Source organism: Oryctolagus cuniculus, chromosome 11 (genome assembly GCF_964237555.1).
Source record: "Oryctolagus cuniculus chromosome 11, mOryCun1.1, whole genome shotgun sequence".
In the NCBI taxonomy this organism is placed as follows: Eukaryota; Metazoa; Chordata; class Mammalia; order Lagomorpha; family Leporidae; genus Oryctolagus; species Oryctolagus cuniculus.
In genome coordinates, this window is record NC_091442.1 from 24,603,411 (window position 1) to 24,740,325 (window position 136,915).

The window sequence follows — 136,915 nt, forward strand, 5'->3', positions numbered from 1 at the left end:
TGTTTGGCACAGGAGTTAAGACACCTGATTTGGGACGCTTGCAACCCATATGGGAGTGCCGGGAGTGGAGTCCCAACTTTGCCTCCAATTCAGCTTCCTGCTTAATGTGCATTCTGGCAGGCACTCAATGATGGCCCAAGTACTTGGGTCCCTGCCACCCATATGGGAGACCCGGATGGAGTTCCTGTCTCCTGGCTTCCACCTGGCCTAGTCCCAGCTGTTGCAGGCATTTAGGGAATGAACTATTGGATGACAGACCTCTCTCTCCCTCTCTCTCTTTTCTTCTCTCTCTCTCTCTTTTTCCTCTTCTCTTTCAAATAAATAAAAATTAAAGAAAATTTAGAATTTCCTAGAACCCACGTTAAAAAAGTAAAAACAGGTGAAATTAACTCAAGTGATATATTTATTTGATTCACTATATCCCGAATATTATTACAACACGTAATCAACACAAAATGGATGAGATAGTTTACATTTTTATTCAATATCTGGTGTGTATTTCACATTTTCAGCATATTTAATTCGCATTCACCACTCTTCAACAAGCCCACGTCGGCGATGGATACCATAAAAGGTCAGCGAACCTACGAAGTTTTTGAAAGCCGGAAGTTTTGAGTCCACCCGGACCGTATAGAGGGGGCACTTCCGTTGGGACATCTCGGACGGAAGTCGCGGCGGAACGATCCTGCTGTGGTGTGCACGCGGCGGGGGGGACTGTGGAGGGTGGTGGATCGCGATGGCCGAGTGAACTTCCGCCGCGGGAGCTGCGCCCCACGCTGTGAGAGGTGAGGGCGTTCTGGCGGTGGTGGCTGCGCGTCTGCCAGTGGCTGCGGCAGGGTCCGCTGGTGCACTCGTCCCTGGCTGTGCGCGGGCCTCTAGGGGAGGGTGGTGCGGTCCTTTGGTTGCGGGCTTGGAGTCGGACTGTTGGGTTATACCCCAGTCCCGCAGCCTACTCCTTTTTGGCGGTGGGCAAGCCACCCTCTTCCTTTCTGCGCGCGCTGGCTTCATCACCCGCGAAGTGGGAATGACGGTGGAACCTGCCTCACAGGGTTGCTTTGAGGATGCCGTGGTCCACGCGAAGCGCTTGGCAGCGCGTCCAGCGCTTTGTTGTCATCCCGTAAAATAGGCTGTTGCCCCATCGTCATTGCCATCGCTAAAATTGATTTTTTAAAGAATATTCTTATTCGAGAGCGAGAAAGAGGGCTCGCATCAGCAGGTTCACTTCCCAAAAGCTTGCGGGGGCCGGGGCTGGGCCTGGCTCAGCCCAAAATTAATGTTTGAGCTTCCACAGCGGCTCCTCCAGGGTGCTATGCAGAGCACCTTGCTTGCATTACCGCGTGTGAGCCTCAGCACGGAGCTGGAAACACAGGCGCCGATGTCCCCGTTTCACACTTGCAGGAATGGAGGCTGACAGAGCTTAGGACAGGTGCCCAGGGTTTCCTGACTGGGCCGCAGGGGGCCAGATTCTGACCCCAGGGAGCAAGCTGTCAATCAGGGTGCTCTGATAGCCCCGTGAGCGGAGGTGTGCCCTGTGAATGGCTGGTTTCGGAACGCTTTCTGTGTGCCGAGTTGGGGTTTAGCACCTGTAGTTCTCACAGCAACTCTGGGGAACAGGTCCTACTTTTATTCTTATTTTACAGGTGTGGAGTTGATGGCCAAGAGACAGGAATTTGGCCAAAGTTCACCCAGTGATTAAGGTGCAGAAGTGGGTGATTTCAAAGCTCGCACTGAAAGTCTGTTGTTCCCTGGTTGCTTGAGAGGACGGTAGCGTTATTCCTGCCCGGAGTGCTGGTAGCAGATACACCAGGGGATCTTGGAAAGATAACGGGCCATTTGCTCATTGTGCACACACAGCACTTGGCGTAAACCATTTACTAGTACTGCCAAGGAGTTCTGGATCCAGGAGATGCCGAGGGTGTAGAAATGAATGGGATTTCTTTCCCATTTCATGAACGGCAGAAGTGTACATAGTAACTAACAATGAGGTGTGCCGAGTCTTCTGATGCAAAGTTAGAAGAGAGCTTTGGGATTCTGCAGAAAAATCCCAATCTAGACTTGGAGGTTGGTGGTCAGGGCAGCCTTCCAGGAGGAAGCAGAGACCCAAAGGTGGCATAGGAGTTGGCGAGGCCACCAGAGGGAGGATATACCAGCCGGAGAGAAGAATGTGTGGAGAAGCCTGTGAACCACTAAGGGTGGATATGAAGAGCTTGGTGTGGCTGGAGTGAGGCAGTCAGGCTGTCAGTAAGGGTCCATTAAGAATATTAGTGGGGACTGCCGCTGTGATGTAGCGGGTAAAGCCGCCGCCTGCAGTGCTGGCATCCCATATGGACACCAGTTCCAGTCCCAGCTGCTCTATTTCCAATCCAGCTCTCTGCTGTGGCCTGGGAAAGCAATAGAAGATGGCCCAAGTCCTTGGGCCCCTGCACCTGTGTGGGAGACCTGGAGGAGGCTCCTGGCTACAGATTGGAGCAGCTCCGGGTGTTGTGGCCAATTGGGGAGTGAACCAGCAGACGGAGGACCTCTCTGCCTCTTCTCTCTCTGTGTAACTCTGACTTTCAAATAAATAAATGAATCTTTAAGAAAAAAAAAAGAATATTAGTGAAAAGTCTGTCTCCATCTCCTGTACCTTAGTCACCTAAGTCCCTTCCTGGGACGCAGCTACTATTTCTTAGGCAGCCTGGAGATTGTGTGTGATCACAGATGTGTGCCTCAATATCCCTGCCCTCTTTCCCCACACGCTCAAGTGTAGCATACTAGGTGTTGATCACTTTGCTTCCTCACCTTTGTCAGGTGTAGGTAGATTCAACTTCACTGCCTAGCAGGTGCATCTTACTCCATTGCATGGATGTATCAGAATTTATTTAATCCCTTATGATAACATATAGATCTTTTACATTCCCTTGCTATTAGAAACATGGCAGCATTGAATATCTTTATAGTGTACACTGGTCATTTTACAAATGAGTATATCTGTAGGATAAACACCTCGGAACAGACTGTTTGGTCAAAGGGTTTGTATGTTTGTAATTTTGATGGAAAGTGACACATTGTCGTCTATAAAGGTTGCGCCATTTCCCATAACCTAGTGGGAAGGGTGGGGATGGGAAATTTGAGGGCAGTAGTTTGAGACTTTGAAGGAAGGTGGAAGGAGCCACTGGTCAGGCACTCAGTGCCCGGCATTACATGTTTTGTTTTTGAAGGACCTTGAAGGGAGATGCATGCTGTCAGACAGTAAGTAGTTTTTACAGTAGCAGGGGGCAGTGGAGCAAGGTGGCCATGGGACCCAGATGTGCAGTCAGACGGGTGCTCATTTGAGTCCTGACTCTACTGCTTACTGGCTGTAGGAGCTCAGGTGAGTTCCTCAGCCTCGCTTTGCCTACTTCCTGGTCTGTAAATGGAGAGAACAATGTTCCCTGTTGTCTAGGTTCAGAAGGTTGCTGTGGAGATTTAGTGAGGCAGTATGCTTAGAGCTCTGCAACCATTCTGGCCCAATGTGCTGTTTTTGTTATTTTTTTTTTAAAGATTTTATTTATTTATTTGACTGAGTTACAGACAGTGTGTGAGAGAGAGATAGAGAAAGGTCTTCCTTCCGTTGGTTCACTCCCCAAGTGGCTGCAATGGCCAGAGCTGCACCAATCCGAAGCCAGGATCCAGGTACTTCTCCTGGTCTCCCATGGGGTGCAGGGCCCAAGCACTTGGGCCATCCTCCACTGCACTCCCGGGCCACAGCAGAGAGCTGGACTGGAAGAAAGTCAGCTGGGACTAGAACCGGCACCCATATGGGATGCCGGCGCTGCAGGCAGACGATTAACTTAGTGCACCATGGCGCCTGCCCCCTGTTTTGTTACTTGTGTCAGGGTTTCCCATCTCACTTCTTGCACTCCTTGGTTTTGAAAACAGACTACTTGCTCGCATCTCATCTCTGCCACTCCTCGCATGATCTTGGGCATGTCATCTCCAGTTTTGCACCTGTAAGATAATGTAAATTATTAAGAGTGCTTCCTTCATGGGCTTTTTTTTTTTTTTTTGGACAGGCAGAGTGGACAGTGAGAGAGAGAGAGACAGAGAGAAAGGTCTTCCTTTTTGCCGTTGGTTCACCCTCCAATGGCTGCCGCGGCCGGCGCACCGCGCTGATCCAATGGCAGGAGCCAGGTACTTCTCCTGGTCTCCCATGGGGTGCAGGGCCCAAGCACTTGGGCCATCCTCCACTGCACTCCCGGGCCACAGCAGAGAGCTGGCCTGGAAGAGTAACAACCGGGACAGAATCCGGCGCCCCGACCGGGACTAGAACCCGGGGTGCCGGTGCCACAAGGCGGAGGATTAGCCTAGTGAGCCATGACGCGGGCCGTTTCATGGGCTTTTGTAGGGAATAAATACATGAATGTGTCTAAAGTGCTCCGAGCAGTACCCTGTACGTGGTAGTCAGTAAATGTTGGTGTCTGTCACTCTCTTGCAGGCTTTGGGCTGCTTAGCGCCATGCAGCCTCTACGATGTGTGCTCCGAGTGCAGCGGGCCCTGCACTGGGGGCCCTGGGCCTCTGTGTCCAGGCTGCTGCTGAGCACCTGCAGGGCGCACAGCCGTCTCCACGGCACTGCGTGTCCAGGTGCAGAGAGGCAGGAGGATGGGGTTCGGAAGGACTTCAGCTCCAGACTGGCCGCCGGGCCCACCTTTCAGCATTTTTTGAGGAATGCTTCAGCTTCTGAAGAGAAGCCATCTTTTCCAGAAGCGGAAGATCCGCCACCCTATCTCACAGCGGACGAACTTCGAGGACAGCAGAGGAAAGGTTGGTTTTACTTTCTTCTTCTTCTTCTTTTTTTTTTTGACAGGCAGAGTGGACAGTGAGAGAGAGAGAGAGAGACAGAGAGAAAGGTCTTCCTTTACTGTTGGTTCACCCTCCAGTGGCTGCTGCGGCTGGTGCACCACACTGATCCGAAGCCAGGAGCCCAGTGCCTCTCCTGGTCTCCCATGGGGTGCAGGGCCCAAGCACCTGGGCCATCCTCCACTGCTTTCCCGGGCCACAGCAGAGAGCTGGCCTGGAAGAGGGGCAACCGGGACAGAATCCGGTGCCCTGACCGGGACTAGAACCCGGTGTGCTGGTGCCGCAGGTGAAGGATTAGCCTAGTGAGCCACGGCGCCGGCCAACTTTAATCTTTCTTTTGGGTTTCTGCCTTGCTCTTTTCTGCCATTTATAACCTGGGTTAGCAGTGTGGGAAGGCGCTTAGATATGTGGAATCATGGAACTACCAAGGAACATTAACATAAAGAAACTCACAGTGTCGGCGCACGTGACTAGGGGGCAGAAGTCCTGGGAGTCCTCTCTCTGGTTCTTCGGTTGCCTTTGGAAACCCTATAATCTCTTCTGATTTGTAGATGATCTTATGTGGTAAAACTGCCTTCATAATGGTACTGTAGAAATTTATTCTTTCAACAGATTTATTTATTGGGGCTGGTGCTGTGGCATAGCGGGTGAAGCCCTGCCTACAGTGCTGGCATCCCATATGGGCACAGGTTCCAGTCCCGGCTGTTCCTCTTCTGATCTAGTTCCCTGCTATGGCCTGGGAAAGCAGTAGAAGATGGCCCAAGTGCTTGGGCCCCTGCACCCACGTGGGGGACCTGGAAGAAGCTCCTGGCTCCTAGCTCCTAGCTCTGCAGATCACGGCTTTTACGCAGTGAGACACAGTGCCGGTCCCCAGGTTTTTTATATAGTAAGTTATATAAATGTCTTCATAAGCTACATTGCTTCTACTACCTTTTGTCCAGAATAAATGTCTAGGAGTTAAGTTCGTAAGTCAAGAAGTGTGTATCTCTGATTCCTGCTTGGGATTTTGTTGTCCTTTATAATTTATTGTTCCCTTCAGTCTCTGACATAAGTGTTGGTGTTTTATTTTTTTAGACAGGGAAAGTAAGGCAAGGACAATTAAAAAAAATCTGAGGCATGCCTGCTTTTTATTTTTTAAATATTTATTTACTTATTTGAAGTGCAGAGTTAGAGAGAAAGAGAGCGAGAGATCTTCCATCTGCTGTTCACTCCCCAGATGGCCACAGTGACCAGGACTGGGCCAGGCTGAAGCCAGGAGCTTCTTCCTGGTCTCCCATGTGGGTGCAGGAGTCCAAGGACTTGGGCCATTTTCCACTGCTTTCCCAGGTGCATTAGCAGGGAGCTGGATCAGAAGTGGAGCAGCCGGTCTCGAACCGGTGCTCTTTTGGGATGCTGGCGTCACAGGCGAGGCTTTACCCGCTATGCCACAGTGCCGGCCCCACGTGCCTGCTTTTTTTTGTTTGCTGTCTTTCTCTTTTCTTTTTTTAAAAATTAATTAATTAATTAATTTGGAAGGCAGAATGATACAGAGAGGAGAGAGAGAGTGAGTGAGCAAATCTCCCATCTGCTGATTCTTTCCCCAAATGGGTGCAGGGGTGGGGCTGAGCCAGGCCGAAGTCAGGAGCCTGGAACTCTATCCAGGTCTCTCACATGGGTTACAGGGGCCCAAGCACTTGGGCCTTCTGCCTTCCCAGGTTTATAGCAGGGAGCTGGATCAATAATGGAGTAGCCTGAACTTGATGGCAGTGTCGTAGGTGGCAGCTTAATCCTCTGTGCCATGACACGCTCTGCCTGCTTGCTTTTTTTAAAAATTGGCTTTCATGTGGTTCTTTGTCACTCAGCATTTAACTCCATTTGGAATTTATTTGTTTGAAATGTCTTAGATTAAATCCTGCTGGTGGGGTCAGGGGTTGATCTAGTTACATAGTTTGAAGTTTGATCTAGATCATAGTTAAATAGTGTGAAATTCATGTTCTTAAAATTCTGTGCAAAATTTGTGTTTTACTTCATAATGCAGCCATGCTTGCTTTCATTGGTGGTGTTAAGTTATTGTAGGAAGATGCCTCATTTTTTTTTTTTTAAGATTTATTTTGTTTGAAAGTCAGAGTTACGCAGAGAGAGAGAGAGAGAGAGAGAGAGGAGAGGCAGAGAGAGGTCTTCCATCCGATGGTTCACTCCCCAGATGGCCGCAACGGCTGGAGCTGCACTGATCCGAAGCCAGGAGCCAGGAGCTTCTTCTGGGTCTCCTACGCGGGTACAGGGGCCCAAGGACTTGGGCCATCTTCTACTGCTTTCCCAGGCCATAGCAGAGAGCTGGGTTGGAAGAGGAGCAGCCGGGACTAGAACTGGCACCCATATGGGATGCCGGCGCTTCAGGCCAGGACATTAACCCGCTGCGCCACAGCGCCGGCCCCGAAGATGCCTCATTTTTATTTTTTGGCTTTAACATATCCTTTGGCCATTACTGCTACTTCTGGAGACTGGACAACCTCTCTGGTTTAAGAAGGTGTGTAATATGTAGAATTGAACTTATTTTAACCTGAGGTTGATAAACACTATCAATGGTCCTTTTCTGATTGTTGCTATAACCATGTTTCCTTGTTTTTCAGGGGCTTCTTTTTCCCGTAATTTAAATGAAATGCCTTATAAATTATTGTGCGTAGACCGTATATTATTTCTTTTGTTCTAAAAGATGGAAATTAATCTGGCAACATATCTGGCAGTTGTTGGCACTTTAGGATTGAGGCAACAGGGGACTGAGTGGCTAACCAGTTGCCCTGGGCACTCCTGGGGCATTTGGGAAGGAGACCCTCTGAGACGCGTGGGCCCTGTTGTCTACTTACCCTCTCGTTGCAGTCTACCTGGAGACCTATGGCTGCCAGATGAACGTGAATGACACAGAGATAGCCTGGTCCATCCTGCAGAAGAGTGGCTACCTTCGGACCAGCGACCTGCAAGAGGTACCTGCATTTCCTCTTCTCCGTGGTCCCGAGGCTCTGTAGGAGCCTGCACTCGTGCCAGTTCTCAGACGCAGCTTCAGGCACAGGTGCGGCCTGGGGAGGCAGAGTTCCTTTGAGTGAAGTGTGCACTATGGGACTGAGGTGAACTCTCTCTGAGCTCTTCTTGAAACTTATGATGTTGCTCACCTTCAGTCAAGGAGCTCAGGTAAAAATTGGCCTGAGGAGGGCAGATGAGAGTTGGGATTTAATGGGCGTCGAGTTTTAGAGTGTGAAGATGAGGTAGTTCTGGAGAAAGGTGGTGGTAATTGTTGTTTGACAGTGTGAATGTTCTAAACAGAATTATACAGTTAATAGTTGACGTGATGAATTTTATGTTGTGTATATTTTATCACAATAATTAATAAGTAAGGGCTGCAAGGCTGATTTCAGAGGTCATGATTTTGCTTTTTCTCCTTGCTCTCCATTCAGGCTGATGTGATCCTGCTTGTCACCTGCTCAATCAGGTACTGGTCAGTTCCTTCCTAGGGAGCAAGTGCCTCTTGTGTAGTAATGCTGGGCGTACCGTGCTCTGCCGGCCACCAAGGAGGTGAGCTGGGGCCCCGGGTCAGTAGGACTTAGCTGTCCTGCAGTGCACGTGGTCTCGACGTCTGCTGAGCACATGCCGTGCGCGTTCCGTGTGAGCATGGTTCACGTGCGTTGTTGAAAGGAATGTTCACAACAGCCCTATGAGGTTGGCGTTCTTATCAAACTCGTTTTCTAGATGTGGCGATCGAGAGAGTGCTGAGTCACCGTCACCAGCTGTTGCTGAGGCTTGTCTCTCAGCTGAGGGCATGTGTGTATGAGGTGGCTGCCGAGGCTGGGGCGCAGCTGCCGGCTGGGAAGGACTTCTGCACGGCGGCAGTGGCCTCCGTCTTCCTTCTTTTGGTTCTGCATACAAGGCATGCTGGAGTGAATGCTCCCGCGCTGGCTGTACCAGCAGTTAATTAATCCATCATTGTTCTTCCGAGCCCTCTGCCGCTGTTATCAAGTGAGGTGCTTTGGGAGACAGAGAAATTCATCCTTCCTTCGTGGAGCCTGGTTTTAAGGAGCTTAGTCCAGGCCGGCGCCGCGGCTCACTAGGCTAATCCTCCGCCTTGCGGCGCTGGCACACCGGATTCTAGTCCCGGTCGGGGCGCCGGATTCTGTCCCGGTTGCCCCTCTTCCAGGCCAGCCCTCTGCTGTGGCCCGGGAGTGCAGTGGAGGATGGGCCAGGTGCTTGGGCCCTGCACCCCATGGGAGACCAGGAAAGGCACCTGGCTCCTGGCTCCTGCCATCGGATCAGCGCGGTGCGCCGGCCGCAGCGCGCCGGCCGCGGCGGCCATTGGAGGGTGAACCAACGGCAAAGGAAGACCTTTCTCTCTGTCTCTCTCTCTCACTGTCCATTCTGCCTGTCAAAAAAAAAAAAAAAAAAAAAAGGAGCTTAGTCTGATAAGGGCACACATAGCCCTAACCTCTGGCAGAGGATGGTAGGTAAACAAATCAAACCATGAGAAGGAGAAATTGCTAAGTACAGGGAAAGGTATAGTAAAATTGGAAGGGCATTGAAGCGGGGACAGACTCTCCAGCGGAGGGGAGCTGGGGCAGGCTTTGTGAAGTGGATTGTTGCTGAGGAGACGTGCAGGAAGGCATCAATCTGAGAAAGGTGGATTACTGCAAGTGGCGGCTCTTCACCCGGCACCCACCTACGTTCCCGGAGTCTGAAGCACTCACAGGTGTTCATTTAAAGGGTTGGAAGGGATTTTTATTTTCTTTCCATTGTTTTTCTCTCTGATTGCTCAGTAGTTTATTTTCGTTCCGTTTCGTCCTTCGTTCTTTGCAGGGAGAAGGCTGAGCAGACCATCTGGAACCGCCTACGTCAGCTGAAAGCCCTGAAGACAAAGCGGCTGCGTTCCCGGGGGCCTCTGAGGATTGGGATTCTAGGTACCCGGTAATTTGCAGAGTTTGTCAGCTTCGGGACTCGCACTTACCGTGGCTTTTGATGTAGAGTTTCCAGTAGAGTCTGGTGGATTCCGTCAGAGGGTGAAGAAATTTTGCACATCCCATGCAACTCAGAGACTGCAGGGTTAAATGAGATAAAGCTCATAAAGGGGCTTTTCCTAGTTCCTTGTAGGTGCTCAGGAGGTGGCGTATCCCTCCTGGCATCTAATGCAGCTCACGAGTCAGAGCGTTACAGACAGCAGAGTGGACTCTGGCTGGCGAGGGGTGTGAGTTTACGGGCAGCACCCTGCGTCTGCACTCGGGAACCACATCCACAGAAGGCTCGCTCTGCGCCGCCCAGTGTGGCAGCCGCCAGTAAGTGTCATTAAAATTAAGCTTCACTGGGGCTGGCGCTGTGGTGCATTGGGTAAAGCCGCTGCCTACAGTGCCGACATCCCATATGGGCACTGGTTCGAGTCCTGCCTGCTCCACTTGTGATCTAGCTCTCTGCTACAGCCTGGGAAAGCAGTAGAAGATGGCCCGAGTCCTTGGGCCCCTGCACCCCTATGGGAGACCCAAAAGAAGCTCTTGGCTTCTGGCTTTGGATTGGCACATCTCTGGCCGTTGCAGCCATCTTGGAGTGAACCAGTGGATGGAAGACCTCTGTCTCTCCTTTCTCTGAGTAACTCTGACTTCCAGCCGGCGCCGCGGCTCACTAGGCTAATTCTCCGCCTAGCGGCGCCGGCACACTGGGTTCTAGTCCTGGTTGGGGCGCCGGATTCTGTCCCGGTTGCCCCTCTTCCAGGCCAGCTCTCTGCTGTGTCCAGGGAGTGCAGTGGAGGATGGCCCAAGTGCTTGGGCCCTGCACCCCATGGGAGACCAGGAGAAGCACCTGGCTCCTGCCATCGGATTAGCGCGGTGCGCTGGCCTTTGGAGGGTGAATCAATGGCAAAGAAAGACCTTTCTCTCTGTCTCTCTCTCTCACTGTCCACTCTGCCTGTCAAAAAAAAAACCAAAACCAAAAACAAAAACAAAAACCTGACTTCCAAATAAATAAATTAATTAAAAAAAATTAAACTTCACTTCCATCACATTTGCTACATTTCATCTGCTCATAGCCACTACCAGTTTGGACAGCACAGCCAATTGTTTCTCTCCATTATTAGAACATTCTGTTTTCCAATTCTGAATGAGATGGCTGGGAACTGTATTTCAGAGATAAACATTCTGTATCCCTCATGTCCCAGAATTGAGTTAATATATTTCACCTTGTGGAAAATGTATTGAACTTTGTGTCCAGTATGGAATGCTTAAGTGAGTCCCCTTGATTTGGAGTCAACGTGACCTGGAATTGGAAGCAAAGCTGTGATTCAAATGCTGGTACATTGATAACAGGTTGTCAGCATCTCATATGTTGTCTTTTTTTTTTTTCTTTTAAGATTTATTTATTTATTTATTTGAAAGGCACAGTTACAGAGAGGCAGAGACAGAGAGAAAGAGAAGTCTTCCATCCATTGGTTCACTCCCTAGATGGCTGCAAGGCTAGAGCAGTACTGATCCAAAGCCAGGAGCCAAGAACAACTTCTGGGTCTCCCATGTGGGTACAGGGACCCAAGGACTTGGGCCATCTTCCACTGCTTTCCCAGGCCACAGCAGAGAGCTGGATCAGAAGTGGAACAGCCGGGACTCGAACCGGTGCCCATTTGGGATGCCGCTACTGCAGGCAGCGGCTTTACTTGCTACGCCACAGTGCTGGCCCCCGTATGTTGTCGTGAACACTGTGTAAAATGAACACTTCAGTAATTTTCAGTTGAACGAAATTATTCATGTCTTGAAAACTTTTTGGGTGATGGTTTAATTTTTCTGAGGATTTAATTGAACTGCTGTGAAACCCCTTTCCATAGTTTTCTTATATCGGAAGAGGCAGGTTCCAGTGCTCTGAGTGTTGGTTAGTATGAAGGATGACACTGAACTCTGAGAAAGTGCCAGGTCCCTAATCCAAGCTGAAACACTGTGCTGAGAAGAGGCCATGAAAGCAGGTGAGTTTGAACACGTGCTTGTTCTGCTTCCAGGCTGCATGGCCGAGAGGCTGAAGGAGGAGATCCTCAACAGGGAGAAGATGGTGGATCTTTTGGCTGGTCCAGACGCCTATCGGGATCTTCCCCGCCTGCTGGCGGTCACCGAGTCTGGCCAGCAGGCTGCCAACGTGCTGCTGTCTTTAGATGAGACCTATGCCGATGTCATGCCAGTCCAGGCGAGCCCCGGTGCCACTTCTGCCTTTGTGTGAGTAACTGCCCGAGAGATGGGGCGTGAGCCTCTCATTCTCAGTTGTAAACTAACATTGAGTTCCTTACTTTTTAAAAAACATAGATTTATTTATTTGAAATACAGAGGATAGAGAAGGAGAGACAGAGAGCGTCCATCTGCTGATTCCATCCCTAAATGACCACAATGGCCAAGGCTGGGTCAGGCCAAACCCACGTGGGTTCAGGGGCCCAAGCACTTGGACCATCCTCTGCTGCTTTCCCAGGTCATCGACAGGGAGCTGGATTGGAAGTGGAGCAGCTGGGACTTGAACTAGCACCTATATGGGATGCTGGTGCTGCAGATAACAGCTTAATCCGCCGTGCCTCAGTGCTGGCCTTTAGATACTAATTTTTAAATATAAAAAAATGTTTCCTTTAGTGTTTTGTGGATCTTAGGTTGGTCCATTGTGAGCCTGGAAGCAGGAGGATTCAGAGCCAAAGGATAAACACAAGGCAGCTGTGACCTGCCCCCTGAGTTGTGCCAGGACACCCTGCTCCTGTTATTGAGTTCCTGTATTTTCTTCCCCAGGTCAATCATGAGAGGCTGTGACAACATGTGCAGCTATTGCATTGTTCCTTTCACACGTGGCCGGGAGAGGAGTCGGCCTGTCGCCTCCATTCTGGAGGAAGTGAGGCAGCTTTCTGAGCAGGTACAAAGTTCTCCAGGCTTTCCCTCTGTGAGCATGTTTGTGGGAGGCTGAGGATAGCCTTTGTAGTTTGCAGTCCATGTTGTCCATGTAGTTGTACACATTCATGATGATGCTTGTTCAGAAAGAAATACCTGGGTGTATATCTTTGGTTCTAGAGATTATGGGCAGATCCACTGTGAGATGGAGAGAGATGAATATAGAATTAGGTGATTTAATGTGAATTCTGTCTCCATTTTTCTGTGGCTCACTGTGTAGGCATTAGTTGTCTGTGAAATAGTTTTCCCATTTATAGAAAGAGAATAAAATAAAGCCTTCTTTGTAGGGTTATTGGAAAGATAAAAGAGATTTACAATTTTTTTTTGTTTGATTTTATTTGAAAGGCAGAGAGACAGACAGATCTTCCATTGCTGGTTTACTCCCTAAATGGCAGCAACAACCATGTCTGGGTCAGGCCAAAGCTGGGAGCCAGAAACTCCATCCTGGTCTCCCACATGGGTGACAGGGACCCAGATACTTGGGCCATCTTCTGCTGCCTTCCCAGCAGGTGTATTAGCTGGATGTTGAATTGGAAGTGGAGCAGCTGGGACCTGAACCAGCACTCAGATATGGGATGCCAGTGTTGCAAGTGTCAGCTTAACCTGCTGTGCTACCGCTCCAGCCCCTTGAGGAAAAGTTTTTTTTTTTTTTTAATTAATTAATTAATTTGAAATGTGGACTGAGAGATATCTTCCGTATGCTGGTACACTTCTCAGATGGCCACAATGGCCAAAACTGGGCTGATCTGAAGCCAGGAGCTTCTTCCTGGGTGCAGGGGCCCAAGGACTTGGGCCATCTTCTGCTTTCCCAGGCCATAGCAGAGAGCTGGATAGAAAGTGGAGCAGCTGGGACTAGAACCAGCACCCATATGGGATGCCAATACTGCAGACGGTTGCTTTACCCACTGTGCCACAGCGCCAGTCCCAAGGAATAGTGTTGTTGTTGTTGTTTTTTTTTAAACAAGCAGAGTGGACAGTGAGAGAGAGACAAAGAGAAAGGTCTTCCTTTGCCGTTGGTTCACCCTCCAATGGCCGCTGCGGCTGGCACACTGCGCCGATCCAAAGGCAGGAGCCAGGTGCTTCTCCTGGTCTCCCATGGGGTGCAGGGCCCAAGCACTTGGGCCATCCTCCACTGCCTTCCCGGGCCACAGCAGAGAGCTGGCCTGGAAGAGGAGCAACCGGGCAGAATCCGGCGACTCGACCAGGACTAGAACCCGGTGTGCCGGTGCTGCTGGCGGAGGATTAGCCTAGTGAGCCATGGCACCGGCCAAGGAATAGTTTTTAAAATAACTTGTATGTAGTGAATTTTCAGGGAATCATGTATTAGTCTGTCTGTAGTTTCTTGGGAAACCTCCCAAATCAAGTTCTTTTTCTCCGTGAGCCAGTTGGCTAGTTGAGGGACAGGGAGTAGATGAGGGGAGTGAACTGGATCAGAAGCCAGATGGGAGAGATTTGCTTCTCTTTCTCCTGTTGGGAGCCGGTGCCTCCGTCTTTGAAGAGGCCTCTCCCCCGCCCCTGCCTGAATCTTCTAGCCCTTCTAGAAGTGGGTGGGGATACGGTGCTGCTCTTCCAGGGGGATCTCCTGCTTCCTTACGTGTCGGACTTCAGAACCAGGAGGGTAGGCTGGGCTGGCTGCTGCTCTGATTCTACGTCAGCAGCTTCCCTTTGTCCTCATATTCTACCAGGGTGTCTTCTTTCCTACCCCAGGGCATCAGTCCTAACCCCGACTTGATCCTTGGTGCTCACCGGCCTGTGACATACTCTTCATACCTCATTTTCCCAAGTGTTTCCTGGTCTGTCCTCTGCCCTTCAGCTAACCACAGTAGTAAAACTCATCCCTTGACATTCTGTTTGAATAGACTGAGTTGGTGACAGAAACTCCCTTGCCTTTTCAATAACATTAGTTCTTAGCAAGATTAATAAAAATGACTAAATACCATCTAAAATAAAATGACTAAATACCATCTAAATGACTAAATACCATCAGGCCATTCATACTCAGATTTCCTCAGTTGTCCCGTAAATCTTTCTGCACTTAGATTTTTAAAAAAGATTTATTATATTTATTTGAAAGAGTTAAAGAGAGAGAGAGAGAGAGAGAGAGAAAGGGAGGGAGGGAGGGAGGGAGAGAGGGAGAGACAGAGAAAGAGGTTTTCCATCCACTGGTTCACTCCCCAGATGGCTACGGTGGCTGGGCTGGGCCAGGCTGAAGCCAGGAGTTATTTTCCAGGTCTCCCGTGGGTCCAAGGATCCAAGCACTTGGGTCGTCCTCCGATGCTTTCCCAGGAGCATCAGCAGAGAGCTGGATCAGAAGCAGAGCAGCTGGGACTATTTGAACTGGTGGGATGCTGGTGATGCAGATGGTGACTTAACATACTATGCCATGGCACTGGCCCCTGCATTTGGATTTTTTTTTTTTTTTTGACAGCAGAGTGGACAGTGAGAGAGAGAGACAGAGAGAAAGGTCTTCCTTTGCCGTTGGTTCATCCTCCAATGGCCGCCGCTGCAGCCGGCGCACCGCGCTGATCCGATGGCAGGAGCCAGGATCCAGGTGCTTTTCCTGGTCTCCCATGGGGTGCAGGGCCCAAGCACCTGGGCCATCCTCCACTGCACTCCCTGGCCACAGCAGAGGGCTGGCCTGGAAGAGGGGCAACCGGGACAGAATCCGGCGCCCCGACCGGGACTAGAACCCGGTGTGCCGGTGCCGCTAGGCGGAGGATTAGCCTAGTGAGCCGCGGCGCCGGCCCTGCATTTGGATTTTTTAAAGATTTGTTTATTTATTTGAAAGGGAGAGGAGAGAGAGATCATCCATCTGCCTTTTTACTCCCCAAATGACTGCAATAGTTGGGGCTGGACCATTCCAAAGCCAGGATCCAGGAGCTCCCTCAGGGTCTCCCAGGGGTTAGCAGGAGCCCAAGTACAAGTACTTGGGCCATCTTTTTTTTTTTTTTTTTTTTTTTACAGGCAGAGTTGATAGTGAGAGAGAGACAGAGAGAAAGGTCTTCCTTTTGCCGTTGGTTCACCCTCCAATGGCCGCTGCGGCTGGCGCGCTGCGGCCGGCGCACCGCGCTGATCCGAAGGCAGGAGCCAGGTGCTTCTCCTGGTCTCCCATGGGCTGCAGGGCCCAAGGACTTGGGCCATCCTCCACTGCCCTCCCGGGCCACAGCAGAGAGCTGGCCTGGAAGAGGGGCAGCCGGGACAGAATCCGGTGCCCCGACCTGGACTAGAACCCGGTATGCCGGTGCCACTAGGTGGAGGATTAGCCTATTGAGCCGCGGTGCCGGCTTGGGCCATCTTACACTGCTTTCCCAGGTGCACTAGCAGGAGCTGGATGGGAAGCAGAGCGGCAGGTACTCGAACTAGCACTCTAATATGGGATGCTGGCATTGCAGGCAGTGGCCTAACCTGTTGTATCACAATACCAGTCCCTACAGTTTTTTTTTTTTTAATTTAAAAAAAGGTTATTATTACCACAGTCAAGCAAAATGTTATCTATTTTTCCTATTTGCATAGCTGATAACTTTAGATTTTATACCCAATTCACTCATTCTGAATATGTAATTTATTCTTCCTGAAAGTACCTAGGACAGCAAAGAACCAAAATGTACACCATTATATAGAGAAAGTGCAAAGTTTAAAAGGAGAATATGTGTGCCTTAACCTTATTCCCTTCCTACCCCCCAATTAAAGGCATATAATGGCACTTCACTCCTGCGTGACCTAGATTGTCTGCAGAAAGTATTAAAATGAAATACACTTTAAAAAATGACTTTTAATAGATGTCCAAAAAAGCTCCTTAGTGTTTGAAAATAAATGCTTGAACAAAGGACAATTTTATATCAGTCAAGTTTGAAGAGCCCTGTACTGCAGCGTTCTGTAAAGTAAATAAGACAGAAAGCTGGTACAGGGCTTATTGACAAAGGCAGAATTTCTTCAGGCAGGTAGGCAGGGAGGCGGTGGTTCTTGTTCAGGCGTCTTTATGGCCGTTTCTTAGGTTGGCAAAACATACTGTGGAGGTGCCTCAAAGCAGGGTGCACAGCAGTCTCCAGCACATTTCTGTTGATTCATTTATCACAATTCCAAACACAGTAGATTAGATAAGCCTTAAAAGTGATGAACAGGCTGGTGCCGTGGCTTACTAGGCTAATCCTCTGCATGTGGCGCCAGCACCCCGGCTTCTAGTCCCAGTTAGGGCGCTGGTTCTATCCCAGTTGCTCCTCTTCCTGTCCAGCTCTCTGCTGTAGCCTGGGAAGGCAGTGGAGGATGGCCCAAGTGCTTGGACCCTGCACGTGTATGGGAGACCAGGAGGAAGCACCTGGCTCCTGGCTTCGGATCAGCGCGGTGCGCCAGATACAGCGGCCATTGGAGGGTGAACCAACGGTAAAGGAAGACCTTTCTCCCTGTCTCTCTCTCTCACTGTCCACTCTGCCTGTCAAAAAAAAAACAAAAAAAAAAAAACAAAAAAAAAAAAACAACACACCACATTTATTTTTATTTATTTGAAAGGCAGAATGTCAGAGAGAGAGAAAGAGAAGTGAGATCTTTCATTTGTTGATTCACTCCCCAAATAACTGCAATGGCCAGGGCTGGGCCAGGCCAAAGCCAGCACCTAGAATGCCATCTAGGTTTCCCACGTGGTGGCAGGAAACCAAGGTTGCCATTTATTTTTCCTAAAATCAACTTTATTTTGGAATAACTTTAAATTTATAGAAAAGTTACAAATGTATTACATAGTTTCCTCTGATGTTGTCATCTTAGGTGACTTTGTTATATTGGTCAGAATTAAGAAATTGATACTGGAACATTACTGTTAACCCAAACCTTGCCAATTTTCCTGCTAGTGTCCTTTTTATTTTCCAGGATCCAATCCAGGGTCCCATTGCATTTAGTATACTATGGTTTTTAGACTAACGATGTGTCACAGTTTTTGAAATCAGCAGTTTTTATGGAGATGCGAGTAATGACAGCTAAGTACATTGCATAGTCCTGGGCTGTAATTCTGATCAGGTAAAAACATCAAATATAATGCAAATTTTTTTTTCAGTTGATAGCATTTGACTTATGGAATGTGGATTAGATAATTGTATTTTTTAAAAAGATTTTATTTATTTATTTGAGAGAGAGAGTTACAGACAGTGAGAGGGAGAGACAGAAGGGTCTTCCATCCGCTGGTTCACTCCCCAGGCGGCCACAATGGCCAGAGCTGCGCTGATCCAAAGCCAGCGGCCAGGCACTTCTTCTGGGTCTCTCACACAGGTGCAGGGGCCCAAGGACTTGGGCCATCTTCTACTGCTTTCCCAGGCACAGCAGAGAGCTGGATCAGAAGGGGAGCAGCGGGGACTAGAACCAGTGCCCATATAGGGTGCCGGCGCCACAGGCCGAGGATTAACCTACGTTGCCATGGCACCAGCCCCTAGATAATTGCATTGTGTCAGTATTTTTTTATTTTGATAATTGTCATTATATAAGAGAATGTTCTTATTTTAGGAAATATGTACTGAAGTATTTATGGGTAAAAGAATATGCTGCTTGCAACTTATTCTCAGAAGGTTTAAAAAAATTGTGTGTGTGTGTGGGTGTGTAGGGAGAGTATATACACAAGTGTGAAAGTGAATGATAAACGGGGCAAAGTGCAGACTGATGAAGCTGAGCAGGCAATGTATGAGAATCCTTTTACTACTGCTGTTTTTCTGTAAGTCTGCAATTATGTCAAAGTTATAAAAAATAACCTTTAAAGTGAATTTAAAAAAAAAGATTTATTTATTTGAAAAGCAGAATGACAGAATAGGAGAGAGATCTTCTATCACTGGTTCACTCCTTAAATGGTTGAAATGACTTGGGATGGGCCAGGAGCCAGGAATTCCATTGGAGTCTCCCATTTGGGTGTAGGGGCCCAAGTACATAGGTCATCTTCTGCTTTCCCAGGCACATTAGCAGGGAGCTGGATCAGAAGTGGAACAACTGGGACTTGAACTGGTGCCCTTTTGGAATGCTGGTGTTCCAGGTGACAGCTCAACCTGCTGTACCACAATGCTGACTCCTATAGCAAACTTTTTTTTGTTTGTTTGTTTGTTTGACAGGCAGAGTTAGACAGTGAGAGAGAGAGAGAGAAAGGTCTTCCTTTTTCCGTTGGTTTACCCCCCAAAATGGCTGCCACGGCCAGTGCGTTTCACTGATTCGAAGCCAGGAGCCAGGTGCTTCCTCCTGGTCTTCCATGTGGGTGCAGGGCCCAAGGACTTGGGCCATCCTCCACTGCACTCCCGGGCCACAGCAGAGAGCTGGACTGGAAGAGTAACAACCGGGACAGAATCCGGCCAGGCCGAAGTCAGGATCTTGGAACTCCATCGGGGTTTCCCACATGGGTGACAGGGGCCCAAGTACTTGGCTCATCAGCCACTAACTTCCAAAGCACGGAAGCTGGAAGCTGGATTGGACGCATGGAGTAGCTGGGACTCAGACCATGGTACTCCAATATGGGATGTAGGCATCCCAAGCAGTGGCTCAAACTGCTGTACCCTGATATGCACCTCTCAGCTAATTTTAGTCATTTGGCATGAAGCCACTCAACAAGTTTTTAACTTGCTTTCAATGTGTTTTCCCTTTTTCAGGGACTGAAAGAAGTGACACTGCTTGGTCAGAATGTTAATAGTTTCCGAGACAATTCAGAGATCCAGTTCAACAATGCAGTGCCTACCAACCTCAGCCGTGGCTTCACCACCAACTATAAAACCAAGCAGGGGGGCCTTCGTTTTGCCCATCTCCTGGATCAGGTCTCCAGGATAGACCCTGAAATGAGGATTCGATTCACCTCTCCACACCCCAAGGATTTTCCTGATGAGGTGAGTGACAGAAATATCCTAAGTTGGATGGTCCCAAGTAGAGCTACAGCAGAGACCTTGAATCTGGCATGAGGGATCCTGTGGTGTTTTGCTGGCTCACCCTCTGGATCTGCTCACTGTTTAGAGGGATTTCATTTCCATCATGGTTGGATGGAGACAGAACTGATACTGAATGGAACTCCTGGTGGGATCATGAGGAGGGCTCTGCTGAGAGAGCTTTTATTATAAGATGGACGGTAGTGATGGTGGTGGTGGCGGTCATGGTGGTGTGGGGAAGCAGTGTGATGTGGGGGACAGCACACTATAGCTTCAGACAAATTTGAGTTCAAATCCTGGTTTTTTCCTACTTTTCCAGTAGTTGTGTGACCTTTTCAACTTGTCATCTTCATCTGCAGATGGGGTTAATGCCTCCTGCTTTAAGTTGTGTAGTGGATAAAAATGCCATAAGCGTTCACTGTGTGTGGTGTTGAGTAGGTAGCCCAACACAATTCCTTTCTTTGGGAAGTTATTTATTGGGATGAAATGTCTATCTTTTGGCCCCCATTGCCAACTTCTAATTGAGTTATAAAAATTTTTATTTATTTGTTTTTTTAAGATTTATTTATTTGAAAGGCAGAATGCCACATAGGGAAAGACAGAGAGAAAGAGGTATCTTCCGTCTGCTGGTTCACTCCCCAAATGGCTGTAACAGCTGTTTCTGGTCCAGGCTGAAGCTAGGAGCCTGGAACTTCATCCGCGTCTCCCATGTGGGTGGCAGAGGCTCAGACACTTGGGCCATCTTCCACTGCCTTCCCAGATGCATTAGCATGGAGCTGGATGGGAAGCAGAGCACCAGGACTCAAACTGGCATTCTAGTGTGGGGTGCTGACATCACAAGTGGAAGCTTAACCTGTTCTACAGAAACGCTGGTCCCTCTTCATGTATTCGTGATACAAATCCTTTGTAACATGTTTTCAGATATTTTCTCCTAGTTTTCATTTCTTGATTTTTTTTTAAAGAGTTTATGTATTTGAGGGGTAAAGTTACAGAGAGAGGAAGAGAAAGAGAAAGACCTTCCATCTGATGGTTCACTCTCCAGTGACCACCATGGCCAGAGCAGGGCAGATCTGAAACCAGGAGCCAGGAGCTTCTTTTGGGTCTCCCATGTAGGTGCAGAGGCCCCAGCATGTGGGCCATCTTCTGCTGCTTTCCCAGGCCAGAGCAGAGAGCTGGATCGGGATGTGGAGCAGCTGGTACACAAAACGCACTCATATGGGATGCTGGTGCTGCAGGCAGAGGCTTAACCATAGCACCAGCCCCAATGGTGTCTTTTAAAGGTGGCGTGTTTCCTCTGAGCTAGATGTCAGAAATTCCTTTTTTTTTTTTTTTTTACTTGCCTGCTGATCCTTGTGTCAGCACCGTCTATAAACAGCCCCGTGACTCAAATCTGACCTCTCTTCCTGGTTCTTCCCTCCAACTTTCTGAAGGTAGAGATGCCATTAGTTGACATCTTTGAGGCAGATAGAAGGCAGCCTCAGCCAAAATGAGGGATTTGGGTAACTTAGTGTTTATTTTGATGAACCTTTTAATTATTTGAAGTCGACCTTGTAGGAGAAGCAATGAGAGTGGAATTCCTTTCTGTAAGATTGGTGAGACTTAGATGACTCTAATGTGTTCTATTAATCAGGTCCTGCAGCTGATTGGTGAGAGAGACAACATCTGTAAACAGATCCACCTGCCGGCCCAGAGTGGAAGCAGCCGTGTATTGGAGGCCATGCGGAGGGGGTTAGTCTTGCTTTGAGGGGGACATCCCACACTCCCCACGTTTCCTCAGTGACCCAGCAGTGTGCTGCTGAGAGGGTAGCACAGTGCATGACACATGGTGGCTCATCAGTAAATGTGATTGTAAGAGCAGGCATAGGGACAATGGAACTTGTTTGTGTTCACTCCTCAGCGGGGAGCAATCTGGCCCTGCACACTAAGACTAAGGACTGGGTCACTCATTTTCCTGCACTGTGTGGCAACCCTGAGATTTTATTCCTTTGACTTGTAACAGTAAAGTCTGCTAGGTGTTGGAAATTAGAGCCCTGTTCCCAAGTACTGGCAAGATAAGGTGAGGAGAGAATAGAGCAAGGCAAATAGTCAAGCAGAGAACTAGTGCTTTGCCTTGTTTTCCGTGGTAGCAAAGGGTTGAAGAGAAACTTCCATGTTCCATCTGTCTTGACTTAATAAATAAAAGGCTATTTGAAGTAGCCATGTCCTTGTGTAGAGATTTGTAGGCTGTAGTTTAGAGGGCTTGGATGAAGGGGTTCTTTTGGATGTTCGACCATGTGGATGAGAAGGGGTTACATGCAGGAATTCACGGAATTCTATTTTTATAGCATTCCTTTAAAGAAGACGATTTGATCGCAATCTCCTCTGTTGTTTATTGCAGGTACTCTCGAGAAGCTTATGTGGAGTTAGTTCACCATATCAGAGAGTCCATTCCAGGTATGGTCTGCGGAGCACCTTACTCTCCTGTGGCCCACGGTCCCCTGGGACACGTTCAGGCTGACCTGCAAGCCTCTGGCAGTTCGCTGTGACACTGTTTGATGCTTCTGCTCCTCTTCATTTCTCTCTCTGTTGTCCTTCGTTTTCTTTCTGTTTTTTGTTTGTTTGTTTGTTTTGTTTTGGTCCTGCTAAATCAGCTTATGACCTCAAGGCTAAAGACATTTTCTTTTTCTTTTTTTTTTAAATAGCGTATTTTTTTTCCTTTTCTTTCTTTCTTTCTTTCTTTTTTTTTTTTTTTTTTGACAGGCAGAGTTAGATAGTGAGAGAGAGAGAGACAGAGAAAGGTCTTCCTTCCGTTGGTCCAACCTCCAAATGGCCGCTACGGCTGGCGCTGCCCCGATCCGAAGGCAGGAACCAGGCCCCCCCCACCTCCCGCCCGCCCCCTGGTCTCCCATGCGAGTGCAGGACCCAAGCACTTGGGCCATCCTCCACTGCCTTCCCGGGCCACAACAGAGAGCTGGCCTGGAAGAGGAGCAACTGGGACAGAATCTGGCACCCCAACTGGGACTAGAACCCTCAGTGCCGGTGCCGCAGGCAGAGGATTAACCCTAGTGAGCCGCGGCGCCGGCCTAAATAAAGTGTTTTTTTTTTTTTTTTTTTTTTTTTTAAGATTTATTTATTTGAGAGGCAGAATTACAGACAGAGAGAGGAGAGACAGAGAGAGAGGTCTTCCATCCACTGGTTCATTCCCCAAATGGTTGCGATAGCTGGAGCTGGGCTGATTTGAAACCAGGAGTCAGGAGCTTCTTCTGGGTCTCCTATGTGGATGCAGGGGCCTAAGCACTTGGACCGTCTTCTACTGCTTTTCCAGGCCATTAGTAGGGAGCTGGGAGGGAAGTGGAACAGCTGGGACTTGAACCAATGCCCATATGGTATGCCAGCACTGCAGGTGGAAGCTTAACCCACTAAGCCACAGCACAGGCCCTGAGATTTCTTCTTTAAAAAATTTATTTCTTTTTTTTTTTTTTTTTTTTTTTTTTTTTAGAAAAAGAGATTTATTTATTTAATTGAATGGCATTGTTAGAGAGGAAGAGGCAGAGAGAGAAATCCTCCCTCTGCTGGTTCACTCTCCAAATGACTACAATGGCCAGAGCTTGGCTGATCTGTAGCTAAAAGCCAGGAGCTTCCTCCAGGTCTTCCATGTGGGTGCAGGGACCCAAGCACTTGGGCCATCCTCTGCTCCTTTTCCAGGCGCATCAGCAGGGAGCTGAATCAGAAGTGGAGCAGCTGAGACCCACATCAGTACCCATACTGGATGCTGTTGCCACAGGCGGGAGATTTCTTTTTTTTTGGGGGGGTGGGGTGGGGTAGGGAGGATGAAAGAAAGCTTTGTTGCTAACAGTAAACTCGGAGGATACAGTCTTAAAATTGGGAGGTGTAAAGGCAGCAATGGCGTCAACAACTTCTTGAATAATTTCCATGTGAAGTGTTGATGCCCTCTTCTCAATGGCTTGCCAGATTTTTTTAAAAATGTTTTTTAAGGTGAACAAATTTCATGTATTTCATATATATAGATCTAAGGTTTCCCTTTTATAGTCTTTGTTTTCTGAGTTTATGGGAGAGACCTTATTCCTTCTCATAAACTAACAGTTTTGATTTATATTAGTTTTGATTTGGGGGCAATCAATATCTTTAAATATATATATTTTTTCTAACTAGCGTTGTCGCAACATAGTGTAAATTTTAGAAATAATAGTTTCTTTCTGTTATCTTAACCCTTACTCTGTTTTTGCTTTCCTGATAATAAGCTTGCTCTAGTCTTTCGGTTTAGATTTGGTTGAGAGCATCTGCATTTCCCCCCAGATTTCTAGTTGTTGTAAGTTGTGTTATGCATGATACTTCAGTTTTGATGGGGCTGCACAGTGTGGCTTTGGGTTGAGCACACTGTGAGGGCTGTGTGCTGGCAGAGAAGACCCTCACTTCTCTGGGCTGTAGCTCCCTCACCTGCAAAGTGGACTGAATCATATTCAACTCACAGGTTGTTGGGATTATTGAATAGATTGGATTAAGTAGATGGTAGAGCGTTCAGTGAGTGGTAGTTTAATAAGTGTTTAGTGTTTAGTAAGTGTTCAGTGAGTGGTAGTTACTGCTGCCACTGTCTTCAGTGAACATTGAGTTAAATGAAGGTCAGAGTATGTGTTTTACCCTATAAATATGTATAAATGTCATGTGTCAAAAAATAAAAAATACATTAGAAAGTATATTGGGAGCCGGCGCCGCGGCTCACTAGGTTAATCCTCCGCCTTGCGGCGTCGGCACACCGGGTTCTAGTCCCGGTCGGAGTGCCGGATTCTGTCCCGGTTGCCCCTCTTCCAGGCCAGCTCTCTGCTGTGGCCCGGGAGTGCAGTGGAGGATGGCCCAGGTGCTTGGGCCCTGCACCCCATGGGAGACCAGGATAAGTACCTGGCTCCTGCCATCGGGTCAGCGCGGTCCGCCGGCCATAGCACGCCGGCCGCGGTGGCCATTGGAGGGTGAACCAACGGCAAAAGGAAGACCTTTCTCTCTGTCTCTCTCTCTCTCACTATCCACTCTGCCTGTCAAAATAAAAAATAAATAAAAAAAAATTAAAAAAGAGAAAGTATTTTGGTGCAGGTGCTACAAAATTTTCAGTAGTAAAAACAGGCCCACTTTGAAGGCGTGAGCTCCTGCTGTGTCTCTCAGTCCAGCATTTGAAGTGAAAATGCCTTTCAAATGCTGGGAACACTGTGGGCAGAGCAGCCAGCTGTGGCACAGAGCACTGGGAGCAAGCAGCCCTCCCCTCTTGTGTGGTAGTGACTGCTTTACCTGCACAGGGCTGAGTAGCCGCAGTAAGGGCCTTGCCATTGCTGTGCCTCCCTCTGTAGAGGTACTCCACAGCCACCTGTCGTCATTTGTTGTGTGTCACAGGTGTGAGCCTCAGCAGCGACTTCATTGCTGGCTTTTGTGGGGAGACCGAGGAAGATCACCTGCAGACAGTGTCTTTGCTTCGGGAAGTTCAGTACAACATAGGCTTCCTCTTTGCCTACAGCATGAGACAGGTGAGCCCTGGGATGTGGAAGGACTGATGTCATTCCTGACCTACTTGGGGTTGACTGCAGACCACTGGGCAGAAAAAGAAGGTAGCAGCAAGGCAGTCTTGGGAAAGCTCAGAAGCTTGCCATTCACTTCTTTTTTGTCGTAAGATTACTTACTTATTTGAAAGGCAGAGCTATAGAGAGGGAGAGACAGAAGACAGAGAGAAGTGGGGTAGCAGGTCAAGCTGCCGCCTATAGTGCCTTCATCTCATGTGAGCACCGGTTTGAGTCCCGGCTGTTCCACTTCCTATCCAACTCTCTGCTGTGACCTGGGAAGGCAGTAGAAGATGGCCCAAGTCCTTGGGCCCCTGCAGCTGTGTGGGAGACCCAGAAGAAGCTCCTGGCTCCTGGTTCCAGATCAGCACAGCTCCCGCGATTGCAGCCAATTAGGGAGTGAACCAGAGGATGGAAGGCCTTTGCCTCTCTCTCTGCCTCGCCTCTCTCTGTGTAACTCTGCCTTTCAAATAAATAAATAAATCTTAAAAAAAAAAAAAAAAAGAAAAGTCTAGTTTAAAAAAAAAAAAGAGTTACAGAGAGGGAGAGTCAGAGAAATCTTTCATCTGCTGGTTCATTCCTCAAATAGCTGCAGCAGCCATTGGTGGGCCAGGCTGAAGCCAGGGGCCTGGAATTCCATCTGGATCTCCCTTGTGGGTACAGGGGCCCAAGGGCTTGGGCCGTTTTCTGTTGCTTTCTCAGGCACATTGGCAGGGAGCTGGATTGGAGGCAGAGCAGCTGGACTTGAACCAGCGCCCATATAGGATGCCGGTGTTGTGGGCAGAGGCTTAGCCTGCTGTACCATGCTAGCTCCTCAGTTAACATTTTTTAGAGAACGTTATATAAAGAGCTATAATTCCTGTTCATTGCTTCATAACATTCCATTGTGAAGATAAACCATAAATTGTTTCACATTACATTTAGGCTGCATTGTGCCTTGTGTTTTTATAAGCAGTGTTGATGAGTAACCTAACATGAATCACTTAATACATTGCTTAGGAAAAATATCAAGAGTAATTTTGAGTCTGATTTTCATGTGCTAAATTTAGAATTTAGCCCTAAAGAATGTGCCTCCATTACTTTTTCTCTTGGAATGCTCCCAGAGCCAGAGGACTTTCTTGGTTCTGGCTTGAGGTTTTGTACATGTGCCAATAACGTGCAGGGAGAATGAGCATGTTCCCTTCTTGTGTCTTGAGAATGGATCTCGTAAGTTCTTGCTGACCTCCATCTTTCTTTTTATCTTAACAGAAGACACGAGCTTATCATAGGCTGAAGGATGATGTTCCTGAAGAAGTAAAATTAAGGCGTTTGGAGGAACTTATCACTGTTTTCCGAGAAGAAGCTACAAAAGTCAACAGGAGCTCTGTGGGTCGTACCGAGCTGGTCCTGGTAGAGGGGGTGAGCACAAATGTATATGTATATATTTTGTCTTTTTTTTTCAAAGCTTTATTTATTTATTTGAAAGGTAGAATTACAGACAGGGAGAGGGAGAGACAAAGAGAAAGGTCTTCCATGTGCTGGTTCACTCCCCAAATTGCTGCAATGGCCGCAACTGGGCTGAGCTGAAGCCAGGAGCCAGGAGTTCCTTCAGGGTCTCCCATGTGGGCGCAGGGGCCCAAACACTTGGGCCATCATCTGATGCTTTTCCAGGTCATAGCAGAGAGCTGGATTGGAAGCAGGGAAGCCAGGAGTAGAACCAGCGCCCATATGGGAAGCCGATCTGAAGCCAGGAGCCAGGGGCTTCTTCCAGTTCTCCCACACAGGTGCAGGGGCCTAAGGACTTGGACCATCTTCTGCTGCTTTCCCAGACCATAACAGAGAGCTGGATTGGAAGTGGAGCAGCCGGAACTTGAACCAGTGCCCATTTGGGATGCCAGCATTGCAGGCTGTGGCTTTACCCGCTATGCCACAGTGCTGGCCCAGTTTTTTTTTTTTTTTTTTTTTTTTTAATTTTTAAAGGAAGAGTTATGGAGAATGGAGATACCGAGAGAGAAGTAGAGGAGCCGGGACTCGAACCAGTGCCCATTTCTGTCTGCTGCCATCTTTAACAGTGCCTTAATCTACTGTGCCAGGTGCTTGCCCTTCTTTCAGCTCTTGAAAAATGCTGTGCTACTTCGTTCTGGCCTCCATAGCTTCTAATAAGAAATCCTCTCATTGGAATTTTTTAGTTGATTTCTTGCTGTCTTCAAGATTTTTTTCTGTTTAATGTTCAGAATTTTGGCTGTGATGTGCCTTGGTGTGCATTTCCTCCGTTAGGAGTTTATGTCTTTTGCCAAATTTGAGAAGTGTTCGGCCAGTTTTTTAGTCCTCCGTCAGCATCCCCGCTCTTTCCTCCTCTTCTGAGATGATGATGACAGGTTGGGTGCTTTGTTACTGTTTCATAGGTGCCCGGGCTCTGTTCAGTCTTTATTTATTTATTTATAGTTTGTATTCTCCATGTTGCTTGGGTCAGTAATTTTTGTTGTTGACTGATCTTTTTTTTCAGCCTTTTGTTTGTTTTATGTGTAATGTCCATAGTTTTTAGCTGTTGGTAGGAGCATTGGGGAAAAGTTTGTCTACTCCATCTTTCTGGAAGCAGTATTTTTATATATTGTTAGAATCAACTTGACTGCTTTTTTTCAGTCTTTTTTGTTGTACTTTCTTAGAAATGTGCGTCTCAGGAAGTTTGGGGTTCCTGCAGGCCTCTGATCAAGTCCGGGAACCTAGCCATCAGAGCTAGGACGGGTGGATGGGTTAAAGGCTGAGGCTGGGAACTGGCCTTTTGTGCAGTGCTGTGTTGCAGCCAGTGGAGAGGAGGAGGAGAGATGCCACCCCTTCTGTAGCTCTTCCCACGTCCTGATTTGAGAAGGAGAGTCCTGCTCCTTGCCTCAGGATGTGCAGCATCAAAGCAACCAGCTCTCTGGTGTTTGCATGTTAGGGCTGTAGTAGTAACAGGAATCTGCTGAAGCCGTTCAGTCTAAGCCAAAAAGAGAATTTCTCTGTTATACAAGGCTTCAGTGGTGTCATGGGACCCAAGGGTAGGAATACAGTTAAGGGTCTGGAAAGGACTGCCCCCAGCCTGCTATGCCCTTGGGACTCAGACTCCCTTGTCTCCCCCCAGACCAGCTTTTCCTGCTGCTTCATCTGCGTGGGAGGGTACAGCAGTCCTGTAGTTCCCGTGTTCAGCTATTCCCAACCAAAACTGTGTTTCTCAGCCCCAATTCAGCTTCCCTGGAGAGAACCTGATCAGCTCAGCCTGCGTCAGGGAATCCCCCTGTCCTCTAGTCAGCCTTGGCCGGAGGGAAGTACTTGGGCCATGCCCCGGTACTTTCCCCAGTGCAGTAGCAGGTTGCTGGATCGGAAATGGAGCAGCTGGGACTTGAACCGGCCCATCTGGGTTAATCCACTACACCACAGTGCCAGCCCCTGGTTTCTTTACTTACATCTTCTACTCCTTTTCTTACTGGGTTCTGGTTTGCCTTGGACAGTTTGTTTCATGTTTGAGCCTCCTTGAAATAGCTGGCTTAATGTCTGGGTAGGCTGATGCCCTTATTGCTATCCCTTTTTGGTTTGTTTCTGTATTTCGTACTTTTCCATCCGATGCTGAACAGTGTAACGGGCATTTCTGAGTGTTCGGATTCTGTTACTGGGCTTTGGCTGCTGAGTATCCGGAGGAACCCGTGAGGACTGTCTGTCTGTGGGTCGGGTGTGTGGCAGTTCCCCTGTCGCTCTCTCTGCCTGACTGCACATGCAGGACAGTGCTCAGCACAGACTCAGGGAACCCCACATGTATTTCTAGAGCTCTTTTTCTGCTTCTCTCGCTCTCTAGAGTTTGCGTCACAATTTCTAGCTCCATCAGCTCCCTGCAGTCTGACTTCTCTCACTGCAGAGAGCCCCTGCTCTGCTGGAGCGTCCCTGTCTGCTGGGGCTTCTGGTGGGAAGCAGAGCTGCTGGGGAGGCTTGCTCGTTGGTTTCCCTCCTCTCACTTCAGTCTTACACAATCTGTTGTCTCAAATCTGAAAAGCAGTTTTATACATTCTGCCCAGTTTCCTGGTTATTTAAGCCTGGGGGGTAAATTTCATTCTGTCGCTTCGTCATAGCTGGAAGAGAAAAACGCCCAGAATAGCCTCAAAGTTAACTTTGTGAAAGTGGTTTTAGTATCTGCCCGGCCCCAGGTTGTGATGGAGACTCTGGCTTCAGGTCTGCCTATTCGAGACATGAAGGTAACCGAGGCAGGACAACCCCACGACGTTCCTGGGAGACGACTATGAGATGGTGTTTGGTGGAAGTTGGCTTGCCAGCCACATCACCTGCAACTCCCCGACTGCTGGCTCTTGGAGGTTCTTTCCAGCAGAGAGCAGCTCTGCAGAGACTCACTGATTGATGGCTTCTTTGCAAAACAGTCAGCAGAGTGGCCAGGGAGTGCAGTGGAGGATGGCCCAAGTGCTTGGGCCCTGCACCCCATGGGAGACCAGGAGAAGTACCTGGCTCCTGCCATTGGATCAGCGCGGTGCGCCGGCCGTAGCGCGCTGGCTGCGGCGGCCATTGGAGGGTGAACCAAAAGGAAGACCTCTCTCTCTCTCTCTCTCTCTCTCTCTCTCACTGTCCACTCTGCCTGTCAAAAAAAAACAAAAACAACAAAACAGAACAGCCAGCAGGACTTGCTGAGAGGTTCTGTTGTGTGCTGTGCACTGCCATTGTGGGTGAAGCCGCTGTGAACACTGGAGCCGTGCAGTGATTCTTGGTGAGGGAGTGCTGTGTGACTAAGACCCTTGACAATCTGAGACAGAAGGCACTTTTCCTGCCTCCCGGAAGTTATGGCTGATGGATTCGAAACTCTTCCCTCTTCTTGCTGCAGCTCAGTAAACGCTCTGCCAGTGACCTGTGCGGCCGGAACGATGGGAACCTGAAAGTGATCTTCCCTGACGTGGAGATGGAGGATGTCGCTAGCCCTGGGCTCAGGGTGAGAGCCCAGCCTGGGGATTATGTGCTGGTGAAGGTAAGGTGTCCTCTTGGGCTTTTGGCTGGCACTCTGAAATAAGTGTTGCTTTGGATAATTTGGGGCAATAATGTTTTTTCCTAAAGAAATCTTTTAGTAAAACAAAAATCTGAACTTGCCCCAGGAACCCCAACTTCCCTGTGCTCCAGCTTCCTGGGTCTTTCCCTGGACTGGCAGGGCCAGGTGCATGGCCGAGGGATTCCCCTGCCTTCCTTCCCTTCTTTGACTGGGGATAGCCCACTTTTCTTTCATCCTTCCTTCCTCTCTTCTGCTGCACTGCCACAGGTCTGCCATTGCCAAGACAGCTCTCCCTCTGGTTCTCAAGTCCACTTGGCCCAGAACCAGAGGCTGCAGGACAGGTACTGGGCTGGGCCTGAGCACACCGAGCTCTGGAGCATCCCCAGAAGGGGGGACGCAGGGGGAGCTTCTCTTCCGGAGGCTGGGCGTGGTGTGTGTCCTCTCGGTCCTGTCGTGCCTTCCCCTTCCCTACTTTTGGCCTTGCTCTGGCCTCCGTCCTGGGTCACGGAGCCGTGGCCTGCAACTTGCGGTGAGGGGGGCTCATTCCTCTGGCATGTCACTTCTGTGAACTCGCCTGGAGATCACACCCCACCCAGGTGCTCTCTTCTGTGGGAACTGTCCTCCGTGCTCTGTGCATCAGGCAGAAGCTTCCGGTACTGCCAGTTTGCTAGTTGCAGACTTTGATCCCATTCCCTCTGCCTATGTCTTGTCAGGGGATTGTCTTATTAGGTGCTATCTAGGAATTCTCAAGGGAGTGGTCCCTGCCAGCCAGCAGTGGGCTCATCAGTCCTTCAGAGGTTTCTCCATTTGTTTGTTCATCCTCTGCCCCCACCTCTCCCCTTAACTCCCCTCTCCTCCCATCCCCGTCCTTTCTTTCTTTTTTTTTTTTTTTTTCTTTTCTTTTTTTTTTTTATTTTTATTTTTGACAGGCAGAGTGGACAGTGAGAGAGAGAGACAGAGAGAGAAAGGTCTTCCTTTTGCCGTTGGTTCACCCTCCAATGGCCGCCGCTGCAGCCGGCGCACCGCACTGATCCGATGGCAGGAGCCAGGATCCAGGTGCTTTTCCTGGTCTCCCATGGGGTGCAGGGCCCAAGCACCTGGGCCATCCTCCACTGCACTCCCTGGCCATAGCAGAGAGCTGGCCTGGAAGAAGGGCAACCGGGACAGAATCCGGCGCCCCAACCGGGACTAGAACCCGGTGTGCCGGCGCCGCAAGGTGGAGGATTAGCCTATTGAGCCACGGCGCCGGCCTAACCTTTCTTTCTTTTTTTGGGCACTACCTTGTTTTGTCTTCTAGTGTAAGTTTGTTTCTCTCAGTTTGAATTGCTTTTTATACTTCTTTCTACTCTTGTAGCTGTAGGTTACTTGAAAAAATGGGCTGGGATGTAGTGTGAGTGTGGTCTTCATTGTAAAATGGAAGAATTCCACTTGGCCAGAAAGAAAGGTGACACTGTGTTACTCAAGATGCTCCTGACTTCAGCCCCTCTGGGAGGCTTGGGGGAGGATCGAAAGGGAGGGCTCTGTTGCTCTTTCTGCTGTTTTCATGTTTTCTCTACCCAGAGCCTTTGGGCTCTGGTAGGCCCACACCCTCAGCTCTGGGTCTTACCACACCCTCACCTCAGGGCCTCAGCTCTGGCCCTGGTGACCTGGTGACTGCATTTGCAATCCAGCAGCCAAGCACTGTTGGGAGCAAGGCCTGCAGTTGCTCTGTGTTACATGGGTTGGATTAGATGGTGGGGACAGAAAAGTCCAGCACGGTGGCTTTAGTGAGGTGGAGCTCTGTTTCTGCGGAGGAATCTGGGTGTAGAAGTCGTGGAGTGGTGGTTGCGTTGGCCCTGCAGTCAGCTGGCTCTTCTGTTGGCTCTGCTGTAGGCCTTCGTTTCTGCGGGCTCCTCATGATTCACAGTGGCTAGTCAAGTGCTAGGCGCCATGTCTGTGCTTTGAGAGGGAGAGGGGAGAAACGTGGTGAAGGGCCTGCCCTCCTCCACTTGCGCTGAGTGCTGGACCTCACAAGACTGTGATAAATGGGGTCACTCATGCACGACTGTTTGCCCAACTGAAAACTGCCACTTTGGGAGTCAGCATTGTGGTACAGGGAGTTTAGCCTCCACCTGCAGCATTGCCCTCCCGTATGGGCACCGGTGCGAGTCCCGACTGCTCCACTTCCAATCCAGCTCCCTGCTGATACGCCTGGGAAAGCATCAGAGGATGGCTCAAGTACTTGGGCCCCTGCACCTACGTGGGAGACTCAGATGAAGGTCCTAGCTTTGTCCTGGCCCTGCCCCAGCTGTTGCTGCCATCTGGGAGTGAAACAGCAGATAGAAGATCTCTCTGAGTGTCTGTCTATTTCTGTCTCTCTGCAACTCTGCCTTTCAAACAAATACAATAATAAATCTTTAAAAACACAAACTACAACTTTATCACCAAGGAAGAAGAGAAGAGATGTTGGGAGATGTGGTTTCTGCCACACAAACCAACTGTACTTGTTTCAAGTTTATGACCATAAAGTTCAAAGGGATGCTCAGACATTCTGATCCATCTAAATTTCCCCAGTAAATTGACTTTCCCACTCTATTTAATCTCCACTCACATGTATAATCCCTTGTCTTTGACATCTTTGCCTCATATTTCTATTTTTTTTAAATTTCTTTTATTTATCTGAAGGGCAGAGTTACAGGGAGAGGGAGAGAAATAGAGAGAGGTCTTCCATCAGCTGGTTCATTCCCCAAACGGCTACAACAGCCAGGGTTGGGCCAGGCTGAAGCCAGGAGATGGGAGCTTCATCCGTGTCTCCCACGTGGTGCAGGCGCCCAAGGACTTGAGCCATCTTCTGCTGCTTTCCCAGTTGCATCAATGGAGCTGGATTGGAAATGGAGTAGCTTGGACTCAAACTGGGACCCATATAGGATGCCAGCGCTGCAGGTAGCAGCTTTACACAATTACACCACAACTCTGGTCCCTACCTCATAGTTGTTTTTTTTTAAGATTTATTTATTTATTTGAAAGGCACAGTTATAGTGAGAGAGAGAAAGAGAGGAGAAAGATCTTCCATCCACTGGTTCCCTCCCTAAATGGCTGCAAAGACCAGGGCTGGGCCAGACCTAAGCCAGGGGCCAGGAGCTGCTTCCAGGTCTCTCATGCAGATACAGGGGCCCAAGCACCTGGGCCATCCTCCACTGCTTTCCTAGGCCTCTAGCAGAGAGCTGGATCAGAAGTGGAGCAGCCAAGACTCGAACCAGTGCCCTTATGGGATGTCGGCATGTGCCGCAGCGCCAGCCCCAACCTGCCTCGTATTTCATAGGGAAAATAGATGCACTTGGATGAAACCTCAGGTTTCCACCTGGCCCCTCGCATCAGTGCCTACACATGCTCTCTGTTCAGGAACTGTGTCGGTGGTGTCTGTATCCTCCAGTGCCAGTGCTGTTCCCTGCGCCCTCACAGCCCTTCCCGTCCTCTCAAGAGATTTGCATTTGTGTCCTTCCCCTCTTGCATCTTAGAAGAAATGTCTCCCACTTTCCCCCAGTTTTCTTCCTTTCAAGCCTTCCCCATCTTGGGAAATGGCACCACTTAGCTGCTCAAGCCCCAAACAGAAGAACCATCCCAGGTGCTCGCTCCTGTCCTCTGCCATCAGCAGTCTGTCTCAGCCTGGCCTGTAGAGTGTCTTGGACCTGCCCCTTCCGTTCTGTCTCTGTGCCACTGTTGTTTCTTGCTTGGCAGGTTGCTTCAGCCTCCTCTATAGTCTTTGGCCCCTCCCTCCCTCCTTCCTTCCCTCCCTCCCTCATCCTCTCCTTCCCTCCCTCCCTTCCTGTCGTATTTTTAAATTTATTTTATTTATTTGAAAAGCAGTTACGGAGAGAGAGAGAGAGAAGTCTCCCATCTGCTGGTTCACTCCCCTAATGGCTGCAATTGAGCCAGGCTAAAGCTAGGAGCCAGGAGGTTCTTCTGGGTCTCCCACGTAGTACTTAGTCCATCATTTGCTGCTTTCTCAGGTACATTAGCAGGGAGCTGGATCAGAAGTGGTGCAGCTGGGACTTGACCTGGTGTCTGTATGGGATGCTGGCACTACAGGCAGTAGCTTAACTCGCTATGCCACAACACGGGCTCTGGTTTCTGTATTTTTTAAGTGAGTTGTTATATTGACATTTATCATCAATGCAGAGAATGTGAGTTCTAGGGCCAGTGCTGTGGCATAGTGGGTAAAGCCGCCACCTGCAGTGCTGGCATCCCTTATGGGTGCCAATTTGAGTCCTGGCTGCTTTACTTATGATCCAGCTCTCTGCTATGGCCTGAGAGAGCAATGGAAGATGGTCCAAATCCTTGGGCCCTTGCACCCGTGTGGGAGAACCAGAGGAAGCTGCTGGCTCCTGGCTTTAGATCAGATCAGCTCTGGCTGTCATGGCCAACTGGGGAGTGAACCAGCAGATGGAAGACCTCTCCTTCTCTCTCTCTATAACTCTGACTTTCAAATAAATAGATAATTTTTTTTAAAGAAAATGTGGGTTACCTGAGAAATCACAGAGTGATCCTACAGCAGTCACCCAGATGAAGGAACAGAACAGAACAGCTTCAGGACCCCCGAAGTCTCTTTGTGTGCCCACTCGCTCCCCTTCCCTGTTTCAGGGTTAACAACTACTGGCTTCTACCGCATAGTTTAGTTTTGCCTGTGTTTTTTTTTTTTTTTTTAACCTGCTGTGTACAATTATATGTGTTTACCGTGTGATCTGGTGAGTGTTGCCTGTTGTAAGATGGAATCATGCAGTGGTATGTGCTTGGGTGCTGCCTTCCTGCAACTCTTGTGTGGCTCCTCCGTGATTGTGTTTACCCACAGTATAGGAAAGCACCACGATTCATTCGTCACACTGTCCTGGCCAGTTTGGTTGCCCAGGGTGGCACTGTTACAGGTGATACTGCTCTGGGCATTCCTGCGTGTGTTTAGGTGCACATGTGTATTCATTTCTCTTGAGTCTGTGACTTGGACTGCCAGGTTACAGGGCGTGTGAAATAGAAAAGCCCAAGTGATTCTCTCATTGCCCACTCCCACCAGCAGTGCTTAAGGATCCACAGAAGTTTCAGATTCTTTTTTTTTTTTTTAAATATTTATTTATTTATTTGAAAAAGTTACATAGAGAAGGAGAGGCAGAGAGAAAGAGGTCTTCCATCTACTGGTTCATTCCCCAAGTAGCTGCAACAGCCAGAGCTGAGCTGATCCAAAGCCAGGAGCCAGGAGCTTTTTCCGGGTCTCCCTTGTGGGTACAGGGGCCCAAGCACTTTGGCCATCTTCGAGTGCTTTCCCAGGCCATAGCAGAGAGCTAGATCGGAATTGGAGCAACCGGGACTCGAACCGGAGCGCATATGGGATGCCAGCCCCGCAGGTGGTGGCTCTACCCACTACACCACAGCGCCAGCCCAGAAGTTTCAGATTCTCTGCTTTCATTCTTGGACCCCTGTAGTCGGTCTGCCCCACAGCAGTCATTGTGCCCCCCACCCCTCTTTTTTTCCTTTTTAAGAAGAAAGACTGGCCGGCACCGTGGCTCAATAGGCTAATCTTCCAACTGCGGCACTGGCACCCCGGGTTCTAGTCCTGGTTGGGGCGCTGCATGCTGTTCTGGTTGCCCCTCTTCCAGGCCAGCTCTCTGCTGTGGCCCGGGAAGGCAGTGGAGGATGGCCCAAGTCCTTGGGCCCTGCACCCCATGGGAGACCAGGAGAAGCACCTGGCTCCTGGCTTCGGATCAGCATGGTGCACTGGCCGCAGCATGCCGGCCGCAGCAGCCATTGGAGGGTGAACCAACAGCAAAAGGAAGACCTTTCTCTCTGTCTCTCTCTCTCACTGTCCACTCTGCCTGTCCAAAAAAAAAAAAAAAAAAAAAAAAAAGAAGAATAGAGACTTAGGTTTCTTTTCTTTTTAAGATTGATTTATTTATCAGAGTTACAGAAAGGCAGAAGCAGAGTGAGAGAGAATCTTCCATCCTCTTTTCACTCCCCAAATGGTTGTGACAGCTGGAGCTGGGCCAATCCAGAGCCAGAGCTTCTTCTGGGTCTCCTATGTGGCTGCAGGGGCCCAAGGACATGGGCCATCTTCTACTGCAGTCCCAGGCCATAGGAGAGAGCTGGATGAGAAGTGGAGCAGCTGGGTCTTGTATCGGTGCCCATATGGGATGCTGGCACTGCAGGTGGTAGCTTTACCTGCTGTGCCACAGGTATGGCCCTTTTTTTTTTTTAAGGATTTATATTTATTTGAAAGACAAAGTTTATATATAGAGAGATCTTTCATCTGCTGGTTCACTCCCCAGATGGCTACCATGGGTGGAGCTGGGCCGATGTGAAGCCAGGAGCCAGGAGCTTCTTCCCAGTCTCCCACGCAGGCACAGGGGTCCAAGACTCATTAACAGGGAGCTGGATTGGAAGTAGAGCCAACAGGATTTGAACTGCAGGTTGGGGCTTTAACCCACTGCACCACTGTGCCAGCTCCCACTGTGCACTTTCTCAATCAAGTTGTTTGCGCCTGTGCCCTGACCTTTCTCATTGGCCCCAGCATGTGCTGCAGGGAGCTCTCGCCGTCCGTGACCGGCCCCAGCCACCACGCAGCCTCACGTCCCTGCTTCTCTTTGGGCCTCCAGGCTGTGACCTGTTCTCAGGGACTGTGTGCATGCTGTTCTTGCTTGGGAGGCTCCTAGACTGTGCCCGGCTGCGTTCTTCCTCCGATGTCACCTTTCAGAGGCACCTTTCCAGGACAGTGTGGCTCTGAAGCAGCTTCCCTGCCTGATTGGCATCACTGTGTGACATATTAACTCCTTCATCTCCCCGAGACTTCCCAGCCTGACATCATCTCTCCTTGTTTACATATTATGTCGTATGCTGAAGGCTTCTGTTTTATTCATCTCTGCATCTTCATATCTCAAGTAGTTTCTGTATGTAATAAGCACTCAGTAAATATTACAGGTGCGCTGGCTTGTTTTCATGGTCAGAAATGGGACCTCTGGTAACTTTGGGGTCATATCCTTTTAACTCAGAGAGGGAAGAGAAACTTTCTTGCTAGATTTGGCTGTAAGTATCCTAAGGGGGATCTGACTGGACCTGCCTGGATCAGGGCTCGCCCTAGGGTTGGGGGGCAGGGGCTCTGATGGGCAGGTCACACCTGAGCCTCAGGATTGGAGCAGGGCAGGTGGCATCTCCCGAGGACAAAGGAGAAGTGGCTGTTTGGGACTGGCCTAATTTGGGCTCCTTAACTCATACGCATTGTTCTCCCATTGGGTGTCTTCCTCCCAGGATTGGGGCGCTCAGGAACCATGCAGTTCCTGGCCCCTCCTCTGCAGTCTGGTACCGCCCTGGTTTCCTTACCGCTCTGACTGGCTTGCTTTCAGATCACTTCCGCCAGCTCTCAGACACTGAAGGGCCACGGTCTCTGCAGGACCACGCTGAAGGACTCCGCGGCGCAACGCTGACCACGTGGGTGCCGCCGGGGTGGGCAGTCCTTTCCGACAGGCAGGGAGCCGTGACTGTCTCTGACCAGGGAGGTAACGGCCTGGGGGACACGCTGTGAGTGCTAGAGCACCTTATGTCCCGTGGAAAACGCATCTCCTGCTATGTGAACAGCTTTTCCAGTCATTAAATTCACCTAAGTGGAAACACTCCTTTGTCTCTACTTTCACTGCATTGTTGCCTTGGGTACTGTGTTTTGGGTTTCTCAGCGCCGTCTCTGTTGCAGACACTGCTCACCTGTCTGCTCGTCTCCCCTGCATCCCAGGAGGCAGACACCGCGGAGGGAAAGGTGTGGCGAGCCCTTTGCTCAGGAAAAACTGCTCTGTATTTGACTAATATTTTCATTTAATGTGCTGACTCAGCTGCCCATCACCTCATTTTATTCTGTATATTTTGCAAAAGGATTTCCTCTTGTCCAGCCTGTTGGTTCACTCTCCGCCTTTGGATCTGGGAGAACCTGGTGCCTTAGAAAGTGTCGTTGCCCATTAATAGGTCTGAGCAGTGGTTTCCCGCCCACTGTCTACCACAGTTATTTTATTCTGTAGGCATCGTGGGAAAAAAACCCAAGAGATGACAGCACGGGATATTTGGAGCCAGGGCACTCTCAAGGCACTCTCAAGTCCCTGCTCCGTTGCTTAAAAGCTGTGTGAACTTCAGTAGTTGCTTTATTCTCAGTGCCTCATGTAGAACATGGCAGTATTTTTTTTTTAATTGCTCTTGCTTTTTTTTTTTTTTTTTTTTTTTAAGATTTATTTATTTGAAAGTTTCAGAGAGAGGTAGAATCGGGGGGGGGGGGAGGGAGGGGGAGAGAGAGGTCTTCCATCCACTGGTTCACTCCCCAGATGGCCTGCAATGGCCTGAGCTGTGCCGATCCAAAGCCAGGAGCCAGGTGCTTCTTCCTGGTCTCCCATGTGGATGCAGGGGCCCAAGGACCTGGACCATCCCCAACTGCCCTCCCAGCCCATTAGCAGAGAGCTGGATCGGAAGAGGAGAAGCCTGGACTAGAACCGGCGCCCATATGGGATGCTGGTGCTTCAGGCCAGGGCTTTAACCTGCTGCACCCCAGTGCCGGCCCCGACATGGCAGTATTAATAAAATCCTTAGGTCATATAGAGTTCAGCGAGGTTATCCATGGGAAGGATTCACCATAGAACATTGTAAGCACTCACCAAATGGGAGTGATCTGTGAAAGATTTTGCTTCTGAAAAAGATTATGTATTAGGATATGCTGAGGCTTATATTTAAAAAGTAAAAAAACAATTTTAAGGAACATTTTTATTAGAGAGGTGGAGGCACATGTGCGCACATACTCACACACACACACACACACACACACACGGGGGGTGGGGGGTGACATTCCAGTTCCTTGATTTACTCCCCAAATACTCACAAACAGCCAGGGCTGGGCCAGGAGCTTGGAACTCAATCCAGGTCCCCCATGAGTGGCCGGGACCCAACTACTTGAGCTAATACCTGTTAGCTCTCAGAGTTTGCATGAATAGCCAGAATCAGGAGCAGAGCCAGGTACTAGGGTACTGGATGGAGGATCCCTAGTGGTGTCTTAGCTGCTGCACCAGACGCCCACGCTTGCTGAGGGTGTCATTGTGTGTCTCACCACGGTCTCCATCAGCTCTGTGTGACAGCCTGTGGGCGCCTCCTCCTCGGCTGCCAGTTCAGCCCTGCGTGATGATATCTGCCCTCAGAGCCATCTTCTGAACAGAACGTCACTATGGCTCTTCATCCCGCTTCTTGTTTTTACTGGGGATCGGGGCTTACATGATCAACACAGGTCAGCCTGGCCAGCCACTTCATCTGCCGTCTGTGTGAGCAGCCTCTGCAGAAGAAATCAGGATCAAAGGAGGAAGGGTCTTAGCCACGTCACCACGCCTGCCATGTCTGTCATCGCAGAACACTCACTGTGCTGTCACCTGTCATGCAGGACACCTGACCTGCTAGGGAGAGTAACTTACTTGCTGTTTTCTTTTCCCATAAAAAAAAGCCCGCTTCTAGAAACAGGTGTGGAATTGAACTTGCTGGGGAGCCGGGTGTGCCCTGATCACTAGCTTGCTCCTTCTCCACCGATGTAAGGAATACATTCCTGGCTCCGTTACGTGTGTTTTTCATGTCTAGAAACAAAAATGTTTCTAGAATTCTAGAACTGTGAGTGCCCTTGTCATGTTGTAAGCCTCACCCAACAAGCCTCCTGCCACCAGATGCCAGACCTGCACAAAACACAGGCCTTTCCCATCCCAAGAGGAGACGCTTAGAGGCTCGTGCGGAGCTGTGACTGAGCACCTGCAGGAGGAAAGCCCCACTGCTGTTGACCTCCATCCAGTCCAGCGGTGTCCCTCACTGTGTCACGAAGATGTCAGCAGACACCGGAGTCGGCTGTCAAGTGGCCCACTCACCCCGGATCAGGATGCGGGCTTCATCTGCTTTTGGGATGTTCGAGCAGGATGTCACAGGAGTTTGGTGAGTACCATGCTGTGGGGGCTGGGTATTGCTGTGAAAGTTCCTTCCTTTCATTCATGATCCCTCTTCCCTAATTGTTCTCTTCTTTTAAAGATTTACTTATTTATTTGAAAGGCAGAGTAACAGAGAGAGAGAGAAAGCTTTTCTACCGGTTGGTTCAATCCCCAAATGTATACAACAGTGATTTGGGCCAGGCTGAATGCAGCCTGGACTCCACCCTGGTCTCCCACTCGAGTGGTAGGGGCCAAGGACTTGGATCATCTGCTGTTGCCTTCCAGGTGCATTGGCAGGAAGCTGGATCAGAAGCAGAGCCTCTGGAACTTGAACTGGACTCTTATGTGAGATGCCAGCGTCACAAGTGGTGGCTTCACCTGCTGTGCCACAATGTTGGCCTGGATGTCTCCTTTTTTTTTTTTTTTTGGACAGGCAGAGTGGACAGTGAGAGAGAGACAGAGAGAAAGGTCTTCCTTTTTCCATTGGTTCACCCCCCAGTGGCCGTTGCAGCCGGCGCCTTGCAGCTTGCACACCGGGCTGATCTGAAGCCAGGAGCCAGGTGCTTCTCCTGGTCTCCCATGTGGGTGCAGGGCCCAAGGACTTGGCCATCCTCCACTGCACTCCCGGGCCACAGCAGAGAGCTGGCCTGGAAGAAGGGCAACCAGGACAGAATCCGGCACTCCAACCGGGGCTAGAACCTGGTGTGCCGGTGCCGCAGGCGGAGGATTAGCCTAGTGAGCTGCGGTGCCGGCCTCCATTTTTTTCTAACAGTGAGTGTACCCTTCGTTTCTAGGATCTAATCTAGGACACACTGTTGGATTTAGTTGTCATATCTTCTCCATCTCTTCTGATGTGTGACAGTTCTTCAAGACTTACTTTTTTTTTTCCTTTTAAAATAGTTATTTATTTGAAAAAGTTACAGAGAGGGGAAAGACAGAGAGATCGATCTTTCATTCACTAGGTCATTCCCCAAATGGCCACAACAACTGGGGCTGGGCCAGACCAAAGCCAGGAGCTGGGAACTCCATTTTCGTCTCCCACATGGGTGGCGGACCAAGCACTTGGGCCAGCTTCCGCTGCTTTCCCAGGCACATCAGCAGGGAGCTGGATTGGAAGAAGAGCAACCAGAGTTCAAACCAGTACTCCGATATGCACTACTGTACCTACTGTACCACAGTGTCAGCCCCGAGACACTCCTTGTTTTGATGATGTTGACAGTTTTTGAAAACCAGTGAGATGTTTTGTAGACGGTCTCAGGATTTTTCAGATGTTTTTCTCATGGCTCGACTGGAGTTACATAGTTTTGGAAGCCCACAGAGGTGCCATTCTCATCACATCATAATAAGGGAACATACTATTCATTAATTTATTGCTGTTCATGTTAAACTTAGTCACTTAAGGTCATGTTTTTTAGGTTTCTTTGTTGTGTAATTGGACTTTTTAAATTCTTCATTTTAGTCTTTGAAGGAAGGAAACCTAAGGCTTGGGAGTTGTGTTCTACCTTGTAAGGATGCTGAATCAACATAAGTAGTTTTTCTTCTACACAGGGCATCAGTCTGTTCTCCCTCAAGTCTTTATTCAGTGATTTCTTTGTATCAGTATGGCTTATACATATTTATTTACTTATTTTAAAAATATTTATTTATTTATTTGAAAGGCAGTGATACATAGAGAGAAGGAGAGAGAGATCTTCCATCCACTGGTTCACTCCCCAGATGGCCACAACAGCTGGGGCTGGGCTGATCCTAAGTCAGGAGCCAGGAGCTGCTTCTGGGTCTCCCATGTGGGCCATCTTCCAGTGCTTTCCCAGGTGCATTAGCAGGGAGCTGGATTGGAAATGGAGCAGATGGGACTTAAACCAGTGTCTGTTTGGGATGCTGGCACTGCAGGCAGAGGCTTACCCTTCTCTGCCACAGCACTGGCCCCTATGTATTTATTTTAAGCATTTACTTACTTCTAGGAACTATTATGCTTCAGGATCATCTTTTATCTTTTCTTTTTAGTCCTAGAATGAGTCATTTCTCCAGGGATCCCTGATAGGTAATGTTTGTAAAGAATAATATTAGTATAGTAATAGTATTAGATGGCAGGCATTTGGCACAGCAGTTAAGATGCCCCTTGGGGTGCCCACTCCCCTCCTCAGAGTGCCTGGGTTTGAGTCAGGCTCTGCTTCAAATTCTAGCTTCTTGCTAATGCTCACCCTGGAAAGCGGCAGCTGGTGGTTCAACTGCTTGGGCCCCTGCCACCCACACAGGAGATCTGGGTTGGGTTTTTGGCTCCTGGCTTAGGCCTGGCCCATCCCTGCCATTGTGGGCATTTGGGAGCAAACCAGCAGATGGGAGATTTTTCTCCCTGTCTCTACCTTTCAAATAAATGAAAATTCTTAAAAAAAAAAAAAAAAAAAAAAAAAAAGGAGTGTTATTCAACAACAACAGCTAGGTGCTGGTAGGTATACTTATAGCTACTGTAAGTTGGAAGATTTTTCTGTTTTTTTAAATATAGGTGAAATTCACATGATGTAAAATGAATCCTTTTAAAGGGAATCGTTCATGGTCATTTAATTCTGCCACAGTCTTGTGCAGTTACTACCTCTGTCTAAGCCCATACCCATCAAGCAGGAGCCCCCTGTGTCCTGTGGTCCTGGAGGTCACCACTCTGTGTTCTCTTTCTATGAATTTGCCTGTTCTGAGTGTTTCACATGAACTGAGTCATACAGTATGTGCTGTTTTGTGTCGTCTGTCATTTAGCATCATGTTTTTGAGGTTCATCCCCATTGTAGCATTTGTCAGAGCCTCATTCTTCTTTATGGCTGAATTAACAACGAATTGGGTGTATATACTCTGCTTGTTTATCCTTTCCTCCACAGGTGAACCTCTGAGCTGTTTTTACCTCTTGGCTGTTAGGGACAGTGCTGCCCTGAAGCCTGTGTGTAGAGTCTGAGCATCTGGTTCCAGTTCTTTGGGGCATGCACCTAGGAGTGGAATTGCTGAGTCATTTGTTAATTCTGTGCTTCACTTTGTGAGGCCTTGCCAGCTTGTTTTCCACAGTGACAATAATTTTCACATTCCCATCAGCAATATATAAGGGTTCGGATTTTTCCATATCCTCACCAGTGGTTGGGAGTTTTGTTTTGGTTTTAAATTTATTGATTTGGGAGACAGAGCTCCTATCCTCTGGTTTACTCTCTGAATGCCCACAATAGTCCCCAGGCAAGCCCAAAGTTGGGAGCTGGGAACTCAATCCAATTCTCCCACCTGAGTGGCAGGAACCCAGTCACTTGAGCCATCATGGCTGCCTCCTCAGGTCTGCATGGGCAGGAAGCCAGAGCAGGATTCAAAGCCAGATTCTCTGATGTGGGCTGGTGACGTCGTGGCTGGTAGGCAAATGCCCATTCCTGGAGGTTTTTAAGTAAGAAAAATAGATGTTTTATAAACGGGTCATAGATTGCTGGCTGGAAGCCAGACCAGTAGCTCTGATGAATGAACGATGCTGGCATGGACTAGAATGGAAAGGGAGGGGCTGGCATTGTGGCGTAGTGGGTAGAGCTGATGCCTGTGTTGCTGGCCTCCCATACGGGCATTGGTTCGAGTCCTGGATGCTCTCCTTGCAATTCAGCTCCCTGCTAATGTGCTGGGAAAGCAGCAGAAGATGGCCCAAGTGCTTGGGCCCCTGTACCCACGTGGCAGACCCAGAAGCTCCAGGCTCCTGGCTTTGGTCTGGCATAGCCTTGGCCAGCCCTGGTTGTTGTGGCCATTTGGGAAGTGAACCAGAGACTGGAAGATATCTGTCTGCTTCTTCCTCTCTCTGTAACTCTGTCTTTCAAATAAATAAAAAAAAATCTGTAAAAAAAAAAGGGGGGGGGTGGAGTGATAGAAAAGGAGAGAAACTGGGGGCCTGGAGAGATACACTGCGGGTAGAATCAGCAGGACTTGGTCTGTCGATGAGAGAGATGGAGGTATCGAGGTGACTCCCAAGTGTCTGGGAAAGCTGGGTGGGCTGTGCTGTTATTTACCATAGTGGTATCTACTATAGCAAATACCGGCCTGGGGAGACCAAGACTTTAGGTTTGAGTAAATAGCTAAAGGTTATAGTGTGATTTGGCCTTCATTTTGTGGTACACTGCCCCTGCTGTAAGGAAGGCCCAGTCTCTGGCCCTCCTTCTCCTACCTGGTCTTTTGTGTCCAGAATTTGAGCTCTTCTAGTGACAGAGCAGGTGTACTGTGCAGACACTGGAGGGCAGATGGTCTCTACCTGGGAGAGAGACAGCCGTTGTATTCCCAGCATCCCTCTTGTCTGCATTCTGAGTTCTCTGCGTTTACTGGTTTGCATCGACTGACTTGGCTTTCTACTCACAGCCTCCTAGCTGAGCCTGTAGTCACTGGCCTGGCACCTGGATCATTTGCTGCCTGGTTCATGATGTCACACACCTGCTTCTACCTGCCGTGCCCTTTTCAGCTTCAGTCTTTGGACTGTGCCCCTCATTGTTGAACATGGGAAGCTGGAGTCTAGACCCTGTGTGATTTTCACGTAGGGGCTGGCCTTGTGGCACAGGGGGTTAAACCCCTGCTGTGGTGTCGGCATTCCATAGTAGAGCACCAGTTCCAGTTCTGGTTGCTCCACCACTTGCACCACTTCCTGCAAGTGCTGCTGGGAAAGCAGCACAAGTATTTTGACCCAAGTACCTGGGTGCCTGTCACCCACGCGGGAGACCTTAATGGAGTTCCTGCTCCTTCTTTTCAGCCTGGCCCAGCCCTGGCTGTTGTGGCCATTTAGGGAGTAAATCTTCCAGTGGATGGAAGATCTCCCTCCCTCCTTCTGTCTGTCACTATATATATATATACATACATATATATATATATATATATTTTTTTTTTTAATTTATTTGAAAGGCAGAGTTACAGAGAGAGGCAGAGACACAGAGAGAGGTCTTCCTTCACTCCCCAGATGGCCGCAACGGCCGGAGCTGTGCCGATCTGAAGCCAGGAGCCAGGAGCTTCTTCTGGGTCTCCGATGTAGGTGCAGGGACCCAAGGTCTTGGGCCGTCCTCAGCTGCTTTCCCAGGCACGTTAGCAGGGAGCTGGACCACAAATGGAACAGCCAGGACTGGAACGGGCGCCCATATGAGTTGCAGGCACTGCAGGCTGGGGTATGAACCCTCTGTGCCACAATGCTGGGCTCCCAAGAAGAAAAGTCTGAATCATTGTCATGGTGGTCCGGGGACCTAGCACATTAGGTAAGTTCATCATTCATGTTGTGGATTTCTGTGTGCAAAGCAAGAAGTTCTCTGACTAGCAATAAGCATATGAAGCATATGAAGACATTCCTGTCCACGGGAACTGAAGACAAATGAGACAAGTTTTGCATGAAAAAAGTTCATTTATTAAAGAGCTGATTACAGAAATGCCAACATCCCAGACTTTTTGCCTGTCTGTGATGGTAATTGGCCAAAGTCAGAAGGGTACTTGACATTCTAAGAATGCTACTTCTACTTGGTTCCTTGCTGCATGCCCAGTGTTTCACAGGAAAGTTTCACAGGCGGTTTTTGCTTTCGTCCTGGGACACTGCCTGGCTCTGAGTGTGCTGGGTTCAGTTTGCCGCCTGAAGATCATTCTGTGGGGAGACAGAGAACAACCAGTTAGGCACACACACACGGGTCAGCCGGCTGCCGGCACAGGCTGGGTAGGCCCGTGCACCCCACCCGCCTGAGGTCAGTGCTGGCTTCATAGGTGGGGTATGGAGCAAGTCAGGCCGTTGGGAGTCTCAGGCTAATTCCGGGTGACCGTTGTTTGAGCTGTTGGGGAAAGAATTGGTAGCTGGGGCCTTCCATGCAGAGCCTACCAGACTCCATCCAGAAATAGCAGAGCCGAGTGACTGAATCTCGAGTCATCGTCGACCCTGACTCAGGTCACTCCCTGCTGTTGAGCGCAATCCCTGGATTCCAGGTCGCTTCGTCTTATTGTTGTTGCATGAAGCAGTGCGGCTGGGCCCCCGTCGCTTGCAGCTGCAGCGCTGCCGGCCTTCATCTGCTCTAACCCCTTGATTCAAGGCTGACTTGAGGGCTTACGTAGTGTGTCCCAGGCCACCCACGGCTGCAGAGTGTGGGAGCTGGAGGTGGGGGACTGGCACCTGCCGGTGTTAGCCCAGTGAACGCTGTAGTCATGGATTTGGCCGCAGAAACACACAGAAACCTGGGGTTATGTCAAGGTAAGGATGTGCAGCCTGTGAAGTGTGAGCCTGGATGAAAGACATGGCCACTTCCTGGGCAGGTTGCAAGGTCATGGAGCAGATCTCGCTGGACTGCAGCATCTCAGGGCCCTGGGCATGCCGAACCTCTTTACGAGGCTGGCACGCCCCTCACTGCGCCACCTGGCTCTTCTGACACCTTAGCTTCCCTCCCCGCTCCATCTGCAACCTTTAATCTTCCACTTGTGACAGAATTGAATAAAAATCTGACTTGTAGCTGCTTTTAAGGAAGCACATCCTCCTTCAGATGTTGTCTGGGTTCAGAGTTAGACAAGCAGAAAGGTCGTCTGAGGATGGGCGGCAAGGAGAGGCTCCAGCAAGGCAGAAGGTGGGGGTGGGGGTGGGGGTGCAGGCACAGAGGTTTCCATGGAAACCATATTCAGGTTTCCATATTCAGCTAAGTGGGAGAGTCCTCACAGTGACAGTGGGACAGATCATCGATCAGCTAGGGCTCGTTGTCTCAGGTGGGATTTTATGGTGATTGAGAGGGACAGGGTAACGGTTCTGCCTGGGCAGGAGTGGGGAGATCTGGTGGAGCTTGTCGGGCACCCAGGACGGACCATGGTGCCCGGTCCCACCGGACCCGTTCACTTCTCCACAGGTGCAAGCACAGAGCGAGCGTCGATGCAAAAGGAAAATAATCGTGTTTCTCTCTTACCGATTGAGTCACGTTAACCTTGGCATTGTTCAGAGGATTTGAGGTTACTCCTGCTGGTATATTCCATGCTTTCAAAATTTCTGAAAAAAGAAGGACTATCTTAGGCCAACAAATTGCAGACAGTAACTGGGCTGGAGTCTACTGGAGGGATCTCTGGGCAGTAGGTGGCTTCAGGAGAAATCTGGCCCTTGTCTGTTTCACACAGTGAACAGACTCCTAGCCTGGGGGGGCAAGGAAGACAAGACTTCAGAACCAGGAAGAAACTTGGCTAGGATCTATGCCAAGTCAGAGGGTGGCTGTCTGTTCTCTCCACCTGAGGCCCCCATAAGAGGCAGCCATTCTGAACCCCCTAGGAAAGAAACATGTGCCGATGGCAGGTGACACCATCGTCCTTGTTGGTCATGAGCATTGTGACCTCAGCCGCCTGAATTTCTCCAAGTTGCAGTGTCTGACTGGCGACTGGGTCTATGTTTCCTCCTGGTGTGCCGGGGTTGGCCCTGATGACACTGAGTGGTCTGGCTTTCTTTAGGGGCTGTAGAAGAGGCATTCTGTTTTCGTTTTCACTTCTTTCTTTCTTATTTTTTCTTTTCTTGCTATCTCTAGATGCTATTGCCCCCCTCTACAGACAGAAAAGTACCCATGGCGCAGCTCGGGGTGGGTGATCTGGGGCTCGGGGCTGCCAAGGCCTCTGCAGCCTGGCGCACACCCTGACTCTCCTAGGGGTTCAGGTTATTACTTGCACATACCAATAAGGACAGACCAGAACTTCTTCTCTTGTCCTTTCATCACATTTCGCACCTCGTCTGTCTGCAAGAAGCGAGAGGGGCCTTTTCATCAATACCTTCTGGTAGTTACCCTGCCGGTCTCAGAGCCTCCTACCCGCAAGGGGTTTCTGTAACAAAGTGTGGCTGGGCAAGGCCAGTGGGGACGTGGGCCTCCTGCATCCCCTGGGGCTTTGCAAAGACTTCCTCTGGTTGTGCTGCCTCAAGTGGCTCCCTGAACAGAGGTTCACTGGGTTCCTGGTATGTGTGAGACACTGCTACAGGGACAGTGGCACAGCTCCCTGGCCTTGAGGCTGGGGTGCTGCTGACTCCTGTGCGGTAGACGTGAGGCCCTCCCTGGTCTCGTCTCTCCTCCCTTTCCCTCACTCACGTGGCCAAGGATTTGCTCAAGTGGCTTCTGCTGAGCACAGAGCCTGGCCCGTCAGTGTTGCCCAGCCTCATGGGATGCAGGGAGCACTGGGCTGTGGCGGTGCCCAGGGTCTGCCTCCTGAGCGACTGCTCGTGATCTCAGGGCTGGCATGGGGAACCTGGTTCTAAATCCGTAGCCATGAGGTTGTTTGCTTCTGGGTGTTTGTTGTATGGCTCCCAGACTTCTAATACTTTTTGCCTATTTTTGTGTTTCTATGCCCCTATTGGGCACACACTGGGTATCAGTTCCTGGAGTTTAGTGCTTTGTCCCTCATCCCTACTTCATGTTGCATTGCAGAGCTGGGTGCATAGTAGGTGCTCATTAAACACGAACCGAGGTATGAACAGGCTTAAGCATGAGGTTGGCTGGTGAACCTTCTGTTCTCCATCATCTCTGTGGTGGACCGTGGGCCCTGGGCCCTGCCCTCACCTCTCCCAGTCTCTCTGCTGAGCCACCACGTGCTTGTATCATAGAACATTCCTACTCCATGGAAGCCTTGTCATTCTTCCAGGGCATCCCCAGGCCTGCTGGAGTATCTGGCTCCCTGGAAACCTCCAAGCACAGACTTGGAGCCCTTCTCTGGTCGCTGAGTGTGTAACTAACTCTGCAGTGGGCTTGGGCAGCTCCCAAAGAGAGCTGGGGTTTGGGACCGCAGTCCTACTCCTCACTGCATCTGGGGTGTGAGACGCACGCCCTTCTTTCCAGAGTCCCCATGTCACCGAGCGCCTGGCATGAACGTCATTTTTCGCCAGTCACAGGTAAATAAACCATAAACCACACCAACTTACAGCCTCAGGCGGTGTCACCTTGAAATCAGATCTGTCAAGAAAGAAAGCACAGGCAGCCGTTAGGTTCAGGGAAGGATGCTTCTCGCTTGTGGAGCTGCAGTGCTGTCCCGGTGGCTTCTCGGCGTAAGTCAGCCGCTTAGCAGTCAGAGGCGCACAGGGCAAACGTAAGGCGGGCGACGGCGTGGGAGTTGCCGACTGAGTTCCCCGTCGTCCCCCCCCCGCGCCTCCCAAGAGCCGTGTGTGGCGCTGAGCTCATGCACTTTGGGTTGGTTTGGGTTCGTACTGCCTCTCAGGCTGGCGGGAGGGTCGTGTCGTCACGGACAGTACCTTACAAGTTTGACCTCTGATATCAGCTTGTCGTTTGAAATCTTGCTGTCATGCCAGATGGTCAATTTCTGAGTGAACACAAGGGGGCGTGGGTGAGACACAGTACCTTGACTCTCTTCAGCCGACACGGCCAGTGGGGTCCATAACTGTGGACCTGCGAGCTCTCCCGTCGTGGGGCGGAGGCCCCAGGCTGCCTGGCTGGGCTTCTTGTCCTGGGGACTTTGGTGGAGCACGGCTCCTCGCACTGCCTCCTCCCCACTCGGCCGTGACCCGTTTCTCAGCACTCACCGATTCCCCGGTGGCGAAGCTCTCGCCATCCTTCTTTATGTTGCTCCAGTAGGTGACCTGGGAAGTGTCGTTGCTCTGGTACCCCCGGCGGATTCTGGTGATGCTTGCCTCCAGGTTGTCGATCTGTTGTGAGGAAGTCTTGGGTTAGAGCTGGGGAGCAAGGCTGCACCCTGGGGCCCTCGAGGGCTGTGCCCGTCTTCCAGTGTTGGCCCTCGAGTCTGAGCTGGGCGCGGAGCTGGCAGGGTCTGTGTCTGCCCATTTTCCTTTCTTGGAGGGTGGCTGGGCACGTGACGTGTGGAGTTCCATGTTTCTGTCACAGCCAATCCTGTTTGTGGCCAGGCAGCGCTAGGCTGATGATTTGGGGACACCGTGCACAGGACACACGGGCTGTTGCTTCCCAGAGAGCCCGGCACAGGGAGAGCAGTGCCTGTTCGCGTCGTCCCTCCCTTCTGTGAGGTTTCGGGCCGGCGTCGGAGCACCTCGCACGCCGATACACGCCCTGCCTGCTCCCGCTGAGGCTGTTGGCAGAGTCACCCCGCACTCAGGCCCTCTGTGAAGCGGGTAAGACCGCCAGCATCCTCAGAGCGCCCTCGGTCGGTGGAGTGACAGCTGGCTGTGAGCCTGGCGCTCAGGGAGCCTCCACACGTTCCCGCTTGCAGGACCTGTAAGGGACCGGTATCGCCCTCGTTCGGCGTCTTTATCTCTGGAAGGGCGACCAGGATCCCCCGGCTCGGCCACACTGGCGCTCGGGTCAGCGGTGAGGAAGCCCCGCTCCCCACACTCACCTTGAAGGTGCTCTGCTTAGCAATGTGCTCCGCTGGCGCGTCGAGCAGCGTGCGCGACAGGGTCAGGGAGACGTTGGCGCTCTTAGGGTGTGGAGGGAGCAGTCTTCCGCGCACGGGCACTGCCTTGTTGTCAAAGAGGGCCTCTGCCTGCAGAGACACAAGCAGGACCACCGCGGGCATCCCGTGAGACTGAAACATGCCTCCTGGCTTTGGGGGCTTAGCTGGGAAGGTGCAGGGTGAGGTGCGTGTTGCCGCAGCAGGGGACCTCCTGGCCTCCACGTTAAGTGAGTGTGGGCAGTGGCGGGGTTGGGGAGACTGGCGAGCAGGAGTGTGGGTGGAAGAGGAATCGCCGCTCGGCGCAGCGTGGCGCAGGGTGCCCGACCTTTCATTTTCCCCGGGAAGCCACAGTGCTTGTTGTCCAGGTGAATTCTCCTGTTCCTATGCTGTCCCCAGTAGGGTGTGTGTGTCGGTGTGGGCGTGTGTGCGCAGATGTGTGTGCCCTGCACAGCTCACACCCCTTCCTGTTCCCTGCCTCCTCTCCCAGTCTGGAAGAAACCGGTTCCATCCTCACTCTCACATGTCAAAGGCCAGGTTCTCAAGAGCTCGTGTCACAGATACTCTGCCTTCCACTCATTAGCTCCTTTTCTTTCATACGCATTTCCCCCTCTGCTTATGCAATGCAAACCCCACGTGGCAGGAGTTAGAAGACGCAGGGAGGTGAGGGGACACAGTACCCTGGCATTTCCGCACGTGTGCACGCGTTCTGCATTTCAGTTTGCTTTCACCTTGGAAATCTCACCAGTGCCTGCACGAGCATATCCGTATAGCACCGCAGACTGTAAGCCTGGGGTCGATCTTGAACTTGGCTTTGGTATTTCCTTTTTGTTTGTTTCAGCCTTTCCCCTGATCTCACCACGAGTCATGTCTGTCTGTGCTTAGGATGGATTCCTGGAAGCAAAGCTACCCGAGCCTAAAACATTGCCTTTCTCAGCTCCATCTGCAGCCTGGGTTTTGTCTTCCTGGTGGCGAAGAGGGGCATGGGTGAGTTAGCACCCTTGGTTGCTTCTGTGCTGTCCCTGCAGTGTCTGGACATGGGCTTTGCGGGTCTGGTGCCTGAGGTGTGGTGGTCACTGTCGGGAGTGCCTCTGAGGGCATCGTACGTGGGATGTAAATGGAGCAGAACCCATGGCAGACTCTGGGTAGGCGCTGGGAGTGTGGGGAAGCCTAGAGGATCCCCCACTGAGGGAAAGGTGCGGGATGACGGCTGGGCTGTCCTCGGCATTGTGCCGCTTCAGGGATGCCTTTAGCTCCTGGCCCAGAAGCCGGCCCTGCGGCAGAGAACACTCACGCAGTAGAAGATTGAGAGGCCTTCGGGGGAGAAGTGGGCCGCCCTCACATGGTACCGGAACAGGCCGGTGGCTGCAGGGGAGAGGAGAGGCAGGGCGAGCACAGTGAGGTGAGGCGCTGCCGGCTGCTGTGTCCGGCGTGTCCCTGTGCCACCCTCCACCACGGATCGGGCACGCTCTCACTCTCCAGGTCCTAGGCAGAAAGTGGGTACCCTCAGCTGACTTCTCACGCGTCTGGAAGGAGGACTCAGGCCCTCCCGAGACGTGCCAGTGCCCCACGGGGAAGCTGAGCCCTGTGTTTCGTCTACCCTGGGGCTCGGCAGGGGCTCCATCCCCTGTCTCAGCTGTCTCGGCTGGTCCTCTCCTCCCTTTTAGTTGGTGCGTGTCTGTGGACAGGGAGGGATTGCCTGATTCTGGGCTGCCAGGCACTAGAGCCTAGGACAGGCCCTCACTCAGCTTCCACACTTGGGTGTGCTTTGCCCACAGAGGGTGCTGGGGGCTCTTTGTCCTGTTCCCTTCCTGGGGAGCAGTGGAAATGGCCTGGAGGAGACAGTTAGTTGACACATTTGCTGCCCCGAGGGTGCTTGGGAAGGGTGCTGGGGGCTGGGAAGTGGGCAAGCTGTGGCTTGTCACCCGATGGGATCCCTTAAGGGGCCTGGGCCCTCTGTCCCCGGATGTGGCGTGGGCAGCCCCGGGGGTGGGTGTTGCTACTCACAGTTCTTGCAGTCATTGAAGCCACTGAGAACGATGTCACAGGAGTCCGCTTCTTTCACCTGGGAGGTCAGCAGGGGTCGGCTTTGCTGAGGACGCCCCCTTGGCCTGCCCTCCTTCCCCTTTTCCTGTCTGTTCTCTCGGCTTCCTCATTGGAGACCATTCCTTCCCCAGCCGGAGGCACTGTCGGGCCTGCTAGTCCCTGGGGTTGGGACTCCAGCTGGCCCGGGCCTCTGTGGCATCAGGCCGGACCCAAGGGCAGGACCCTTCGCACCCTCCCGCGCCCAGTGCCACAGACCTCCCCGGGCCCCTCTGCCCTCCTGGGACTTACATTCTGATTCAACTCCACTGACAGCAGTTTAGTAACCACGTCACCCAGGGGCACAGGGACAGGCACAGGCAAAACGTCCGTGATCCTGAGAAAGACACGTGTGGGGAGTGCATGAGTCCCGTGTTTTGCGGACTTCTCAGGCCTCAGGCAAAGCCCTGCCGCCCAGGAGACAGCCGCGGTGAAGTCTGAGCTCTTCCCGTCTCATCGCCAGCTGTTATGGAAGACACCAGGGCCCCTGGAAACACGACCCGCGCACAGGACGGCTGGGCCTGCTGTGTGGCCCGCAGGAATTCTCACTCCCAAGAGCAGGGCGCAGGCTCACTCGTCTGACCTCGCTCACTGTAGGTGGGTACGGAAGCCAAGACCCGGGTCAGGGACTGGGTCAATTATGGTGCCACCTGGTAAGGGAGGACTGGGGAGTGACCGCAGAAGAGGCCGTCTGTACGCGGCTGAACCGTGTCCCGGCCACTTTCTGTAGGCGAAGCCAAGTGCAGGAAGGCGGGCGGCAGCTCTGTGTCTTCCTGAGTGTGAACATTTTATGAGCGTGTGCAACGGGCAAGCAGAGGGGACTGGAGGCATTGGTTGCTTCCGGGGAGGGTGAGTGGTCAGTAGGCTGGCGCAGGTGCGAGGGACACTCTGGGCTCCACAGCCCTTCTGTGTTCTCTGTGTTCCGTCCAGGTGACTGCTGCTCACGCAGAGAAAGAGTGGATGACCGCAGTACAGCGAGCAGGCAGAAGGCGGGCGCGTGAGAAGGCCCCTCCCAGCCGCCACCCCACCGCCGGCCTCTGTGTGCTGCTGCTTCTCAGCGCTGCGCTGGGCGGAGTTGGCCCCGGGGCCACCCTGGGTGCAGGGGTGGGCGCTCTGACCCGTAGGCTGGCTGGAGAGAAACGGGCTCACGTACGTTTCTACAATCTGAAGGGTCACTTTGTTGACCTGGATGTCTTTGTTCTGGACCTGGAGGTTGACGCACTGGGTGTCATTTGTGGAAATGCCAATAGTCAGGGTCACGTTTGCGTACACGTGGAATCCCACCAGGCTGATGACGGGTCCGGCAAGGCTGTGGAGAGCAGGACACGGGTGAGCGGGGAGCCTGAGCTAGCCACAGGCCCTTTGCAGTTTGGGCGCATGTGTTTGTGAAAAGGCGTCAGGGAGGGGATGTTTGGTGCTCTCCAGTGGACATGGCCTGTGGCTGGCCGCCCCGCGCGTGCTTGGCAGTCAGACGGCAGGACACAGAACCCTCCCCCCAGCAGCATTGCACATCCTCTGTTGTGGCCCCAAGCCATCCATTTTAGGTTCTTTTTTGTGCCCAGCACTGGGGCTTCCTGTCATGTGGGCAGCAGCAGAAGGAACCCCACCACGGGGTTCTGGACTGGACAGCTGGGTCTTCCTGGCACGGGTGACAGCAGTGTCATAGACTGCCTGGGTTTGAGCCCTGTTCCTGCAAGGTGAGTTTGAGTGAGGTTTGGACTGCTCTCGTCCGTCGAGGCTGGACACAGGTTCTGTGTGTTGGTAGACAGGTATGAGAGAGGGGGGTTGGCACTGCACAGCCATCCTCCCCCAAGTGGGGGCACCCTGGCTCTCTGATGTCTTCCTGTGTGCCCTGAGCTCACGTGGTTGGTCTGTTCCTCCCTTGTGTGATGACCAAGGACCACCTCTAACGCTGGCGTGGGCCGATCCTCTCTGGGGTGTCCAGAGCATCAGGACAGTCCCCTTTGCGTGAGTGCAGTGGCAGCGTCACAGTGGGCCGTGTTCTCAGCAGGGTCGGCCCTCACTGCCCTCGTGTGGACTTGGGCAGATTTCCCCCGAACATCTCTGCTGACGTGGTTAGAGGATGGGGCTCCTCCAGGCCCTTCTCCTGCCTGGCCCTTGCTGTGGGTGCTGCCGCTGTGCCCTTGCTCTTCCAGGGGACCATGGACACCAGACCTCCCAGCCCCAGTCCAGGGTGACCCAGGGGGCTGCCGTGGAAACGGACTTACCCTTTCCCGCCTATGACAGTAGTGGTTGTGGCAAGGATGTGGATCCCATCTTTGGCCGTGGTTGAGTTCATGCTGTCCACAGTCACCTCCTGAACCTGTAGTCTGCAAAGGGACAGCATCGGGAGCCTGCCCTGGTGCCAGCATTCAGCCTGGACCTCAGGGGACTCACGTGGGAAGCAGCCAGGTAAGACTCTACCTGCCACTGCCCATTTCCTGGGTCCCCAGCCCCATCCCTGCCCTTATGTGTAAGCTCAAGGAACCCGGATCATGTCCCCCACCCCATCCCCTGGGCACGGGTTCAGCTGGAGCCGGTGAATGGCTTCGTGAAAAGGGGTTGCCCCTCTTGCTGGGGTTGTCAGCTCGGAGCTCTCCTGCTGCCAGGCACGGCGGGCTGAGGGGAGCGCTTACCCCAGCAGCAGTTCGTTCAGGTCCAGGCCTCCCAGCAAGCCCGAGAGGGCGTTGCTGACATCTGGCGGCAGGGCCTTGTTCACCATGTTCTTGGTGGACTCCTTGAGCTCTGTGACTTTGCCCACCACGTCGTCCAGCGGCTGCTGGAGACTGGAGAGCCCGGTGCCGTCGAGGAGCCCCTTGAGAGTCCCTTTGCCTTTTTTGCCAGACAGCAGGCCGCCCAGCCCCTCATCTCCCAGCGGCAGCAGGCCGCCCAGCAGGTCCAGGCCTTGGGAGTTGCCGCTGCCTCCCTTGCCTAGAATGTCGCCGAGGCCACCGCCTCCCATGCTCAGGAGGGAACCGAGGTCCAGCGCAGAGAGCAGGTTGGAGGTGCTCAGCGTGGATACCAAGGTGCCCAGCACACCAACCAGGTTGACCTGCTCACACTTGAACAGCTTCTCGATCTCCGCGGGCAGGGTGTTGTTGAGATCTGGAAAGGGCAAAGCGACAGCTTCCTGCTGCGGGCTGTCAGCGGACCCTCCCCTGCCCGGGAGCCCAGCCCTGTGAAGCATGGGGCCCACAAGAGGTGCGTGTAGTGGCCCCCACCCCTGCTGCTGCCGCCACCCCACCGGCAGCCTTGCGTTAGAGCAAGAGGCCCGGCCCCTTGTTAAGAGCTCACGCTCACTAGTGCTTGCTGAGGCCGGCCTGGCGCTGAGTGCCTTACATCTGAAGCCATCCTGGCATGGAGCAAAGGGACCTCGATTGGTTTTTGAGCCCAGCAGGGTAGGGCACGCTTCTGGTGTATCCCTTTGGGGCCGAGTGGCCTGAGGCAGGTCTCTCCCCTTGGAGCCCCAGTCTCTGCCCCTGTCCAAGGAGTGCTTGTTGGAACCTGGTGCATGGGGTGTGTGGAGAATGATAAAGGAGGTGACTGCAGCCAGCGCCGCGGCTCACTAGGCTAATCCTCCGCCTTGCAGCGCCGGCACACCGGGTTCTAGTCCCGGTCGGGGCGCCGGATTCTGTCCCGGTTGCCCCTCTTCCAGGCCAGCTCTCTGCTGTGTCCAGGGAGTGCAGTGGAGGATGGCCCAAGTGCTTGGGCCCTGCACCCCATGGGAGACCAGGAGAAGCACCTGGCTCCTGCCTTCGGATCAGCGCGGTGCGCCGGCCGCGGTGGCCATTGGAGGGTGAACCAACGGCAAAGGAAGACCTTTCTCTCTGTCTCTCTCTCTCTCTCTCTCTCTCTCTGTCCACTCTGCCTGTAAAAAAATAAATAAATAAAAATAAATAAAAGTAAAAAAAGGAGATGACTGCAGATTGCAGGTGCTGAACAAAGCATAAGGTGGGGTGGGGGGGTGGGGGGAAGTAGTGGAGGAGCCAACAGTGGACGCTCGTATCCCCGTGTGTGATTCCCTGTTCCTGAGAAGGAACAGGGGAGACTTGGCTTCATCTACACGGATGCATCGCCTCCCAGACTGGAGCCCGAGGGACCAGGAAAGCAGGCCACCTCCCAGAGACTTCGCAACAGGTAGTGACTTGTGTCATAAATGACAAAGAGATCTCTGGGGAAAAACAGTGGAGTAGAGACCTCCTGGGAGGGGGGGGAGGGGGAGGGAGAGGGAGGAAAAGGGGAGGGAGAGGGGAGGGAGAGGGGAGGGAGAGGCTGCAGCAGGCAAGGTGGGGACCTGCTGTCCAGTGAGCCGTTGTACGCCTTGAGTGAGGTGGTGGGCACAGGGGTATATGCTCGGTTTATCCTTCATGTTTTTAATTCTGAAAACGAAACTAACAGCACCAGCACCAGGTTCATTGAGTGCTGGCATGAGGCTGTTATTTTGGTCACTGGCTGGACCTGTCTGTCTTTGGAGGTTTTGTAACAAGCTGAGCAGTCTGCCTTGGGGCAAGGAATGTGGTCACTCAACAGGTGCCATGTCCCTATCTGTCGCCCTGTCCTGTAATCTGTTAGGCTGGGCCCTGACCGCGGACAGCAGCCAGGGGACTGGGCGGGCTTTCCTGCAGGCCTCCACTTGCCAGGGGCCCCTCCCCTCTTCCCGTTCTGTAAATGGGAGTCACCTCTCGGCCTCTGCGGGATTTTGGGAGAGCGAGGATCCTTCGTCTCTTAGAGGAAGGTGAGACTCAGGGAGAGAGTGAAGCAGGACTTTGCAGAGAGCAAGGCTGGTCACAGGGTGCAGCGGTGGGGCCTGGATTTGCCATGTCCTGGCTCCTGATAAAGCAGGGTGAGGTTCTAAGCCCCTGTGGGGCTTGGAGCACCAGGACCCACAGTGAAAAGCGGGGAGGTCTCCTGGCACAGCCTCCAGGTGAGAAGCATCAGACCGGAAGTGGGTTGTTAGACAGTCTGCAGGTTCTGAGAGCTGCCTTCTCGGAGGTGGCTTAGTCCAGTCCTAGCCTATGTGAGGGGCTTGGAGCTGATCAGAAAGCAGGGTCCCAGAGCCACGGAGGCAGTGCTGCCCCTGAGTGTGTGGGAGGGGCGGGCCCGGGAATCCGTTCTCTCTCTAAGCTCCCAATGTGATGGTGGTGCCACCTCATGTTTGGGGGCCACTTGTTCAGAAGGTGGAGCTAAGCCCTCCGGCTTAGACATAAGAAGCCGTGGGGCTGGCATCGTGGCTCGGTGGGTTAAGCTGCCACCTGCAGTGCCAGCATCCTATATTGAAGCACTGGTTCAAGTCCCAGCTGCTCCACTTTCAATCCAGCTCCCTGCTAATGCACTTGGGAAAGCAGCGGAGGATGGCCCTGCCACCTGTGTAGGAGGCCCAGATGGAGTTCCAGGCTCCTGGTTTGGGGCCTGGCTCAGGCCTGGCCATTATAGCCATTTTAGGAATAAACCAGTGGAGGGAAGATTGATTTCTCTCTCTTTCCCCCTTCCCTCCTTCATTTTACCTTTTAAATAAAATAAGTAAATCCTTAAAATAAAAACCTGAGCAGCTGCATGAGAGAGTAGACAGATGAAAGACGTGTAGGAAAACAGTGCTTACTTACAGTCATTGAGTCTGCTTTTGGACAGGAAGTACTCGGCCACGGGTATGCACTTGCCGCTGCCGCTGGGGGCTGAACGCTTTTTGGATAGAAAGTCTCTTTGTGTTGGGGGGCGTCGTCTAGGGCCTAGTCTGAGTGGCAGGGCTTCGAGGGCATTGATCGGGATGGGCAAGGTAGCTACAGGAAGATTGCTTATCCCTGGGGCTTCTTCCAGCAGGTCCTGTGCACTGGCCTGCAGGCCCAGCGTGAGCACCAGGGCCCAGAGCGTCAGCATCCTAGTGGTTGACACCTGCAAAGAAGGCTTCGTCAGACACCACGTTCCCCGTGGGGCCCAGAGCTGCTGTGTGTGTGTGTGCAGGGTGGTACCCTGGCTGGCGCTGGAGGGCACCACTCCCGGGCAGCTGGAGGCAAGTGCAGCAGCACCTGGTAGTGAGGGTCCCGTCCAAGGCCCCTCTCTGCTGCTTTCCCAGCCCCGCGTGAATGTGCCAGCCCCTGCCCGCAGCGTCCCCTCTCGGGCTGCCCATCCTCCTGCCATCCTCCTCAGGAAGAGCTCTTTGGTGCCATCTTAGTCACCTGCTCGCGAACTGGAGAGCTTTGAATCACACAGCTGCGACCTCGGGTCTCTCGGCCCTGGGATGATCCCAGACACCTGCTCAGTGAGCAGCTGGCATGCACTGTGCAGTCTGCAGCATCTCCTGTAATTCTGCCCACAAACCCAGGCTTTCTGTTACATCCTCACCCTCTTGCCTTAGCAAAGACACCTCTGGATGACTTTCAGCGGTCACATCCCTGCGTGGGCTCCTGTTCCCTCACCACCGCGATCCCCGAAGTCTGTGCCTTGCCCACAGTAGGGGCGCCCTGGAGGCTGGGTGTCCTTCGCAGTTCCCTGCACGGACCCCACAGACTCTGTCTCCTCACCCCTTCGCCTTTTGTCTGCATCAGGGTTTGTGACGTCGGGGTCATGGGTGTTTGCTCTTGTCATGCGCACACATTAACAGAAGCAATCCCTATGCCATCTGCCAGCCCCCAGTAGGGCAACCATGGCAGACAGAAGTGCCTGGCAGGACACACTCTGAAGCCAGCGGCCCCGTTCATCTTTGAATATAAATGAGGCTTTTTGGAAAAAAATGCAACCTCGTCAGAATTTCATCAGTCTTCTCATTTTACCCTCATCTGCGAGAAATTTGAACTAAGCATCTCACATGATACCGGCGCACAGTTTAAGGAAAAACCAAAATCTCTGGGAGAATCAGTAATCAGTTATCCTGTGTCTTAGGCCTCCCCACCCCTGCAGGCAGGTGGCCTGTGTGTGCCGGACCAGATAATGCGTCAGCCCCAGCGAGGGGTCCCGGCAGGCACTGTCCCCTGCTTGTTCCAGGATCAGTTTCCACTCTCGTGCATGCCACGCAGTGAGTTCTTACCTGGCACAGAGTGGACGGGACAAAGTTTTCAGAAGCTGCCACTCCTTCTGCTCTTGCCTCTGGGCTGCTGGTGCTGAGGCTGTGTCTCATTTTTATAGACCCGCATCTCGTGGAGAGGCCGTCAGATGTGCTGATAAGGGTGGCGTGATCCAGGCTGCCTTCCAAGATCAGCACCTGCCATTGTTCCCTCATTTCTCTGTGTCCCCCTGGATGGCGTGCAGAGGGCTTGGCGCTTCTCAGGAACAGGCAGGTGGGAGGGCTCTGTCCCGCCCCCATTGCTACCTTCTTGGGCTGGGAGCCACGAAGGTGCTGGCGGAGCCTGGATGGGGCCCTGGGCACTCAGCGCTAAGTGGCCACCCCATGTCCTGACCCCAGGGGCAGCTGGGCGGGCCTTGCTTGGGTCCTGGAGTCAGAAAGTCCTGGGTTCAGGTCCTGGTTGTGCCGCTCGGCGGCTTTGGGACCTCTGGCTATCACCTGACCTCTCTGGAGTGCCAGTGTCCCCGTTCACTGACCTGGTAACAGATGTGCCAGGCTCCGAGGGCACACCTGAGGCAGACCCCACTCCGCCTCTGGTTGCGGGGAGCGCCCAGGCTTCTGAGGGGGGCAGACACTCGTGAAGTCATTCAATACGCATGATGATTTATCGGAGGGAGGGCGAGTGACAGAAGGGGGTGCTCTGTGGGAAAGGAGCTTAGTTCTGCGAGTGCACACGGGAGCCGGGGCGCTCCCGGGAACTGGCGTCCGAGGATGAGCAGGTGTTGTGGAGGTGGTCTGGGTCCGGCCTGCGGACAGCCGTCCCAGGCAGAGAGGTGCTCATAGGCCATGGTGAGTTTGGGGCATTCAGTTCCCGGGAACAGGTGTCTGGGGAGAAGGGGAGAAGCACGTGAGCAGCTTGGTGCAGAAGGGGCAGAAAATAAATTCCGAATGACGAGTTTGGGTCAAGGCCTGGTTCAGATCTGCCCGAAGTCACTGGATGAGATCCTTGTCTGTTTTTTACGTTTTTGTTTCTAAATTATTTAAGGTTTAAGGTTAGTGCTATAGAGAGAGGGAGAGGCAGAAAGAATCCTCCATCCGCTGGTTCACTCCCCAGGTAGCTGCTGTGGTCAGTGCTGGGCCAGGCTGAAGCCAGGAGCCAGGAGCTTCATCCGGGTCTTCCACATGAGTGACAGGGGCCCAAGCACTTGGGCCATCTTGCACTGCTTTCCTAGGTCATTCACAGGACTTGGATGGTTATCCATTTGGGATGCCAGCGCCGCAGGTGGTGTCTTTACAGTGCCGGCCCTATCTGTTGGCTTTGATTAACCCCCAAGACACGTGACAATATCATGCCTTCCTGCAGAACCAAGCGCTTCAACCGTTCCCCTGTGCTGACCCTGCCTGCCGTCTCAGGGTGCAGGGTCCCAGGACCCAGCTGGGCCGGGCAGAGGTGGCCCAGTGAGGCTCTCCTGGAGGTCCTCAAAGCATCTTGGTTAACTGAGGGCTCTGAAAAGTCCCACAGCCAAGGACCTGTGGGTCCTCACTCTTTCCTGTTCCCACTGGGCCAGGCACTGTTCCTGGGTGGCACTGGACAGCATATTTGGCATTGCTGGTTCCAGCCCGAATGGGACTGATCTTCCGGGGAAGAGAGCGATGCTCCCAAACTGTCCCAGGAATGCAGGCACCGTCAGGGATCTGGCTCTGAGGGGAAGGCAGCTGGTGTGGAAGCCTGGGAGGAGCATCTGGAAGGTTCTCTGGAGAGTCCTTGGACAGCCATGGGCCTGGCCCTGCCCTTTATCCTGAACCTGGCTGTCCCTGTAGACATCATTAGCACCCTGGCAGGGCTGTTCACAGTTTTCTCCTGGATCCTCCCCTCGCCAGCTCCCAGAAGCTGCACTAATGAGTAAGGGTTGGGGGCAGGGGGCCCAGGAAGGTGGCTCAGGTTTGAGAAGCACTGAGTTCTAGAGAGAAGGTCATGACCCCTGGGGTCTGGAGCTGGCCTGGGATTTGAACTCAGACCCTCGTACCAGGTCCTGTGCTGGTTTTTCCTTTCTCAAAATGAAAGGTGACGTTGTCTTTGGCCTCTTGGCATCATTCATGCATGCATGCATTCATTCATTCAGCAAACACCTCCCAGCCCTTTCTTTGTGCCAGGCATGGTGGTTGGCAGTGGGGACCCGGGCAGTGGACAGGAGGTGCCACGACCTCCCATGTGGAGCTCAGCCGTTAACAAGGACTGTCACAGTAGGACCGTCACAGTAGCTTCATTACTGATAGTAAACACGGATGAGGAAGGAAAAGCAAACGTGATGGGCAGAGGGGATGGGGTCCTCTGGACAGGATGTGTGGGTGTGGCCTCTCTACCCAGCCACGCAGAGCCCTGGGGGGCCGGCAGTGGATGCAGGGGCACTGGGACGTCCAAAGAAGCTGGGGTGGGGAGAGCCGGCTCGTCCGAGGGTGGGAGGAAGGGGGCTCTGCCAAGGGCTCAGGAGCTCCCCTGGGAGGCAGGGAGTGCAGCGGGAAGAACGGCGGGGATCCAGACAGCGCCACGTGAGGGGCTGTGCCGCTGTACACCGCAGGGGAGAAGCTGTGCACGGGGGCCTCCTTTGTGTTACCTGGGCCCGGCTGTGGTGGCGTCTGGGTGTGTTTTCAAGGTGACTGAGCAAGGTTTTATTTTTATTTTATTTTTTAAAAGATCTATTTGTTTGAAAGACACACACACAGAAGGCAGGAGAGGGAACAGATCTATCTGATGGCTGCAATGGCCGGGACTGGGCCAGGCCTAAGCCAGAAGCCAGGAACTCCATCTCGGTCTCCTGCCTGGGTGGCAGGGGCCCAAGTACTTAGGGCACCTTCTGCTGCCTTCCTCAGCAAATTAGCAGGGAGCTGGATCAGAAGCAGAGCAACTGGGACTCAAACTGGCGTTCCACATGGGATGCCGGCATCGCAAGCAGCGGATTAGTCTACTGCGCCCCAACACCAGCCCTGGCCAGGGTTTTAAACTTGGGAGTCACGCAGTTGGCTCAGTGCCTGTCCTTTCTGGAGCTGCCCCTGGAATGACCTTGAACGGCGTTGGTTGCCTGCCGTGGCTGCCGTTCCAGTCTCTAGGCCAGGCTCCTTCTCAGCCGTGGTCTCATCTGGTGGACCCCGGGTTCCAGAGGCTGTGTCTGGGTCCCAGCTTTCGCCTGTTTCTGGGGAGGGCTCAGTCACCTGTTTCCCTGCAGTCTGGGGTCTGTGACTTGGCCTGGTGAGGGCTGTCGTGGTGTTTGGTGCAGTCGCAGCTTTCTAGGCAAGAGTCTGGGTGAGGGGGCCGATGTGGACTCGGGGGTGGTCGTGTGCGGCTTCCGTCCCTGCAGGCCGGGAGTGGGGCTGGGTCCCTGCCTTCGGGTAGGCCCAGCGCTTGCTGCTTGCCTCAGGCTGCAGGGCCCTGTCCGGCCCCACTGAGTTTCATCCTCAAACCTCAGCTACACTTCTGTTTGCCAACAGTCCCATCTGGGGCCCTGCCGAAATGTCAACTGCGTGGATCCTGGCATCAAATGACCGCTGACCTTTTCTCAGAGGGCAGAACTTGGATTTGATACACGATGATAAGTAGAAGACAAAACCCAACTGTCCCAGGTCTTATTTTCCTTGGACATTTGAGGGAAATTGAATCATCTTTTAGGGGAAACTTGTGCCACCTGTTGGTGGGCGGGCTCCTTGATTTTGATGCCCCTGATGGTTCTCTGCACCCAAAGAATGAACCGACCCCAGGTGTCGGGAAGGGCACATCCGGGAGGCGGCCTCTGATGGCCCTCAGGGGCCTCCTGCTTCTTTGTCTGTGTCTTGGTCCATCCTGGGGGGCGGGGCCGCCATTGAATTCTGCTAATCCAGATGGGCGTGGAGTGTTCCTTGCAGGGTGGTTCATCAGCCCAGCACAAGGGCCTGTCTGTTCTGAAGCCCTAAGTGATTTGACCTGCTGACTCTGACAGGAGAGTCCTTTCAAGGCTGGCCAAGGCTTGCCTGGGGTCACAGCTGTCACTGGGAAGGCAGCTGCCCATGGCTAATGGCCTGTTTGTGAAGACATCGCCGCGCGTCAGGTTGAGCTGAGTGCGTTCTATTGACACAGACTTCACGAGTCTGACCTTTCGTGGGTGTGTCTTCACACACACACACGTGCCCTATGCACGTTTATACTACAGCTTCTCCTGTGCTTGTCTGCGTCTCTCTAGTCCTCTGGAACTCAGTCATGTCCGGCCTTCGTGCCTCAGTGCCCTGCTGTCCTTGGTCTCAGATCTTAGGCAGTGACAGGATTTCACAGGGGCCTCCCCCAGAGCCCTCCCCATGGGCCCTCCGCCATTAACACGCAGAATTTGGTGCTAATGTTCACCTCTTAGAGACATATATTTCAAGAAATTCTCTTTTTTTCCCCTCCAAAGATTTATTTTTTGGAAAGGTCGAGTTAGAGAGAGAGAGGAGAGAGACAGATCTTTCATCCTCTGGTTCACTCCCCACATGGCTGCAATGACCAGGGCTGGGCCAGGCTGAAGCCAGGAGCCAAGAGTTTCATCCAGGTTTCCCACATGAGTGCAGAGGCCCAGTACTTGGGCCATCTTCTCTTATTTTCCTAGGGGCATTAGCGGAGAGCTGGATCAGAAGTGGAGCAGCTGGGACTTGAACCAGCGCCCATATGGGATGCCGACACCGCAATCCACTGAACCTGCTACATCACAACGGAGACCCCCATTTCATGAAATTCTTGATTAGCCTTGTGATTTATAAGAGGCAATGAACCAGTGGTTTGGGGCTGGGGTTGTGGCAGAGCAGGTAAGCCACTGCCTGCGATGCTGGCATCCCATATGGGCACTGGTTCATGTCCTTAGCATCTCCAATTCAATTGCCTACTAATGGCCTGGGAAAAACAGCAGAAGAAGGTCAAATTCCTTGGGCCCCTGCACCCCTATGGGAGACCTGTAAGCTGCTGGTGTCTGGCTTCGGCCTGGTCCAGCCTTGATCACTGTGGCGCGCGCTCTCTCTCTCTCTCTCTCTCTCTGTTTCCCTCCCTACTCCGTAACTCTGACTTTCAAATAAAAAAATTTTTAAGGGCCCAGTGGTTTAGGAGGAGGCAGAGTTTGTGTTCTCAGGTTTGGTGCCCAACAGACTTGGGTGTGCAGCCTGTCCAGCTGCCTGCTGGCGGAGTGGCCCTGGCACACTGTCCACCTCTTCTGTGCCTTAGTTTTCTCATCCATGCAGTAGGGATGGGTTTGTCCCTTTGGGACTTGCCGCGAGGCGAGGCGATTTGCACCGTGCCTGGCGCACGTGCGGGTTCTGCAGATGACTCCCGCTGTGCCAGCAGTCAGGTGCTTGGCTTCCGCTGCTTCCTGCGAGCCTGCGGCCTCGTTCCCACCTACCACGTGTGCCGAGCTTCCCGTGGGCACCCTCTTCTACATCCTGCAGTAGGTGTCACCAGGGTGGCGTTCACCTGTGGACCCAGCTGGGCACTAATGAAGGGGAGGATTATTTTTTAAATTTTTTAATTTTTTTAACAGGCAGAGTGGACTGTGAGAGAGAGACAGAGAGAAAGTTCATCCTTTTGCTGTTGGTTTACCCTCCAATGGCTGCCGCGGCCGGCACACTGCGCTGATCTGATGGCAGGAGCCAGGTACTTATCCTGGTCTCCCATGGGGTGCAGGGCCCAAGCACTTGGACCATCCTCCACTGCACTCCCTGGCCACAGCAGAGAGCTGGCCTGGAAGAGGGGCAACCGGGACAGAATCCGGCGCCCCGACCGGGACTAGAACCTGGTGTGCTGGCGCCGCAAGGCGGAGGATTAGCCTAGTGAGCCGCGGCGCCGGCTGGGAGGATTATTGATGCCAGTGATGGAGGGGACGTACCAGGGCGATTGCCACACCTCCGCTGCCGGCAGCGCGTGCATGAGGTGAGGAGGGTGGCTAAGTGCCTCCCTTGCAGAAGCGATGGGGCCATGGCCCAGGACTTGCCACATGTCGCTCTGTCTCCTTGTCCACGAGCTGCTGGAAGCCGGGGACATGTCCCGCTTGTCTTGTACCCTCTGTGTGGAGCTCTGGTTGTTTCTCTGGGCTCCGTCTGTCTGTCACATAGACTGGCCGCTCCCTTCCTGCTTCTCGTTCGTGGGTAGAGGGACAGCTGGCACGTGGCAGGGCCTCCCTTCCTCACCCCTCCTCTCTCCCATCCAGAAGGCCACGGGGCAGACACCTGGGCTTCCCCGGGGTGGTCAGTGTGGCCCGCCCGCAGCAGGTCCTCCTGCCGTGTTACAATAAGCAGAGGCTGGCTTTCCTCCCGGAGCACTGTGGGTCTGTGGCTCTGTCGCCGCGGCTCAATCTCTTTTCTCCTAAAAACGTGTGATGCCATTCAGGCCGCACCACGGCTCCCTACTGCCCGCAGAGCGCCACCCTCTCAGGCTGTCCCCCAGTGTCTCTGGTCCGCCCAGCTTGTTCCCCGCTCGGGGCCTCTACGCCTGCTGCCGTCACTGCCCACTCGCACTAACTGCAGCTTCTCTGCTGAGCGGCCTCGCAGGCCTCCGACCCGAGCCAGGCTGCCCTGCCCTGCTCTCTCCCGGACCCTGCAGGTCCTCGGCAGGCTTTGTAGCCCCGTGTCCTTCAGTTGGCTCAGTAGTTTCGGGTCACCTTCCTCACGCGCTCTCTGAGGGCAGAAGCCATCTGGCTCTGTCTGGCGTATCGGATTCAGCCCGTGCCTACTGTGTATTTTTTGAATGGATGAGGACATTTTTCCTCCTAATGATAAAATCAACCACGTTCACCATAGAAAGTTTGGAAGAAATTTTAAGTAGAAAATAAAAATCACCTGCACTCCCATCACCCAAACTTGCCTGGCAACCACAGCCAGCATTTTGTTCATTTTATGTATATTCAGATATGAGGTCATAGTCTAAATAGGTTTGGGTCCTGGCTTTTTTTTTTTTTTTTTTTTTAAGATTTATTTATTCATTTGAAAGGCAGAGTTACAGAGAGGGAGAGGCCGAGGCAGGGAGAGTCTTCCATCCACTGGTTCATTCCCCATTGTGGCCGCAATGGTGGATCTGGGCCAATTTGAAGCCAGGAGCCAGGAGCTTCTCTCAGGTCTCCTACATGGGTTCAGGGGCCCAAGGATTTGGGTCATCTATTCCTCTCCCGGGTGCATTAGCAGGGAGCTGGATCAGAAGTGGAGCAGCCGGGACTTGAACCAGCGCCCATATGGAATGCCAGTGCTGCAGGCGGCGGCTTTACCTGCTACACCACAGTTCCAACCCCCCAAATACAGAGTTTTTTTAAACATTCTGTGCCAGGGACATAAAACAAAGCACAGCCGCAAAATCAAATTACCTTTTTGTTTTTCACTATCTATCATTCAAGTAAGACGAATCAAAGTGTTCAGTGTAGAACTCAAAGTAGTAACGTTCACGGAGTCACTTATCCCAGATGCCGTAAAGACTTAGTATAAAGTCAGCGTACCATTCTATGGCGCCACAAAGGAAAAGCCTGCTAGCGTTGAAAACAGTTCTCATTTTGAGTGGACACACAACAACGGAACACGTTTTTGCAGTGGAGTGTGGTGTGCATGTGTGCAGTAGGCAAGGATCAGATCACGGTCAATGGCACGGCCATCACAACCAGCACTTGTCACTGCCTCCTGTAGGAACATTCTGAATCCTCAGAGGTGATCTCTTTCTTTTTTTATTCACTTTATTTGAGGGGCAGAGGTGGAGACAGAGACCTCCCAATTACTGGTTCATTTCCCAAATGGCTGCATCCATCAGGGCTGGGCCAGGCCAAAGCCAGGAGCAAGGAATGCCAACTGGGAAGCTGGGATTCAAACCAGCGCTCTGATGTGGGACGCAGTGTTAGAAGTGGTGGCTCACCTGCTGCACCACGCTGGCCCCTGGGTCTGGGTTGTGAAAGCTCACCCTGGCTGTCACAGGAGTCTAGGCTGGAAGCTGGAGTGGAGGTGGGGTGAAGCTGGGGGCCTTGCCCAGGGTGGTGCTGCCGGCAGCTCTGGGGTGGGAGGTACATAGAAAGTCAGACCCTGGCCCGGCTGTGGGACCAGGTGTGGAGGAACAGAGGCATTCCACGCTTTGGCCTGGGCCACTTCTTGGAGGATGTCCTGGGTGGGAGGAGTGAGAGCCTTCCGGGGTCTCCCTTAGGGCCTCTTTTTTCTAAGGGGAATCCCCCTCATTCTTCAGCATTATCGCAGCTGTCAATGTGGGGAGCAATTCGGACTATACTGTTACTGGAATTAAGATTTATTCTATGCATCTGCTCTCCCACAATATGGCGCTGGGAGAGAAGTAAACAGCTTCTACCCAGCTGCCTCTCACCAACTTGACAAGCTGCAGGAGCTGCTCCTGATTGGAGGAAAGCGGCGTGCTCGGCGTGTGGGCAGCCGAGTTGGGATTGGTGGAGAGGACTATATAGGAGGAGAGAGACGGCATGGTGGGGTGGGTTGGTTGGAGAGTGCGTTGGAGAGTTCGCGGGGGAAGTTCGTTACTTCGTTCTTTCTCATTTCTCTCTACTCATTCTTGCTTTGGGAGTTTGCTGTTTACTTATTCTTACTTTACTATAGAAAGGACTTGTAAAAAAAGGGAACAACAAGCGCCCGGTCCGGTGCGGCTCCTCCGCGTGCGGAGGAGCAGCAGTCAAGGCACAGGTCCTCCGTTCCCTTTGCTGATGGCAGGAGGCTCCCGCATGGCGACTTCCCTCCCCGGTGGCTCGGGGCCTTTACTCCAAGGAGCATAGAGGCTCCTGGGAGCAGAACTTGGGGCAGAGCCCCCGCACCCCGCCATGTTCCAGTTGGAGCGGTTCTGCTGTCTTCCGGTCTATCTGCCAGGTTTGTGTGCGCTTTACCCTGAGGACGTGGCCTTCCTTGGTCTCAGGGAGTGATGTGGTGGGGAAGGCTAAGCCCAGAGCGGGGAGCAGGGGCTGGTGCTCTGCTGCCTGGGGGGCGGTCCTGGGGGGTGAGGCTGGGGCCCGGGAGACACTGTGGGTGGCACCCCTGTGTGTGTGAAGGTCTCACAGAGGCCAGGTCTGTGAGCTCTGAAGTGAGGAGTCCCTGCTGGGGCTGTGGGAGGAGAATGAGGGGCTTCCATGGCTGCTGGGAGAGGCCAGCTCGTGCCTGGACAGGTCACGTGCCTGGGGGAAGGCCAAGGCCTGTCCGGCCCCTGTCATGGTCCCAGAAGTCTCCATCTGTTATAGGCATTGAGAGCCCCGACTGGGATTGGAGAGAACCCCCAACTGCTCAGTCCAGGTTCTCATCGCCCCACATGGGAGGGTAGGTAGAGGTGAAGCCAAGAGCAGGGGGTATTGAAAGACAAAGGGATAGCGCACACTCAGACATGGCTGGGGTCACCGTAGGGCGGGGCCTGGTGGGAGACCCATGGAGACAGGATGGGGTGAGGTGTGGCGTGGAGCAGGGTGGAGCAGGGTGGGCTGTGAGGCGGGCTGCCTGATGAGGAGAGGGTGTGCTGATGGAGCATGGACGGTGATGGGACTTGGTGTTGGCATCCCCAGCTCCGTGTCCCTTCCTGCTCCCTGCCTGGCCCACGTCACCTGCAGCCACTCCCAGGGCAGGGAATTCTGGGCTGGGGCGAGCACCGTGCTTTCCTCTGGGGCAGTGTCTCCTCTGCAGCCCCCTCCTCACTTAGGGGTGTCTCACAGACAGCAAGACCAGTGCGGGCGCCCCCGCCCTCAGGGGCCCCTCCCGGGGGCTTTCCTCCTGCTCCTGCTTGGGCTTGAGCAGAGCACACAGGGGGGTTTGTTCTGGGTCCCACCCACCTACTGAGGCCTGCACCAGACCCGGGAGAGCCCTCAGGGTCCTGCCTGGGTCTGGGCCACCTGGTGCGGAAGGGCTCCTCCAGGCCCCTCCAAGGGCCAGCTGGGGCTACTCGCTCACGCCTGAGACAGAGGTTGGCACGGGCCTCCCCCTGCCAGTGGTGGACATTTCATCACGGTGAGTCCAAAGGTTCCCCTTGTCTGCCCTGGCCGGGCCAGGAGCGACAGGTGCCCAGGTGTGGGAGGGACCTCGTGCGTCGTCATCTCTGCACCCCCACAGCCAGGCCTTGGCCACGCGTCCGCCTGTGAGGCCCTCTGGTGCTGGGCCTGCTCTGCTCACTGCCCTGTCCTGCCTGGCCATGTGGGCTAGGGAGTCTGGGGGGTGGGGTTTTTCCCTGAACCCCCTCCCCGCCACGAGGGCCGTGTTCTGGGGCGTGTGCACATCACTCCGCTGCCCGCTGCCAGGGGCCAGCAGGGTGAGAAAACCCTCATGTAAATCTTTCTCGCAGCCCCCGACCCCACCCCTGCCATCCGGGTCCTCTTCGCAGACTCAGTGCCGGACTCCTGCTCAGGGAGGAAGCATCTTTATTGGTGGAATCGGGTGTTTCCTTCTCAGACCCCCAGGTCTGTGGCGGCGGGGGCTGGGGCTGGGGCAGGGACTGGGCTGTCAGCACCGGCTACTCCGGAACGGTCAGCAACAGGAAACCCTGGGGGTGGAAGCAGAGACACTCCCCATCTGAACCTGGCACCCACTGAGCCTGCCCTCTCCAGGCCACTCATCCTTGGCATGGTCCGGGACGGCAGAGTCAGGGGCCTGATGGATGAGGGGGTGGAGCTGCGGGACTGTGTGTGAAGGAACAGACCGGATTCGGGGCTCTTGCAGAGATACAGTGACTGAGTGAGTGACAGTGCGTGAGTGGGTGATAGGGCAGCCACATGAGGACGTGCAGGTTGTACACTGCCCAACTGCAGGTGGCACTGTTCACAGACACTGGAGTCTGATGGGTGTACCCCGGAGTTGTGTGATTTGTAACCTGCATAGAAGCGAGCCAGGGAGGGGCCTTGCCTCTTGTAGGTTGGTTAGGAGCCAGGGCCGTGGCTGGTTCAGGCTTGGCTGTGCCCTGAGCCGATGGGCCCACCTTGCCGGGACCTGCGGCCTCACTTCTGGAGGGTCCCCTATAGTGGGTCCCTCAGCCCCTCTGGCATATGTCAGGGTATCCCCTCTGCCAGGCCCCCCTGGCCTGAAGCTGGCGTTAAGGATGCACCTGCTGCTGTCCCCTCCCGCCCCCTTCTTCACAGCAACTTCTGGTGCTTGAAAAAAAAAAAGCGGGTTCCTCATGTTTCCTGAGCGTGGGGACTGGGAGTGTCCTGGGTCTCGGCTCGGGCGGAAGCTGAGGGTCCTGAAGCTTGCTTTCTGGGGTCAGGTAGGGCTGGGTGAGATCCGTGGGCCTAACAGTTCTGTGTTTGCAGCTCGGGGTGGGGGGGGCGGGAGGGAGTGTCTCTATACCCATTTTGCAGACAGGGACAGCGGGTTCAGCGAGGCGCAGTGGTTCTCTCTGCCTCTGCCCTTCCTGTTCTGCCCTTTAAGGTGGGAGACAAGGAAAGGAAAGGGCCCTCCCCGCTGAGCCTGCCTCTCAGAGTCCCCTGCAGTGGGAGGGGAAGGCAGCCGAGTGGGCAGGGCCATGCTGCCGGCTGCTCAGAGGCAGCGGTGGCCTGGGGCCCTCGGTGCCGCCTCCTCTGGACTCTGGGTGGGAGCGTGGCAGTGGGTGGTCTGTCTGCTCTCTGCCGCATCTTACCTCCCAGACGGCAGGGGCCGGAGGCAGAGCACCCGAGGTCTGGGGGCTGTGTGACTTGGCTTTGACGTCAGGTGAAGCCCGGTTGGAATCCTGCTCTGGCCGCTCTGAGGCCGAGTTCCCTCACTTGTAAAATGGGAGGACCAGGGGTCGGAGTTGGGGTGCAGCAGGTTAAGCCGCTGCCTGCGATGCCAGCATCTCATATTGGAGTGCCTGTTTGAGTGCTGGCTGCTCTGTTTCCCATCCAGCTCCCTGCTAATGCACCTGGGACGGCAGCAGAGGATGGCCCTGCCACCCATGTGGGAGACCCGGATGTGGCTCCTGGCTTCACAGCCTGGCCCAGCCCCATCCGTTGCAGCTATTTGGGGAGTGAACCAGCAGATGGAATATCTATGTCTCCTTCTCCCTTTCTCTCTGTCACTCTGGCTTTCAAGTAAACAAAACAAATCTTTAAAAAACTGGGAGGGAAAATGGCACCAGCTTCATGGTGCTAACTGCAGGCCCCTGTGGAAGGCATGGCCTGACTGCCCAAGGGGTCCAGGTAGCCAACTCCCTCGTCCGTGAATGGGGGTCTGCACCCAGGCTGGCTGTGGGCAGGAGGTGAGACAGGGAGGCAGAGGCCTTGGCACGCGGCAGTGCTGCTGCACCCCGCAGGATGGGCTCCCACCCGCACGTGTCTCGGGAAGCGCCTTTCCCCGGCACCTACCTGGGAGAGCACCGCCTGGGCCTGCTCGAAGGAGACGCCCTTGATGTTGGGCAGCGGGAGGCCTTGGTCTCTGAGCCGCTCTGCAAGAAGGGAGGGCGGAGGACTTGGGGACTCTTTGAGGACAGGGCGGGGCTGGGCCAGCTGCCCAGAACAGGAAAGGGACTGGTGTGCCCCCTTCCCTTCCTCTTGCTCAGGGGGTCCCTGAGGTGCAAGCAGCTCCCAGCGGGGAGCCGGCCTCTAACAGGCTCCTCTGCACCCCTGTCTGGGCCGTCTCCCCAGGGGACCTCCTTCCTGGCGGCACTGTGAGGGGGTTCAGTTTGTGGAAGGTTTCCTAGGACGCTCTTGACGAGTTTGGTTTTTCTTAATGGAGGAAAATGGCTGAGAACATCCCAGGATGTGTCCGCGTGTGGGCAGACGCGGAAGCAGTGGACATTTGATTGTATCAATACCCACTGCTAGGTCAGAGCAGGAGAATATTCCAGATTTATACTGACTGATCAAATACATGGTAAAGAATGCCTAAAGCAGGTTTTTGGTTAGTTGGTGAATTGGAGAGCTGATCACTTTGTAGTTTGCGTTTCAGTGGATTAACCACTGGGTGGGTTGGTTTCCAGCAAACTGAGTTTCCACCATTTTCCCTTGAGGCCCGGCCTGGGCCTCTGCTGCCCCCTGCTGGCCTAATGTATCATTCCAGGGTGCAGGAAAAGAGCTGCCTCTGGGCTCCCATCACCCTCAGACCTGGCCGAGTCCTCTTCCTGGCCCCTGCTTTGCATCTGAGCCCGCCTCACCGCTAGCTGGGCCAAGAACAGCCCCTCATGGGCCACCCCACCCGGATTTCAATCACTGGCTCAAGCTCGCGTCCCTCGGCTGTGCCCAGGGGCGCTCCCAAGCCCACCCGAAGGGGGATAGGCAGAAGCAGCTGTCCGGGGCACCCCCGGGCCATGTTTGCCGCTGCACCCAGGACCCGTGGGCACAACAGAGAAGGAAAGAGGCTCACGGTTGTGGCGGGGCAGAAACGTCCTGCTCAGGAGCTCTGCAAGCGGAGCCCGTAGCTGTGTCTCCTGCAACACGGAAGGAGGACAGCACGGTCACGGGGCTGTGCGGGCAGGTTCTGACCACAGGAAGGGGGTCCCCTGGGCAGGTGCCCACAGGGGCGAGGAGTTCTGGGGGCGCCACTTGTGAACTGGACCCACTTTGGGGGCGAAGGGCCTGGGAACCTCGGGAGCTTGAACGAGAGACACTGCCACCCACTTGGCACCCTGAGGGCCAGCCTAGGCAAGAGGAAGCCCTTGCAGTGTGGCCCCCAGGGCCCGCGCCTCGCAGGGACCAAGCCCCCAAGGGGCTCTCTAATGGGGCAGAGGTTGTGTCATTGCCTCTGTCACTGTGCTGGGGCGTGAGTGCCTCCAAGGTAGGGACACAAGGTTAGACACGAAGTAGGTACTTAGTGGCCGGTGCTGTGGCACAGAGAATTAAGCCACTGCCTGCAGTGCTGGCATCCCATATGGGTGTCAGTTTGAGTCCCTGCTGCTCCACTTCCCATCCAGCTCCCTGCTAATGAGACTGGGGAAACAGCCGAAGATGGTCCAAGTGTTAGGACTTGCTAGGCCGTTTGGGGCAGACATAGTTAACGTCACACCTGGCAAACCAAATCCTAGTTAGGAATGACCCTGAGGATGTTGTGACAAAGTTTTAATGGCCTAAGTTTTATTCCCCCTCAGGGGGCATCTTAGGGGGCATCAGACCAGTCCTGGGCCCCGGGGCTGATGAGAGCACACATAGCAGTTGATAACACCCATCACCCATCGGGGGTGTCCTGCACGGTCAGGGCCACCTCTTGCTGTGGACGTGGGGTTTTGCACACGACTAAAAAGGCAAGCGTCTGTCCCGGGGGCTGAGCTTTCTCCCGACCCAGCTTGCTGTTCCAGCGGACTTCTTACCTGCCCCCCCGCCCCCCCCCATCTTTGCTCTGCTATCCTGTTTTTGGTGAAACTCTCCTCCTTGGCTGGTTGCCCCTTTGTCTTATCGGGGCTGAAAGCTCCAGTAACCTACACCAAGTGCTTGGGCCCCTGCCGCTATTGTGGGAGACCCGGATGGAGTCCAGGCTCCTGCTTTGGCTGTTGTGGCCATCTGGGTGCTCAGAAAACACTTGCTAAGTGTAGGAAAGGATGTAGTGGGCAAGTGTGAGCCCCAGAGGCTTCCTCCCCCACCCCACGCCCCGCCCCAGGGGGCTGTGGGGGCTTCAGGGCACAGTGAGGTCAGGGATACCGACCTGGCCAGGTCAGGACCTCAGAGAGGCCAAGGCTGAGGGCAGGGACTCACCTGCCCCCCGAGGCCCGTGGGGAAAGTGCCCAGGATGACTGCGATGCTGGCGGGGAGAGGAGATGGCACTTTAGGCTGGGACAGCCGCTCGGGGTGCAGAGCCCCGCGCCCCTCCCTCACACCCGCCCACCACCCGCTCTGTCCGGTGGCCGTCTTATCTGTTCCCAACATCCCAAATCCCAAGACGTTACCTGTTTGGAGCGAACTGGAGCTTTAGTTCCTGATTCTGGGAGGCAAACACAGGCTCGGAAAAGAGTTGCTGTGAGGAGGCGGAGTTAGGTCGGCAGGGCGGGGGGTTTCTGCTCCAGCCGGGGGGGATGCTCACCCCCCGCTCCAAGGCACACGGGCTGGGGGGGTGGCAGCTGGTCCCTGCCCCCATCCCACAATGCCTTGGGCTGCAGCCGCTGCGTGCCTGGAGAGCAGACCTTGCACAGGTGTGCCTGGCTGTGGGTGTGCTGGATGCAGGGGAGTCCAGTGGAGCCCCAGCCTTTTGGGATGAGCATCCCTGGGCCCAGAGTCACCCTTGCTGGAGGCCCTAGGACCCCTGGCCTTGAGAGGGTGCCGCTGGGCCTCCACCAGTCACAGTCGTAGATGTGGGTCACCGCCAGCCAAACAGGACCTGATTCTTGGCCATGGGATCAGGCAACTACGCCCCCAGTACCCTGCTGACCCCTGGATGCCACCTGTGTCACCATGGTGGGTGACCCTCCTGCCCCCTTACCCTAGGCAGGTACACTCCCAGTTTCCAAGTCTGTGGAATGCGCAGGAGGAGTCCCAAGGGGCTCAGGGTAAAGTTGAAACCTGGGGGGAGGGGTGCATCTCCCATGGGAGGTAGGGGGACACAGCCAGGCACACTGAGGCCGGCTGGGAACCCTGCTGTCTCAGCACTTCCTCCCGGGCTCTCCGTGCAGCGTCCAGGGCAGACAGACCCGAGTACCCAGTGAGGCTCGAGCCCAGGGGCCAGAGGGCAAACACATGGCCTGCCGAATGGGCCCTTGGGGAGCACTGGGGTGACCTGGGCAGAACCGGCATTCAAGTGCTTGAACGTTGTAGCGGCCGGCACGGCTGTCAGGGCGTGGACTGATTGAAGGTGAGGAGGAAACACCAGTGCCCCCCATGACCCTGCCTTGGAGGGGCCCCTGCAGGGAAGCAAATGAGCCCCCTTCACGGCTCACTCACCCAGAAAACTGAGACCGAAGAGGTGTTGCTAGGCCCTGGCAGCACCAGTGAGCCTGGCTGCATGACCGTGAACTTGTGGCCATCAAAGTGGACGCTGGGAGGATGAGGGGCGCTGATGGTCAGCCCCACGCCCCCTCTCCACTGATGAGAGGCCTGCACAAGGTCCTAGGGGACGAGGTGCGGGCGGGGAGTCAGGGCTCTGGGTTTTCACCCTGGCTCTGCGGCCATTTGCTGTGCAGCCCTGGGGAGGTTGCTTCCCCGCCCTGAGCTGCTTCAAGGTGGGGTTACTGCCTGCTGTCCTGAGCACACGTGGCAGGTAAGAGCAGAGCGACTGGGGACGAGAGTCCAGCTCTGCTACCTGCAGCTGCGTGGCCCGAGGCAAGCCTCTGACTCTTCCCGTGTCTCAGTTTTCACACTGAAACAGGCGTACTAGTTGCACCTGTTCCATAGAGGCGCAGTGAGGGTTTAAAGAGTCTGGTATTTGAAGTGCCTAGAGGAAGGCGGGTCAGCGGTGGTGCTTGCCGGGGGTGGGGGGCGGGGGGTGGCGTGCTCTGGGAGGCTCTGGAGAGGGGGTGTTGAGCAGGTTTGAACCCTGGTTCTGCCACTTCCTGGGCAGTGTGGGCTTGGGCAAGGGGATTCACCTGCTGGGTGCTGTGTTTGAATTTGCTCACCCGTAACAGGGGTGACGGTGCGGGGCTGGTGTCACTGTCCACTGTCTTCTCCGTGAGCCGGGCACAGCAGTGACAGCCACACAGCCCTGGTCCCCGGGGCTGTGCAGGGAGCTCAGTGCCTTCACGGCACCGTCTCACCGGATCTTTACGACACCCGCAAAGCAGGTGCGGGGACGTTTGGAGCCCACAGCAGGAAACTCTGGTCCAGTGGAACACACCCAGGCGGCCTCCCGGCCCAGTCACATCACCCACAGCCTGCGGTCTCCCCGGGCCAAGCGCTGGAGGAGGGGTCAGTGACACCCCACACCCACCTTGGACCCAGGCTCCAGCTCGCTCGGTGACAGCAGCTGCAGGAGGCCGGCCGCCTGGAAAGGAACAAAGTGTGCATCGGCCGTCAGAACCCGCAGGTCTGCGCTGGCAGGAGACGGAGGGGCAGCTGGACGTGCCGCTCACACGCCGGCCTGTTACAGCACGGGAGGGGCCGTTCAGCTGCCTTCTTTTCGTGGTCTACCTGGAAAAGTTCACCTTTTATTCTTGCATGATTTTTCTCCCAGTATTTTATCCTGAGAGTTTCTATATATACAGCAAAACTGAAAGAACATTATAGAGAACATATGTGGTTGCTCACCACCCAGATTCTTCTGTTAACATTTTTATTTTTCTTTTTTTAAAAGAATATTTATCTATTTATTTGAGAGGTAGAATTACAGAGGGGGGGGAGGGGAGAGGGGAGAGGGGAGAGGGGAGAGGGGAGAGGGGAGAGGGGAGAGGGGAGAGGGGAGAGGGGAGAGGGGAGAGGATCTTCCATCCACGGGTTCACTTCCCAAATGACCACACTGGCCGGAGCTGCGCCTATCCGGAGCCAGGAGCCAGGAGCGTCTTCCAGGCCTCCCACGTGGAATCGATTTACCTTACATATGTCAGCACTGAGAATTCCTCTCAGTGTGTAACAGCCTCGAATAAAAATACACGCACTCTTGGGGCAGGCACTGTGGCGCAGCAGGTGAAACGCCCTGGCCTGAACCGGTTCAAGACCTGGCTGCTCCTCTTCCGATCCAGCTCTCTGCTGTGGCCTGGGAAAGCAGTGGAAGATGGCCCAAGTGTGTGGGCCTCTGCACCCACATGGGAGAACCAGAAGAAGCTCCTGGCTCCTGGATTGGATCGGTGCAGCTCTGGCTGTTGTGGCCAACTGGGGAGTGAACCAGCAGATGGAAGACCTCTCTCTCTCTCTCTCTCTCTCTCTCTCTCTGCCTCTCCTTCTCTCTCTGTGTAACTCTACCTTTCAAATAAATAAATACATTTAAAAAAAATAAGAAGGCCTTCACCGCGGCTCAATAGGCTAATCCTCCGCCTAGCGGCACCGGCACACCAGGTTCTAGTCCCGGTTGGGGCGCCGGATTCTGTCCCGGTTGCCCCTCTTCCAGGCCAGCTCTCTGCTGTGGCCAGGGAGTGCAGTGGAGGATGGCCCAAGTGCTTGGGCCCTGCACCCCATGGGAGACCAGGAGAAGCACCTGACTCCTGGCTTCGGATCAGCGCGGTGTGCCGCGGTGCAGCGGCCATTGGGGAGTGAACCAACGGAAGAGAAAGACCTTTCTCTCTCTCTCTCTCACTGTCCACTCTGCCTGTCAAAAAAAAAAAAAAAAAAAAAAAGGAGGAACAACAAAGAGGTATGGGTGTTCAGGAAAGTCTCCCCAGGTGAGGGCATTTCTGTGTCGGGTTCTAAAGGTTGGGTAGGAGCTCTCCAGGTGGGGTCCACCCAGAAAGGACCTTTCCCCACCTGCACCCTGGCCTCTCCACGTGAGAGACACTGGTGACGTTCTGTCCCACCCCCCCTTCCTCGAGCACTCACTGTGGAGTCCTGGGGGTCCGCGTGGGTGTCCTCGCTGGAGTAGAGGCAGGACAGGATGTCATTGTAGACGTCCACCCAGAAGACCAGGTCTGCCACGCTGCCCTGGCTTAACCTCGGCATGGGCTGGGGGACGGGGCGGTCAGGCCTTGGGGCTCTCTGGCCTGGGCTGCAGCGGGTCACGAGCTCCCGAGAAAGAAGGGGGATGGAGCTCAGTGGGGGCAGCTCCCCAGCCAGCGCTGGCTCGGAGCGGCTGGCCGCGTCTGCCCTCCCACCAGGGCCTCACCACTCGGCTCGCCGTGCCCACCCTCCCACCAGGGCCTCACCACTCGGCTCGCCGTGCCCACCCTCCCGCCAGGGCCTCACCACTCGGCTCGCCGTGCCCACCCTCCCGCCAGGGCCTCACCACTCGGCTCGCCGTGCCCACCCTCCCGCCAGGGCCTCACAGCAGCGCTGCCGGATGCGCAGTGCACCTGCAGCACGTGTCGGTTGCGGAGACCAAGGCCCAGAGGGGACGTGACTCACTGAGATCAGGTGAGAGGCAGACGGGGCCGCATTCCCGCCCCCTCCATCCTGCCCACCCTCCTCCTGTCACTCCCCGGGACAGCAGCCGGGCAGACACGGCCGGCCGTGCTTTCTCGCAGCTCTGCGCCTGCCCCAGGCCCTCTGGTCAGAGCCTGGCCTGGCTCGCTGCCCGTGCAGCGCCCTGGCCTCTCGCCCTCCGGGCCCCCTGAGCCGCCCCTTCTCCTCCTCGGCTGCCTCCTTCCTCTGTCACTTTTCTCCTGTCCAGAGAAGCCCAACCCCTCTCCCCCAGCAGCCCCGACAGCGGGCACGGCACGCACAGGATGCCTGCAGCTGCAGCGGGGGCCGGCTCACCAGGGCGCGCATCAGGATGGCCTCCTCCGTGAACTCCGTGGATGTGATGTAATACTGGAAGTCGTCCCGGCCCCAGCCGGTCGGGGCTGCAGGGGGGACATGAGACGGGCTCAGCCTGCACTTCTCCCTCCCAGCTTATGTAATGTTGTCATTGTATTAAAGGCCACACACACACACACACAGATCTTCCATCTGCCGGCTCACTCCCCAAATCCCCACAATAGCTGGGGCATGACCAGGCTGAAGCCGGGAGCTAGGTGCTCTATCTGGCCCTCCCACGTGGGTGGCAGGGACCCACATCCTTGTGCCATTGCCCGTGCTTCCTGGGTGCTCATGAGCAGGATGCAGGATTGGAAGTGGAATGGCCAGGACGTGGGTCAGGCCCTCTGATACACGAAGGAGTCCCAAGCACTTCACCACTGTACCAAATACCAGGCTCTCTCTGCTTAGCAAGAGGTTCCTTGAGCACCAGGCTTGTGCTTCTTGTAATAGCGAACGTTCACGGAGCGACAACTTTGTGCCAGGTTATGTGTATTATCACAACAGTGCAACTCTGTGGGCCTATGATTAGTCCCGTTTTACAGACTGGGAAACTGAGGCTCAGGGTGGGAAACAACTTAGCAAGGTCACAAGCTACATCATCCCTCCCGCCACTGCACTGAAAGCCAGCTACCCGTGGACAGGGTGCGTCTGTCCTGTTCCCCTGTATTCCCAGGGCCTAGAACAGCGCCTGGCTCCAAGCAGGGGGAGGGCAGGCCAGTCCCGCCCTGGCCAGCAGCAACGTACGCAGAGTGCTGTGTAGGAGGTCTGCCAGCAGCAAGTTGAGCAGGCTCGTGGCCTCGGGACACACCTGCAGGGAAGGCAGGAGGGGCCTCAGCGGGGTCAGGGTGAGGTTGCTGCCTCCGGGGTCCCCTCTCTCCCAGGAGGCCGGGCAACTCACCATCTTCTGTAGGAGGAAGGGCAGTGTCTCGTCCAGGACTCCCGACACCAGCTCCAGAAGCTTGTTCACCACGAGGGAGTCCGTCCTGGAGGAAGGGGACAGCCCGTGGGGTCTGACGCCCGGGGGAGCCGCGGCCGGTGCAGCGCGCAGGCCCAGAGCGGCCGCTTCCTTCCGTTTCCCCGCTGGCCTCTGCGCCCCCTCTTCTCCGTCGCCCCTCCTTTCCATTTCTGTCTCTCTCTACCTGCTGCTTGCCCTCTTGCTTTCTCTGACTTTCTCCTCTCTCTCGCTTTCTAAAAATTGTATTTACTGGGGCCAGCGCTGTGGTGCAGCAGGTTAATCCTTCACCCTGCAGTGCCGGCATCCCATATGGGCCCCGGTTCTAGTCCCGGCTGCTCCTCTTCCGATCCAGCTCTCTGCTATGGCCTGGGAAAGCAGTGAAAGATGGCCCAAGTGTGTGGGCCCCTGCACCCACGTGGGAGACCCGGAAGAAGCTCCTGGCTCCTGGCTTTGGATCGGCCCAGCTCTGGCCATTGTAACCATTTGGGAAGTGAACCAGCAGATGAAGACCTTTCTCTCTGTCTCTCCTTTTCACGGTCTGTAACACTACCTCTCAAATAAATAAATAAAATCTTTAAAGACATTATTCACTTAGCAATTGAGATGGAGATCCCATCCACTGGTTCCGTCTCCAAAGGCCTGTGATGGCAAAGCCAGGGGCCCAGGAATCAGAGCAGGTCTCCCGCACGGGCGGCAGGGACGCAAGCACTTGAGTGGCACCTGTTGCCTCCCAGGCTGTGCATCAGCAGGAAGCTGGGATTGGGAGCAGAGCCAGGCCTTGAACCAGGCCCTCTGCTGTGGGACGTGGACATTCCGAGTGGCATCTGAGCCTCTGGGCCAAAGTCCCGCCCCTCCCCTCCCTCTCTGCGTTTCTCCCTGATTCTCTCTGCTTCTGTTTGTGAGCGGAGTCTGGGGTTTCCGAGCAGGGAGAGGTCACGCAACGCTTCCTGGAGGAGGTTTAGTGCTGGGTGCATGTGAGAATGACAGCTGGTGCCACCTTCCGTGGCAGACTCTGCACTGCATGGCTCACACGGCCAGCTCCCCCGCCCCCCACCCCCCCCTCCCCCCCGCCGGCCCTGCGCTGGCTCCCTCCTGTGAGCGATCTCATTTTAATCGAGAGGAACTGAGGCTCCCAGACGTAGGTTAGCTTGGCTGGGGCTCTGTTGTTAGGAAGGAAGCAGCCAAGCTGAGGCTTGCACCTGCATGGATGAACGTGTTCAGTGGTGACATCCAGCGTGAGGTGGGACGTGCTGATGGTAACAAGGGTGGTCAGTGCCCCGGAGAGGACTCTGGCCCCGGTAAGATTCAGCGAAGGATCCGTGTGGGAAGGGCTGGCATCCAGGCCAGCCACGGGGACGGGAACGAGGGGGCACGGGTACTCACTGCTCCAGGACCTCGATGCTCAGGTACCCAGGGGGCGTGTGGCACTCCTCCAAGGCCACCTCGGTCCTGTTCTCGCTCTGTTCCAGCCGTACTCCGATGCGAATGTTCTTAATGACCTTGAGCCACAGGACCCTGTGTGGGCAGTGTGTCTGGGTTGGCTCCAACCCCAGGCTCCAGGCTGAGGCCAGAGATGGCCAAGCTGGTAGCCGGCAGCTGCCTGGCAGCTCAAATGAGAAACCGAGAGACTTGGTTAAGAAGAGGGAAACCTGGAAGACCTAACAACACAGGCCAGCGTCCCCACAGGTGGTGAACTTGGGCTCAGGTGCCCTTGAGATGGCCGCTCGTGCTCCAGTTTGCCACTGCGCCAGCTGCGGCAGTGGTCCAGTTGCATTTCCACCGCAGGGTCAGTACAGGGTAGTGAGTGTTTAACGCCAAGCAGAGAGTACTGTCCTGGGTCCTGGGCCCTATCAGAGAGGTTTCTTGGGGCTGGCACTGTGGTGCAGTGGGCTAAGCCTCTGCCTGCGATGCCAGCATCCCAGTTGGGCACTGGTTCGAGTCCTGGCTGCCTCACTTCCTACCCAGCTCCCTGCTAATGCCCCTGGGAAAGCAGTGGCAGATGACCCAAGTCCTTGGGCCCCTGCACCCACGTGGGAGACCTGGAGGAAGCTCCTGGCTCCCGGCTGCTGTGGCCATTTGAGGAGTGCACCAGCAGGTGGAAGAACTCTCCCTCTCTGTTTCTTCCTTTCTATCTATAACCCTGACTTTCAAATAAACACATAAATTAAAAAAGGGAGCGATCTGCTCTCTGGGCACAGCTCGCTAGTTGGACTGGGAAAGGCATATATGTGAGGACAGCAGCAGTGGATGTGTCGTCCAGGCGGCAGCGAGAACTCCAGCTGCGCGTGCACTGGGCGGCGCGCTCCTCTGTGGGCTGCGTGCTTGCAGCCCCGGGTCCTCACGGTTAGCCAGCGTTCAGGATTCTGCTGGTGAACTCTCACATCAGGACGGAGCTTGGCTTATACCCATTTTATAGATGAGGAAACCGAGGCCCAGGGAATAGATGCCCCTTGCTCAAGGACTCCAAGGCGAGCTTGGTGCAGACCATCTTGAAGCCCTACCCCTGCCCGCCTTCGGTGCCCCTGCCTTCACTCAGACGGGACGCACAGCCCCTGGCTGTTACCTGAGCCTTTGCGGCTGACTCCCTGTGTGATTCCAGATGGGCCCCTCTCCCACTGTGTGCCTCGGTTTCCCCTTCAGTCAAAACAGTTCTGGACACGCCCAGGTGGGAAGGATGACGTTATCCCTCAGGCTGGCGTGTGTCCAACACAGCTCTTGCTGGCTGTGCCGGCTGTGCTGGCTGCCCGGGCCCAGGCGCGGGGGGACTTACCCCTGGAGCGAGAGGTACAGTTTGCAACGCAGCGTCACCTGCATCAGGCTGTCACTCAGGATGTGCAGGGTGACCTCGGGTCCCCTGGCATCTTCTACGACCAACCTGTGAGAGGCGCAGGGGGTGTGGGTGGCTCGGCGGGGCCCCTGTGACTGAGCTGGTATGCACCAGCCGGAAGCTGCATCAGAAGCAGAGTCAGGCCTGGCACCCAGGCACTCCGATACGGGATGTGAGCCTCCCAGGGGGCATCTCCACTGTTGCACTAAATGCTGCTTCTCTCGATTGTTTGAATTTAATTACTTGAAAGGCCATCATGTGGTCTCCCATGGGGGTGCAGGGGCCCAAGTATTTGGGCCATCATGCTTTGCTGGAGCTGGATTGGAAGTGGAGCAGCCAGCACTCAAACAGGTGCTACAACACGGGATCCTGGTGTCATGGCGGTGGCTTAGCCCGCTGCACCTGCCCCCGCCTTGATTTTTAGGTGTTGACGATTCATTACAAATATTTTGGGGTAGACATTCAGCCAAGCAGTTCAGATGTCTGCAGCCCACATCAGAGTACTTGAGTTTGATTCCCGGCTCTGGCTCCTGACTCCTGATACCTGCTAATGCACACCCTGGGAGGCAGCAATTATGGCCCAGGTCCTGGTCCCTGCCACCCACATGGGAGACCTGGATGAAGCTCCTGGCTCCTGGCTTCAACCTGGCCCAGCTCCAGCTGTTGTGAGCATGTGCGGGAGCGAACCAGTAGCTCTGCCTCTCCCCCTCTGTCTCTGTCTCTTTGCCTCTTAAATAAATACATTAAAACCAAACACTGCTATGCAAGTTTATAACATCCAGGCATTGTTGAAACGTGGAGGGTGGCAGAGGTGCCAGGCTGAGATCCCCGGCCTGGGCGTGGAAGGTGTCAGTGGCTTGGCCAGGCAGAGGGACCATGCACTTGCAGGTGCTCCGAGGGCGCCTGGCCCTGTCCGAGGGGAGAGGAAAGGCCCGAGGTGGCCCCGCGGGCACTCACCTGCCTGCCTGGAGCAGCTGGCTTGGCAGAGGGCCACTCCTCCCGGAGAGGAGGTCTCCGACGAGCGACAGGTCCAGGCCACCGTGCCTGTGGGATAGGCGCTCTTTGACGAAGGGGAGGTGATCCAGGGCGGCGGCCCCTTTCCCTGGGGGCCCCGTCACGGGCATCTTGGCCAGGCGGTGCAGGATCTGATTCTCCGAGAGCAGATCGGAGATTTCTGCGGACACAGACGCCTCCTCAGGGAGGGGTGGGTTCCCCCGTCCTGCCCCACCGGTCCCTGCCTGGAGGCACTGGAGCCCCGTGCAGCAGCAGGTCCTCCTTAGGGATTCGGCAGGGCTCTGGGGACAGGAGCACGGTGGCGCCTGCCCTCCGCGGTGCGGTCAGTTGGGGAAGCGGTGAGTGGGGCTGGAGTGAGGGGGCTGAGCGTCTGCTTCAGACAGGTGGTCAAGGAGGCCCTCTCTGTGGAGGGGGCGTTTGAACTGAGACCTGAATGAAGCGGAGGAATTCATTATGGAGAGGTCTGGGGAGAGATCGAGGTAGGCAGGCGGGCGAACAGCACACGAAAGGCCCTGAGGTGGTTACCAGACTGGCGAGTTTCTAAAGCAAAGATAGGTGAAGCCGGAGTGTGGGGAACAGGGAAGGAGCTGGACGGACAACAAGCAGCTCGGCCAGGTTAGGGAGAGGGGCCGGCGTGGTGGCGTAGCAGGTGAAGCCGCTGCCTGGGTGCCGACATCCCAGATGGCCGCCAGTTCGAGTCCTGGCTGCTCCACTTCTGATCCAGCTCCCTGCTAATGTGCCTGGGAAAGCAGCAGAGGATGGCCCAAGTGCATGGGCCCCTGCACCCATGTAGGAGACCCGGATGGAGCTCCTGACTCCTGGTTTTGGCCTGGCTCAGCCCTGGCTGTTGTGGGCATTTGGGGAGTAAAGCACAGGAGGGAAGACTCTCTCTCTCTCTCTCTCTCTCTCTCTCTCTCTCTCTCTCTCTCTCTCTCTCTCTCTCCTTCTCCCTTTGTAACTGTGCCTTTCAAATAACTACCTAAATAAACCTTTTTTGAAAAATAGTTAAGGAGAAAGGAGGACAGACGGGACAAGAGGCACTGAGCACTGGACCAGAGGCTCCGCCCGGGGCTGTGGCAGCCTTGGGACAGAGGTTGCTTCTGCCTGGGGCACTCAGGAGGGGCTTTCGGGGGGAGTGGGCCTCCCCTTGTTGACAGGAATGTCTCTGAGGCAGGAGGAAGAGCAAGAACGAAGGAGGCCCTGAGAAGTCCCGCGGGGTGGGCACTGGGGAGCCAGGGCAGGTGCCAAAGCAGGGGAGGCTCAGCCCTGGGCAAGGCAGGTGCATTCCGGGCTGGAAAGGGGTGTCCAGAGGAGAAGCCTTGAACGGGGAGCAGTGCCATGTCTGCCCCCTGGCTTTCCCCCAGGTTCCCACCTCCCGCCGCTTGCCCCTTGAGCCTCACCTGTCTCCACCTGGTCTTTGCTGATCCGTAAGAACAGGCTGTGGGCCTCTCCTTGGGTGTGGGGCAGCTGCCAGCATAGCAGTGAGCCCCAGAGCAGCAGCAGCATCCTGTCCGGGACCTGGGACACAGATGTCCTCAGAGGGCCTCACCGCCTGGTGTCTCCCTGCTCTGCCTTCTAGAACCCTCGCTCCCGCTTTTGCCGCTGCCCCCAGCCTGGAATGCAGCCCGCCCTCCCCACACCCCGCACAGCGCGGGCCAAACCGCGGCCCCTGGAGGGCCCACGCTGACTTTGGCACCAGGTGGGCAGCCCTTCACCGAGTCCTCACCACCATGGCCTGGGATCATTGACGCCAGGTCCATTTTACAGATGATGAAACTGAGGCTCAAAGGGAGAAAGGAGTTGCCCCTGGTGACAGTGAGTGGCAGAGCTGGGATTTGAACCCAGGCTTGCCCGGCGCTCAGAACCTGTGGACCACATCACATCACTGCAGATCCTCACAAAATACTGGGGAGAGGCCCATGGTGGCCTCGGGTCCTCACCTCTCCCAGAATGGGGCCACTGGGATCTCGCTGGACTCTGTGTCCAGCTTCCCAGGAAGACACTTTAGTGCCCTGAGCCGGGGCGGGGGGCCAGCCCTGGGCGGGGAGCCCGGCCTCCTGCTCCGGGCTCTCCGTGGAGGCGGGGCTGTGGGCAGGGCTGGCCAGGGGCTTCTGGCCAAACTCACAGGACCCATGGGGAGGGGCGGCGCCTGGGGCAGGCTCAGGGGAGGTGGGCGGGGTCCTGTGGTTTTGGAGCGGGGGCCCTTCTCTTTGGAACCACATCAGAGCTGCTGGCCTGGGGCAGGCCCCAGTTCTTGGCTGCTAATGACAAGATGTGGAACCAGGGCAGGTGAGGGGCAGGCGTGGGGAGGCGGGGCGGACAGCTGCAGCCATCCCCCACGCCTGTTCTTCAGCCGTGATCTCTGCTGCGGTATGGTCATGGAGGCCAGGACCCCTGCGGGCCCGGCTCTGGCCCCCATGTTGTTCAAGTCGCTGTGACTGTCACTTCTGAGCTCATGTCTCTGAACCCCAGGTCTGTGGGAGGGAGCGGGGAGGTTTCCCAGAGCGAATCCCAGGGATGCCAGGGCAGGACCAGGCAGGTAGGCTCCAAACAGTTGGGAATTTTGGTTTCCACTTTGTGGATAAGAAGGCTGAGGCTCGGGGCAGGTGTGTGGCGCAGGGGCTAAGATGCCGCCTGGGACACCCACATCCGTCAGAGCGCCTGGCTTCCAGGCGTGGCTGCAGTTCAGATCTCAGGAGCCCCCGGGAGGCAGCAAGTGATGGTCCAGTACTTGTATCCCTGCGCACATGTGGGAGGCCTGGATTGACGTCCAGGCTCCTGGCTTCGGCCTGGCCCAGCCCTGGCTCTTTGGGCATTTGGGGAGTGAACCAGTAGATGGAAGATCTCTCCCAGTCTGCCTCTCTTGCCTTTCAAATAAATAAGACAAGTAAACTTGAAAAAGCAAGCAAGCTGAGACCCAGAGAGGCTCAGTGGCTTGCTCAAGGTCACACAGCCCATCTCGGGTGAAGCTGGAATTCGCACTCAGGGCCAGGAGTGAGAGGGAAGTTCCGTGCTACCATGCAGGGCCAAGCCTTGGGTCCTCACTCCCGTCCCGGCTGCTGGGCGAAGGTCCCCTAATGAGGAGGAGGGGTCCTGACGCCCCCACTGCGAGTAGCCCAGCTCGCTGTGCCAGCAGCCTTAGGGTGCGGCCATCCCCGAGGTGGACCTGACACATCTCTAGGCGGCGTTGATGTTTCGTGAGGTTTCCCCGTGATTAATTCTTCCCCTTGCACAGCTCAAGGACGTGGTCAGGGTGGGGGTTCACCCTGTTCAGCCCCAGACCCGGGGCAGGGGCTGATGGAGGGAGGTCAGGCCCCACGACAGCTTGGGAGATGTAGGGCGGCGTTAGCTGGGTCCTAAGAACCTGCTTTGACGCATGTCAAATGCGAACGGCAATGCTGATCTGATGACAGCATATATGTACATATGTAAATTTAGTTATTTTAAAAAAGATTTGTTTTATTTATTTGAAAGACACAGTTACAGAGAGAGGTAGAATCAGAGAGGGACAGAGAGAGAGAGAGGTCTTCCATCCGCTGGTTCACTCCGCAACTGGCTGCAACAGCCGGAGCTGTGCCAATCCGAAGCCAGGAGCCAGGGGATCCTTCTGGGTCTCCCACGTGGGTGCAGTTGTCCAAGGACTTGGGCCATCTTCTACTGCTTTCCCAGGCCACAGCAGAGAGCTGGATTGGAAGAGGAGCAGTAGGGACTTGAACTGGCGTCCATATGGGATGCTGGCACTGCAGGTGGTGGCTTTACCCACTATGCCACGGAGCCAGCCCTGTGAATTTAATTATTTATTTTATCTTATTTGAAAGGTAGGAAGGGAGACAGGGGAAGAGAGAGGGAGAGGGAGAGGAAGAGGGACAGGGAGAGGGAGAGGGAGAGGGAGAGGGAAGAGATGTAGAAATATCTTCCATCCACTGGTTCACACTCCAAATGTCCGCAGTAGCCACGTCTGAGTCAGGCTGAAGCCAGGAGCCTGGAATTTCACGCGACTTTTCCACGTGGGTGGCAAGGACTCACGTACTTGGGCTGTTACTTGCTACTTCTCAGGTTGTGCCACAGCAGGGGGCTGGATTGGAAGCGGAGGAGCCGGGACTTGAACCAGGCACCCCAAGTGCTGTCCTAACCGCTGTGCCAAGTGCCCGCCCAGCAGCCTATGTGAAGTAGGCTGTTCCTATCCCAGAGTCGGACGCTGTGGACTCGCTGGGCCGGAGGATGCTGTAAGGGCTGGCGCGTCACCCTCGTCTCTGCTGAGCAGATCTCAGCATTACGGCCCAGCGCCATCTCCCGCTGCTCGGGCAGAGAGGGGCCTGGGAGGCGCCGGACTGAAGGGAAACTTGGAGGGCTCCCTCCCTGCAAACGCTGGCCTCCTTGCTCCCTGTTCACTTCCCCGCCCGCTCTCTGCCGGGGTTTCCTGGGAGACATTCTGTTCATAAAGCCCTGCGAGCCTCCATTCATCTGTGTAAAATGGGACGCTAACCCTGCAGGACGAGAGTAGCCCCTGCTGGCACCTGAGCAGCCCTTCGGGAACAGGGCTTGGTGTTATTGTTATTGGAGGAAAACTGGGTGCATGTCCCGCTGTGGAATTGGTGCGAGGCTCAGGCATGGTGGGCGAGGCCCGGCCGCCCGGCCCAGGCCTGGCTGTGGTGTGACGAGGGTCATCATTTGTGGGGGGAGGGGAACTTTATGCCACGTCACCGCTGCTTTCTCTTTGCTCCGAGACTCCCAGGGGAGCAGAGGTTTGCGGCCCGGCTCAGAAGGAGGCTGGCCCAGGAGAAAAGTCCCTCTCCTTCTCTTGGGAGATGGCGACCGCACGAGGAGCAGGGATTCGGGGGCTGTGGTGTGGGGCGTGGGCATGGGGCCGAGCTGGCAGAGCTCTGTCCAGGTGCTGAGCGCAGAGGCTGTGCCGTAGGTCCTGGAGGTTGCTGAATCGCCCAGGCGGTGCCCGGGAGGAGCAGGGTTTGGGCCCCCAGAAACAAGCCCCGACACCAGGACGCTGGAGCGGATCCCAGGACACTGGCAGGGGAGTGGGAGGAGAAGCAGCTGTCACTGTGGGCACCTGGCGCAGTCCTGCTGGCCACTCCCACTGTGGGCGGTGTGAGCCAGGGTGGGCGGAAACCCAGGGTTGTTCCCTGCCCCAGGAAGCCCCAGAGGGCGTGGTTGGTTAGCCCCCCCGGGGATCCACGGCCAAAGCTTTTAGGACCCCGCGTCCCAGCAAGGTCGAGGTCGCAGAGCGGCTCACTCCCACAGGGTCACATGTGTGGGACAGAGATCTCTCTATGGGACCAGGTGGGACCGAGGCCGGGAGGTCCTGCTCCTTCCGCTGGACCCCTCAGAAGCCCCCGGCCCCACAGATCCTTGCACAGCTCCAGGGCACCTCCCCAAGGTGGCCAGAGGTAAGATGGACTTTTTCGCTTCCAGTGTGAGGGGTTAGGACAGCCCTGGGGGACAAGATGCAGAAAACCAGTGAGGAGGGATGTGCCACCCAGTCCTTAGCCTGACACTGGTGCAGGGCCTTGTCCTGGCCCCCACCCCGCCGCTTCCAAGTCCCTCTGGCCTGAGCCGGGTCTTGCGGATAGAAGCTCCTCCCCGCTGCCTCCTGGCTGGCATCTCGTGTGTGCTCTGAATCTGAGAGACGCCTTTTTCCGAAACACCCGCCCCCACGTCTTCCTCTGGGGCCCCCTCGTGTCACTGAAGGGCCCTGGGCACTGGGTGCCTGCAGCTTGGAGTACAGGGGCCCGTGTTCTGAACCTGGATAGGGAAACTGAGGAGCCACTGCGAGTGGCGCACTGTGTGGGTGGGGAGGGCCCCACACCCCGGAGGCCAGGGAACAGTGCGGGCGGTGACACTGTCTGTGCCCCACAGCCCGGAAACGTGGGAGCTACGATGCCCCCCGTTCCAAGGGAAGGAAACTGAGGCCCACAGGGAAGCCACGCGGCGGGGTCTGGAAGCACCGAGGGCCAGGCTGGGTCATTTGCCTCTGTGGTTCAGAGCCCTGGGGCCACCACACTGCCAAGGTCAACAAGACCCACATCTCCTGCACAACACAGACGCTCTTGAGGCCGACACGGAGGGCGGGAAGAAGTGATCTGACTCTGGAAGCATGGGGGAGGGGTCGGGACTGAGCCTAGGTCAGACGTGGCCCAGCCCAGATGAGGTGGAGATGGCTAATCCCCGAGCCTCCCAGGGCGGTGACGCCGTTGCTTGGACAAAGATGTAGTCCGGAGGCAGATGGCACAGAGAGAGTTTATTGCCTGCAGAGGGGGCGGGCTCCGGAGCCTGCGTCTGCACACCCAGCAGGGACCCAGCCTTCCCCAGGCCACACAGGGCAGCTTCTACCAGGAGACCGGGGTGACCACGAGGGCGTTCTGGAACGGGGAGAAAAAGACAAACGAGTTATTATGATTATTATTTTTTAGCTTCCTGCTTTGTTGGATTTGGAGCTGGTTTTGTTCCACAATGTGACCGCTGGCATTCAGGGAGTCATGACCTTGAAGTCACTCATTCTTGGAAGGCTGAAGGAGGAGGGTGTGCATGCGGGCAGCAGCGCAGCGCAGGGGCCAACGGTGCACGGGTAAAGCCTCCATCTGCAGCGGGTGGGATCCCCGCGCCCGCCCGCCGTCACCAAATTCGCCCGGAAGTTTTGTAAGATGCGGATTCCTGGCTGGGTCCATTGCCTCCCAGGCAGCGGGGTTTTATCCGGGCCCGGCTTGCCCTAGAGTCCCTCAGCGTTTAACTGCGGCCCTCCCAGCTGCCACAGGCTGAGGGAGTCTCACGGCCCGTGCCCCGCAGCCTGCATGCTCACGACCTGGCTTCTGCCTCTGGCTCGTCCTCCAGCGCCTTGCCCTGCCTCACATCTGTGCTCCTGGTCGCTCCCCCACTAGACTTTAAACCAGACGACGTCCTAGAGAGACCCCCGTATGCTCGCTGAGGATGAAGGCGCGAGCCAGGACGCTGGGCAGCGGAGCCCTTTCATCCGAAGTGCCTGCCTGGCCGGAACTTGGGCACTGTGGCCATGGGAGGGGGTAGGCCATTCACCTGTGGATTTTACTGTAGAGAATTTCATTTGAAAGGCAGAGAGATAGAGAAAGAAAGAGAGAAAGAGAGAGAGAGGGAGAGAGAGAGACAGAGATCCCTAATTGCCTGCAACAGTTGGAGCTGGGCCAGGCTGTAGGTGGGAGTCCAGACTCCATCGGGGTCTCCCGTATGAGTGGCAGACCCAGCTCCCTGAGCTGTCAGCGCTGCCTCCCAGGGAGCTCATCGCAGGGGGCTGGAATGGCAAGCAGCGCTGGGACTTGGAGCCACGCCCTCTGCCGTGGGGCGAAGGTGTCCAGGCAGCGTCTTAGCTGCATTGCCGAATTGCTTGCCCTCCGTGGGTTTTCTTAATCGCCAATAATTCTGGTCTTTTTTTTTTTTTTTTTAAATATGTGGTTATTTATTTGAAAGTCAGAGTTATGTATAGAGGAGAGAGAGAGAGAGAGAGAGAGAGAGAGAGAGAGAGAGAGAGAGGTCTTCCATCCACTGACTCATTTTCTGGACGGCTACAGTAGCCAGGGCTGGGCCAGGTTGGATCTCTCCCCGTCTAGAGTAAAACTAGAAACTCTAAGCGGGCAGGCTGTCTGGTCTGTTGTGCTCACTGCTGCAGTCTGCGCCTGCGCACAGTAGGTGCTCAGACATGTCTGCTGACGGAGGGCACCTCGCTGCCATTGGCTCTCCGGGCACGTGCTGGGTGTGTGACGTGGGCAATGGGCTTTGCCATCTCTGGCCTCAGTTCCTCCATGTGTAAAGTGGGGATCACGACAGGACCCACTGTGTGGGGTGGGAGCCGTGTGAGGCCTGAGCAGGATGCCGCTTCCCCTGTGTTGAGGGGAGCACTGGGGGTGCCAGGGTGAGTCGTTCGCTGGACAGGGATTTCTGGAACACCTGCTGTGTACCTCTGCGCTTGCCCCAGGTGGCCACCAGGCTCACTCCCTCACCTCCTCCCAGAGGCCTTTGTCACTCCCCTCAGGCTGCCGTGCGGCCTGTGGAGCCCAGGCCAGCTGAGCTCCTGGTACCCGTGTCTACCCTACCACTGTGAAGGCAGGGCTGTTTCCTGTTTGTTCAGTTCTGTGCAGAGGCAGGCCTGGCACGCAGTAGGCCCTCAGGAAAGTGATACCCACGTGAGTGAATGACGAGTGGGGCTAGGGGGTCATCCCCCAGGGTGTGGCAACCTCCTGGCTTGCAGAGGAGGTGTGTGTGTGTGTGTGTGTGTGTGTGGAGGGGAGGGACTTGTCCCGGCTTCCCCTGAGTGACAGCTGTCAGGGCCGGACCCACCCCAGCCGCAGCTGTGCCCGCCCAGCTGCCACTCACCTTGGTCAGAGACCACACGACTTCTGGGAATCCCAAGGCCTTCATCATGGACATCGTGAGCCCAGGTCTTAATTTGCCTGAAACAGCAGGGCAGGGGCTGAGGCGGGTGGCCTGGTGCTGGCCCGGGCAGCTTGCGCGTGCGCAGTGGACGGTCACTTGTTGGTGGCCCCAGCGTCCATCCAACCTCATCTCCCCACCCCTTGCCCCAGCACAGCCCTGGCTGCTTGCCAGGCATGCACGCCTCGCACATCCTCGCACACTCCTGTCAAGAGCCCTCCCTGGCTCCCGTGGGCCACAGCAGGGGATTCTGTGCTCGGAGAGCCCCTGTTCCGATAAAGAGATGAAAAAGGCGAGGCTGGTACAGGTGAGCGACCCTCCTCAGCCCCGGGGCCTGGGGCTCAGAGCAGCCCCACCTCCTCGTGGGCTTGCTCTGCTCGTCACACAAGCGACAGTGGCTGAGAAACGCTGGGCACCCGCTCAGCCCCTTCCAGAGGTCCCCTGTCTGCCTCCAGCGAACGGCCTCTTTTCTTCCCAGTTTGCAGATGGACAAGCTGAGGCTCAGGACTAGAGAGTCTGTCCAAGGCCAGACAGCCAGCGAGAGGGGAGCAGGGCTGCACCCAGGTCTGCCTGGGGTGTGTTCTATCTGTCCGTTCACACCTCTGCCTCCTCCCTGGGCACTGCCTGGCTACTCTTTACCGACGGCACTGCTGGCACCAATGAGGGAATTGGACTGGGAGGTCAGAGCGGGAGAGGGCATGTCCAGATAGACGGGTGACTGGGAAGCAGAATTTGACCGGGCTCTGTAGGACGAGTGGAAATGGATGGAAAGGGCCCCAGGTGGAGATGCAGGCCCGAGAGGTACAGCGAGGCGCGGGGAGGGGACGGCCGGGCGCACGCGCGGGGCAGACGCGGGGGCCAATGGCGGAGGACGCACCGTTCTGGGTCGGCAGCAGCACAGCGGCCAGGATGTCAGTGACGACGTCTTTCAGGAGCTCGGGCTGTGAGAGAGAAGGGGCTCCAGGACCCGGGCCAAGCGCCCCAGGCCTCCCCAGCCCCCTGTGGGCACGGCTCCTCCCGAGGCGAGGGCAGTTGGTGGAGATGCTGGAACCCCAGGCTGGTCGCAGGGTGGGCAGGGCACACGTGCAGCCCCCCCGCCAGGGGCGGGGTTGGGAGTGGGGTTGGGGCTCCGCTGCTCTGCCCCAGCCCGGCCTGCCCGTGGTCGCCTGAGCTCCTGACTTCTCAAGGGAAGTCTCGAGCCCCGATCTTCACACAGAAGTGTCTCATTTTAAAATATGGGTTAAAAAATTCAGAAGGCAAGACAAAAACCTAAAGACCGGAAACCATGGCAGGGGACAGGATTCTGGGTCAGTGCGACTCAGATGGGGAAACTGAGGACCAGGGGCACAAGTGACGAGGTGAGGCCACCTGAGCAAGATGGGGTGGGGAGCAGAGCGGCCTTGGGCTCATGGGAAGAAGGCGAGCGAGCCGCCGTGTGTTCTCCATGTGCCTGACGCACAGCAGGTGCTCAGTGTGTGCCCGGCTAGGAGCCTGATGTTGGCTGGCAATGCTGGGGGTAGGGGGAGGGGACGGATTCCTGCAGGGACCTTGTTCAAAGCAAAGCCTGGAGGAGGTCCCTTCGGAATGGGCCCTTCTGGGGCCCCCTCCCTACCGTGCCCCCAGGCACAGTTGGTTAAATACTCACATTGAACAGCTGAATGCCCGAATTCATCAGGTGGATCCGGTCAGAACTGCAGGGTAAGATGCCCACAAGCATGGCCCCTTGAAGTTCCATCCATCATCCACCCACCCATCTGTCCACCCCCATCTGCCCATCCACCCACCCATCCACCCACGCATCCACACATCCATCCCCAGTGCGTCCATCCGTCCATCCCCCACCAGTCCCTTGTCTATCCATCCATGCATCCCTCCATTCACCCACCCAGCTGTCCATCAGTCTTCGTGGGGATTTACACGTTTACCTAATTCCTTTAAAGCTGAGCACAAATCGGTCCCCACTGTTGTAAAACAGAGCTTCCGAAAAGGCTTCCTGCAGCAAGAGAGGCCCGCGGCCCGTCTAAGAGGGTGCATCAGGTGCGGGGTGAGGGGCTCTGGGGTCCAACTGACGTGGTCTGAATCTCAGCCACTTTGTGACCTTCGGAAAGGGCCTGGCCTCTGGAGCCTCACTTCCCTGTCTGTTGAGTGGGATAGTACTTGTACCCACTCCCTGTCCAGCAGATGGCAGCGTGGGCCTGTTGTGGGGGCTGCTGGTGTGAAAGGCATCCCCTGAAATGGTGTGGGGACAGCCTGCACTGCTGCACAGAGCAAGACTGGATGGGCAGGCGGACGCTGGCCCCTGCCGGCAGCCAGCTGCCGTGCACACAGCCTGGTCTGCCCGTGGGCCCCGCCTCGTCCCTAGTGGACTCAGCAGGTGCTGCCCTTGGGCCCCTCCAGGGGCGGCTGCTGAGTGTGGCCATGAGGGGCTCTGTGTACAGTGCTCCCCTCCCAGGCGTGTCCACCCTCACTCCGCACCCCCGGGTTCCACCCAGTGGAAGCTGACATCTGCACTGCTGGGGTTCCTGACGAAGGCAGCGGAGAAGTTCCCCGCCCCCGCCCCCCTGCTGTGTGGTTTGCATGCCGGTCCCCCCACCACCAGTGCACGCGCGCATGCCCCAGCTCAGAAAATTTACATATTTCATTTCCTGGCCATACAGATTGCTTCAGGCATGGGCCCATGACCCAAGCTCACCCAATGGGAAGTCAGCCCTGAGACTTTAGCTGGAACTGTGGGAAAAGAGAGGTTCATCCTGCTGGATCCCCTAGATTTTAGGATTTGGAATTGATGTCACTTGGGGCCCTTCCAGGAGCGGCCAGCCTGCCTGGGGAGGATGGTAGCACAGAGTAAAATCCAAGAGGCCGGACAGGGAGAAGGAGTGAGGATGACATTGTGCAGCACCTGGCTCCAGCGATGCCTGAAGTCCACCTGCTGGACTTTTCAGTTCTCTGACCTGACACAATTCCTTTTGTTTGAACTCACAGGGTCCGGGCTGGGCCCCTGAAACTGCTGAGTCACCTGCCGCCCTGAGCTCTGTGTTTAGCAGAGCAAGAGGGGTGAACAAGAGCAGGGAACAGGAGGGTCCCCAGGCTGCTGCCAAGGTCCCAGATGATGGAACTCACGATGCCCAGGGTGAAGAGTGGGTGGTGGGCTTTCTCGGTGGCAAACACCTCCAGCTGGATCACTTGGGCCACCCTGGCCTCGTCCTGGCTCAGCAGGATCTCAGGGCTCTTCTGAGTTCGGATCTTCACCATCTGCGTGGCCTCCAGCTGACTCGCAGCCTGGAAGGACAGCAGGCCCCACGTGGCCTCCCAAGCATCTCCCAGGGCCCACGCCGCCCCTGCGGCCCGGCCCCTGCCCTCCTCCCTGTCTGCCTCCAGCCACCTGGTTCTTCTTGCCAGTGCTGTCACCGCCTGGCAGCATGGGGTCTTGGGCTCCCTGGGGGCAGCCCCGCTCTCCTCCCAGCCCGCGTCAGGGCCCAGGAGCGCTCCCCTCGCCCTCCGTCCTCTGTCACTGCACTTGGAATGGAAATACTATGTTTGATGACTTGATGCGGGTCCACCTGCCTGGCCGGGCTGAGCTCTCCGTGGAGCTGGGGGCCTGCTTTGCATCCTGCGGTGGTGGGAGGGAAGAGAGTCTATGCCCCCTCCACAGTCCATGCCCCAGGGGCCCGCGGAGGGACCAACCTTTGCATTGAAGGCACTGATGCTTGACTTCAGCTGGCGGGCCAGCTTGGGGAGCTGCGGGCAGAATGAGCGGGACCAGGTCAGCTGCAAGGGTTGGAGGGAGCGGGGAAGGAGCATGCAGAACCCAGCGAGGCTGTCTCATGGGCGGAAACCAGCCAGGGTCAGCTTCTGTGCTGGGGGGTCCCCGCTGGCCTGCAGACTGGGGGCTGTTGGCAGCTATGGGTCTGCAGGCAGCTCCCTGCTCCCCTGAGTATGTCGGATGTTGACTATGGTGGGGGTGACCCCGCCCCATTCCCCCCAGGCCCCTCCCCCTCTCTGTCGTCTGTGAGCTGAGCCCTCCCCCAGTGCTGGGCCAGCCTGTCCCCCATCAGTTGCTCTGGAGGCCATGGTGCACTCCAGCTGCTGCTGTGCTGGGTTCCTAGGGAATCAGAGGCTGGGTCGCAGTCCAGGCTCAGTGGGGAAGGGGGCCCTGCCGGATGGGTGATGTCTGCCCCAGGTCCCATGGCGGTGAGCAGTGCCTGACTGCTGTCCCGGGAGACTGGGTATCTAAGGTGCCATGGCTACACAGGCCCAGTGTCTGCGCAGGGAACAGGAGCGTGGGCTTCCAGAGGATGGGCACCAGGCTGGGTGTGATGGGGGAGGGTGGGTGGTGGTCAGCTTTAGCGTCAGACGTGGGGGTGGGGGGTGGGGCAGGGGTCTGGGAGCGGAGGGAGTAACCCATGACCGCAACACTGGAGTGGGGCCTGACAGGACTCCTGTCCCTGCCTCCCCGTGGTTCAGGACGTCCGACGACGCAGCTAAGGTGGCCCCATCCTCTGCCCCACGCCCGGGCTCACCACGTAGTCCAGCAGGACCAGGAACTCCTCCGGTGGGAGCAAGGACGCCACGGCGGCGTTCACCAGGTCGTACTTCACGATGAGGCGGACGGGGATGCTGTCCAGGGTGGGCACGGTCAGGAAACCTGCAGAGCCGTTGAACCACTTGCTCACCTTCCCTTCCGAGTTCACCAGGCTGGCCTGAGGTGACACAGAGCAGGGCTGAGAACTCCAAGTGCAGCTCGCCCAGTAGCAACCTAGGGGGAAATGGAGCCATCCCACCTGTTTCCCCTCTTGCACTTGTTGCCGGGAAGCTCAGTACCTTGCTGTAGGCAGTGAGTTATCTCAGGTGCCTGCTATGCATCTCTCAGATCAGTCCTGGCTTTTTATTTATTTTAAAAATATTTTTTATTATTTATTTGAGCGAGCAAGCAAGCTCCCATCCTCTGGTTTACTCCCCAAATGCCTGCTGGGTTGAATCTGGGAACAGGAAACTCAGTCCAGTCTCCCGCGTGGGTGGCAGGGGTCCAACTACGTGAGCCCTCCCCACTGCCTCCCAGGGCTGCACGAGCAGGAAGAAGCGGGAGTCAGGAGCGGGAGCCGAGCAGCAAATTCAGGTGCTCTGGGTGGAATGGCGGCGTCTCGGATGTCGGGCCGCGTGTCGGCCCCTGATCTTACACTTTTTAACCCACATATCTCATTTCGCACTTCTGGTTCGATGATACCTGGTGAAGGGCTAATTTGGAGCTGCAGCAGAACGGGTGGGGATTTCCATGCTGCCATTCCCCCAGGGCCCATGGAGACTGGTCCCGGGTCCACACGGCCCTGTCTGGCCTGGCTCTGTGCACAGCCCAGCCCAGCAGGCGTGTGTGGCCCGTGTGTCACGCAGAGTGGGCAGATACGCAGCGTGTGGGGAGCAACTCGGACTAGACTAAGTTACTGGAATTAAGACTTATTCTATGCATCTGCTCTCCCACAATATGGCGCTGGGAGAGGAGTAAACAACTTTTACACAGCTGCCTCCAGTTCGACCAGTAACCTGCAGGAGCTGATCCTGCTCCTGATTGGAGGAGAGCAGCATGCTCGGCGTGTGGGTAGCAGAGTTGGGATTGGTGGAAGAGGACTATAAAGGAGGAGAGAGACAACATGCACCAGGAACACCTGAGGAACATCTGAGCAGCCCCCGAGAGAGCCGGCCGGTGGTGTGCCGCTCCCCCGTGGAAGTGGGGAAAGTGGCAGGGGGCACCGCCCTTCCACGGAGGTGGAAGGGACGGTAGCCAACCCGGGAAGGGCCAAGCAGACAAAAGAACAACGCAGGGTCTAGTGTCGTTCCTCCGTGAAGAGGGGGAGCGACATAATGGTGCCGTGACTCAGATAGGAAGCCTAGGAGACATAATGGTGCCGTGACTCGGATAGGAAACCTAGGCAGGGTTTAGTGTCATTCCTCCGCAAAGAGGGGGAGCGACATAATGGTGCCGTGACTCGGATAGGAAACCTAGGCAGGGTTTAGTGTCATTCCTGCACGAAGAGAGGGAGCGACATAATGGTGCTGTGACTCAGATAGGAAACCTAGGAGGGAAGAAGCGGGAAGAAGTGGGAAAATACCGGAGAGAGAGATTAGAGAGAGCCTAGGGAAAAGCCGGACGGAAAAAGTGCCGGAAGAAGTTAGGATTGAAAGCGAAAGTGAAAGCCAGAAGAAACATAGACTCGGATACGGACTACGGGGGGAAGCTGAGAGAAATCTCTAAGGTTGAAAGTGAAAGTGAAAGCTAGAAGAAACTTAGACTTGGATACAGACTGTGGGGAGAAGCCAGGAGAAATGAGAGGGGAATATTGTTGGAAGAAAAGTTAGGAAACATACCAGGTAGAGAAAAATATGTTAGGGAAAATGAAGCCGCGGGGGCAGGCCGAAGCGGAGACGTAAGCTAGCTTGGGATTCGTCAAGTCAGCCCGGGGAACAAAAGGCGAAAATCTAAAACCAGAGGCGGAGATGTAAGCTAGGTTGGAATCCGTCCGATTAGCCCGGGGAGCAAAAGATGGGAAGCCAAACCGGGAGTGGAGACGTAAGCTAGGTTGGATTTCGCCAGGTTAGCCCGGGGAACTTAGACTGAAAACTAAACCAACCGAGAAGTGGAAACATGAGCCTAGGCCGTGATTCGCGGAAGTCGCTGAGCGCAGAGGGAGCGCCCGGGGCTTGAGTGGATAGGGAACGCGGGGCTGGCGCAGAGGCCATGGTGCGGGCGCGAAGGGCACAGAGACCGCGGAGCGCGCGCGAAGCCGGGAAGCCGCGCAGATAAGAGAAGCGCGGGCTGAAGCGGCGCAGAGCCGGAAAGCCTCCTCGGGGCGGTCGCCGGGAAGCCGCGGGGATAAGAGAAACAGAAGTATAGAAGTAAAATGAGAGAAATAGGAATGCTGGCAGATAGAAGTAAAATAAGAGAAATAGGAATGCCTGGAGATAGAGAAATAGAGAAAAATAAGTCTCCCCACAACACGGCAATGAGAGGGCTTGGATTTGGTCTGCCTGATTAGGCGATAAGCACCAGCAGGCAGCTCGAGCAGAGTATGAGCTGCAGGTCACTGAAGATAGGCACGAATCAACATCAATAAGTCTCCCCACAATACGGCAATGAGAAGGCTTGGATTCGGTTTGCCTGATTGGTAGGGCTTGTAAGCACCTGCAGGCAGTTCTAGCAGAGCAGAGCATGCGCTGCAGGGCACCGAACACAGGCATGCATCAGCGCCTAAAAACCTCCTCACAACATGGCAAAGAGAGGACCCGGATTCGGTTTGCCTGATTGGTAGGGCTTGTAAGCACCTGTGGGCAACTCTAGCAAGCAGAGCAGAGTGTGTGCCGTGGGGCACCGAAGACAGGCGCGTATCAATGCCAAAAATAAAAAGAAAGGGGGAACTGTGGGGAGCAACTCGGACTAGACTAAGTTACTGGAATTAAGACTTATTCTATGCATCTGCTCCCCCACAATATGGCGCTTGAGAGGAGAAACAACTTTTACACAGCTGCCTCCAGTTCAACCAGTAACCTGCAGGAGCTGATCCTGTTCCTGATTGGAGGAGAGCAGCGTACTCGGCGTGTGGGTAGCAGAGTTGGGATTGGTGGAAGAGGACTATAAAGGAGGAGAGAGACAACATGCACCAGGAACATCTAAGGGGAACATCCGGATAACATCTGAGCAGCCCCGGAGAGAGCCGGCCGGCGGTGTGCCGCTCCCCCGTGGAAGTGGGGAAAGTGGCAGGGGGCACCGCCCTTCCATGGAGGTGGAAGGGACGGTAGCCAACCCGGGAAGGACCAGCAGCAAACCCGGGAAGGGCCGAGCAGACAAAAGAACAGCGCAGGGTCCTGTGTCGTTCCTCCGTGAAGAGGGGGAGCGACAGCGGTGCTTCCTGTGTGCCAGGCCCTGTGTGAGCTCATCCCATTCGCTCCTCAGCGATCATTATTATTTATACTTTACAGACGTGGGAGACGGAGGCTCAGAGAGGTGAAGAAACTGCCCAAGGTCACAGAGCCAGCAGGTCGTGGGGCTGGGAGGGAAGCTTGGGTCTGTGTGGTGCTGAGTGACGCGCCTGCACCCGGAGCTCACGTCACCAGGTACGCACAGCCACCCAGTGTGCACACAGGAGGAGAGCACACTCAGGTGGCCAAGAGGGGCCGGGTGTCCCCACTTGTCTCCCGCGGTCCTGGGACACTCACCACCAGGTTGAACTGGATGACATCACCGTCGATGGCGGGAGACAGAAGGTCAAACTGCAGGCTCCCAGGGTTGAGTGCCACCGGCGCTGCTCGGGGAGAGGACGGTTCCGTGAGGGTGGGGGGCGGCGCTGGGCGGGGTGGGGTGGGGGGTGGGGGTGGCTAGGTCTGGGTCTGGGAGTCCCTGCTTGGCCACCAGGTGGCGCTGGCGTCTCCTCTGCAACCCCTCCCCTGCTGTGAATGGCTGAGCTGGGGGCAGGGGCGCCTGGGAAGAGCAGAGGAGAGGAGCCAGACGCGCTTCACGTTCAGCCCCAGTGGCTTTTGCTGGTGTCTTGGCCTCTGAGTCTGTTTCCTCCTCTTACAATTGAGGGTTTGGGGAATTTTTGCACCACAATTCTTGCGGACCCAAAATCCGAGTGACAGCGCCTGGAGCCAGGAGGATCTGGGTCACGCCTCCCCGCATCACTCATGCCCTCTGGGAGCCTGGACATGTGACTTAACTGAGCTTCTGTGTCCTCTCATGGGAGGCGGGTGACGGCTGCTTCACAGATTGTTAGCCGAGCCAGTGAGCCCTTGTCTGTAACACCGGGCCCAGGGCTTGGCCACAGCAGGTGCACCCTGTGCGCATCTCCCAGCTCCCACCCCGCTGCTCCTGTTGGCCCTTTGAATGCGCCTCTTCAGACCCCAGATCAGTAGGTGGCAGACTTTTCTTCATCCTGGGCAGTTTCCGCTCTGAGAAGTCTAAGTCGGGCAGATTTCTGAGGTGGCGGGAGCCACTGTCCCCCCATCTCTGCTGCCCTCAGGAGGGAGAAAGGACCTCTTTCTTGGGCTCACGCCTCCTCTCTTTCCTTGTTCTCTCTTTCCTAATAGCGTGCAGTGGTCACTATCATCCATCCACCCATCCATCTACTTGTCATCCACTCATCCATCCATCCATCTGTCCGTCTATCTGTCCATCCATCACTCGTTTGTCAGTCATTCTCTAAGACAGGCAGAGCACTTGCTTTGTGCTTGGAACTTTCCCCTAGACTTTAATTCTCACCAATAATTCTAAGAGGTAGAGATGTAGAAGCCCCATCTTAGAGATGAGGAAACTGAAGCTAAGGAGGTGGCGTAACTTTCCCGAAGCCAAGGAGGGAATTGGTGGCAGAGCTGGGGTTTGAACCTGGCTTCATCTGGAGCACCTGCTGGCCTCACCCAGAACCTTGCACACGGAAGGGGCTTGTGGAGTCACAGCTGTGGCAAATTTCTGCCTGCTCGTCCTGGGCAGGGGTCAGCTGCAGCCCTAGTTGCTGCTCAGGCCTGGCCGGGGAGGCCTCTGCTGGGTGGAGGTAGGGTGTGGACGAGGTGGGAGAGAGAGAGAGAGAGAGAGAGAGAGAGAGAAGGGCACGCACCTGTCACCAGGCGCAGGAGGTCCGCATACATGTCATCGAAGGCCGCCTCGATCACGGGACACAGCTGCAGCAGTGCAAGGGCAGGGGCCATGTCAGCAAGGCCAGAGCCCAGCCCGCGGTGCCCACCCTCCCGTGTCCTGCGGCCCTGACCCAGCCAGCCAGGCTTGCGCGTAGGGACTGGAGGACTCATGGCGGATCCACACCCTCGCCATCCCTGCTGCTCCCTGGGGCCTTCCGCGATGGTTCGTCCGTTGCTCTGTGCCCAGCCGGTTCCCCCCCTCATCCCCTCGGTCCTGCTCACGGAACTTCACGTTCTCCCTGAGGGAACTGGAGAGCCTGCTCAGGCCCTCCCTGAGTCTGGGCGGAGTCCAGGTCACGTGCCCGCCACCTGCAGCCTCCGGGCAGAGGCCAGCAAGCCAGCCCCCAGGCTCTGGAACCATCTCTGTGCCCCTCGGGGCAGTTCTGGCCCCCAAGTGCCCTTCGCCCACCCAGCACGTGCTTCCTCAGATTGCCGTGGGCTCCCAGCAGGTGGGGAGACACGTGGAAGTTTCTGGGGACGTTGATAGTTGCCGCAGCTTGGGGGGTGCCTGGCCAGTGGGCGGAGGCCAGCGGGGCTGCTACACCTCCCGCACACACAGCACAGCCCCCGTGTTGCCTGTCCCGCTAGGAAGGACACTCAATGCTCGAGTCCCTCGGCCATGGGACCACAGTACCAGGCCCCTGCACCCACGTGGGAGACCTAGAAGAAGCCCCTGGCTCCTGGCTTCGGATTGGCCCAGCTCTGGCTGTTGCAGCCATTTGGGAAGTGAAGCAGCGGATGGAAGATCCTATCTCTCTGTCACTCTGCCTTTCAAATAAATAAAATAAATCTTAAAAATGAATTCCCATCTTTAAATAGAAAAATAAAATTCTTCAAAGAAAAATATACAAGTAAAGCCCGAGTTTAGAAAATTACTCCCTTTCAGATTCCTTTTTGAAAACTCCCCAGATACGGGCTTTTGCTAACAGGCGGGGGTCTCGAAACTCCAATGCTAACAAGCCCACCGCTGTCACAGCTCTGGTCCCACGCATTCATTCATCCCTCCCCGCCATCTCTCCTCACCCTCTTCTGACCGGTCCTGGAGCAGGCAGCTTGCACAGGACCGCATCAGTATCGCCTCTTAAGTCAACCTCTGCAAATCTCATTAGTTTTGATGATTCACTTACTGTGGCCTGGTCTTTGAATACGTAGCTATTCTGTTAGAACAACAGTGTTGCCTCTGACGGAATGTCACACTCGTAAGCTTTACTAGTGCAGAAACAGCAGTTGAAAAACCTGAACCCTGACTTCATAAAAAACCAAGCGCACGACTCTGTGTTGTCCGCGTGGTGCTTAGTTTCACAAACAGAGGCAGAATGTTTTATTGGATTTGTCTCGGAGGTGAGGGAGACAATCTGGAGAAAAGTGGAAACTTGGGTTGTTTAACTCAATAAAACTCCTGGGAGCAGCTTAGTAAGTCATTCCGTGTGCAGCAGCCCTCGCAATAATTGAGAATACTGAGTGGTGGCATAGGCACAGCCAGCACTCCCGGGCTGAGACGTGGTGCAGCCACCTGAAAATTGGCACACAGAGTGGAAAGCCACACAGCAGACAGAACAGCTGCGGATTAAAGCAGCTGGGCCATGGGCATTTCTCCCCAGTCGTTTGCTATTGTCTCATCTTTTCGATTTGGCAAGGCCCCGGCGTAACTGGGCGACAGGCCCGAGGAGGGTGGCCCACTGCTGTGAGCATGTCATCGGCCAGCGTGGGGGACTCCAACCTGCAAGCTCTCAGTTCACTGTGTCCTGTAAGAGGCAAATATAGGGCCGGCACTGTGGCACAGTGGGTTAAAGCCTTGGCCTGCAATGCCGCCATCCCACACGGGTGCCAGTTCGAGTCTCGGCTCCTCCACTTTCTATCCAGCTCTCTGCTATGGCCTGGGAAAGCAGTGGAAGACAGCCCAAGTGCTTTGACCCCTGCACCTGCATGGGAGACCAGGAATAAGCTCTTGGCTTCCAATGGGCACAGATCCTGCCATTGTGGCCATCTGGGGAGTGAACCAGCAGATGGATTACCTCTCTCTCTCTCTCTCTCTCTCTCTTGCTCTCTCTCTGGCTCTACATCTCTCTGTAACTCTGGCTTTCAAATAAATAAAAAATAAGTCTTTTTTAAAAAAGAGGCAAATACAGTGAGGTGCACCTGCTTCCTCACGCCAGGATGGGCGACAGCCCTTAAAAGGGCCCAGCCAGCGTGGTGTGAGACAGAGACAGTGCTACACTCAGGTCGCGCTCATTTTCCAGGGCCACTTGTTAAACTTTCGGGAACTTCTGAGCTGGGTGCTAGACCCAGCCATCATCAGGAGTCAACACACTCAGTGCTGCCACGTTGTTTGCTGTGTTGACTCTGGGAGTCCTGATCGCGAGCGTGCTGCTGCCCAGCTGTCGCCAGCTGACCCTGGGTGCTCAAGTGGAATCGAGTTCCTGCCACCCACGTGGGAGAGCTGGATTGAGTTCCTGGCTTCCAGGGAATGGGAGGGCACTAGCTCTCCCTCTCTCACATGAACAATTCAAAAATAAATTTAGGGGCCGGCACTGTGACTCAGCAGCTTAAACTACCACCTGTGACGCCGGCATCTTACATGGGCGCCGGTTCGAGGCCTGGCTATTCCATTTCTGAGCCAGCTACTGCTAATGTGCCTGGGAAAGCAGACGATGGCCCAAGTGCTTGGGCCCCTGCACCCACGTGGGACACCCAGATGAAGCTCCTGGCTCCTGGCTTTGGTCTGGCACAGCCCTGGCCATTGTGGCCATCTGGGGGGTGAACCAGCGGATAGAAGATTTCTGTCTCCCCTTCTTTCTGTGACTCTCTGCCTTTCAAATAAACCAAATAAATCTTGCAGCAACCCTGCAAAGCAAGCTTGACCTCAACCATCTGCCCTTGTGGATGGCTCCATCTGTGGCTCTTCGCTGCGGAGCCGCCAGTCCTGTGGCACCAGCTTGCAGTTCCGCCCCTTCCCCACAGAGGGCGCAGTCTGCACCGGCCACAGCGGCCCTGAGTTCACTCACCTCCTCTCTCACCATATCCGGCAGGGCTGGCATCAGGAGGTCCGTGACCTTTTTCGCTAAGGGGTTGACCAGGAAGGAGAGTCTTCGGGAGAAGAGGGGGTGCGAGGGTTAGGAAGGACCAGAGAGGATCGCTCCTGCCCCTGTCTACAGAGGGGAGATGGAGGCCAGGGAGGAAGGAGCGTGCTCAGGGTCGCGAGCCATTGGCGGTAGGGCTGGGAGTCGGCCCTGAGTCGGGTATGGACGGGGCAGGGAGTGCTCGGGGATCCCGCGCTGGGTGTTGCCATGGAAATCTGTGCTGATACTGGGGTGACGGGAGCGGGCACTTCTCCCCATCTTCCTGCCGGGGGGCAGTGAGACAGGCACAGCCCACTCACTGTTGCCCACGCTAATCCTCCACTGCTGCCTGCCCTTTGCCAATGAGGAAGGTGCGACCTGGGGAGGTGTCCTGTCCAGCATCACCCAGATGGTCAGCAAAGAAGCTGCATGTGCCCGACTCCAGAGCCCTGTCCCCTGCCCCGTGGCTCCACCCAAGCTCGCCGGGCGGGGGGTGGGGGTTGGGGAGGGGCAGGGTTTGCGGCTCCGGCCTTCCTCTAAATGTGCCCCCTGGCACCTGCCTGAACCCCACCATTGCTTCCCACCCCTGGGGTCTTGGACTTCCTTAGGCACCATAGATGCCTGAGAATGGGCCCCAGATCTAGGACCAGAAGGGAAAAGTCCTTTCTTTCTCTGGGCCTCAGTGCCCTCCATCTGTAAATGTGTGAGACCACGGCCTGGTGTCCCTGCCCGGCACGGCGGACTCACTTGTTGAGCAGGCTGATGCGCAGGCTCCTGTGGCTACTGGAGCAGTCGCTAACGATGAGGCGGGTGGGGGTCCCCTTGCTGGCCTGCACTTGGATGACGGCTTGGGCCTCGGTCTCCATGTGCATCTGCACGATAGTCTTGATCAAGGGCCTGGGGCGGGGACAGAGGGACGTGAGCACACCGCAGCCGGCGCTGGAGAGCACCTGCTGCCCGCCTCTGTCTGCCAGCTTCCTTGCCAGACTCCTCAGTCGGTCTCCTGGTTGCTTGCTGCTCCTCCCCCGGCACGTCCCAGCACGTCCCAAACCCCAGTTTGGGGTCCTCCCCTGGTCCACGTCCCTTCTGGAGCCCCGTAGCTTCCAAGCCAATAGCTAGACCCCTGCTCGGCTGTCCTGCTGGCTTCTCCAGCTCGGCAAGCAGCACCCTGAGCTGGGAGTGTCTCCCAAACCCGCTTCGCTTGCAGCCTCCCCTGCCGTGGTCTCTGGCCACTCCTGGATTCTGCCAGTCATGCAGGCAAAAGCCTTGCAGTCATGCCTGACACACGCTGTCTCTCTCCATTCAACTCACCAGAAAATCCTGTTGTCTCCACCAGCGTCCCAAACATACCCAGGACCCAAGCACTTCTGCCCACCCCAGCCGGGCCTAAGCCGACACCACCTCCCCCTGGCTCGCTCCACCAGCTTCTGGATGGCTTCCTGCCCCTCAGCAGCCAGAGGCGTGAAGACTTGTTGCATCCCCTGCTGCTCAGAGCCCTCTGTGGCTCCCATCTGCCTCACTTGGTAGAGCCAAGTCCTCACCATGGCCCGCGAGGCCGTGTCTGAGCTGGCCTTGGCCATCGCCCGAGCTAGTCTCCCGCTGTCCCCTCCCTATCCCTCCCTTCGGTTTGCCATGCTTGAGCAAGGCAAGCATGCCCCTGCCTCAGGGCCTTTGCATTTGCTCCTCTCGCCGCATGGGGGAGGGCGTGGGCCCGCACCTGGCAGAGGGGACACTCACGTGTTGAAGCCGGCCACCATGTCCAGGGGGATCGTGACCATCAGCTCCTGGTAGTCCTCTGAGGGATACACCTGTAGCTGGCGGATGTTAGCCGAGGTGACCTTGAGCCTGCGTGGGGTTCGGGAGGGATGAGGACAGGCCCCAGGATCAACTGGGTGCCATCTCCACACCTCTCCCACTTTCCTGTTGTCCCCACCCCGGGTGCCTGGAGAGACCTGGGTCCCCAGCCTGGCGCCTGGCTCCTCTCCACCGCCCACCACACTGCTGCCTCCTTGGCTTTGGGGAGAGGGTGTCTGACTCCTTGGGCAGACCCAATCCTGCCTGCCTCTTACTCCTTGCTTGGGGTTCGAGCTCCAGCCGTTCTGACCAGCAGCTGCCCTCTATGCCTTTGCCCAGACGGCTTCAGCATCCTGGGGGCCATCTTCTTGGTCCCGGGTTCAAGGTTGCCTCCTCTCCTCACTCTGCCGGTCCAGCAGACCCTCCTCCAGGCTTGCCCTCTTGGGGTTTCTGGACCAACGTCTTAGGGTCCTGGCTAGCTACTCTGGGAGCTTCCCGAGGAAGGGGTGTGGTTTGGCCCAGGTCTCATGGTCAGGAGCGAGGTGGGCATGGGTCACCGTTGGCTGCTGCCCGGGCGGGCGGGGTCCTCCGCACTCACCAGACGATGTAGCTCATGACCGAGTTCACCAGGCTGCCCAGGAGGCCGGCCGGCTGGTTCTGCATGGTGCTGAGCAGCGGGAGCTGCTGGAGGATGACCGTGGCATTGTGCTTCTCCAGCTCCTGTGTCAGTCCTGCAGGCAGAGCCCAGGCGTGAGGGACCAGGGGCAGGGGCTGGCGGGACCGCCTGGCCGTGGCCGGGGGGGGGGGGGCTCCAGGCCCGGGGCGGGGGTCGCTCAGGCTCCTCTGGCTTGACATAGGCCAGGGTTTGACCGTGTCCGCTGTGGCGGAGGCCGGGACTAGCCAGCCACCTCCACGGTGTAGATGCACCTGGACGAGGGTGGTCCCGAGGGATCATTTTCACACGAAGCGGGAGTCCAGTCACCCCCAGCCACTCCACGCAGCACCCAGCATCGTCCGCCGGCCAGCAGCAAACACTGCGAGCCGAGGGACAGGGGTGCAGCAGGTCCCACGGGGCCTCCTGCTCACCCTGCACCCATGGCCTCCAAGCGTGCCGTGCACAGAGCCTCAGGGCTGAGCCAAGGAAGGAAAGACTTGTGAGCCTGGGGGCAGGGACCTCGAGTCAGAAGCCCTGGGCTCCAGGCCCTGCCAGAGCCGGTGCCCGTTTGGTTGGTGCGCCAGCCTCCCGGCTCCCTCGGCTCCCGGGCAGGATGAGCCCCACAAGTGGCCCTGCTGTCTCCGGGGCTCTGAGTCACGGCCTCTCTGCCGCACCCGTACCCCTCTGCCCGCTGGGATGATGGAGCTGGGCCCCGTGACCATTCTTCTTTGCCAGCTGGCACAAAGGCAAGCCCTTTCTGTCGAGGCTCGGTGAGACATAGGGGAGACAGGGGGTCCTCCAAGGGCCCTGCTGTGTCACTGCCCAGCGGCCCAGGACCATGAGGCAGCAGCGCTCCCGGGGCTATGATGGGTTCTGTGGGCACCTGGCTGTGCCTCGGGGCTGTGATGGGTTCTGTGGGTGCCCGGCTGTGCTCCGGGCTCTGATGGGTCTGTGGGCGCCTGACTGTGCCTCGGGGCTGTGATGGGTTCTGTGGGCACCTGGCTGTGCCTCGGGGCTGTGATGGTTCTGTGGGTGCCCGGCTGTGCTCTGGGGCTCTGATGGGTTCTGTGGGCGCCCGGCTGCTTCCAGGGGGCTTCCCAGCAATGGCACTCAGAGAGCAAACCGTAAGCCCCAGAGAATGTCACTGGCTCCCGGGAGATGGCTCTCTGCCCACCGGCCAGCTCCGGCCTGGGACAACCCGGGGGGCTTCTGCACCGTCCTGTGGCTTTCAGCCCACGCTCTCCAGTGAGCTCTGCAGCGGAGCCTCTGCCTCTGCGTTTGCTCTGCCCTTGGATACTCCCCTCCATTCCTGCTGTATCCTCGAGAAGTCCCTCCATCCTCCCTCTTAGCCAGAGAGAGAGAGAGAGAGAGAGAGAGAGAGAGAGAGAGAGAGAGAGAGAGAGAGAAGGAGAGGAGATCTTTCACCTGCTGGATCACTCCCCAAGTGCCTGCAACAGCTGGGCCTGGGCCAGGATGAAGCCCCGGAGCCCAGAACTCAACCCAGGTCTCCCACATGGGTGGCAGGGCCCCAAGTACTTGAGCCATCACCAGCTGCCTCCCAGGCACAGCGGCAGGAAGCTGGAATGGGAGTGCAGCCAGGACTTGAACCAGAGACATCAATATGGCATTGCGGGAGTCCGAAGCGGTATCTTCACCACTGCACCTGCCCCCTGCTAGCAATTCTTTCCGCTGCATTTTCCTGTTTGCATCACTGGGTGGTGTCTGTGTCCGGAGCTCCAGGCCCTCATGTTAAGTGGTTTGGAAAGGCACCCCATGGGCCACCCCGCACCTGGCTCATCCCCCCAACCCCCTCCAAAGCCTGCTTGCAAATACCTCCTTGGCTCATGGAGGAGTCCCAGCTGTGGCTGCTCAGCCCCAGGCCCCTCTCGCTGGACTTCCCCGTGCTCCACACTCCCAGTGTGGGCCTAGGGCCCCTGCCTCCCCAGCCACCTCCCAGAGGTCTCTGTGCCCTGCCTGCACTTGGGGATGCACCCTCTGTCTGGAGAGCCCTTCAGTCCTGTGGGACGTGGCCCTGCCTCCGGCCCTGGCCCATCCCCTTAGACCCCGAAGGTCTGGGACCCCAGAGCTGAGTCGCCCCCTCCCAGGGGTCCATAAAGCAGTGGCTCTCCAATGCGGTGGATTTGTCCCCGGGAGACACTGGCAATATCCCGGACACTTTTGGAGGCCACAGCTGGACTGGGGATGCAGCTAGTGTCCTGCAGTGTACCCCTCCCCCACTGACCAAGCTGACTGGGGCCACAGGGTGAGTGGGGCAGGGGCTGAGCAGCCCGACCCGGGGATGGGACACAGCGCTGGTCAGTCTCTTCCCCCCGGGGATGGCCAGCGGCCTGGGAGGGAGCCCCTCTCATTTGTCTGCAGAAGAGGAAGCCAGGGCTCAGGTTCTTGCCCCGGGCCTCAGAGCTGGGGAATGAGGAAGCCAGGCCACAGATGCCCAGGCCGGGTGCAGACTCCCGGCGGGCGCTGGGAGCACAAAGGTGGGCGCGTGCTCGCTCTGCAGAGGGGATTTCCAGCAAGGTGGCCAGGGGCAGGTGTGACACATGGTGGCCACACAGCCCCTCTGCTGCCATGGAAACTCAGGCTGGGGGATCTCGGGGTCACGGACGCCTGCGGTCACAGACATCCCGACATTTCATACTCTACCCACGCACGCCCCGTCGGAGGCTGGGGACGCCAGCCACACCTCACACACCCCCAGTGCTGAAGAACGCCCCCCCCCTTGGGGGGCTGCTCCACCAGCCCCTGGCCGTATGGTGCTGAGGCCCGGGAGGGGCGAGACTTACTTTCTCTGATGACTTCCGGGCCGAGGCTGAGGACCGCGGTGGGGCTGAGAGTGGCTTCGACCAAGGTGGCTGCCAGCAAGCCGCAGAGGAGGGCGCAGGCCCACGGGCCGGCCATCTTCCTGGGTTTTGTTGAGCAGTAGGTGGTAGGTGGCAGAACCTGGGGTAGGCAAAGGGGGCCTTGTGAGCCGGGCAGAGAGGCCGAGGGCAGGCTCATGGCACCCGACAGCGTCCAGGAGAGGCTGTTCAGTGGGGGTTAACTTCCAGGGGCTGGCTGTGTGGCCTTAGACCATCAACTTAACCTCTCTGTGTCTCAGGTTTCTCATCTAACAAAAGGGCACAGTAACCCCTACTTCACAGAGCGGATGGGATTCAATGAGTTACTATCGAGAAAGCATTCGCACAGCGCATGGTAACATGGGAAACACTTGGAAATATCAGCTATTTTCTTATGGAAATCCCACCAGCAATGCCCAGGACAAAAATCCCTCTGCTTCTGGTCTCTCCCGCCCCATTAATCTAAAATGCCCTGTGGCGTAGCAGGCAAAGCTGCAGCCTGCAGCGCCGGCATCCCCTCTGGGTGCTGATTTGAGCCCGGGCTGCTCCACTTCCAATCAATCCAGCTCTCTGCTGTGGCCTGGGAAAGCAGTAGAAGATGGCCCAAGTGCTTGGGCCCCTGTACCCGCATGGGAGACCTGGAAGGAGCTCCTGGCTCCTGGCTTCGGATCGGCCCAATTCCGGCTGTTGCGGCCATCTGGGGAGTGAACCAGCAGATGTAAGACCTCTCTCTCTCTCTCTCTCTCTCTGTCTGTCTCTCTCTCTCTCTCTCTGTCTGTCTCTCTCTCTCTGTCTCTTTCTTTCTCTCTCTCTCTGCCTCTCTGTAACTCTGCCTTTCAAATTAATAAATAAATCTTAAAAAAAGGAAAAACCCAAAAACCCCAAAAATCCCCTACAGTCCAGCTTCAGTCAACCGTGCCTCCCGCTTCTCCCCGCCACGCTTGGCCCATTCCTCCCATTCCAATCCAAGCGGCTCGGCGCCACTGGGACCCTCTCTGCTGCTGCCTGTGTCTGTTGTGACCTGCTCCTTCCCTCTCTGACCACTGACCTCATCCTTTAACACCCCGGCCAGATTTTCACCTTCTCTGGAAAGCTCAGCCCGTCCTGCAGCCAGAGACCCTGGGCTGGCCTTGGAGGGACGGCGCCTTGGGGGCCAGGGCGGGAAAGTTGCGCCCTGCGTGGGGACGAGCGTCAGCCCTGAGGGCCCGTTCTGGGCTCTTCGGCCGGCGCCCAGGCTCTGCCCATGACGGAAGCATCGACCCACAGCCTGATCCGGACACGCAGGGGCTCTCGTTGCCGGGGATGCCCTGGCCCCCATGGGGAGTCCTTGCAGCCCGAGACCGTGTCCACTGCCTCCTTCTGCCCTGAGTGCCCCGTGCACAGGCTGGGCACACAGCAGTCAGCGTGGGCAGGGGGCATCGGGGTGGCTGGGCCAGGACAGACTCTGTGGGCCCCTTCCCTCATCACCCCTCGTGGGGCTTCTGGGCAGGGGAGCTGGGCCTGACTCTCAGCCGCCGGGGGGCGCCCTGTGCCCCGCCCCCGCCCGCAGGTGTCTCCAGTTAACAGCCGTCCTGCACCCCTTCCTCATGCTTTCACCTGGGTGTGCCGGTGTCCCGTGCCCACGGCTGTCCTCTCCTGGGCCACCACGCTGGGACGAAGCCTTATATCCTGCCGGCCGGCCCGGGAGGCCACCCCTCGCACGTGGGCTGCCGTCTCAGGCCGCACGGAGGTCTCCAAGGTAAATATTTGTGGCTCCTGGTGAACCACAGCCCTGCCCGGAGCTGCTCCAGGACTCCGGCTTCCTGGGGATTGGAGATGGGAGGGTCCAGGTTGGCTGGGGTAGGTGGCAGGGGAGCTGGACCAGGGACCCGGGCAGTCACTCTCATGGGCCAATGGCGAGAACAGTAGCCATGATGATGAATGAACGCTGCCCACGTGGCAGGTGCCGCGCCGGGCTTGCATCCTGTGCGCCAGTGAGGCTGCGCCCCAGTGGTCCGTCCTTATCCTGACTCAGGAAGCCCCAGCTTCTGGGGTGGGCCCGTGGCAGAGCTGGGATTTGAACCGGAAGTCTGACTTCAGAATCTATCTGCGGTGCCCGCACAGCTGGGCACTCGGGGGCTGTCTTGGGACAGGCCTGACAGTCCTGGCTCCACCGTCTCTGTACTGTGTGGCTCAGGGCGCCTCGCACCACCTCTGTGAGCCTCAGTTTCCCTTCTGTGAAGTGGGAATCCTGGCGGCACCTACCCTCTTGGGGGTGGGGAGGGGTGCAGGGCACGTGGCCCAGGTGCAGGTCCTGCCGCGGCGTGAGTGCTCCCTTAGTGGGAGTGGTGGCTACTGTTGCTATGATTACTGCTGGCGGCCAAAGGGTGGTAGTGACGCACTGCCCCCCCCATCCCTAAACGCAGCCGTCCTCGCACTCCCCTGTGCGTGTGTCCTTCCAGGAGTCTCAGGGAATCCGGTGGAGTCCAAGGACCGAGGGGTGTGACCGGGACCCAAGGGGGCACCCGCCAGTCACCCAGGGGGAGCTATCAGCAGTCCTGCCATCCCTGAGTGCATCTGCGGACCAGAGAAGTGAGTGACTTGTTCAAGGTCACTGACCGGGGAGGCCCGGGCCTTAACCACTGCACTGTCCATCCCCAGTGACTGCAGGTGTGCTGGGGAGGTGGTGACACAAACTCAGCCTTGGCCTGACCTGGGGGCTGGGCCTCATTGCCTGACTCCAGTTTGGCAGCCCGCATGGGGCCGGCGCTGCGGCGTAGTGGGTAAAGCCACCAGCTGTGACATCAGCATCCCATGGAGGTGCCAGTCCTGGCTGCTCCGCTTCTGATCCGGCTCCCTGCTAATGCACCTGGGAAAGCAGCTGAAGATGGCTAAGTGCTTGGGCCCCTGCACCCATGCGGGAGACCCAGATGAAGCTCCTGGCTTCAGTCTGGCCCAGCCCTGGAGGGAGGGAAGCAGCAGATGGAAGATCTCTCTCTCTCTCTCTCTCTCTCTCTCTCTCTGCCTCTTCTCTGTAGCCCCAACTTTCAAATAATAAATAAATAAATCTTAAAAAAAGCAGCAGTCTCTGGGGTCAGAGCTGCAATGACCTTGAGTTCTGTGTGCACCTGCTGGTGGGGGGCGCAGCCAGTGTCCTGGTGTCACCCAGCCTTGGCCGCCTCTTCCTGGGGTTATCAGAGGAGCAGGGTGGAAGTGCCAGAGGCCCGTACCTGAAGGCACTGCCCGGCCAGGGAACCTCTCGAGGGAGGCCAGCGTCCCCTGCTTGCTCCCCGGGGCCATGCCCACTGCCCATGGACAATGCCCCTCTGTAGGGTGTTGGGCCAGGAGCCAGGGCCCCGGGCCATGTCAGCTCCTGCTTCCTGCCTCTGCGCCCTGGCCCACCCCAGGGTCAGCCAGCACAGCCACGGTTCAGATCCTCTGCTGCCGCCAGCAGCGTGGCTCGGAGAGGCCCGGAGCGTGACCACTATGGGGCTCGCCCGAGACGCTGGGAAGTGCTGGGATCCTCGGAGCCTCAGCCACGGGCCGCGCTGTGATCAGGGCTGGGAGCTGACGCCCTTCCGGGCCTGATTCAGAAGATGCTGCCCCCAGTCCCACAGCCCTCCCCCGCCCCGAGCCCCCAAAGCGCTAACTCCGTGCTCTTGGGGCTTGGAACTCCCTCAGGCTTGAGGGACGTCTCCTTTCCCTGCTTCCTTCCCACCATCACCCATTCACATCGTGTCCCCCTCCTTCCCACCATCACTCATTCACATCGTGTCGCCCTCCTTCCCACCATCACTCATTCACATCGTTCCTGTCTCCTTCCCACCATCACTCATTCACATCATGCCCACCTCCTTCCCACCATCACTCATTCACATCGTGTCCCCCTCCTTCCCACCATCACTCATTCACATCGTGTCCCCCTCCTTCCCACCATCACTCATTCACATCCTGTCCCCCTCCTTCCCACCATCACTCATTCACATCGTGTCCCCCTCCTTCCCACCATCACCCATTCACATCGTGTCCCCCTCCTTCCCACCATCACTCATTCACATCGTGTCCCCCTCCTTCCCACCATCACTCATTCACATCGTGTCCCCCTCCTTCCCACCGTCACTCATTCACATCGTGCCTGCCTCCTTCCCACCATCACTCATTCACATCCTGTCCCCCTCCTTCCCACCATCACCCATTCACATCGTGTCCCCCTCCTTCCCACCATCACTCATTCACATCGTGTCCCCCTCCTTCCCACCGTCACTCATTCACATCGTGCCTGCCTCCTTCCCACCATCACTCATTCACATCGTGTCCCCCTCCTTCCCACCATCACTCATTCACATCCTGTCCCCCTCCTTCCCACCATCACTCATTCATATCCTGTCCCCCTCCTTCCCACCATCACTCATTCACATCCTGTCCCCTCCTTCCCACCGTCACTCATTCATATCCTGTCCCCCTCCTTCCCACCATCACTCATTCATATCGTGTCCCCCTCCTTCCCACCATCACTCATTCATATCCTGTCCCCTCCTTCCCACCGTCACTCATTCATATCCTGTCCCCCTCCTTCCCACCATCACTAATTCACATCATGCCCACCTCCTTCCCACCATCACTCATTCACATCGTGCCTGCCTCCTTCCCACCATCACTCATTCACATCGTGTCCCCCTCCTTCCCACCATCACTCATTCACATTGTGCCCACCTCCTTCCCACCATCACTCATTCACATCATGCCTGCCTCCTTCCCACCGTCACTCATTCACATCGTGCCTGCCTCCTTCCCACCATCACCCATTCACATCCTGTCCCCCTCCTTCCCACCATCACTCATTCACATCGTGTCGCCCTCCTTCCCACCATCACTCATTCACATCCTGTCCCCCTCCTTCCCACCATCACTCATTCACATCCTGTCCCCCTCCTTCCCACCATCACTCATTCACATCGTGTCCCCCTCCTTCCCACCATCACTCATTCACATCCTGTCCCCCTCCTTCCCACCATCACTCATTCACATCCTGTCCCCCTCCTTCCCACCATCACTCATTCACATCCTGTCCCCTCCTTCCCACCATCACTCATTCATATCCTGTCCCCCTCCTTCCCACCATCACTCATTCACATCGTGTCCCCCTCCTTCCCACCATCACTCATTCATATCCTGTCCCCTCCTTCCCACCATCACTCATTCACATCCTGTCCCCTCCTTCCCACCGTCACTCATTCATATCCTGTCCCCCTCCTTCCCACCATCACTCATTCACATCATGCCCACCTCCTTCCCACCATCACTCATTCACATCATGCCTGCCTCCTTCCCACCGTCACTCATTCACATCGTGCCTGCCTCCTTCCCACCGTCACTCATTCACATCGTGCCTGCCTCCTTCCCACCATCACCCATTCACATCCTGTCCCCCTCTTTCCCACCATCACTCATTCATACCGTGCCTGCCTCCTCTCTGGTCTCCTTGACTCCACCTCTTGTCCCCCAGACCAAAATCTAACTTCCACCCAACAGCTGGAGTTAACTTTAACAAGCATTGCTCAGACCCTGTCACTCTCCCACTTACAAAAACCCCCAGAGGCCTCCACTGCTCTTACACGAGGACCCCAGTCTGCAAGACCCGGCGGGGCTGTCTGTTGTCTACTACTCCATTACCCTCTGTGCTTCCACTCCTGCCTCAGGGCCTTTGCACGTGCTGAGCCTTCTCCCAGGAGAGCTCTTCTCCCAGCCCTTCCTGACCTCCGTGCCTCACGGAGAGCCCTGTGTGCTGCACGTGGTGGGGTCCTCACCCCCATTTCCTAGAACTGACCTGAGAGCTCAGGTATGTGGTTCACGGCACCACAGCTGCACAGGTGCCGTACCCCAAGGAGAGGGTCCTGGCCACAGGGCAAGCAGGTGGCCAAGGGCCCCTCACGCAGGGACCCTGAGCCAGACGGACGTGATCCAAGGGTCAAGAGCAACCTTTGTCCCTCCTCCTCCTCTGCCAGGGAGTGGCAGGGACAGTCTGGTCCTCTGTGCGGGGCTAAGAGGTGGCACTTCCCAGGGCCCATGTTGGGACATGGCCTGGGTTCTGGGTCCCGCCCGAGAGAAACAGGGACAGTCTGGAGAGTGGGAGTCACGGTGCGCATTGCTGCTCTCTGCTCCCTCTGGATGGAGCCAAGGCTTGTGCGTCCTTTCCCCAGGGCGTGCGTGCGAGAGAGACCTCATCCTCCCCAACAGCATCACCTGGGGCAGAGAGCAGAGGACGCCAGAGCGCCAGCGGCTGGGGGCAGCGGGCTCAGGTCCTCAACTGAAAAGGGCCTTTTTGCTGGCACCAGGCACGCAGCACCAGCGTGGCACAAGCACTGCACTCCCGTGCCACCTTCCAACCTCCGGGGCTCAGCAGAGAAGGGGATGCGACAATCCATTAGCAATGTCTGCTGGGCACAGTAAAGAGGCTGCATGTGGACTGCGTGCCCCCTGCTTCTGTGTTAGAGATCACGGATTTGCTTGCGAGATGCGAGAGAGGTCAGGGAGCGGGGAAAAGATCTCCAGGGGACACAGCGTGAGCCCCTGTCTTCAGGGTGGCCTTGGACAAATCAGCGCCGACTGCTGCTCTCAGTTCCCCCAGCCATAGTAAGCAGGTTGGGCCCCATGATGCCGCGGCACACGCCGGCTCAGCTGTCTCTGCACAGGGCAGAGGGGGCTCAGCGAACATGCGGTGAGGGCTGGGATGTGGCCGAGGATGGAGGCGGCCCAGAGGGCTCACGCCCGGGGTCTGCACAGGTCCTGCCTGTCAAGGGCGCTGCCCCGAGCTTAGGACCCTCCGGCAGCAAACCCCGGGCCAGCCTGGTCCAGCCCCCGGGGGGACCAGCTGTGCTGTCAGCAACTCAGACGGGCCCCTACGAAGCAGGGAGTGAGAGCAGGCAGCGCAAGAGGAACGGGCGAGTTGGGAACAGAAGGGAGGCCTTTTCTTCTAGCAAAGACTCCAAAATGGCGCCGCTCGCTTCCTGGGGTGTGATGACACTGACTTTCGCCCTCCTCTTGATAGCTCGGAGTTTCAAAATCCTCACTCTGACTTCATGTTTGGGATCAGCAAACATGGCCTGTAAACGGCTTGCAAATGAATAAGCAAAGGTGGGGTGGCAGAGGAAGGGCCCCCCCCCCCCCCCCGCATCCCTCCGAGACGGCGCGATGGCATTGCTGATAGCAGCAACAAAAGCGCAGTCACGCCGGTCGCCCAGCCCCGGAACTGTGAGGGAAGAGAGGGAAAGTGCATTCTGGTGGGGCAGAACGAGATTAAGTTCAGTGCAAACAAAGCAGCTCCATGTGCGTGCGTGCATGCGTGCCTGCGAGCGGGGAGACGGAGACCCGTGCCTGCGTGCAGGGAGACGGAGACCCTCCCCCGCCCTGCGGGGCTCATAGTCAGGCCCAGGGACCAGAGCCACCTCTCCGGCTTGGGGATGTGCTAGAGAGCAGCTGACCTGGGCCGGAGCATGGACCGCGGGTGGAACAAAGGTGAACACACAGGTGGCCAGCACCTGCTCAGTGGGGCCTGGAAGGGAGTGCCCTGCCTGATTGTTCAAGGAAGGCTTCCTGGAAGGAGTGGCATTTGATCTGGGCCTGGGGTTAGGATGACAGCAAGAGGTTTGTATGGAGGGGTTGGGGGGAAGGGCATGGGGTGGTGGGGGGGAGGGCTCTCAAGGGGGAAAGGAAGGAGGGCGGAGCCTGCAGGCGGGTGGCAGACAGCGTGGGCTGAGCTGCTCCTGCCAGAACCCAGGGCTGGGCTGGGGTGGGGAGGGGGGGAGGGCAACAGGGTGAGGATGAGCGCAGACCCCACGTGGGGCTGGAGTCCTGGCGGCCTCTGCACGTCCCAGAATGCAGCAGGCCACTGCGGAGCATCCCGCGGGGAGGGGACCGTCTGTTCTGATCCCACGGCTGGGCCGCAGGTCCCTGCTTGTCTTTACCCTCTGACCCCAGCTCTTGCGGAGCCCCCCTCTCCTCTCTGCTTTCTCCATCTCTCTCTCTCTCTCTCTCTCTCTCTCTCTCTCTCTCTTGTTCCATCCGCTTCTGTCTGTCTCCTCTCTTCCTCCTCTGTCCCTGTCTTTCCCCCTCTTTCTCGGTCTCCTTTCTCTTTGTCCATCCCTTGGGTGTCACCTCAAAGGCCTGGGAGGCCACTGGGGGTCTGTGGAGAGCACAGGGATTGGCACCTGGACACACAGACCTTGATCTGCCCCTGCTGTGCAGCTTTGGGCAAGTGTCCTCACCTCTCTGGGCCTGGCAGAGGGGCTGTGGGCCGCAGCCCTTGGCACCAAGGACGCAGGAAGCGCAACCATGCAGGCAGATCCCGCTCCCAGGCCTGCACTTGTTTAAGCCTGCAGGAGCCTGCTGGGAGCTGAGCGGGGAGAGCTCACTTAGTGCAGAGCCGGGCCCCGGGGTCGGGGGGCACTTCCTGTTCGGCTTCGGTCCTCGTTGCAGCCCCTGCTGTTACCCACAGTGTCGACTGTGAGTGCAGAGAGCAGACCCAGCCACAGGCTGTCTAGGGCGCTGGAGAGCCCTCCCTTCGGAGCGGCCGCCTCTCCTTAGCAGCAGGTGCAGCCGTGCTGGGGGTCCTGGCGGCAGCTGAGTCCCTCAGGGTGGGAGCCGCAGTTTGCAGGAGCGTTGAGGGTTAGCCGCACCGTCCCACATATGTATCCTGGGAGACAGACTCCCAGGCAGCCTCCAGCCCCACCCCACCCCCCCATCCCGTCCAGCTCAGCAGGGTGGGGAGGTCCCAGCAGTGGCCCCACAGCCTGAGACCCCGCTGTGGGCAGCCTTGGCTGGTGTCAGGGGTCCGTGCCCCCGTATCTGACTCATTTTCTGCAGCAGGGCTGGTGGCAGAGACAGATGCCATCAGCACGTGGGTCCGTGAGTCAGTCGACACACAAGCACGCCATGCCCTCTGTTCGTGGACACGGTTCTGGATGCCTTTGACACGGCAGGAAGGAAACAGAGCAGCCCTGCCCACCTGCCATGCCCAGCCTCCCCGGGGAGACAGAGAACGAGCTGGAAGCAAAGAAATAGTGTGCCCACCTGGAAGGCCACTCCCACAGCCAGGCCAGCCTGTGAGGGTGCAGAGGCTCGAGGCCCGCGAAGTGAGCGCCCTTCCCCCACACCCAGCACACACGCGTGCAAGCACACACATGCAACGAGCACACACTCACACCCCAACTGGCTCTCCCTGCACACACGCACACACACCTCAGACACGCACATAATGCACACACGCACCTCATACACACATGCAATGTACACACACACACACCCTCATACACACACACCCACCTCAACACACAACACACATGGACCCCTTCATACACACACTCACCCTCATACACATACAACAAACACACGGACCCCTTCATATACACACACACTTCATACACACACAACACACACACGGACACCCTCATATACACACAACACACACACCCTCATACACACACACACACGAACCCCCTCACACACACACCCACCTCAACACACAACACACATGGACCCCTTCATACACACACTCACCCTCGTACACATACAACAAACACACGGACCCCCTCATACACACACACACTCTCATACACACACAACACACACACACCCTCATACACACACACATGCACACACGAACCCCCTCACACACACACACACCTCATACACACACAACACACACACACCCTCATACACACACAACACACACACGGAACCCTCATATACACACACACACCTCATACATACACAATGCACATACACACCTCATATACACACATGCAACGTACAGATACACACACCCTCATACACACACAACACATACATGGACCTCCTCATACACACACACACCCTCATACACACACACATACATGCACGCACGACACCCCAGGTGGCCCCCCCACAACGCACACATGCACACATGCACAGTCCAGGAGGCTCTTCCCGCACACACACACACACACACACACACCACTCTACACACACACAGCACACTCCCCGCTCAGCTTGCACACATTTGGCTGGGAACATAATCTGGGGGTCTAAGGTGGTGTCGGGAGGAGCAGGAGCCGCCCCCTCTCTGCTACGGCCCGGGAGTGCACTGGAGGATGGCCCAGGTCCTTGGGCCCTGCACCCACATGGGAGACCAGGAGGAAGCACTTGGCTTCTGGCTTCAGATCAGCACAGCGCACCGACCGTAGTGGCCATTTGGGGGGTGAACCAACGGAAGGAAGACCTTTCTCTCTGTCTCTGTCTCTCTCTCACTGTCTAACTCTGCCTGTCAAAAAAAAATAATAAAAAAATAAAAACAAAACAGAACAGAATCAAACCAGATGCGCCTTTGTCACCTCCGAGTATACGGGAGCCGGAGCCCGCGTCTCTTACCGTGTGGGCAGCTGTGTCCGCCGGCCGGCCAAAGCCCAGACGAAATGAGCTCTCCCACCCCCACGGCCTCCTGGGGCCAAGCAGGGGTGCCTCCCCAAGGTCACCCCAGGGTCGGGTTTCTGTGCTAACATTGACTTAGTCATGCAGTCACCAGGCTGCCCAGGTGAGGGGCCCAGGCCCTGGGGACAGGGAGGGGCTACCAGGGTGCAGGTGAGGCCCCTGCAGTGGCTCTCGCTGCCTCGCCCCCAGCCCACCCAGCTCCCTTCAGCCCCCTCTGTGCCCACATTTCCAGCAGAGTGCGCCTGGCTTCACATGTGTTTGTGCTCAGTCGGTGCCCGAGTCCTCAGCCAGGTGACGTCCCTGGAAGCCCTTCACCCACTCCCTTCTTCCCCCAGCCCAGGCCTCCTCATTTTGGTTCACTCCGCAGATAACTACAATGGCCAGTCCTGGGAGAGGCTGAAGCCAGGAGACAGGAGCTCCACCCGGGTCTCCCTCATGGGTGGCCCTCCGCGCCAGCTCAACCTGCCGCAGCCCACACTCTGTGTACCCCTCTGTCCCCCCATCTCCCTTCCACGGCGCTGCCTGTCTGCCTGCCCCTCCATCTGCCCACCTCACCGGCCGCTGCACAGCTGTGCCCCGCCCCCCGGCACCTCGGCACGTGCTTCTGCCTGTGGGTGCCTGGAGTCCTAGATCGCGGCTGGGCTCTCAGCCAGCGGGCCAAGAGGTGGCTTTCTCCGGTCCTCTGCATCCGGGTTCATCTGACCCCAGCCACCTGCTCACCCCTGCCCAAGTTCAGCCCTGAGGAAGCCCACAGAGCAGGACTTGGAGGGACCCCACCCCCACGCCGGCCTCTGCCTTCGTCTGGTTTGAATGGGGAGGGAAGCCAGCCGTGCAAGCAGCGATGATGCTGACGCTCACTGCAGACTCGGCGCTGCGGCCGCTCCCACCGCCAAGGGAGGAGGAAGGATTTGCTGAGGATGAAGGTTTGTGGCTCGGGCAAGTGTGCGCCTGGGCCGTGGGCTGTGCTGGGGTAACACCCGGAATGGAGAGGAGTAGCATGGCTGTAAGACATGACCACGAAGTCGCTGGGGCTCTGGCTTCCAGAGGGTGCCCGCTGAGTGCCAGCTCCTGTGCACACCACTTCCTGTCCACACCAATGGCACAGGGGTACTACCGTGCCCCCCTGCTCTTGCGGTGATGAAATGGGGCTCAAGTAATCAGCTGCAGAGGCTTCCCGAGGAAACAGCCGACACCAGCGATGAGAACTGGTGACGCTTCTTGAACCCTGATCACGCGCCGGCCCTGTGGTACGCCACACAGCACAGGCAAGCAGGCAGGAGTGTGGGGGCCCCTTGTGGACTGCTGGGGGAAAGAGCGTGCGTGGCCACCGGCCATTCCAAGGCTTCCAGACTCTACCACGTTTCCAAGGTCAGTGGCCGCGCCTGCCAATCGCAGGGTTACAGTCAACTGTTGAAGTGAAGCGCGCCTTCCGTGGCGGTGCTTGGTTAACTTCTGGTGTCCCACTGCCGAATGCCTCAGTGCAGCTCACTTTACAAACACACCCATTCAGCAAGATAGTCCCCGTGCTGGGCGCGAGGCGCACCTTCACAAGTTAGTACACATATGAATTGGGGCCAGCGCTGTGGCTTAGCTGCTAGAGCCTCCGCATCCCCTGTGGGCGCTGGTTACTGGCTGCTCCACTTCCACTTCAGGGGTCTCAACACTTCCAATCCAGCTCTCTGCTGTGGTCTGGGAAAGCAGTAGAAGATGGCCCAAGGCCTTGGGCCCCTGCACCCATGTGGGAGACCCGGGAGAATATCCTGGCTCCTGGCTTCAGATCGGTGCAGCTCCGGCTACTGCAGCCAATTGGGAAGTGAACCAGCAGATGGAAGACCTGGCTGTCTCTCTTTTTCTCTGTCTCTCTCTATCTCTTTCTGTCTCTTTCTCTGTTTGTCTCTCATTCTCTGTGTAACTCTTTCAAATAAATAAATCGATCTTTAAAAAATACAAACATATGAATCATACAAAGTACATTCTTTTTTTAAAACTTTTATTTAATGAATATAAATTTCCAAAGTACAGCTTATGGATTACAATGGCTTCCCCCCAATAACGTCCCTCCCACCCGCAACCCTCCCCTTTCCCACTCCCTCTCCCCTTCCATTTACATCAAGATTCATTTTCGATTCTCTTTATATACAGAAGATCAGTTTAGCATACATTAAGTAAAGATTTCAACAGTTTGCTCCCACACAGAAACATAAAGTGAAAAATACTGTTTGAGTACTAGTTATAGCATTAAATCACAATGTACAGCACACTAAGGACAGAGATCCTACATGAGGAGTAAGTGCACAGTGACTCCTGTTGTTGACTTAACAAATTGACACTCTTGTTTATGGCCTCAGTAATCACCCTAGGCTCTTGTCATGAGCTGCCAAGGCTATGGAAGCCCCCTGAGTTCACCGACTCTGATCATATTTAGACAAGGCCATGGTCAAAGTGGAAGTTCTCTCCTCTCTTCAGAGAAAGGTACCTCCTTCTTTGATGACTTGTTCTTTCCACTGGGATCTCACTCGCGGAGATTTTTTTTTTTTTCCCCAGAGTGTCTTGGCTTTCCATGCCTGAAATACTCTCATGGGCTTTTCAGCCGGATCCGCATGCCTTAAGGGCTGATTCTGAGGGAGAATGCTGTTTAGGACATCTGCCATTCTATGGGTCTGCTGTGTATCTCACTTCCCATGTTGGATCATTCTCTCCCTTTTTGATTCTATCAGCTAGTATTTGCAGACACTATTCTTGTTTATGTGATCCCTTTGGTTCTTAGTCCTATCATTATGATCAATTGTGAACAGAAATTGATCACTGGGACTAGTGAGATGGCATTGGTACAGGCCACCTTGATGGGATTGAATTGGAATCCCCTGGTATGTTTCTAACTCTACTGTTTGAGGTAAGTCAGCATGAGCATGTCCCAAATTGCACATCTCTTCCCTCTACAAAGTACATGCTTACAACACAGTGGAAGTAAACCAGAAATCAGCAATGGAAAGACAGTTGGAAAATACCAAAATATTTCAACATGAAGCACAGTATTCCTTTAAAAAATTTAAAAAGCAATTTATTAATTTTATTGTTATTCAAAAGCCCTTGTTTTTTTAAGATTTATTTTATTTAAAAGGCAGAATTACAGAAAAGAGAGGGAGAGACAGAGAGAGCTCGTCCATCCGTTGGTTCACTCCCCAAATGGCCACAACAACCAGAGCTGGCGCAAGCCAAACCCAGGAGCCGGGGGCTTCATCCTGGTCTCCCACATGGGTGGCAGGGGTCTGAACACTTGGGCCATCCTCCGCTGCTTTCCCAGGTGCATTAGCAGGGAGCTGGATCTGAAGTGGAGCAGCCAGAAGTCGAGTGGCTTTACCTGCTCTGCCTCAATGCCGGCCCCCGTTCAGTGCTGTGTATGTAAGGAAAGCATTGGCCCATCCAGTTCTTGCCTGAATTCTAGTTTCCACGGAGCCGCCACTGCCAAGACGCAATGAGCAAGCATGTTTTGAGTCCTCCCCCAGGACTGTAACCAGTGCTCTGTGCTGTGATGCTTCAGGGTTGGGCAGGGAGCAGGGTTGCCAAGGAAACCTATCACGGGCCCCTGGAAACCCACTGCTCCCGGGTGGTGCTGGCCTGCCCGAGGTATGGGCTGCGTGGGGCTGAGTGTCAAGGTTCTTCCTGCGGCCCCTGTAACGCCTGTTGTCATCACAACCCCTAGGAGGTGGCACCCCATGCTGGAGATCGGTGCCCTGGTGTTGACCTGGCTAACGCCTTTCTCTCAATCCCCTGTGGGACAGGGATCCAGATGGTGTCTTACTGCATTGCCGTTGGGAGCTTTGGGGCTGCATGGCCTGCATGCCGGCCCCTGGGGCCACAGGCCCCTGCCCCGGGCGCACGCTCACCCGAGTTCCCGGAGGTGGCTGCAAGACATGGCCCCTCCAAAGGGCAGTGTTTGCTTACTGTTGAGCCCCTACGCGTGATCCTGCAAATGGCTCTCACGGGCTGTATACAAACCCCACCCGCAAAATCAGACAGGCTCCAGGGAGCTCAGTCAGCAAGCTGTGACTGCATTCACAGTCAGCCCCGCCCCGCCCCCAGGGACTGGTGGGCTCCACCAACAAGTAGCCAGATGACCAGAGGGGGCTGGGAAAGCCTGAGGGGGGGTGGGGCTGGCCTCTCCTGTGGCCACATGGGGCAGGATCCGACACGCCCACTGACAGTGTTGTTGGGCTCCGAAAGGCTTTGCTGAATAAAGGCAGAAGGGCCACCGGGCATGGCTGCCGTCTGGCTAGCGTATGGCCACCTTCTGACTGGGACTGATACGGGCTAGGCAGGCAGCTCGAGTGGGATCTGCTGCGCCGGAGGTAGCTGGGAGCCACTACTCCCCACCCACGTGTAATTCTCTCCTACTTGTCAATCAAAACACCCCCTTTCCAGGGATGCTTTTGCCCCATCTGGAGGGAAGATGCCTTGGAACTGTGGAAATTAAGCTCCACGCGGAGTTTTACGGAAGTATCATAAAACTCCCAGGTGGCTTTATGCCTGCAAAGGCACCCCCCAACCTCACACAGAGGCCGACAACTGGGGGAGACCAGGACTGGGGGAGGTGGTGGGGTGCTTGCTCTCATTCCCCTCCCCCGCCCCGCATCTGGGCCCCTGCCCACTCCTGATGGGCATCTTTCGTGTGTGTGTGTGTGTGTGTGCACGCGCGCATGTGTGTGCGCGTGTTCACTCTCTCCCCTTTCAAATCAATTTACCTTACATAGGTCAGCACCGAGAATTCCTCTCTTAGTGAGTAACAGCCTCGAATAAAAATACACGCACCCCAGTCCTCCTCAGTGGGCCTGGACCCACCCTGCCCCACGGGCTGAACTCGCGTGGTGGTGACGGCCTCGTGGCTCACGGCCACCAACAGATGTGGCTACATTTCTGCCGAGTCCTGGGCTGTTGCCCACGGCCTCGCCAGCAGGCCAGCAGAACAGCACCTGCATGACTGGACCAGCTCAATGTCCCCACGTGAGGACAAGGACGGTGACAAATCTCTGCCGTGCACGTGGGCACTCACAGCAAGAGACCCCACAAGAAGCAGTGTGCAGGCGGACGTTCGGTGCAGTGGTTAAGATGCTGCTTGGAAAGCCCGCATCGCCTATCGGAGTCTCTGGGTTCGAGTCCCAGCTTCTCTGCTTTTGAGCCAGCTTTCCGCTAAAGCACACTGTAGGAGACAGCAGGTGATGGCTCTAGTACTTGGGTCCCTGTCACCTGCTGGGAGACAGGGTTAGGTTCCTGGCCCAGGTGTGGCTGTTGCAAGCATTTGGGAAATGCATCAGTGGATGCAAGATCTCTCTCTCTCTCTCAGCCTTGCAAAGAAAATGACAAAAATAAATAAATAAAGCAGAGTGTGAACAGGGCTCTTGTGCCAATCCCGCCTGTGCCCAGCAGGTGGCGATAGTCACCCACTTGGTACATCAATGGACACAGCACCAAGTCCCCTGGCAGTGAGAGAAGGCAAGGTCTGGGGGACAATCGTGGAAGACACCGGGGCTAAGGACACAGCGGGACTTTAATTGTCCGAAGAGGAGAAACGGGACACATCAGCTGCGGGCGAGGGGCTGCCCCGGTCTGGCCTCTGCCCTGGACACTGTTGGGCCTTGTGGCCCTCAACACCTATTCAGGCCACAGTGCTGTCGTGCCGGTGGGACCAGTGGACCCTGAAGCCGCCCCAGCTGCTGATGTGAAGAACCCTATGGACGTCACTCAGACGTGCAGCGTGGAATGCAGTGGCTCTCCCTGCACCCTGTCCCCCGCAGCCCACAGGCCCTGAGTGATGGTGCAACGACTCAAGCGGCAATGGCCGAGATGGCATTGGCACCGCCTGTGGGGGGGCGGGGCTGCCCTGATGGAGCTGGACACTGGCCCCAGTGGCCCCACAGCCTGTGTTGGGAGCATTAGGCTTAGTGGGGGAGGACGCAGACCCCGTGGCTGCCTTCAGAGTGCCCATCTCAGGGGGTGGTTCCGGCGGTCCTGATCCCACACAGGGAGGGGGGGACACAGGATCCTTTGATTGACACATTAAAGCTGTGCAGGCTGTGACCGCCCCTCCCGGCCAGGACAGCACAGGCTGAAAGCACTGAGGGATTGGGCTCAAGGGCCACAGAGCCCAACGAGGCGAGGTGGTGGTCTTGGGGCTGGGACGGCCACCTGGATTGCAGTACCCGGATAGCAACGCCTCTGGCCACCAAGGACAGGAAGCGGGCACAGCGGGAGGACAGCAACTTCCGCTCTTACCATGCAGTCGGCACAGGAAGCACTGAACCCCGCTCCCAGGTGTCGCCCCCTAGAGGCCGTGTGGCCCGGCGAGGGTTGAGGTGCACCCCTGGGAAAGCGCGTCTTGTGGGCATGACCTGGTCCCCACCTGGTCACACGGACCGGGCCTTGGGCCCAGAGCATGGCCTCAGCGAGAGATAAGGGGGCAGGTGGCCAGCACCGGGCTTATCTCCTTGTGTGGGGACACGGTTCCCAGACTCCCTGTGTGCACCTTTGTTCTGCTTAAGCGCCAAGGTCAACGGCCCCGAGGCATGCCCTCAGCTCTGGGTGTCTCAGACACCATGGCTCAGGGACCAGACCGCACCCCTCCCCCACAACCACAGCCCCGCTGGCCTCTGGACGGAGGCGCCTGTCACTCAGAGCCCATCCCTCGAAGCCCGCTCTGCACCTTCTCTGTGTAAGGGAAGCGCCTGGCTGGCTACGACTCCCACATCAAGCTGTGGTGGGCGGTGGACGGCAGTGTGCTGAGCGCGCCCAGGGGACGGGTCACAGAGGGACAGAGGCTCCCTCCGTGCCTGTGGGATTTGTGGAGGGCGCCTTTCCTCACTCAGCCAGAATGCTCAGAGCTGTTAGAAAACAAGATTGCAGAAAAAAATAAGATAAAATATATAAATAAATAAAACATAAATCTATAAATATAAAAATAAATAAAATATATAAGATAAAATATATAAATATAAAATTAAAAAGTAAGATAAAAATAGGGGCCAACGCTGTGGCGTAGTGGGCTAAGCCTCCACCTGCAGTGCTGGCTGGTTCGAGCCACAGCTGCTCCACTTCCAATCCAGCTCTCTGCTATGGCCTGGGAAAGCAGTAGAAGACGGCCCAAGTCCTTGGGCCCCTGCACCAGCATGGGAGACTTGGAAGAAGCTCCTGGCTCCTAGCTTTGGATCGGCGCAGCTCTAGCCATTGCGCCCATTTGGGGAGTGAACCAGCAGATGGAGGACCTCTCTCTGTCTCTGTAACCCTGCTTTTCAAATAAACAAAATAATAATGTCTTTCCTGCTTCCTGTCTGTGCATGTGCTCTGCCGCCACGGTACCATCTGCCATGAGGTGACGCCACCACCCAGGGGCTCCCCCAGGGCCGGTGCTACATGGTGTAGACATCCAGCCTCTTACACTGCCGAAAGAAAACCTCTTTTCTCTGTAAGTACCCAGCCTCCATGATTTCATTATAGTAATGGAAATCAGGCAAATGCATTGAGCTTTAAAAATCTCCAGATGGGGCCAGCACTGTGCATAGTGGGCTAAGCCTCCACCTGTGGCATCGGCATCCCCTATGGGTGCCGGTTCATGTCCCGGCTGCTTCTCTTCTGATCCAGCTCTCTGCTGTGGCCTGGGAAAGCAGCGGAAGACGGTCCAAGTGCTTGGGCCCCTGCACTCGCCTGGGAGACCTGGAGAAAGCCCCAGGCTTCCCTTCCTTATGGGATGCCAGCATTGCAGGCAGCAGCCTTACCCGCTGCACCACAGTGGCTCCTGCCCACGTCTTAGGGGGCCCACAGCACCTCCCAACATCGTCACTGCAGGAGCCAAGCTCCCAGGACATGAGCCTCGAGGACACCGCGCACCGATGCCCTGTGCCCCAGATCTCTCCTCTCGCTCGTCTTTAGTCTATTGTTTGTTCCGCTGCAGCTTTACTGTTGCCGTATTACACAATCCTCTCTGATTGTTTCTGACAGATATCTGGGGGGGGGGGGGCTGTTCGCACTGGGTGACTCAGAGCCACCTGGGGAGGGGGTTGTCCCGGAAACCAACAGGCAGGCGACATAATGACCGTTCCCTGGGAATGAGGGCTGGGGGTTGCTTTAGCCCCCCAGCCCCCACTCCCCAGCTCCTGGGGGCTACTGGCTTTCACCAAGATGGTGAGCTTCGGGTTTTCAAGGGGTGCAAACAGCACCCAGAGATGGGCAGGGGGTGGGCGGAGTGGGGTGCAGGCGGGAACACAGTGCAGCGCCTTGGGCACGGGCAGCAGGCCCGGTGCCCGTGGTCCCAGCTGTGCTTGGGGCCTCACGCAGGGGGACTCTCAGTGTCGCCCCCATGCCTGGGTTTTCCCCGAGCGCAGCCAGTGCCCGTTGCTGGTTTCCTGTCGCGGGTTGGGGGGGGTCCTCCTGCATTCAGGTCGCTGTCGCGGTCGACAGCCACGGCGCCTGCTCGGCCGCTTGCTGAGAGTTCACTTCTCACCCTCCCTTCGGAGACCTTCGGTGAGAGGGGGAGATGCTCGCCCTCCCAGAGTGCACCGCGGCCCCCACAGCAAACCTTCCTGCAGCCTGAGCCCCGGGAGGCTCCCTGGGCGAGGTCGCCAGTGGGCAGAGGTTGGACGGCAGCTGGGGCGTGGCTCCATCCTTGCTGTATTGCTCTCGGAATCAGAAAGAGTTGAGAAACACTAAGTGGTGTCTGCTTATTCTCACAAGGTCGATGGGGTCTCCCAGTGAGCGGGGACGGGGTTTTCTGTGAAGCCTGGGATGTTTCCAGTCCTTTGTGGGCCTTTTTGTCGCTCTGTGGCTCCCCCCTCCCTGCCAGGCCTTGGTGTGCACATCTGTGGAATGGGGGCGTTGGGCTGGCCCTCCGAGGTTCTCCCGCAAAGGCCGCGTCTGGGTTTCGTCTCTGAGGCACCGACGTCCCCAGCCCGGGGAGGGGCACTCTGCTCTCCTTTGTCCCTGGTTCTCCCCGCGTCCTGTCTGTGCACACAGCCGCGACTCCCTGGCCTGCCTCCTTGTCCAAGTCCTGCACACCGGCTTGCTCCCGAAGTGGGAGGGCACCGGGGCTCCTCTCTGGTACAGCGCCCTGTCCTTCTCCCTGCCTGGCTGTCGCAAACCTCTGGCAGCGAGCGCTCTACCCTGGCTTGTTCTCCCGCTCTGCTTCCTTTTTGTCATGTTTACCCTTATCTCAGACGGCAGAGGTCAGGCGAGAGGCACAGGTGCCCAGTGAGCCAAAGAGCCGTGGGAGACGACTCGCCTCCCCCACTCACCCCTGCAGGCCCACCGCACCCGGGCTCCTGGAGCGCTGTCATTGCCTGGAATATGGCACCCTGCCGACCGCCTCGTCTACCCTCCCCCAGGGCCGCAGGGCGGCTGCTCTGACTGCACACCCCTCTGTGCGTCTCCCTGGGCTGCGGGGGACTGCCACAGTCTGCAGAGGCCAGCCAAGCCAGGGCCCTTCCAACCTCGTGATGCGAAGAATGACAAAGCCCCCGATGCAGCAGAGCACTTTTATTTGTGAGCGATGAGATGTTACACCTGCTGGGGGGCGGGGGAGGGGCAGAGAGGAGGGCAGAGGTGCAGGTTCCTTGGTGAGGAGCTTGTCACTTTCCATCACGTGGGCCCACCTTCTGGGAGCCCGGGAAGCTGAGTGGGAGGGGATGGGCTCAGCAGCAAGGAACAGCTCTGTTGGGAGAAGACCCTGGTCAGGAGGGACCCCCGAGGGGATGACTCGAACAGGCGCCAGCTCATCACTAAACCACGCCCCCAGGAGGAAGCTGAGGCCCTGAGCTGGGGGCTTGTCCTAGCCACAAGGGTGGCCCAGGCCCGGGTTGTGTGTGTCTGTGGCTCTGTGTATCTGTGTGGCCCTGTGTGTGGTGAGCCTGCTGCATGGGTGAGTGTGTGTGTGTTTCTGTGGGGACGCACTGCTGTCCCTCCACCCCCGTCAGCTTTGCTGTGGACTTCTCTGTGCATCTGTGTGTGTGTCTTTTCCTTTGGATGCTACCGTCCTACCCCCTGCTGCCCTGTCCCAGGGGAAGAACAGCCGGGTCCCCCAGTCCTGGGGAGTGGGAAGCACCACTCACTGGCTTAGCAGAGACCAGGGCTCTACTGGGAAGGCTTAGAGTTGAGCGACAAATTCTAGCTTGTTGATCAGCATGTCTGTAAGAGCAACAACAAAAGGTTGGAGTCACGGTCCCCACGTGAAGGGTTCTGGGATAGCCCCCCTCCCACCACCCCCAGGTGAGGGCAGGGCATGGGTGTCTGAGCCCCAGTCGTGCTCACGCAGGCCTGGGAGGGGCCAGGCTGTGTTCCACCAACCAGTCCGGGTATCAGGGTGGGTGGGGGAGACAGGCTCTGTACCTCAAAATCTCCAAACCATCCAGGGCGTCAGAGAAGCCCAAAGCAGGGGGCCTGAGCTCAGGGGGAGCCAGCTGTCCGGGGGCCGTGGGGGCACAGCCCTGGGGGGAGGTTCAGGAAGGGCCTGGGAACGGGCACTCACGGGCAATGTCGTGTACCAGGCTGACGTCCAAGTGGCTCAGGACCCCGTTCACCAGCGGGCACACCTGACCCGGGGCAGGGAGGCAGTCAGGTAGCGGGCCGTCTTAGGAGGCCCTGTGGGCGGCACTATCCCCTTAATCCCTGGGGAGACTCTGCTTGGCGCGGGGCGACCCCTCAGGGTAGTGAGCCTCAGACCCCACACAAGCCCCGTGATTGGCTGGGGGCCGGGGGAGGAGTGAGGGGGTGGGTGGGCGAGGGGTGAGGGGAGTGGTGAGGCTCTGGTCACGGGAGGTGCCCCCGCTTCACCAGAAGCCTGCTTGGCCGTGACTGTGGCCGAGGTGGGCCGGACAGGGAGTGTCTCCGGCCCACAGGTCTCAGCTCAAGTCTGGATACGCACGGGGCCTGCCCCAGAGCAGAAGCCAATGAATGCATTTGAAGGAAGGAAAGAAGGAAAATGGGCAGAAGGGGCCGCCGACGGACAGACGGACGGATGGGTGAGACTCGCTCCCCGCCCCGCCGGCTCAGCCCAGGCGCTGTCTCTCGGCCTAGGAAGCTCTGGGACCCAGGCCCAGGGGTTGCATCTCTGCCCACTCACCTGGCCCTGAATCAGCCCAGGGAGGACTCTAGTCAGGAGCCCCGTCAGGTTGTTCAAGAAGCTTTGAAGGGGCAGAGGAGCCATTCTGGAAGAGAGGAGCCGCAGGGCTGCACAGGGGCCTGGGGTTGGTCTGGAGAACCCCCCAGTCTCGGCACCCGACGTGAAGCCGGCCTGGGCTCCCCATGCCCGTCCCCACCCCCAGGTGCAGGCCGACAGCAAGGGCCCTCCCTGTCTCAGGCAGTGACGCTCCTGCCGCAGCGCACACGCAGGAATGCATGGCACAAACAGTGCCGGATGTGCGGGTGTCGGCCCAGACGGCAGACCCCACAAGTGAACACACAGGGCTGAGTGGAGGGCTGTGGTGGGGCTGAGAAGACGCGGATGAAGCACGAGACCCATGTTCAGTAAACGCCACGATGTGGCCACTTCAGGCCGTTGTGTCTGACTCAGTCTCCCCGAGTGACAGGTGGCTGGATAAATGACCTAGTCAGCTCCTGTGTCTACTTCTCTCCTTGCCGGGGCAAAGCGCTTCGTTCCTATGATTGTGGGAGATTCTGTCAGCAACCCCGGTGGAGCTCCACATATCAGCTCGGTAAGCTGAGGCCCAGACAAGCATGATCCAAACTCACACAGGAAGCCCTCTGTCTCTCTCCACCACCTCCCCTGCCCCGCTGCCCCGGAACAGAGGGGACCTCAACTCAGATAGTGAGCTGTCTAATTCAATATAAAATTGGTCAGCCTTGATCGGTGACTTTTACCCATCCGTTTGCCTATCCATCTATCTGTCCATATACTATCTGTCCATCTTTTTCTCCATTCATCTATTTGTCTATCCATCTTTCCACCTGTCCATCCACCTACCCATCCACCCATCCACCCACCCATCCACCCATCCACCCATCCACCCGCCCATCCATCCATCCATATATCTATCCCTTTCTTCCTCCTTCTCTCCCTTCCATCCACCTCCTTACCTTTCCATCATCTCCCTCATTCTCCCGTTGGTCTGTCTGTCCAGCCACCCATCCATCATCCCATCCTGTTGTCTCTGGGCACAAGAAGGTGCCCCCTGGTCTTACCCATTTAGGAGGGAGATCTCCAGGCTGCCAGGAGGGTGGGTGCAGTCACCAATGACCAGGTGGCTCCTGCCCTGGCTGTCCTTGGCGACTATGAGCTCGGCCGTGATGTTGAGCTGCACAGCCAGCTTCAGCAGATTCCCGACCAGGGGCCTGCGGAGGAGGCAGCCGCGCTGGCATCGGGCCCCCACGCTCCAGGCAGACAGCGCTGCCCCTTGGCTGACACGCCAGCCTCGCCTCACCCCACCGGGCTCACCATTGTACTTGGCTTATTTCCCGGTGGGGGAAATCAGATGCACTTCCCAGGTGACCCAGCGTCACTCAGCACAGCAGCAAGTCTGTTGGACTCCCACACCCAGCCCTTGGCTGCCTGCGGCCATCAAGGTCCCCCGTGGGAAGCCATGCCCGTGCCCCCGGGGACCCACTCACGTGTTCACTCTGAGGATCAGGCCCAGGGGGATGGTGACGTAGAGGCGGTGGCCAGCGGGGCTCTGAACGAGGCCGAGTTCCAGCAGCCGGGGGTTCGTGATCTTGATACTGCTCAGGGGGCAACGTTGGAGGAGCAGCATCAGCTCCTCCATCCCAAACCCAGACGCCACCTTGCACCCCACCTTGCCCAGAGGGGACCTGCCTGCCTGGGACGGGGGACAAAAAGCCACATGGGTTCTGAGCCACACGCCCATATTTCAGTGAGATCCACACACACAGACACATGCAAACACACATGCACACACACCCACGGCCTCTCCCCACCTCAAGTCCACGAGTTATTCCAGGACAGCTCTGTGTCTGCCCTCAGTTTGTCTGCTATGTCCCAGCTCAGAGGCTGACAAAGGAAATGCGTACTCCGTATCGGTTGCCCCTGTGGCTTGATGGGGGTGGGTAGGTGGCTATGTGGGTGGGTGGATGGAGGCGCGTGGGGGGGGGTATGGGAGGAGGGATGGCTGAGTGAGCGATGGAGCAGTCAGAGGCTGAGGAGGTGACGGCTGGGCGGCTGGAGCAAATCCGGCACAGACATTCGCGGGTGGGAATCACCCCTGCGGTGCCCTTCAGTGGCCAGCTGGTCCCCAGGATTTGTTCTGGGGACCGAGGGGCAGGAAGTCAGGGGGAGTGCAAAAAGCATGGAAGTCAGACCTCCCCGAGCCAGTCCACCTGGCACTCTGCGGGTGCCGGGATCTCCACCTGACAGGTGGAGAACCAAGCCCAGAGATGCTGCGTGTGCTGCCTTCGGTCGTCCGGTCGCCAGGCCGGTGTGTGGTGCCTTTGGAAATCAAATCCAAGGCAGGGAGCAAGCATCTGGCAGGGGGCGGGGGTGGTTCTTGGAAAAGGCTTTGATCTGACCAAGGGCCCAGGCCTTTTCAGCCTGGGCCCGAGCTCTCCGTGAGTGTTTCTGGCTTGGTGAGCTCCCAGGTGTCCCGTGGGGAACAGCGTCTGAGTTCCTCACCCTTCCTCGCGGTGATGGTGCAGTTGAGGGGGGCAGGGAGCACCCTCTCACTTGTATTAAAAGGCTGCCTGTATTCCAAGGGATTACCCAGGTCGGGAGGAACGTGTGACCAGAGTGGAGTGGAAAAGGCCTTGACTTTGGACTTCAGGGAGGGAGGGCTACGGGAGCACAGGCTCCGCTCTGTGAACTGCAGATTATTAAACAGATTCCAAGGGCTGCCGTGAGAACTGAAGATGACGCTGGAACTTCAGAGCTGGTGCCCCAGCCCGACTCCAGAAGGGACTCCGGGTTGAGTCCCAGCCCACCCCCCCGCCACTTCCAGGACTCTTCCTGAGGCTGGGGGTCCCTGGTGGGACCAAGCCCTATTTCAGGTCCACTCACTCAATGATGTTGTTCAGCCCAGGAATCAGTGAAGTCACTGTCCCCAGGAGGTTCCCAAGCAGGCCGCCGGAAGCGCCTCCAGTCTTCAGGATGTCCAGGAGAGGAAGGTTTTCCAGAGTGCCGCCTAGATCCCCAGTGAGCAGGCCGCTGCTGAGCGCTGCAAATGGGTACAAGTGTCTCTGGCGGTCAGATCCCACAAGTCCAGACCCTCAGACCCTCTGCTCTGTTCCTCCCTGCCTGTCCCCCCATTGCACGGGCAGACAGGTAGCGGCGTGTATCCACACAGGCACGCACAACAGACATATGAAGGAGACCGTCAGAGACTCACCATTGGTCAAGCTTCCAGCAAGATTTGTGGGATCTATGGGCAGGGCTGGGCTCACCGGCAAGGGCAGGGCCTGTTCCAGGGGCAAGGACAGCGTCTGGTCCAGGGGCAAGGACAGGGACTGTTCCAGGGGCAAGGCGAGGTTTGGGCTCACCGGTAAGGTCAGGGTCTTGTCCAGGGGCAGGGTGAGGTTTGGGCTCACCGGTAAGGTCAGGGTCTGGTCCAGGGGCAAGGTGAGGTTTGGGCTCACCGGTAAGGTCAGGGTCTGGTCCAGGGGCAAGGTGAGGTTTGGGCTCACAGGTAAGGGCAGGGCCTGGTCCAGGGGCAAGGTGAGGTTTGGGCTCACAGGTAAGGGCAGGGCCTGGTCCAGGGGCAAGGTCAGGGTCTGGTCCAGGGGCAAGGTGAGGTTTGGACTCACTGGCAAGGGCAGGGATTGGTCCAGGGGCAAGGTCAGGGTCTTGTCCAGGGGCAAGGTGAGGTTTGGGCTCACCGGTAAGGTCAGGGTCTTGTCCAGGGGCAAGGTGAGGTTTGGACTCACCGGCAAGGGCAGGGCCTGGCCCAGGGGCAAGGTGTTGACTGGACTCACAGGCAAGGACTGGACTTGGGTCAGGGGCAAAGATGGGGCTTTGTTCAGTGACAAAGGCAGGGTCTGGCCCTGAAGCAGGGGTAGGCCTTCTAGCCGGACCACGGTGTGCGCCAGCAGCCCCCAGAAGGCAATGAGGCCTCCGAAGCGAGACATCTTCTCCCCTGGGCTCTGTGGACAGAATGAGGGGTCCAGGGCAGCACAAACATCAGAGGGGCTCACCCACTGTCTGCCCTGTTCCCTGGGGTGGCCTCCTATGTCTCTGCCCCCCTGTGCACCCAGGAACAGCACACACTGTCGCGCTTGCTCTGGGTGGCCTCAGGCTGCCTGCTGTATGCTCAGGCACCAGCCACGCCTTCACCATGTCCTGAGATACACTTCATCCCCTGCATCCCACGGGTGAGCGTGGGTCACCTCCTCCCAGCCCACGCACACGGAAGGGAGTGAGTGAACCAGGTCTGCTCGACCTGGAGGCCTCTGTGGACAGCAGGGACCGCCAGCCTTTCCCAGGCTTGCTCCCGATGGCTTGTGGCCCCGTCCCTACTCCCAGACAGAGCGGACACAAACAAGGCTTCAGCACCCACATGGTTTTGCCACCACCATGTTGAGGGCTTTGGTCTGGGTTCAGGCCACCATGGTGCGTGGACTCCCTCATAAGTGTTCAGGTCACAGGCCCACAGCCGCCTCTTATACGGACCTGTGCTGTGGAAATCTTGGCCATTTAAGAACTCATTGTGGGGCTGGTGCTCTGGCGCAGTGGGTTAAAGCACCAGCTTGCAGAGCTGGCATTCTCTATGGGCGTCGGTTCGAGTCCCGTCTGCTCCTCCTCTGATCCAGCTCCCTGCTAGTGCATCTGGGAGAACAGTGGAAGATGGCCCAAGTGCTTGGGCCCCTGTACCCATGTGGGAGGCCTGGAAGAAGCCCTTGCCCCCTGGCTTCAGATTGGCCCAACTCTAGTCATTGAGGCCATTTAGGGAGCAAACCAGCGGATGGAAGACCTCTCTCTCTCTCTGTCTCTACCTCTCTCTGTAACTCTGTCTTTCAAATAAATTAAGTAATTTTTTAAAAAGAACTCATTGTATGTGACAAAGCAAGGGATTAGAGAGGGCTAGTGACTCTCTCAAGGTCACACAGCGATTGGTGGCAGAGCTGCAGTTGGAAGAAGGTCCCCCGGGCCCTCCCCAGCTCCGCACATGAACACACACCTTCCTCTTCTTCAGACTGCCATGGGGAACCTGAGGCAATCCATGAGGCTTGGCTATCTTTGGAATCTGATACCGCCAATCCTCCCTGGGTCTACTTGGCAGTCTCAGGAGGGTTGGCAGGCAGATATGGGACCCGCGCTCGGCAGACCACCAGCTGCTTAAAGCAGAGTGTATCAGTGGCCGCACTTGGCCAGAGCGCTGCACGCTGTGGCTGTGACAGAGAGGTCTGTGGGTCCACAGAGCCCATGTGGCCTCCCTGGGAGAGGCAACGTTGATCAGGGGCCTCTGAATCTCTTTGGGGGCAACAGACCCTTTATGACCCCGATGGAAGCTGAAGACCTCAGTTCCAGAAAAATGCACCAAAGGCACACAGTTGGGTCATCAGTGTCGGGAGGTTTGTGG

General features: G+C 56.1%; 6 protein-coding genes across 6 annotated transcripts; 1 reads left to right on the plus strand and 5 right to left on the minus strand.

Moving 5' to 3' along the window:
- The first annotated feature begins 640 nt into the window (after positions 1-640).
- On the plus strand, positions 641-37,765 carry CDK5RAP1 (CDK5 regulatory subunit associated protein 1). Its single transcript, XM_002710831.5, has 14 exons — positions 641-785; positions 4,457-4,783; positions 7,676-7,779; positions 8,248-8,282; positions 9,638-9,738; positions 11,808-12,018; positions 12,571-12,691; positions 19,335-19,565; positions 21,232-21,329; positions 21,979-22,034; positions 24,981-25,111; positions 26,390-26,539; positions 29,979-30,119; positions 37,499-37,765. The coding sequence occupies exons 2-14, from the start codon at positions 4,477-4,479 to the stop codon at positions 37,577-37,579; spliced, it is 1,767 nt and encodes a 588-aa protein (XP_002710877.3). The 5' UTR covers positions 641-785; positions 4,457-4,476; the 3' UTR covers positions 37,580-37,765.
- A 7,673-nt stretch (positions 37,766-45,438) lies between these two features.
- Positions 45,439-54,957, minus strand: LOC103348202 (vomeromodulin). The gene is made up of 13 exons (XM_070051560.1): positions 54,923-54,957; positions 54,727-54,828; positions 53,648-53,807; positions 52,751-52,942; positions 52,424-52,481; positions 51,711-51,781; positions 50,363-50,509; positions 49,578-49,700; positions 49,290-49,357; positions 48,963-48,993; positions 47,730-47,790; positions 46,984-47,063; positions 45,439-45,692 (listed from the first exon to the last, which is right to left on the minus strand). The coding sequence occupies exons 1-13, from the start codon at positions 54,955-54,957 to the stop codon at positions 45,669-45,671; spliced, it is 1,152 nt and encodes a 383-aa protein (XP_069907661.1). The 3' UTR covers positions 45,439-45,668.
- On the minus strand, positions 54,289-56,409 carry LOC138844314 (vomeromodulin-like). The gene has a single exon (XM_070051955.1). It carries the CDS (start codon positions 55,683-55,685, stop codon positions 55,131-55,133), a length of 555 nt encoding a protein of 184 aa, XP_069908056.1. The 5' UTR covers positions 55,686-56,409; the 3' UTR covers positions 54,289-55,130.
- Positions 56,410-69,847: 13,438 nt separating this feature from the next.
- Positions 69,848-85,924, minus strand: LOC103348203 (uncharacterized). The gene is made up of 17 exons (XM_070051561.1): positions 85,846-85,924; positions 85,446-85,654; positions 84,906-85,023; positions 83,449-83,665; positions 82,435-82,539; positions 81,048-81,179; positions 79,608-79,692; positions 79,454-79,517; positions 78,668-78,753; positions 77,795-77,977; positions 76,257-76,310; positions 75,275-75,439; positions 74,287-74,354; positions 74,096-74,141; positions 72,774-72,837; positions 71,777-71,856; positions 69,848-69,984 (listed from the first exon to the last, which is right to left on the minus strand). The coding sequence occupies exons 1-17, from the start codon at positions 85,922-85,924 to the stop codon at positions 69,955-69,957; spliced, it is 1,785 nt and encodes a 594-aa protein (XP_069907662.1). The 3' UTR covers positions 69,848-69,954.
- A 3,821-nt stretch (positions 85,925-89,745) lies between these two features.
- BPIFB1 (BPI fold containing family B member 1) lies at positions 89,746-120,406 on the minus strand. Its single transcript, XM_051845083.2, has 16 exons — positions 120,339-120,406; positions 109,902-110,058; positions 107,044-107,176; positions 106,389-106,496; positions 105,399-105,548; positions 104,598-104,679; positions 101,514-101,577; positions 100,123-100,208; positions 96,438-96,617; positions 95,602-95,655; positions 95,038-95,196; positions 93,843-93,910; positions 93,563-93,608; positions 92,795-92,858; positions 91,861-91,937; positions 89,746-89,879 (listed from the first exon to the last, which is right to left on the minus strand). Exons 2-16 carry the CDS (start codon positions 110,014-110,016, stop codon positions 89,847-89,849), a joined length of 1,419 nt encoding a protein of 472 aa, XP_051701043.2. The 5' UTR covers positions 110,017-110,058; positions 120,339-120,406; the 3' UTR covers positions 89,746-89,846.
- A 10,118-nt stretch (positions 120,407-130,524) lies between these two features.
- LOC100349066 (BPI fold-containing family A member 1) lies at positions 130,525-135,464 on the minus strand. Its single transcript, XM_051846597.2, has 8 exons — positions 135,392-135,464; positions 134,729-134,815; positions 134,401-134,557; positions 133,005-133,112; positions 132,579-132,728; positions 131,500-131,584; positions 130,906-130,969; positions 130,525-130,565 (listed from the first exon to the last, which is right to left on the minus strand). The coding sequence occupies exons 1-8, from the start codon at positions 135,462-135,464 to the stop codon at positions 130,525-130,527; spliced, it is 765 nt and encodes a 254-aa protein (XP_051702557.1).
- Positions 135,465-136,915: the final 1,451 nt, after the last annotated feature.

What these genes read in the sequence shown, in the direction of transcription:
- CDK5RAP1 (XM_002710831.5), top strand. Translation starts at nt 4,477, where the DNA reads ATGCAGCCTCTACGATGTGTGCTCCGAGTGCAGCGGGCCCTGCACTGG. An exon ending in TCGAGGACAGCAGAGGAAAG is followed by an intron (nt 4,784 to 7,675) that starts GTTGGTTTTACT and finishes CTCTCGTTGCAG; the next exon opens with TCTACCTGGAGACCTATGGC. An exon ending in CTTGTCACCTGCTCAATCAG is followed by an intron (nt 8,283 to 9,637) that starts GTACTGGTCAGT and finishes CGTTCTTTGCAG; the next exon opens with GGAGAAGGCTGAGCAGACCA.
- LOC103348202 (XM_070051560.1), bottom strand. Translation starts at nt 54,957, where the DNA reads ATGGGGCTGGGGACCCAGGAAATGGGCAGTGGCAG. An exon ending in CAGGAAATGGGCAGTGGCAG is followed by an intron (nt 54,829 to 54,922) that starts GTAGAGTCTTAC and finishes GTCCCTTTGCAG; the next exon opens with ACTACAGGTTCAGGAGGTGA. An exon ending in AGGTTAACGTGACTCAATCG is followed by an intron (nt 45,693 to 46,983) that starts GTAAGAGAGAAA and finishes GTCTCCCCACAG; the next exon opens with AATGATCTTCAGGCGGCAAA.
- LOC138844314 (XM_070051955.1), bottom strand. Translation starts at nt 55,685, where the DNA reads ATGCTTCACAGGGCTGGGCTCCCGGGCAGGGGAGGGTCCGCTGACAGC.
- LOC103348203 (XM_070051561.1), bottom strand. Translation starts at nt 85,924, where the DNA reads ATGGGGGCCAGAGCCGGGCCCGCAGGGGTCCTGGCCTCCATGACCATA. An exon ending in GTGGCCCCATTCTGGGAGAG is followed by an intron (nt 85,024 to 85,445) that starts GTGAGGACCCGA and finishes TCTGTGTCCCAG; the next exon opens with GTCCCGGACAGGATGCTGCT. An exon ending in CCACGGGCCTCGGGGGGCAG is followed by an intron (nt 72,838 to 74,095) that starts GTGAGTCCCTGC and finishes TCCGTGTTGCAG; the next exon opens with GAGACACAGCTACGGGCTCC.
- BPIFB1 (XM_051845083.2), bottom strand. Translation starts at nt 110,016, where the DNA reads ATGGCCGGCCCGTGGGCCTGCGCCCTCCTCTGCGGCTTGCTGGCAGCC. An exon ending in CGCATCAGCCTGCTCAACAA is followed by an intron (nt 104,680 to 105,398) that starts GTGAGTCCGCCG and finishes CTTCTCCCGAAG; the next exon opens with ACTCTCCTTCCTGGTCAACC. An exon ending in CGGATATGGTGAGAGAGGAG is followed by an intron (nt 101,578 to 104,597) that starts GTGAGTGAACTC and finishes GCACTGCTGCAG; the next exon opens with CTGTGTCCCGTGATCGAGGC.
- LOC100349066 (XM_051846597.2), bottom strand. Translation starts at nt 135,464, where the DNA reads ATGTCTCGCTTCGGAGGCCTCATTGCCTTCTGGGGGCTGCTGGCGCAC. An exon ending in GGTCCGGCTAGAAGGCCTAC is followed by an intron (nt 134,816 to 135,391) that starts CCCTGCTTCAGG and finishes ACCAGACGCTGT; the next exon opens with CCTTGCCCCTGGAACAGGCC. An exon ending in GGGCTGAACAACATCATTGA is followed by an intron (nt 133,113 to 134,400) that starts GTGAGTGGACCT and finishes CCCCCTGAGCAG; the next exon opens with TATCAAGATCACGAACCCCC.